Source organism: Phyllostomus discolor, chromosome 1, assembly GCF_004126475.2.
Source record: "Phyllostomus discolor isolate MPI-MPIP mPhyDis1 chromosome 1, mPhyDis1.pri.v3, whole genome shotgun sequence".
Lineage (NCBI taxonomy): Eukaryota > Metazoa > Chordata > Mammalia > Chiroptera > Phyllostomidae > Phyllostomus > Phyllostomus discolor.
This window is the reverse complement of record NC_040903.2, coordinates 154,144,312-154,283,973: the sequence shown is the minus strand read 5'-3', so window position 1 is coordinate 154,283,973 and position 139,662 is coordinate 154,144,312. Positions and strand designations below refer to the sequence as shown.

At 51.0% G+C, this 139,662-nt stretch overlaps 5 protein-coding genes and 3 pseudogenes across 13 annotated transcripts; 2 read left to right on the top strand and 6 right to left on the bottom strand.

Annotated features, from left to right (window-relative positions):
• Positions 1-12,089: 12,089 nt before the first annotated feature.
• On the bottom strand, positions 12,090-14,629 carry CHST14 (carbohydrate sulfotransferase 14). The gene has a single exon (XM_028506057.2). It carries the CDS (start codon positions 13,943-13,945, stop codon positions 12,815-12,817), a length of 1,131 nt encoding a protein of 376 aa, XP_028361858.1. The 5' UTR covers positions 13,946-14,629; the 3' UTR covers positions 12,090-12,814.
• Positions 14,630-15,834: 1,205 nt separating this feature from the next.
• BAHD1 (bromo adjacent homology domain containing 1) lies at positions 15,835-41,233 on the bottom strand. Of its 3 annotated transcripts, none has more exons than XM_028505807.2 (7): positions 40,892-41,233; positions 23,237-24,673; positions 20,862-21,244; positions 19,810-19,969; positions 19,344-19,420; positions 18,487-18,587; positions 15,835-18,056 (listed from the first exon to the last, which is right to left on the bottom strand). In XM_028505807.2, the coding sequence occupies exons 2-7, from the start codon at positions 24,657-24,659 to the stop codon at positions 17,867-17,869; spliced, it is 2,334 nt and encodes a 777-aa protein (XP_028361608.1). In that variant the 5' UTR covers positions 24,660-24,673; positions 40,892-41,233; the 3' UTR covers positions 15,835-17,866. The 3 variants fall into 3 exon arrangements, with proteins under 3 accessions (XP_028361608.1, XP_028361607.1, XP_035887591.1); XM_028505806.2 differs by having other exon boundaries at positions 18,487-18,578; positions 40,892-41,232; XM_036031698.1 differs by lacking the exon at positions 40,892-41,233 and adding an exon at positions 40,713-40,803.
• Positions 41,234-50,705: 9,472 nt separating this feature from the next.
• On the bottom strand, positions 50,706-53,211 carry LOC114492233 (annotated as a pseudogene).
• Positions 53,212-61,311: 8,100 nt separating this feature from the next.
• On the bottom strand, positions 61,312-74,136 carry IVD (isovaleryl-CoA dehydrogenase). 2 transcript variants are annotated; one of them, XM_028507333.2, is made up of 12 exons: positions 73,946-74,136; positions 72,335-72,424; positions 72,059-72,110; positions 68,030-68,199; positions 67,484-67,577; positions 67,170-67,306; positions 65,792-65,888; positions 63,924-64,017; positions 63,322-63,403; positions 62,663-62,767; positions 62,521-62,593; positions 61,312-61,846 (listed from the first exon to the last, which is right to left on the bottom strand). In XM_028507333.2, exons 1-12 carry the CDS (start codon positions 74,096-74,098, stop codon positions 61,713-61,715), a joined length of 1,281 nt encoding a protein of 426 aa, XP_028363134.1. In that variant the 5' UTR covers positions 74,099-74,136; the 3' UTR covers positions 61,312-61,712. The 2 variants fall into 2 exon arrangements, with proteins under 2 accessions (XP_028363134.1, XP_035887592.1); XM_036031699.1 differs by lacking the exon at positions 73,946-74,136 and adding an exon at positions 73,271-73,504.
• Positions 74,137-84,674: 10,538 nt separating this feature from the next.
• On the bottom strand, positions 84,675-102,277 carry KNSTRN (kinetochore localized astrin (SPAG5) binding protein). Of its 6 annotated transcripts, XM_036031695.1 has the most exons (10): positions 101,960-102,074; positions 101,660-101,753; positions 100,017-100,070; positions 92,505-92,634; positions 91,704-91,751; positions 90,304-90,409; positions 90,000-90,093; positions 88,721-88,776; positions 87,863-87,937; positions 84,675-86,989 (listed from the first exon to the last, which is right to left on the bottom strand). In XM_036031695.1, the coding sequence occupies exons 4-10, from the start codon at positions 92,531-92,533 to the stop codon at positions 86,855-86,857; spliced, it is 543 nt and encodes a 180-aa protein (XP_035887588.1). In that variant the 5' UTR covers positions 92,534-92,634; positions 100,017-100,070; positions 101,660-101,753; positions 101,960-102,074; the 3' UTR covers positions 84,675-86,854. The 6 variants fall into 6 exon arrangements, with proteins under 6 accessions (XP_035887588.1, XP_035887590.1, XP_035887587.1 ...); XM_036031697.1 differs by lacking the exon at positions 100,017-100,070 and having other exon boundaries at positions 84,675-86,986; positions 101,960-102,277; XM_036031694.1 differs by lacking the exon at positions 100,017-100,070 and having other exon boundaries at positions 101,960-102,073.
• Positions 102,278-107,564: 5,287 nt separating this feature from the next.
• On the bottom strand, positions 107,565-123,350 carry DISP2 (dispatched RND transporter family member 2). Its single transcript, XM_028507727.2, has 8 exons — positions 123,203-123,350; positions 117,732-118,061; positions 117,433-117,462; positions 117,163-117,286; positions 116,764-116,879; positions 116,441-116,568; positions 115,981-116,078; positions 107,565-114,668 (listed from the first exon to the last, which is right to left on the bottom strand). Exons 1-8 carry the CDS (start codon positions 123,313-123,315, stop codon positions 111,408-111,410), a joined length of 4,200 nt encoding a protein of 1,399 aa, XP_028363528.1. The 5' UTR covers positions 123,316-123,350; the 3' UTR covers positions 107,565-111,407.
• Positions 123,351-129,050: 5,700 nt separating this feature from the next.
• LOC114492234 lies at positions 129,051-130,539 on the top strand (annotated as a pseudogene).
• A 3,063-nt stretch (positions 130,540-133,602) lies between these two features.
• On the top strand, positions 133,603-134,266 carry LOC114492235 (annotated as a pseudogene).
• Positions 134,267-139,662: the final 5,396 nt, after the last annotated feature.

Sequence of the window (139,662 nt, the reverse complement as noted above, 5' to 3'; positions counted from 1 at the left end):
TTAACTAAAAATGGATTAAAGATCTAAATGTAAGACCTGAAACTGTAAAACTACTAGAAGAAAACATAGGGGGAAATCTTTCTAATATTGAAATAGGAAATGATTTCTTAGATACAACACCAAAAGCATAGGCAACAAAGCAAAAGAAAAAATAGACTAATGGGACTACATCAAACTTAAACACTGTGCAGGAAAGGAAACAACCAACAGAATAAAAAGACAACCTATGGAATGGGAGAAAATATTTGCAAAGCATATATAAAGAACTTGTACAATTCAACAACAAAAAAAGATACAATTTAAAATGGGCAGAGGAAAAAAAATGGGCAGAGGGCTGGAGTAGACATTTTTCCAAAGGAGACATACAAATGTACAACCAAATTATGAAAAGATGCTCAACATTACTAACCATCAGAGAAATGCAAATCAAAGTTGCGATGAGATATCACCACATACCCATTCGAATGGCCACTATCAAAAAGGAAAATAAGTGGTGGTGAGGACGTGGCGATATTGGAATCTTGTACTCTGTTGGTGGGATTGTAAAATGATGCAGCTGCAATAGGAGACAGTGTGGGGTTTCCTATGAACAAACAAACAAACAAATAAAAATAGAACTATAGTATGATTCCATAACCCACTTCTAGGTATACATCCAAAAGAAATTAAAGCAGGCTCTTGAAGAGATATTTGCACCCCGTGTCCATCATTCACAATAGCCAAAGTGTGGAAACAACCTACATGTCCATCAGCAGGCGAATGAATAAACAAAATGTGATCTATACATACAATGGATTATTATTCAGCCTTAAAAAAACAAACAAGGAAAGCCTGTCACATGCTATAACATGAACCTTGAGGACATTATACTATGTAAATAATCCAGCCACAAAAAGACATGTACTGCATGACTCCACTTTACATGAGGTATCTGTCTGAAGTGGTCAGTCCCTGGAAATAGAGAGTGGAATGGTGGTTGCCAGGTGCTGGGAGGGAGGGAAATAGAGAGCTGTTTAATGAGTATAGTTTCAGCCATGCAAGACGACAAAGTTCTGGAGATTTGTTGTACAACAATGTGCATATAGTTAACACTACTGTGCTGCACTTTTAAGATGGTGAAGAGGGTGAACTTACGGGATGTTTTGTTTTGTTTTGCCACACACATGCACAAAAGTACCTTCTCCCTAGGAACCTCATCTGATATGCTCTGAGTGATATTCGTCCAGCAGTGTCCCTCAGCCAGGTCTGGGGAGACTTATTTTCCAAGTTGTTCTAGAAAAAGAATGTAAAACTAAGCTTTCTGGGCACTTTGAGAACCGGAATGATGGACAAGAACCACCGCAACCTTGAAGAGTCAGGCATGGCGACACGGGGAGCTGAGTCTGCATGCGAGGGCGTGGCAGCTCAGAGTACACACCAGTCGCCTGGGGAGGAGGGAGTGCCACGGGGAAGCTGCCCCGAGGAAGGGCACACGCTGTCCAAGGCCGGCCATCACTCTCCACAGGCTGTGGAGTAGCCTGGAAACACGGAGTGAGGTCACCGGGGCAACTGGCAGAGCCCCCAAGGCAGCGGAGGGCCACGTCAGCAGCTGGGACTCTCCCAGAGGAAGCCAGCAGCTCTGAGCATGCCGTCACCACGATGAACGGGACTCAAAGTCCAGCAGAGGCTACTCTCCGTCTGAAAACACTAACACTGGTAAACTGGTTGATGTTTGATCCATAAGGGGGTTAAAGTTAATCCACGAAAGCTGAACCCTCTGACACTGGGTTTTCTAATTTCAGGCCCTGCTACGGGAAAGAAAAAACATATATACCATAAATATAGCATATCTAGGTTTTTTTATATATATGATAAAACCACAGGACACATGATTTAAATGCTTCTAGAGTAGATTAGGAAAAAAGGAGTATTTCGTGTACACCATATGTTAGTGTGGCCTGTCCCTTGACCTCATGACACTGGGCTCCCCAACCTCACCGTCAGTGCTTACATCACAAGGAAGCCGTGTCTGGAGAAGGTCAAACACAGTATGAAATGCTCACCAGAATAAAAACACCCATATCTCAGTCCTCATGGTGTGAGAGTGACTTTGGATGAATCAAGGAATTGCACACTAGACATCTTCAGACATTACCAGGTCATTTGGTCTTTAATCGTGTATCTGGGAAACCTTTGAAATGAAGTCACTCTTAAGCTTGAGACCCTAACTCAGCCCTTCTTCAGTGGGAAAGGGGGTAAGCCACAGAAGGAAACACTAAGTCGTCAGGAGTGCCCGAGCGCTGAGGTTTTCACCTTTGAGGAACTTGTTACTCAAGTACACACAAAACATGAAGCTAAATGTGTCCCTGCTAACAGTTACTACACTGCTGTGGAAACCAGAACAAAATGAGAACTATTATAAAAACAGTCCAGATTAAAATGATTCATCTTACCTGATGAGTGCTACTGAGCCCCGCCCACCTGGCTGCAGCGCCCACCACTGCGCTGCAGGCTCTTTGAGTTCAATACACTTCCTCCTGCCAGCTTCCTCAGCATTTTATTTTTGTATTGTCATCATTTACATATTCGATCTGTCTCTGTCGTTTTCTAATCAGAATGGAACAATTCGGGGAGCTGCTTGGCACCACCTCTGCTATAAATGCAAACTTAGAAGCCGAGACGGCCCTGCAGTACTGGATGGTGAGGAAGTCGTTCAAATCATCAGGAAGATGGCACAGTGATTCATTTGGGTGAGCATGAAGACTGAACATTCAAAATTAGAAGACTCCCCAGAATACATCCTTGGGTCTTCGTCTGACAAAAACTTCCATAGTTTAAACCTGCGCCTCTTAACTTTTTTTTTTTTCACCACATCTCCCTTTGGTGGTCTGGTGAAGCCTCAGAATAATGTTTTGCACTTTAGAGAAATACGTAGGAGTGCAGCCCTGGCTGGTGTGGCTCAGTGGATTGAGTGCAGCCCTGCCCACCAAAAGGCTGCTGGTTCAACTCCTAGTCAGGGCACATGCCTGGGTTGTGGGCCAGGTCCCCAGGTGGGGGTGAGCGAGAGGCGGCCAATTCTCTTTCTCTCTCTGTTTCTCTCTCTGTTTCTTACCCTCTCTTCCTCCCAACCTTTCCCTCTCTAAAAATAAATAAATAAATAAATAAATAAATAAATAAATAAATAAAACGTTTTAAAAGATGCGTAGGATTGCAAAGGAAACCAACTATATTGAAATTTAGTTACCAAAACACTGAAAAGCAAAACTGTGACATTGATATGTGCTTCTTTATGAGCACATTAAGGTTTAGCAGCAGATCTGACAACTGTCGTCACTTCTAAGTAGTTAATGGCATAATCGGTAGCTTGTGATATCTCAAACTGTAAAAATCATATAAAAGTGTCTGTGATTTCTATAGATGACAAAGCCACCAACTTTACTACTTCATGAAACTATGAACTTATAATATTTCATAAAATATTTCACATATTTCAGAACAGGTTAGTGAAAATAAAGATGTAACTTTTCCCTAAGTTGACCAATCCCCTGAATTCTGTCCACAGACCCCTCAGGGGCCCTGAGGACCCCAGGCAAGGACCCTTGGCCTAAATCTTCCCTAAATAAAGCGGTTAAAGTTATACATACAATTCGAGATTAACTGCAGGCTTGGGTGCTTAAGCAGCTGCCCAGGTACATGGACCATCCATCTCTCTCCTTTCACAGAGGAGTACCACCAGGACCCAAACCCAACACTCTTGGCCACCAGGTCTCCAAACCTCTGAGGCACCGTACCACAAGAAACTAGACTGTCCTGGAATAATGAGGTTCTTCCCAGAATCTCCATTTACTTATTTCTCTTCAAAAAGATTCATTGCCCAGTGAGGTGTACATCTTCCCCTTAGTTGTCAGGCACTCCTCCCCGGGAGGAGCCCTGCATTCTATAGTGCATTCATGCGGCTCCCAGGAGGAGCCAGGAGGAAAGGCTCTAAAGAGGTTCTGCTCATTCCCTGTGAGGTAACTCCCCGGAGAACCAGGACCTCCATGGTTGTTAGGCAACTGGTCTTGGGGAAGCAGGTCAGGAGACCTCCACTGAAAGATACTCCCGGCCAGTCACGTGGTTGCCCTCTCTACCCACCCTCTGGCTGGGAAGGGCAGAAATGCCCTGAGGTTGCTAGGCAACGGGACAGCATTCATCTATGATGGTAACTAGAAGATTGTTATACCCTAGTAGTGTGTGGCGTGTGTGTGTGTGTGTGTGTGTGTGTGTGTGTGATGTGATGTGATGCATCACTCTCCCAGGAGGTCTAGAAAAAGGCTGAAAAAGTCAAATTTCTATAACAGCCTAAAGGACCATTTGGGGTTCCAGTCAGTCCACTGTGGAGACTGGGGTTCACTGCAGAGTATGTTGGAGGTGTCCCTCCCCTGGGATATCACACTCTTCTTCCCACACCCAGTCCTGTCAGAATCTGCTCTCCACTCAAGGTCAAGGTGCTAAAAGAGGTTGATCAACAAATGTATCATATAACCCAACTGAGAAGACTTCGAAGTGCTCCAGGCGGTGTGGAGTATGAGCACTGACTGAGAACCAAGCTCTCTGCCTCCGAGTCCTGGGCAGCCTCTGGGCGGCGTGAGACAGCCCTCTCTGAGCCTCCGGCCCCATTTCTGTAAAATAAAGTAGTAACATCCACCGGATAGTCACTAGGAGAATCAAAATGCAGGTCAACCTGAATCTAACCACGAGGAAACCATCAGAAAACCCAAATCGAGGGACAGTCTGCAAACAACTAATTTGAATGCTTCAAAATGTTAATGGCATGAAAGGCCGAAGGTGGGGGTGGGGCACTGTTTTAGGTGAAAGACTAAGAAGTATGACAACTAAACATAGTGCGTGATCTTTAATTGGATTTAAAAATAAAAAGTTTAAAAAATGATCTGGACAACTGGGAAAATTTAAATGTGGACTTGTATAATACTGTTATATTACTGTAAAAATGTCCTAAGTTTGACCATAGTACTGGGTGACATAGCATAATGCCTTTCTCCTCAGGCGATACATGCTGACATGTCTTGGGGGTGCAGCATGACAAAGTCTGTAACCTGTTCCGAAATGGTTTCGAAAAACATACACACCCAGAGAGATAAAACAAGCGTGGCAAAATGCGAACAGGTGAATCTAGGTCTGTGGGTTTCGCTGTACTATTTTTACAACTTTTATGTAGGTTTGAACATTCTCACAATAAAAAATAGGAGAAAAGGTGTACAGAAATCTCTTCGCACAGGGTCTGGCACAAAGAGGCAGCTAACAAATGTCAGCTCCTTGTTATGATTGTCTGACTTCTACATTGCCATGGGGATGATCTCTCAAACCGAAAGGAAGACTGTCAGACAGTGGAATGACAGGCTCTGCCACTGGATGGTGGCAGGGCTCAGGCTGCCGGAGTCCCGCTGGAACCTCCCCCACTCTGCCTGTCTCCGTATGGGGTGATGCCAGTGCCCCCTGACATGGAGAGGCAGCTCTCCTCTCACACTCTGCTCTGGACCCACCCAGCCCGGGTCAGGTGCCATGTTCAGAGCCTGGCCTTCAGGCTTCTCCACTGCGGAAGGTGACAGAATAGAGATGGAAATGACACTTTCAATCCCAGGCTTAATGGAGACAGGCCCCCAAGTGCAGAACTTGGAAAACAGATGGTACCTTTTCGAGAATGAGAAAGACGGGCTCCATCCTCTGGGAGACCAGCCTGTGTCCAGAACCACCTGCCCGGCTGGCTGCACACAGCCGTCTTGATTAATCCCTTCTCTGTAATGTTAACTTCCACTTATTGAATGCCAGGCATGTTGTGTGAGTTACTTTGAAACCTCACAACAATTCTTCAAGGTAGATGTTATTTCGCTCATTTCACCTGTGGGGAATCAGGCTCAGAGAGGCTCAGGGGCTTGTTCAACTGGCCCAGCTAGTGAGTGTCTGAGCAAGACCACAAGAATCTGAGCCCAGGCCTTTCTGACTCCTAAACTCTCATCCCATTGCTCTCTCCAGCCTCCTGCTTGTTCAGAGTTTTATGCTGAGTAAAACTGCTTTCCTCATGTGGTCTGCAAGTCCTCATAAGGTCGTAAAGGTGGCGGGTGAGGAAACTGAGACTTAAAGGGAATTGCTCAAGATTGTCGAAGGCTTGTGGCAGAGTCTGGACTGGAATGCAGGCCTCTGGGCCCTTTGTGTCCTTAACGCCCCAAGAGACTCCCTCCCTACTAGCCTTTGGTGGCGAAGACCCACCTCCTGTAGGAAGCCCACCCAGGTGGATTAGGAAAAAATTAATGCAGACCCCTTTTACCTCTGTTTTAGGAGAGACATTTGTTTTGACTGCTGGAAGTTCCTCCCTTTTGGGAATTTTCATGGTCACTCGTTGACTCCCGCTTTTCCTGACATCTGTCTCACCTGGCTATCTTCCCGCCCGTCCAAGCCGCGTCCCTTCCCTCCTGTATCTCCACAAGCCCAGCACCCAGCCCTGCCCGGGCCACTTCCTCCATCTGCCAACCCTCTGCTATTGCTTCCTGAGTGGAACATCTCTCTTTCCTTTCAATCTTTTCCTTTTAAGAAGCAATATGTACCTACCAGATGTCCACTGTGATTCCTGATTTCTCTCCCTGCAGAAGTTCCTCTTCCTTTAGCCACCCTGCTGCCACTTACTCATCCATCCATCCGTGTACTCCTTCATCTGGCCACCCACCCACCTGTCCACCCATCCATCCATCCTCCCATCCTTCCATCCACTCACTTTTTCATCTAGCCATCCATCCTTTCGTTCACACAAAAATACACCCACTCACACACCCCTATTCATCCATCCATCCATCCATCCACCCACCCATCCATCATCTGACCTTCCACTTACTCAACCTTCACTGAGCACCTTCTATGTGAACAAGACCTGGCCCTTGCCTTTGAGAAACTCCTAGTCTATAGGGCAGGGACAGGCAAGGAACCCTATGGGTTACCAGCTCTCCTAGAGGTGTGCAGTACTAGGGACCAGGGGCATCAGAGGAAGGAGAGGCTAACTGGTCAGTAGCTGAGAGAAGCCTCAGAAGGGCCAGGCAACTGAGCTGTGCCTGTGAGTCCCCTTTTCTTGTTCTATTCCTCCTCTTGCCCATCTCTCCCCTTGTCCTCCCTCCACTTGCTCATTTTGTTATACGTGGGTGCTTGGGCTGAGGGTAGTCTCAGTGAACAAAAATCAGAGTCTTCCCAGAAAGTTGCCCAGGGGCTGGCTTTTCTCTCCTGGCTTTCCTGCTTTAGTTAGTCCAGCTCCCTCATCTATCAGAACAGCTGTCGTTCTATTGCTGGCCACTTGCCCCCAGACAACAGGAGACCCCCCTACTAGGGGACTAGCCTACCCTTGTGTCCAGCAGCTTCTGTGGAAGAGGCTCACTATAGCTTCTCACTGGTGGCAGAAGAGGCATTCCTGGGTTGCCAGTGGTCAGCTAACCCCCAATTTGGTTTAGCTCCTACATCAGAAAGCTTTGCTGAATTTCCCTCGCCCCACCCAGCCAAGGCCACCTTTCTGGGCCTGCCTCAGGGCCTTCCCTCCAGGCAGCCTGGGGCCCTTTGCTCAGGGGCCAGCCTGATCTTCGGTTGCCATGGACTCCCCTGCTCTGATGGCCTCTCTGGACACAGTGCTTGGACTCCTGGGGCCCTGCTGCCCCTGGCGGGGTCCCAGGGGCAGCTCAGTCTCTCCAGGGCAGAGGACAGAGAAATGACCCAGTGGGTGCCCCCTGGGCTGCTGTGAGGTGGAATATCTGGTTTCCTCCATCTGCAGACAGTCAGTGAGGTGGTGGCCCCTCAGGTCTGGGGAAGCTGGTGAGCCAGTGGCAGGAGGGACACGACAGGTTCCTCCTTACTGAGCTCTTGAAGGCTCTCATGTCTTTCTGTCCCCAAAGCCCCACCCCGAGGCTGAAGCTGGCACAGTTTTCCTACTGGAGGGTTGAAGGGCAAGGTGACCTGACCTGGCCCTCTTTGTCTCCCCACGATGGAGCAATGAGGATGGATGCTGTGATTCTCTTTGTCTCTTTGCGACCCCTGTGCAGACTGGTCCAGAACTGGGATGAAACAAACCTAAAATCTCAGTAGGGGATGCCACAGAAGACATGGTAACTTCCGGGAATGCCGGTCCCTGGAAGCTCCCTTTGGGGAGACTTTGCTTCCATCTCAGGCTGTTCTGGAGTTTATGGAAATGATCAGATTGGGAAGAAGCCTAGATTATATGCCCTGGGAGGTCTGGGGTTCTAGCACCCAGACTCAGCCTCTGGGTGCATCTGCTCTCCCCTGAGAGCACATGAGCCTATGAAAGACGGAAGCTAGGCAAAGGTGATCACCAATATCCACCCAGTTCACTGCAGCGAGCTGGGTAAACTGCAGGGGAACTCTCCCGGGCACTCGGGCATTGTGGTGGCACACGTCTTCCAATGCCCACACGAAGGCGGGGCAGAGTGCTGCTATGAAGCCAAGGAATGGCCGTGGGGAAGAGTGAGTTCAGGCCCCCCGCCCCCGCACCCTGGACATATTAGAGGCTCTTGCTAGGCCAACAGCTGTTTTCTGGTTGTTGAAAAAGTCATATGTCAACAGAACTTTTGAGAACCCGTGCCCATTAGTCAGAGTAGCCAAGCTGGGTCTGTGTGGCAACCTCAGAGGTGCTGTGTCCACATCTTCCTTCAAGACAACCTGCCGTGAGAAGTGTAATTAGCCAACAGCCCCAGCTGCTGCTCCAGCTTTCGCTCTTTTGACCTGCTTCAGTGTCACCCCCCACCCCACCCCTCAGTCCTGCCATTTCTGCCCAAGGGAGGGCTCCTCCAGTAGGTGACCTTTGCTGGGGATCCCCCCTTGGCTGTGCAGAGAATTTCTTAGAGCTGCACTGAAACCTGAGACTCTTCCCATGCAATTCTTCCTTCCCTCTCTCCTTTCACAGGGGTCGGGCTCTTCCAGCCCACTCCCACTCCCTTCCCCTTCATCCGTCACAGCTGTTTCTCCCATAAATCTCGTGCGTGTCTAATTCTGCCTTGGCATTGACTCCTCCGAGGACCCGAGCTGAAAGCCTAGTATATTCAAGGTCTGGGCCCGGCACTGCTGGCATGTTGTTCTCAGGGCGGCAAACCCGGGGGGTTTTGTGACAGCTGAAGAAGTCCGTGGACACAGTCACTGGTGGGGTGTGGGAAAGGAGGGCCGGAGACTGGTGCAGAGTTCAGAGAAAACGAACACAATGATTATCGGCAGACGCAATGAGCCAGAGAAGTTACAGTACATGCTCACTTACAAAGGAGCAAATATTAAACGGAGCTGGGTTTTAATCCCACCCCCGTCATCTCTTCATCTCTTTGGACAAGTCCCTTAGGCTTACTTTCCTCATCTATAAAATGGTAATAATTTTGCTTAGCTTGTTGGGTGATCGTTAGGATGAAGAGGATGCATGTAGAGGACTTACTAGCGTGCCGGGCACAGGTGCACTCATTTCAGAGTAAGTATTGTTAATTATTAGCATTTTCCTTTAGGAAGAAAAAGAATGCCTTGCTCGGTGCCAGGCAGGGGCTGGTTCCCTGCGAAAAGCACTCCATCCACCCAGGGAGAGGGCCCGGGGCTTGGCCCCTCTGGAGATGAACCTGGGAAAGGCGAGGGCTCCGCGTTCACCCATCCGTGTTTATGTGGTGGGGCCCTCCTGGAGGGAGGGAACAGAGGTTTGAGAAGAAAGGAAGGGGACACAATCTCAGAATTTAAGGAGAGATGGTTTCTGGGCCATCGTATCATCTGTCAGGATGAAACCTGGACCAGAACAGGAGCCTGGAAGTGGAATCTGGGCCCAGACCTGGAAGGCCAGGCCCCTCCCAGCTCCTCCTCCACTGTGGAGAGAAGTTAAAGGATTGTCAGCCCCATCCGCCTGTGTCTGGGAGACCTGGGTTGTTGGGATGGAGTGCGTTCTGAGGGGGCACCCTTGTCCTCACAGTCAGCAGCGTAGGGCTTGGCTCTTTGCGGGGATGAGAGGAAACTCATTGTGGATGTAGGATTCCAAGGAGACACAGTCCAGTTGTCCAGTGTTGAGAATGCCCCGCCCAACCCAGGCAGCCCAGAGCCTGCCACCCCGACACCCCCAGCTCCGGCATAGGTGCCCAGTGTAAGGCAAGCCACACTGGGGCCAGCTGGGCCCCCACAGCTCTCTGCCACCTCCTTGGCAGCTTCTTTTAGAAGTCTATTTTCCTGAAAGGCAGGGTAGATGACAAGTTAATTTCCTCAAAGTCTAACTCGAGGGACAAAAATGACAGTAAGTGGCAGTTTGTCTCAGGCCATCCGCCACATGCTCTCACCTCAAACCCCCCGCCCACACCACAGGTGTCCGACACTGCCTGTCAGGATGCTCTGCGGCCTGCCGCCCTGTGATGCCTGAGGGGAGGGGAGTCCACAAACTAACCACATCAAGGACTTCGTTTGTCTCCCACTCCTTCAGGGCAGGGCAAGAGCAGAACTGGGGAGGGAGAATGTGTGCTGATGCCCCTGAATATCACCTCCACCTGCCCTTCATCTTCTTAACCTCCATTTTCATCCCCTCTTCTCTCAACCCCCACCCCCCACAGTCTCCATACCTGCCCCCCACTGCCCCCACTCTCTCTTCTGGCTCCCAGTCTGGGAGCACGCAGACCTGGGTTGGACTTCGGGCAGGTACCTACCCTCTCTGTGTCAGCTTCCATGTCTCTGAAGCAGAACGACAGCTGTGGTATTGGGCTGTTGTGAGGACTGAGATGAGGTGAGCACCGCAGCTGGGCCCAGCATCCTCTGGGTTCTCTGGGTTCCACACCGCAGCCTCGTAAGGGGGCCTGAGCAGTTGTTATAGGTCCAAAGCAGCCATTTCCAGCCAAGGAGGAAAAAGCTGGGGCAGGGTGGGGGTAGGGGACCCTACAGCGGCCAGAAGCTCAAAGAACCTTACAGAGGAAGTGAACCCACAGGTCAAAAGGTCTCCAGTTCCCAGTACTGGGTGGACACAGTGTCCTGGCTTCTCTCCTATCCCCATAGGCCACAAAGGGATCAGATGTTCAACTAGCATCTCAAAGAACAATCAGTGAACCGAGTGCTGGCGTGGGCCCTCCTTTTACTCATTTCATCCTCATTAATCCTCACAGCAATGGACACATGAGAGGTGTTATTATTCCCACAAGACAGCGGAGCACGCAGAGGCTCAGAGAGGTGGTCAGGCAGCTAGTAAGCAGAGGTGGGGCTTGATTGCTCTGGGTGAGTCCAAGTGCAGTGCTCTCTGTCCTGTAGCAAGATGTGCACCTTGGTTCTAGTGAGCCACATACATGCCTATTGTATGTCAGCCCCTTGGTTAGGTTCTGGAAGCAAGACAGACATGGTCTCAGCCTCACACAATTCAATCTCAGTGGGGACACTGACAAGTAACTGGGCCATTACAACACAGCGTGGTTAAGTGCTATCTAAGGCAAAGTTCCCTAGAGCCAGGTGGACCCTGAAGGGGGGCACCTGACCTGGACAAGAGATCAAGTAAGGCAGGTAAGACCTCCTAGTGTGTCATGGCAGAGAACCATGAGTGCCCACAGAAGCCCCCTTCCCCAATCTCTCCTGCAAAATCAGGCCAATAGCAAGGCTAGTATGTACCTTCCCACACAGCCCACAGCTTCCTCTGGACCTAAGTCAGTAGTAGCCTGCCTTGCTCAACCTCCTTGCCTTCCTTATAATTCTCAAGGCCAGGAATAACTGCCCCTTACACAACAACCCCTTTTTTCCTCTGGGGACCTCCTCAGTCAAGAACAATTGTTGTCTAAGAGGAAGAGGAGCCAGTGTCTCCTACCCACCTCCTTCTTCAGGGAATAAGCCACAGGGTGTGCCATTCCTAACAGTGTTTGCCCTTCAGTGGCATCCCACAAGCGAGGTCTGTGATCGGGTGTGGCCTATGGGGAGCCCCCAAGTTCTCCATGGTATGGCAGTGGCCCACTAGACTGGCCCAAACAAGTTACACTTTTTCTTCCTTCCTCTCCCCGAAAGCTCCCTCTCCTGACCTGGGGAGACAGACATCCGGAAGACCTGCTCCGCACACAGGGCACAGAGGGAGAATCAGGGATGCTGACTTTGTATACAAAACAGCTTTATTAAAAATTCAGCTATTAGGAAAACAAAGTCTTCACAAGAGTTCTATCAAAAAGTACAAACTTTAAATAAACATGTCATAAAAGTGGCAGCCGGATACACTAGCCACACTCACAACCTTGGGGGAAGGTGGTGCCCAGAGCCCCAAGAAGAGGCTGGGCACAGGGGTCTTTGGATGCTATCAGGCAAGAGCCCTGACTCAGTTTTCCTTTCCTTGGAAAAACAGGATATGGCAAGTGTAGGAAATTTTGAGTCTAAAGCAGAAAGGCACAACAGTTATTTGTAAGGTGTGACTGCTAACTCGTGGATGTGGGCCCCTGGCCTGGTCGTGCCCCCGACGGGTGCCACCTCTGGGTGTGGCCAGCGGTTAAGGTGAACCAAGTGGACTGCACAGTCCTTGAAGTCAGTCTGTAGAACAGATGTGTTGCTTCACTGGCAAACTGGTACCAGGCTCTGCCAGGACAAGGAAGATCACACTGGCCACCAAGAAATCCCTCCGGGGGGAAGCACCAGGCCTCTTGGCCAACCCTGTCCTCTGAGCCATGGTGGGCACCCACTCTGGACAAAGAACCTCTGAGGGCAGTCCCTGGCATCCGGACATCTGGAGAAGCTCCAGGCCTCAGAGCCAGGGTTTCTATGAATGGCAGGCACAAGAAGCTGGCATTGTCAAAACCAGTCCTCAACAGCTGCTGGCCCACACACACGGTCACTGGTGACAGGCCTCCTTGGTGACGTTGGGCAGTGGGTAGGCGAAGAGGGAGAAGTCTAGGATATACTTAGGCAGCACGTCCTGCAGCAGGGACCGTGGGGCGCTGCACAGATGGTAGTGCAGGCTTTCACGGCTGGCAGGTCGGTACCAGGCCTGGCGAGCTGGGAATCGGACATGGGGTGGTGCCCGCACCCACTCCAGTACTTGGTTGGCATCAGCCTCCAGCCTCTCATAGGAGCCTACAAAGTCATAGCGCACAGCACAAGGCTGGCACAGGTTGTACACGGGCATCCAATGCTCATTCATGCGCTCAGGGTCCTCATCCACTAGGTACCTCAGGAACTCGGGGAAGGTGACATCGTCCCCTGCAGGGCTGGGCCCGGCTCCTGCCCTGTACCGCCTCACTATTTCAGCCCCATAGCGCTGCTGGTACTCTCGGATCTCGCCAAACTTATTGCGGTAAGCAGAGAGAAGGCGTTCCAAGGGGTCCCGCACAAACAGGAACTTGAAGTAGTGCTGCAGGCGGTAGCGAATCTCCTCAGGCCGCAGATCTGCCAGGAACACCAGGTCATTGCGGTGGTCCATCTTGAGGCGGACGTCCACGCTGTCCAGGACACCCGCCAGCACTTTCAGCACCCGCTTCCAGTTAGAGCAGGCCACTTTGGGGACGTAGCAATAGAGGAAGTGGTAGCGATCACTCACGAGGATATGGCGCAGCAGGGTGCGCCGCTGTCCCACCGGCAAGTCCCAGGGGTCCCGGGGCATGCCCGGTTGTCCGCACACTGCACGCAAGGTCCGGTTCCGGATGTCCTGCCTCACCTGCAAGTCCGGGTCCCCAGCATCCAGGGACAGCCCCCCAGGCTGGGGGACCGTCCTGCGCCATGAGGCGCCCACACGATTGGGAGGGTGCAGGGGAAGGGGCTTCATCTCGGCCAGGATGCCCCTCTCGATCATGAGCAGCAGCCCGCTGGAGGCCACGATCACCGCGAACATCAGCATGGACGGCAGCAGCAGGGGCGGGCCCCCGGGGCCGGCCCGGGCCCTGCCCAGTGGCGCCCGCCTCAGCGCCCTACCCAGGGGCTCGGCGCCATTTGGGGCCGCCAGCGGGGTCAGCGGGCAGGGGAACATGGTGCTGGGGGGTGGGGGGGGGGGCCTGTGCAGCCCAGCCGATCCCCGCGCCGCCTGTTCGGGAGGCGGGCTCAGGCTGGGGGCGGGCGCCGAATGTTTGGGGCTGCAGCGCTGGGCTGGGGTCAGGGAGGGGAGCACTGACTGGAGACCTCAGCGCGAAGGTGGTCCTCTGCAGAGGATGGTCGGCTCCCAGGCTGAGGCGCTGGAGCGGCGGCGGGCGGGCGGCGGGAGGGAGCAGCGAGAGACTGGGCCGGATGTCCCGCCCGACAGCTCTCCAACCCCGGCCACCGTGACACAAGCGCTGGGCGGGCCCATGAGGTGGGGGCTGGGGGACCGGCACGCCTGCAGGGAGCCGGTGGGAGGGCACGTGCAGACTCCCACCGCCTGATGCAGGGCAGGCCTGGTTCTCCAGGTTTTTGGGACAAAAACTGCCCGGGTCCTGAAGGCAAAAGAGATCCGGGCAAGTCTTCAAGTCCCGGCTAGTGTCTTCAAGGAGTTGATGAAGAGGACCTGCACCCAACACGCTGCTGCACACTCTGGCCTGCTGAGGCTCTCCCTTCAAACAGCTGGTCTGCGGGAAGCCACCTCACCCCACCCCCAAAGCTCTGAATCCAAACTTTTGAGGTGCCTGGTTCTAGCCTGACAGAGACCCCAGGGTGGGCTCCCTCTGCCCACCCGACCCTGGCCACCCCAGGAAAGAGGAACAAGACTCTCAGGCACTGACCAGTGGCTTCTCTCCACAGTGACCCTTAAGTGTTTATCCAGAGTTATGCTGAATGTCCTTCCCCCAGGCATGAAGAAATGGGACAACTGGAACACTCTGGCGAGGGGCCAATAACAAGTCGGTGTCTCATGACCAAGGGTGGGCACACATCTTGAAGGATGAGCAGCTGGAGTTCAGAGCAGCAACTAGCTTCCTTGTCTACCCCAATGGCACCAGGTTGGCCCCATGGGGTAGAGGCAGATAGGGGAATGCCGCGGATGTCTGCGGCCAGCCTTTCCCCACCCGACCTGGACACCTGGTTAAGTATCCAGACTCCGTCCTGTTCCATGCGGAGTCAGGGAGGCCCTGAAGCACAGCAGTAACATGGTTAGAGCCCACACTTACCCAGGCAGGGGCCTGCTCAGTGTTTTATATTCTCCCCTTCATTCATCAGTCACCCTGAGAGGGAGGTGTCACAGGCATTTCCATTGCACAGGTGAAGAAACAGAGGGGCTCAGGGAAGCTGAGTCTCTGTACAGGTCAGTCTGTTTCTAAAACCCAAATTCCTAATCACCATCCTTCGGAGATGGAGCACACAAGGAGAATGGTTAGGAGGGAGGAGGTGGCTGGCCCAGGGCATGCTGTCCTGGGGGAGTGACAGAACAGGACAGCCAGAGGCTTTGAGGGTGCTGTGAGAAGGCACTGCCGCTGACCAGGTATTCAGAAGGACGAAAGGTTATGAAGGATGAAATGAAGCTATGAGGCTCCTGGATGGCCCCTGACCCCACCAATTTGAGGAAGCATGCAAGATGAGCCTCCATTCTCTCAGCAAGGAGTGCCAGTTGCGAGATTCTGGGGCTGCACACCAGTTTCTGCAGGCCAGCGTCCCGAGGGCATGACCCAAGGTGATGAGGTGCTACCTTCACTATTTGGGGACTGGCTCCCAGATCACCGGCCAGGCGAGGGCTGGCAACCGAAGGGTTTCATTCCAGGCAGGTGGCTCTGGCTGCCACTGACTCCTACTCCCTCTGTCTCCTCTCTCTCCCTCTGCTTTCCCGTGCTTTCCTGCTCTCTGCTCACTGGCTTTAGTGAGCCCTGTGCTGCAAGGGTTAAGAGAAACCCCAAAATAAAGAGTTGTGAGCCCTTCCACAACCACACACACAAAAATGACAGGACACGCAGATGATCCTTTTCTAAATCAATACAATTTCTCAAATTTATTTTTTTTCTTAAAGAAGTACTTCTAATCTCTGTCAAAAGGGAGGTAAGGAAAGGTCCTCCCTCCCTTGTAAACACTGAAATACAGATCTGAGAAACCAGGGTCGACACACACAAAAAGTGCATTTTACAAAATTATCAACTAAAATATATTTTACATGAATTATGCTTCCATCGAAATTCTACCAGCTCCATTTTCAGGTTCGAAAAAATATTTCCACATCTAAGAGATTTCAAAAGCATTTAAGTTCTGGGCAGCAGACCTGGGGAGGAGGGGCCTAGATCTCTCCTGGGTGGGGCTGGCCTCCTGGGTGGCAAGGGCCCAGCACCCTGGGAACCAGCGGGCTCCACGGCTGGCTCTTCAGAGCCCCGATTTTGCCAACTTCTCCTACTGCAGAGTCCTCTGGACTGATGCCTTCCTCCGAACAGCTTATTCCACAGAAGGGACCCTGAGTCCCTTCTCTTCAGGTTTGGGCTGGGGCCTTCCCTGTGTGAATTCACCTCTGAGGCCTCCAGGCCTCTCCCACCGCAGCAAGGAGCAGGAGCAGCCCAGTGTTCTCAGGGGCAGCCCAGGGCTGGGGTTGCTGGGAGTGCCCTCAGTGTTCACTTCCACCTCCTCCTTCAGACCCTCCCTACCTGTCCTCCCTACCCAGTGCCCCCTTCTCGCTTGGCCTGCTGGGTCCGTGTCTGCCCTGCCTGGGGCAGGAGGACCCAGCGCTGCCTTCCTTGACTCCTGCCCCCAGGGATGTGCTCGCATGCAGGTTCCCAGCACCAGCCCCGAGCCACATGGGGCTCCTCTCCCTCTCCCCACCATGCTCCTCTTTGGTACAAATAGGAAAGAACCAGGCTGCTCCAGCCCCCTCACAGAGAGCCCCAGGGCCAGGTCCTAGTCCTGGCAAGGACAACAGAGGGCTGAGTCTCCTAATCTACTGTGGGGAGCAGGGTGAGAACAGGGACCCTGGGCAACAATAAACAAAATTCGGCCTTAGCTCCTACAGCTAGTGGCTGCAGCTCAGCAGGTCTGTGGACTGGTACAGTGTTGTTTCTCGCTGGGTTGTAAATTAGTGCAATCTACAAAAGACTAGGGCGAGGGGTGGCAGGGCAAGGGGGGGCCACAGCACTCCTTTGGTTTGATTTCAGGTGGGTGTGGCTTGAAGAGTCATGTGTGAAGTTCTGCAAGAGGTTTTCTAGAACCTCCAAGTGTAAGGCAAGAGGAAAAGTCTTCAATAAATCAGGTAGCAATTTTCCTTGCCCCCTGCCCCCCACAGCTCCCTTTTGCCCTCCCAGACACGACAAACCCCATGTTGATCAGTTAACTTCAGGGAAGCCAGACCTGCTGGGTGGCCCCTCACTGGGAAGTGAACAGGAAGCTGACACCCATGACTGTGAGGGCCTGGTAACTCATCCCAGCACCAGGGGCTACTGCAGGGGCAAAGGAGGAAAGCCAGGGAAAGGCCCTGAATCCAGGAAGAGGAAGTCAATGCTCTGGAAGCCAGACTCTGGCTCTCTCTGCCTCAAAGGAACGAGCCGGGAGCTGTACTAGAATCAGAAAGAGGCTGGTCCCAGGCTGACGGGGAAGCAGCGGGTCACAGTGGGTGAGGTAAAGCTGGCTCCTGCTGCCCCTTGAAGGGCCCAGGGGAGGATAAAGAAGGCCCTGTTGGGCCCGGTTCCTGAAGGACCTCCCCGCTCCCCCTAGGGCTCAATGTCCCTCAGGCTTGGCCCAGCCTCAGGGAAGACTGCTTCTTTAGGAGTCTCTGCCCAGGGACCGGAGTGGTACCCTGAGCCAAGCTGAGGGCTCTGACGCTTTTCTTATACCCTGGCCTCCCCTCCCCTCCCGTAAGACCCAGAACCCACAGGGGCCCCTGCCCTCCCCCCAAGAGAACCGCAGGCCAACAACCTCAGGCCCCTGTGGCCCCTTAACCAAGTGCTGTGCTTCAAGCAGTGCCCCCTGCCCTAAGCCCCACTTGCCTGTGGGCAGCCCCGATGCGGGCAGGAGGAGGCTACTGGGGGTTTTTGAGGATGCGGCCATGGCGGAAGTCATAGACATGGCGGCAAAGAAACACCAGCTCGGGGTCCGTGTCCTCTGGCACCGTGCGGTGTGGCGGGGTGGAGTAGTCCGAGGAGGGGGGCACCAGTGCTGTCTTCCGGCTGGGGAGGCCCTCGCCTCGGCGCTTGGCCATGGCACAGAATCTGCAGTGACACACCACTCATGTCGTCATCAAAGCCCCCTCTGCAGGAGGGCCATTCCTTCCCCACCCTGTGCAGAGAGCTGGGCAGTTGCCTCTGACCCGGGCAAGGCCTGGTGCCGCCTCCATCCCCATCCAGGGCATCGCCTTCTGTCGCTGGGGAACCACACCCACCAGGGCCTCCCTCACGACCACCTACCAACTCCCCTTCACATTCTCTGAGCGCAGTACAACAACCACCCCCAATTCTGTCCAACCACTCTCCCTCAGGCACAGAACAACTTTTTTTCTTCTTAAAAAATCAGATGGCGCAAGCAGGTTGTAAAGAAAGAAGTTCTGGGAGGCCAGGCCCAATGAGATCCCCTTGGGGACCACAGGCAGCCCCCCCAGCAGCACTGGGGAGAGGCTAGCCAGACACACAGGGCACCACCCACCTGCAGTACTCCGCGAAGGTCAGCACGTAGCACTTCTCCTCGATGCAGGCCACACTGTTCTGGTCCTGGTGTCTCGATGCAAAGACTTCATTCTGCAAAGGCTCAAAAGGAGACAGGATGAGATCAGTTACCGGGCTCAGGAGCACCTAACTCCAAGAAACGCTGGACATTAACCCCAACTCTGCCGTTAAGACTCCTGACCTGAGATCACTCCAGCTAGTGCCCAGAAGGCTAGGGCGCTTCCCTGGAATTTGAGCCAAACTGGTTCTCACCTGGCAGCCCAAGGCATCCCTCCCAGACTCTGTGATGCTCTGGAAAAGCCAGGTACCTCTTCCAGCCTGTCCTTAAGCTTCCTACCCCCACGGCCAGCCAGAAGAGCAGAGGGGAGCTGGCACACGTCTTCCCAAAAAGTCCCAGAGGGAAGCAGAGTGAAAGCAGACCCAAATGGGGGAGACTACACCCGGAGGGCATTGCTGCTCCTAGCACACCTCTGGGTCCAGTGCTAAGGGGTGTCAGGGGCAGCCCTCCCCTCCCTCTCACGCTGCCGGCAGCATCAAAGGGGGCCAGGTGTGCACTTCACTTCCCCTTTCTCGTCTACAGGAGGGCACATTCTGGCACCCCCTGCCTGCAAGGGTTCCCTTTCTAGATGAAGGTTACCATTCCCTTTGAAACGTGAATTGGAGCAGTGCTGAGAAAAAAGACTGAAACCCAGGCCCTTCCCCCAGGTTCTCTGGCATCCAAGGTGACAAGTCTAGGGACTTGACTACCCAGATCCGCCCTCCCCATTCCACCTCTTGTGCTACAGCTCCTCCCCCTGCCACCCCTGCCTTCCCCACCCTGTCTGCCCAGGGGCTCACCTCGTGCATGCTGGGACTGCGGCCTCCCTGTAAGTGCTCTGGTCTGTAATACCACAGGAGGCTCATCATCAGCTCTCCTGGGGGACAAGAGAAGTGGTCAGGGCTTGAGCGGGCAACACCCAAGTTCTTCCTCAGACAAGGCAGGCAGGCTGGCCACTTGCCTTGGAGGCTCATCCAACTTCAGTGCTGGGCCACTCCTGCAGGCTCTAGCCACCCTTGTCCTACACCTCAGGCCCAGCCTGGCATTCAAGTGGCCTGGAACGCCATTAGGCATGAAGGGGATGGGGGGAAGCAATCACAGGTGAGGAAGGGCGACAGGCAAGTGCCCAGGTGCTGGTGGCTGGAAAGGTTAATGGACTGACCCAAATGAAGCCACAAGGTCGTCGGCAACATGCCCTGGCTGAACGAAGGCGGGCTGTGTGAGAAACAGGGACATACCGCCACCAGGTCTAACTGCAGGGGCTACCTGATTCGGGGTTCTCCCAGAGGGCTGAGATTTTGGCCACATAAGGTGTAGATGTCTTTCGTGGGCCTGACTTGAGGAGGACAGTGTCCCGGACTCGAATGGTCTCTCCATGGCGCTCGACCGCCTGGTAGCTTTTCCGAATGGCTGGCTCAGGTTCATCCTGTGTGACAAACAGGCGACACGAACAGGCTTGTGGGGCCACACGCAGAGTAAAGGAGGGAGCAAATGATGTCCTCGCTCTGCCGTCCTCACGGCAGTCAAGGCGCCAAGGATGGGGATCTGCAGAAGCAGTCTGCAGGCTGGCCCCTCCTCCTGAAGCCTGGGCTCAGGGGCAGAAGGAGTCCCCATGGCCGGATAAAGGACGAGAGATGGGAACAGGGCTAGGAAAGTGGGACAGCCTGGGTTTGACCCTTCGACCACCACTGCAAGTGGTGTAGCCCTGGGCAAATGACTTAATCTACTGCTGAGCCTCAGTTTCCTCATCTGTGAAACGAGGATAATTACAGGAACATGGGGTATGTACCTCACAAGGCAGTGGTGAGGTTGGAAGCAGATAATGCATGCAGGGTGCTTAGCTCAGTTCTGGTACCTAGGAAGTGCTCAGTAAATTTTAGTCGACGTTGTTTTCCTCATCCCAGGTGTTCCTGTATCACCGATTTCCTCTGCCTACCCAAGGTTTCCCTATACATTCTCATCTAAAGAGACTCCACAGAAGTCTTGCATTTTAAAATCCAGAATAGAGGGGGCAGCGTGAATGAGGATAAGGGATGGAGACACTTCAGGTAACTTCTCCGAGAGTCAATGACAGAGACAGCAGCCACCAACTGGTCTGTGTGCACCCCCGAGCTCCCTGAGGTGCACAACACGGGATCAGTAGGAGCAGCGGGGCAGGCTGGGCTAGCGTGGCTGGTTCCTGGAGCACAAGTGAGCTGGAGCCCTTCATCATCTTTCAGAGTAGCTAAAGCCAGGGTTCCTGGGACCCACCTCACTGCAGGTCCCGTGTCCCCACAGCCACCCTCTCTTCTCCCCATCGGCTGAGACCTGGCACTCACCAAGACATAGACAGCCTTCTCACAGGCAGCCCCAACGGGCACCCAGCCGTTAGTGCGGCGGCGGCGACGGCGGCGTGGACGTGGGCGCTGGACACGTGATTGCTTGGGGTGGCTGGGCCTGCGGGCAGCCTTGCTCCTCACAGTGTGCCTACAGCTGGAGCCCGTGCGCAGGCCTGACTTGGAGCCGCTAGGAGGCTTGGCGCTCTGAGGGCAAGCACGGGCTACTGTCTGGGGCTCCGAGGTGGGCGTCTGGAGATGAGGGACGGGCTCTGCTGCAGGTGGCACGCTGGGCACAGGGCATCCCAGGAGGGGGTGGGCAGGTGAGGCAGGGTGGCCAGCTTCGGGAAGAGGAAATTCCAACTGGCCCAGGGACCTGCAGCCTTCTGGGGAAAGGAGAAAGGGGTCGGGACAGGTAAGGACAAGCAGTAACCTTGCCCTGGCCTCTCTGCTTTCAGAGCTTGCTCCTGTCTTAGATTTTAAGTGTGAACCCAAAGGCAACTGAAGTGACAGATGGGGTCAGGCGCCTTTAAGGTGTATTGTCAGAGTGACTGGCCAAGCCAGGGTGTTTCTTGACCTTGGAGACTCACAGACATTCTAGCCTGAAGGAAGAAAGGGGGTGAGTAATGGAAACAGCTTCTCTAGCTCTGACTTAATCTTCTCTGAGGCTTCCATGGTGCTTAGGAGCCAGAGAGCTGGACTCGGCCCAGAATATGAATCCCACACCTGCCTCGTACCAGTTGTGTGACCTCGGGAAGCCACTTTACCTCTCAGGGCCTTGCAACAGAAGTAGTAGCTGCAAATGTCATGTAGTCTGTCCTACATGTTTCTCTTATCAATACACTAACTTATCCTTACAACGAGCTTATGAAGCAGCTATCATTATTCCCACCTTACAATTAAGAAAACTAAGACATCAAGGAGTTACTGGTTTGTCCCACGGTCACACGCTAAGGAAGTGAGGGAGAACACCATACTCCCCGTCTGGCTCCACAGCCTATGCTCGATCACATGCCACATGGCCTCCCGTCTGTGAAGTGCTGCAGGGCAGTGCCTGGCACATGGTGCTTACTGGTGTCCCAGGGCGAGGGGTGAGGGCCTCGGGGACCACAGTTAGGTGTCTAGACTTGGAAAGTGGTACAAAAGAGAAGGAAGAGCCAAAGAAGAAGTCTATTCTCATTTCTGAGTCCCAACTCACGCCAAAATCTGAAACAACCAGTCCGGACAGAGTCGACTGGTCTATAAAGCTTTTTTATAGACCCCTAACAAGAAAGGCTGTGGGGGAGGGGAGAGCCCTGGGAAGACCTGGCCTCTCGCTTCACCAGCGGCAGGGCAGACTCGCCAGCCGGGATGGCCCTGGGTCACCTTGTTTCCACCCAAGAGCCAGGAAGGGAGCTTGGAGAGACACGCAAGGACACTTTGGGGGAAGAGAGATCACTGCGGGGGTGTCTCATCAGCTGCATCATAAGCCTCTCAGGTGTCTGGGTCTTGCAGGGAAGGCAGGCACCAAAGCCACAGGCCCCAAGAGTGCCTTGTCTGTGCCAGGGCACCCTGCCTGTTTTTGGGGTGTGCCCACCCCATCCACCCCTAGCAAGGTGATGCTAAATTGGGGCACTTTTTCCCTTTCAAAGCCTGCACAGTGGGGTGAAGATGTTTTACTGCAGCTGGCACCATCTACTGGGCCTGGTACCCCCCATAGCCCTGAATGCTGAAGCTGTCTGGCATGCAGATGGTCTGGGCTCCTGGAAAGCAAGACATTCCGGCTTTCTTTGAGGAGAGTAGAAGGGACATGGGGACAACCTGGCAAAAGCCCTAATTTTAGTAACTTGCTTCTCAGAGTCTAAGACTGGAAATCCCAATGGGGAGGGAAGAGAGGCCCTTCCCACCCCCCTCCACCACCAGCAAAAGGCTACCTACCTGCCAGGCTGAGAAATCTCCATACATAGTGGGGACAAAGCAAGGCTGCTAAAAGCTAAACGTGGGACCCCTTCCCAGGACTGCCCCTAGGACTGGGGCACAAAAGGAGGAAAACACTCTCCCTTCTAAGCCCACTACCTCCCATGCAGTAGCTAGACCCCAAGGATCCCTACAACCCACCTTCCTGGGACACTGTGTCTCAGAGACTCCCGAGTACAGGGGTGTCACACTCATTTTCACCAGGGGCTACATCAGCCTCACGGTCGCCTTCAAAGGGCCGAATGTAAGTTTAGGACTGTATAAATGTAACTACTGCTTAACTGTTAAGCAAGAGCTCGGTGCTGCCGCTGGGTAGAAACAAGGAGCCAGGCTGGATAGAATAAGGTGGAGGCTCGGATTCAGCCCAAGGGCCTTGTGTTTGCCACCTGTGCCCTGTACATCCTATGCCCGGGAAGACTTACCTGCTGCAAAAGGCATTTTGTAGGAACAGCCGCCACAGGTAGTGCCGATGTGGGTAAGAGCAGGGGGCAACATTTCACAGATGCTATAGCCATTCACTTCAGCGTCCTCGCTGGAGCAGTAGTGAGAGCCCCAGGGACGGTGCTGGAAAGGGGTGCCTGCAGGCACTGATCTCGGGGCCAAGAGGAGCCCCTCAGTGGGTGCAGCCACTGGGGACAGCTTGCCCTCGGGGAGCATAGGGCAAGGGGAGTAGCCCCCACACTGTAGCCCATCTCGGCTACAATACAGGTAGAAGCTGCCTAGCGCAGTGAGCTCAGGCCGGCCACACAGGCCACTGTAGTCGGCAGGGTTGCCCGGCATCGGCAGAGGGGATAGCTGGGGTGTAGGGAAAGAGGGCTGGTGCAGTTCCTGCTTGGGGGCAGGCGACTCCTCTCCTGGGCGCCCAGGCTCTGGCTTCAGGGCTGCCTGCCCACCCATCAGCAGGGGCAGGTGGGGACGTAGCCCTAAGGGGCTCTCCAGAGCCTTGCCCAGGGGCTGGTAAGGTAGCTGGCTGGCTGGCCCTCGAGGGGTGGCAGATAACCACGGCTCCTCAGGGCACTCTTGCCAGCTGGGTGAGTTTGCAGCCTCCCCAGAACTGGCCCCTTGCCGGGCCTTGGGATAGTTCTTGCCATTGACTTTGGCCCACTTTGGCCTCAGGGCCTTCAGTGAGGGTGGCTCAGTGGAGCGACCATCTGCTTCCGGGTGTGCACGAGGTGGTCGCAAGGGTAGCTCCCGCTCCTGGCTCAGCTTTAGGAAGACAGCTGCATTCAGGCTGGCCAGCCTCTTGGGAGCTGGGTCACCATCTCGGCGAGCACCTTCATCAGGTGCTGGCTCTGGGGACAGGTCCCGACTTCCTCCTCCGAAGTCCCCCAGCTTGGGCCGCTTCTTGGAAGAAGACCAGACCCCTGTGGCCCTGTCACGGTCCCGGCTGTGGTGAGGGTCTCCTCGACTGCGGCGGCTGCCTGCCAGGCTGCCGGTGTCGTCCCGCTCCAGCAGCAGGTTATTGAGGGCCTCGGCGTTGAGGGAGGCCAGGCGCCGCTTGCGGGGCTGGGCGAGGCCAGTGTCCTCACTGGATGAAGCTGGGCTGGGGGGCTTGGGCAGGTCAGGGGGCAGCTCATCAGCCTCATCTGCACTCCGTGGACCAGCCACATTCTCCAGGCGGGTCAGCAGCACTTTGCAGGCCTTGGGCTTCTCAGGAACCAAGGGACGCTTACGCAGCGGGTAGTTCTTGCGGCGTCCTGTGAGATGCCCTGGGCTCTCAGGCATGCCTGGCTCCACACCCTCCGCTCCCTGCTCCATATTGCTGCCTTCCATCTGCAGGGGCTCCCGGCGGCCAATGGGGCCCGAACTCAGCATGGGAAGGGACTTCCTCCGAGTGTGTGTCATGGAGTACCTCCAACCTGCAGGACAGAAGGCAAGCAATGAGAGAAGCCCACCCTGGTCTGCCCTGCCGCCACCTGCAGTCCGTCTAGCCCCACCCACAGTAACTCTGGCCTACCCTCACCCCATCTCCAGCCTGGATTTTCAAGGGACCCCTCTTCCGGAGTGCTAAGGTCCAATGAGGTCAGCTACCAGTGGCTCTGCAAGAAATGGTTGCCCCATTCTTTCAGCCCAGGATCCTCTGAAGTAGCCCCTGAAGAGGCTACGGAGCAATACAGGCCCCAGGGTCAGAAGACAGAAGGAGCCAGGGGCAAAGGTGGTTCTGACTGTTTTTCTCCCACTGGCTACTCATCTCAGGCCAGGAGGATCTGCAGACGCCGAGGCAGGACAGGGGCTTGTGTAGCGGGAGCCCATCTGTTCCTTCAAAAACATGTGGGCCAAAAAGTTTGGGTTTTTTTAACCATAAGATGGCTCTAGTAGCACTTAGTTGTCTCTAACTTCATTCTAAACAATTTTGTTAGGTTGTGCTGTGACAGCTGTCATATCAGTGTGCATTTAAAAAACAACATCAAAATTGGTGAATTTTTGTGTAGTCATTTTAATACTGGTGATGGAAGAAAATAAGCAGCATTTTTGGCACATTATGGCTGCTTATTTCAAGAAAGGTAAAAATGTAACTGAAATGCAAAATACGATTTGTGCAGAGTATAGAGAAGATGCTGTGACTGACCCAACGTGTCAAAAGTGGTTTGTGAAATTTCGTGCTGCAGGTTTCTCGCTGGACGATGCTCCCTGGTCGGTGGACCAGCTGAAGTTGACAGCGACCAAACCAACACATTAATTGAGAACAATCAAAGTTATACCACATGAAAGAGAGATAACATACTCAAAATATCCAAATCAATAAAGTTACTGGTGAAAATGAAAAAAAAAAAAAATATGCCTTTTATTTTACAGAAAAACCTAAACAGACTTTTTGGCCAACCCGATATTGCCAGCACCCCCCCTCCTGCCCCCCATTGTGCTGGGGCCTCTGAGGTCGGCCACAGGATGATAAGGAGGTGGGCAACGAGGAGTTGCGAAGAGGAACCTGCCTGCTGGGCCTGGAGGAGGCAAAGTCCAGCCTGGGAGGATGCCCTGCTGAGCACGCATGGCAAGGCAACTACAACCTGGATCTGGCTGGAAAAGCTCAGGAAGGGTGAAGGCCTGGCTGTGAGGAACTGGTGGTCAGGGGAGGCCGTAATGGACCATAGGGAGATTCAGGAGATTCCAGGGAAGGGCAGCCTAAGCAGTGCCAGAGCCCGCGGAAGGGACGTTGGTAAAGCCAGAGCCAGCATTTCTGGGCAGAAAACCCAGATGGCACACTAGTGTTGTACATCTTTAACCAACCCCCTCCCCACCCCGCCCAGTCACTAAGAGTTAGGAAAAGAAAAGTGTCAAGAGAAGGCTGACTCAGGGGGCTAACCAAAGCTCCCCCAGCCCTGCCCTAGTCCTCAGGTCTCCCGCCTGGTAGGCAAGTCTCCAAGCAGGAAGACAGATGGGGGAGTGCCAGGACGCCCAGAGCTTCTTACAGAAAATGGCCTTGAGGAAGCATCGTGCCCTAACTTTGCTTGTCAAATCCTCTCCCCGACCCCACAATGTACCTGGGCAACTGGACCCCATTCTGAATGAGAGGCCAGAGCCGGGGGGTTCACTAGAAGCTTGGCCAAGGCAATGAAGAACGGGGGGGGGGGGGGGGGGGGGGGGGGCAGAGACCATTGAGCTCCTCGTCTACTCTGCAATCCAAAACACGGTGCTGTCAAGAAAGGTGCCAGCAAGGCCCTGCCCTTCATGGCACCCTGGGACCCCCTCCCCAACCAGCAGGCCCAGGCTTTCAAGCTATATTTTCCTACTGCTATTGTTATTCATTTTCTCTCTCTCTCTCTCTCTCTCTCTCTCTCTCTCTCTCTCTCTCTCTCTCACACACACTCTCACACACACACACACACACACACACACACAGAAGCTGCAGCCCTCCTGCTGGGCCAAGACTTAACCCTGAAAGTCCCAGACCTGAGCGCTCCCAGGGATTCCGGAGCCCTTCCCAGCTTGCTCCAGTGGCCTTGGGCCGGTGGCTAGGCTCACTGAGTATATCGTCTCTCCTGAGACCTGCTCCACTGGTAGAGACTGAAGAAAACCAGGCTGAAGGCAGCGTGGGTGTCCCTCGCCCCTGAGAAAGGACTTCGAAAACTGGAAAAAGAAGGCAGCATGCCAGGAGTTGCCCTGGCCTCAGTGTGGGGACCTGCCACTGCCCAAGACCAGATCCCAGGGCATGACAGTCACAGAAGGCCAATCCGTTCATTCCTGAAGCACAGACAGAAGAGATCCTACAAAACCCCAGGCATCTGCTAGGCTCCCTTAGACTTCTGCTTCTAACCAGGGTGACCACTCACCCATTTGCTCAGCCTGCTGATTAGCAATGTATCCACCCTTTCGCTCTCGAAAGCAACCCACGGGCTCTTTTCTCAAACACAGGGCACCCCTGTGCCAGAGGTGGCGGAGCAGCAACAAAGAGAAACACATCTGTATTTCCTAGGAAAGCCTAGGCCTGGGCTTCTCTCACCCCCAGAGGGCCTGGAGATGGAGGGCAGTGAACAGACCACACCGCAGAGCAGGGGCCGAAGCCCCTCGACAGGCCCCGAGTTACTGGAGGAGCCAGGTCTGGGAACCGCTGGGGGCCGAGGCTGAAGTGACCTGAGCCTGTGGCCTTTAAGGACACAGACACGTAAAGAGCAAGGACAGGGTGGATGGGAAAGAACGGGAACACAGGGGGGCGCTTTCAAGCCTGGAAAGCCAAAGAGCAAAAGAGCCCTGAGCCAAGGGTGACTGGTCTGCCCCTACGTCTTGCCAGCACTCCCCCTCAGTTTGTCCGCTGCCTGGGTAGATGGGATTCCGGGACAATTTCTCCCCATTCGGTCTCTACCTTCAACGTGCAAAACGTCCCGAAACGTCCCAGACTGGGGGGGGGGGGGGGGGGGGGGGGCTTCCACTTTCATGAGCCTGTCCCCAGAACCTGGAAATGCGTTCCCTTAAGAATCCCTCTCTTCACCTCCAGTCCCTCAGGGACACCCACTGTCACGTCCTTCTGTCCTTCCCCCTCGCTGATGGGCTGACTATCTGGCTGACTACCAGGGAAGCCTCTAAATCACTGAGCGTAAGTCACATTTCCAAATCAGGCCCAAGAGCCTCCTGCTAGCCTCCCATGACTCTGCCAAATCCCGTCACCAACTGAAAGCACCCAAGGCCGTCAAAAGCACACTGCAGACAACTCTTAGCTTGCAAGCAGTGCCTAAGGCTGCAATGTCACTCACCATCCTGAGAGGAGGCTGGGGTCTCTGTTGCCTGCCTCGCTGCACTCCAGACTAAGGAGAGCCAGACCGGTGAGGAACTCCCTCGGCAGCCACTCCCCCACCACACACAGCCCTCTGCGGGTAGAGCTGGGTAGAGGGGGTGCTGCAGGGGGTGACCCAGCTCCTCGGGGAAAGAAGATCCTGGAAAGCAGTAGGCTTGGTTCCCATTCCAGCTCTGCCAGTCCTCCTGCTGTCCTGCCTCTGCTACTTACACAACCAGGAACTGCTACCACTGCCAGGGGACAAGGGTGCCTGCGTTCTTGCAGCATTACCCTCCTCCTCGCTGCGAAGCCTTGTCTTTTCAGGCACACACAGTCCAGGCCCGCTCGGGACAAGGTTCCTAGGAGGGACTCCCCAGGGCACATCACCACGCACCTAGATCACGTCAAGCAAGTTCTCACTGAAGAAAAGCAGTCTGACCGCCGCCAGCTGCCATGAAGGACAGCTGCTGCTGGTGGTTTCTCCAAGTGAAAGACCAGCAAACCACACGGTGAATCCAAAATCACAGGTGTACTTACTCTAAAGACAGACAACAGGCCATCTCAGCCCCAGGCACATGGGGTCTAGAAATCTAGGGAGAGAGCAGGCCCAGGGAGAATGTCAAGGTGCTGCCCCCACCACCCAGGGCCGGGGGAACTCATCTCCACAGAAACAGACAGGGAGGGAGGACTTGCCTCTTGCCCTCCAGCTGTAGCACACCCAAGGCGTTGTGTGCAAGGGAGGGTCAGAGGCTTGGAGGGGTGTGGGCTGCGGGCACCTCTGAGGGGGAAACCAGGGTGGAGCATGGACAGGCAGGTCAAGCCCAGATTTCTCCAAAGAGCAGAGGTTGGTCTGTGGCAGGAAGAGGTCCTGAGCCTTGGCCCTCCCCATACTTACCAGTTCCAGGCCATAGTCCCCACGCCCAGACTCAGGGATCTGCCCTACTGCCTTTCCTTGTCAACTGCCTTTTCAAGTTTGCTTTTTAGGCTTTTTGGCTTATTGCATTCAAGGGGATCTTAAGTAAGGGCAGACCAGGTGGTCACCAAGGTAAGAGCCAAGAAGAGCCCTGAACCAAGGCACCTCCCAATTATACACCTAAAGCCACACAACTGGCACTGAGTTACTGCCCTCCTCTGTCACCTCTCCTGGAATCACCTCCCTCCTTCCCTGAAGGAATAACACTTTCTCACCCTGGCCAAGTAGCTCAGCTGGTTAGAACACTGTCTTGCTAAACCAAGGTTGTGGGTTCCACCACTCCCCAGTCACGGCAATACAAGAACCAACTAATGAATGCACCAATAAGTGGAACACAAATTGATGTTTTTCCTCTCTCTCTAAAATCAATACATAGAAACTTTTAAAAAAAAAAAAAAAGCACCCTTGCTCATGAGCACGGAGTTTCTTCCATCTTTTACCGGAGAAGAAAAGCAAGAGCACGAAGGCAGGCTCCTGCTCCTTTTATTTTAGTTGAAGTTATCTCATGGGAAAATGGAAAAGTGAAGCTGCTGAAATTCTTACGATCAAGCCAGGTAAAGAGACAAGGCTGGCAGAAAGAACCAAACCTTGGAGTCAGGCAGACCTGGATTTAAATGCCAGCTCTGCCCCTCACAGCAACTTACTCCTCTGAATAGCAGATTCCTTCGGATACCCCAAATGAACCTTCCCAAAGAGTAGTTGGTAAAGATGAGAGTCACCCTGCTCAGGAGTCTACCAGGGCAGGAAGCAAAGTTGTGTTCCGTCCCCCTGCCCCCCCCTACTTCCAGACCCACAGATGCAGGTGGGCCTGCCCAGTTCCCCACAGTAGGAGTCCAGCTTCCTCTGTGAGAAATCTGAAAAACAAGAGTGCACCTCGGCCCTGGCTGGCGTAGCTCAGTGGACTGAGCACGGACTGTGAACCAAAGTGTTGCAGGTTCAATTCCCAGTCAGGGTACATGGCCTGGGTTGCAGGCCATGACCCCCAGCAACCGCACATTGATGTTTCTCTCTCTTTCTCCCTCCTTTCCCTCTCTCTCTAAAAAAATTAAATAAAAAAAAAAGAGTGCACCTCAACTCTGCTTTGCTACTAGTCCACAAAAAACACCCAAGTGTCAACCCCAGAGAAAGATGGAAATGCTGCTCTTTCTCCATGCAGGCCCCCTGTGGATGAATTGTGGGGGGTTCGGTTTACAACACAGCAAGAGGGCAAGGGGCAGAAACCATATCCCAACAGACCCTGAACAACTGCTCCACACTTCTGGGGAACACTCTACTCCACGGTGAAAGGTGAGCTCCTCAGATGCTAAAAGCCTGGGGATGGGGGTCAGAGGGCTTGCGTTCTGCCTGTTTGTGCCATCTGACTGCTGCTTCTCGGTGGACACCCACAGAAAGGTGAAGTCCCTGACAGGCAGCACAGAATGAGCCCAAGGCTCAGGGCCCCGCCCCCTGGTGCCCATTGGGCCGTACTCATTGTGGGCTCTCAATTCACTGACATCAGGTTGAGATCCTACAAACACGTGGGCAGGAAGCACAGGCCTCCCAACCAAAGGGAAATGGCCTGACCTGCCTGGACACAGCTTGTTTTATAGACTGCCCTCTGGTCTGGCAGCCATCTGAGACACTGAGCCTGTCCCTTGGAGGCACCAAGCCCATCTCAGCCTGTCAGACCACCCACTTTTACACTTCACACTGGGGGCTCCCAGGATCCCTGAGAAAGGGGAGCAGTCCTGCTGGGAAGACCCACCCCCACCCCACATGGGGTGTGGGGTGCAGCTGGCCCTATCTTTAGCTACTCCTGCCCTCTCTGACCACCCCAATAGGACAGCCCAGACACACAGGCCCAGACCCGTACCGAGTGTCTAGAACCTCCACACGCACCGTCTCCTGTAACTGTAAACAAGCATAAATCTTAGTGGGGAGGGGAAAAGGGGTGTTTTGTTTTTAAAAATTATTTACTTATTTATTTGTTAGAGAAAAAGGAGGAAGCAAGAGGGAGAGAAACATTGATGTATAAGAGAACCATCGATCAGTTTGTTGCCCCTTGCACATCCCCAACCAGAGACCTGGCCCACAACCCAGGTATGTGCCCTCATCAGAAGCCAAATTGGTGCCCTGGCTGGTGTGGCTCAGTGGATTGAGTGTTGGCCTGCGAAGCAAAGAGTTGCTGGTTTGATTCCCCGTCAGGCACATGCCTAGGATACAGGCAAGATCCCCAGCAGGGGATGCTCAGGAGGCAGCCACACATTAACGTTTCTCTCCTCTTTCTCCCTTCCTTCCCTTCTCTCTAAAAATAAATAAATAAAGTTAAAAAAGAAAAAAAAAAAAAAAAAAAAAGAAACCCAACTGGTAACCTTTCAGTTTGCGGAATGACGCCCAACTCACTGAGCCACATCGGTCAGGGCAAGGGAATTTTAACTCAGATTATAATAACACAACCCCCCCATTTTATATTAGAATTGTAATTAAGTATACAACTACAGGGGTGGGGAAAAGTAGGTTTGCAGTTAGTCGTGTGGAAAATAATACAAAAATAAATAATAATACAAGAATAAACTGTTTTGTGTACTCACAACTGTAAACCTACTTTTGCCCACCCCTGTGTGTAACAGCAGAGTTGGTGGAATCGCCTCCTCACTGGAAACTGCCAGTGCTCTAGCCTTCGGGCAAGGTCCGCCCTACAGGTAGCGGGGCTGAGGGAGAGAGACAGTGTACTCCCTGGATCTAGAAGTCATCACGTACATGCAGACCCCTGAACTAGGACAGTGGGTGAAGAGCATTGTGTTTTAGTCAAACCACAGTGCTCTGCTTTAAGCAACTCTAACCTGACAAATTAGAAGGTAATCAGGTACAACACAAAACTGGTCTTTACAGCTTCCGTTAAAGGCACATACCCCTATTTTAAACAGTCTGCCTTCCCCTGGCTTCCTCCCAGCACACAGCTCCTGTGTGCCCAAGGTAGGCCTGTACCTGCAGGTGTGAGTCCAGCTAAGCCAGAGCACCCGAGGCTCAATCCCAGGCACACGGCACCTCTGTGACCTTTGCTCAGTCAGCCAACATCTGCTGGCTCCCCGCCACGGCTCAACACAGAGGACAAACTCACATGGTTCTGGAAGCCACTTGGTGCTGCTGCTAGCCCTAGTGGGCTTCGTCAGCAAGCTGAACTTCTCTGAGCCTTGCTTTCCTTGTCTACCCAGCAAGGTTGTTATGAGGATCAAGTTAAATGAGAACGTGTGCCAAGCGCCTGTCATACAAAGGGTGATCAATACAAGCTCATTCTTTTTCCCTACATTTCAAGTATTAAGCTAAGTGCTAAAGAAAAAAAAAAAGCAAAAACATGTAAGAAACTGGAGCTCTGGGCTGGCAGGAAGACACAGGACTAGAGTGTGACAGGGATTGTGATGGAGTGCCCAGAACTCGGTGGGGCGCACTCTCACTGCAGGGCAGCCTCAGAGGGCGCCCCGAGCCGGGGCTCCATTCAGACACTGACGGCTTCCTGCATGCCAGGTGTGCCGAGGGAACAGAAAAGCCCAGTAGGAAGTGGGCAGCACTCTGAGAAATTCATTTCACAAATGTTTGGATTCAGGAAGGGGCAACAGACAAAAGCTGAAGTCTTGAGGCAGCAGACAAATGCGCCTTCCCCCAGACTCAGGCTCCCTCAGACCTTCCCACCCAGACTCAGCAGTGCCCGGGCTCAGCCAGAAGCAAATCTCCCCGAGCGGGACACGCTTGCTCCAGGCAACTAACAACTCTGGGAGATATAAAACAGGAATAGGGCTGGGCTCCCCAAAGCTCAGCAACAGGCCCTCAGCAGAATTAGGTAGAAACTTCAGGTTACTAATGCACCATTCTTAAAAAACAAAAACAAACAAACAAACAAAACAGTTCACCGGCCTGCTCCTGGCCCGTCTCCAGGAGTGGCAAAGGATATGTGCTGGTTAAACCACCAGGACACTCTAGGAACCAACAACTTAGATTTCTAATATGGCTTGCCAAGACTGGAGGTGCTATTTCATCCTGAACAGAAAGTGGCCAGCCAGGCAGAGATGGAAGCTCTGCCCTCAGCCTCCCCACAGCAGGTCCTGACCTTCTGAAGGAACCTGTCCTGAGGAATAAGACCTAAGACTAGGCTTTCCCGATGCTCCACCAGTGAGAGCAGAACCACAGGGCGGATCTTACCAGAATTTCGGGCACCCTTAAGTGATTAGTGGCACCCCCATTAGGTTGCAAGCTCTGTGGGGACAGGCAGGTTCTGCCTTCCTTACCACTAAATTCCATCCATAGGGCTTAATAAGAGCTTGTTGAATGAATGAAGATCTGGCTGCCCACCTTCCCCAACTCATAATATTTCTACCCTAGATAATGGCATCACTTGGAGCCCAGGACAAGAAACTGACCTCCAAACTCGGCCGCATCCCCAGGAGTCCACTGTGCCTCTTCAGTGTAATCCACAGTTCAATAAACAGGGCTACTCCGGGAAATTGCTCACGTTTACCCAGCACACCCTCTTTCACTATCATTCTCTTTCTTCTCACTCTCAACTTGCCCAGGTATCTCAGAAAATAATCCTCTCATTCCACTTCTTATTCCCAAATCTTTAAGGGAGCCAGGGTGGCCCTGTCCGTGCAGCTCAGTGGACTGAGCACCGGCCTGCAAACCGGTCACAGGCTCGTTACCCAGTCAGGGCACATGCCTGGGTTGTGGGCCAGGTCCCCAACCAGGGGCGTGCAAGAGGTAAAGGTCCTCGGTTGGGGGTGTGCAAGAGGCAACCAACAGATGTTTTCTTTTGCAGATCACTGTTTCTTTCCCTCTTTCTCCCTCCCTTCCCTTCTTAAAAAAAAAAAAAAGAGAGCAAGAGGCACACTTCTATCAAGACAAGGAATGTCACAAATATTAAGGTGAACTCAGCAGCGAAGAACCAGTTAGCATTACCAGTCCCCAAATGCCCTAAGTGTGCAGGGTAGGAAAGTCTCGCCCCACTGCAGAGGCTTCTGGTCTAACAGGATGGCTCATGTTTGTCAAGCACTCACTGTGTGCCTGGCACCACCCTAAGTGCGTTACATTTACTCTCATTTATCCTCACAACCACCTCACAGGGATAGCTATTATCTCACCCCCAAAAGGAGAAAACAATGGTACAGAGAGGCAAACTATTTCACCTCTCTGTACACCATCACTGGGACCCGGGACAGCTGCTGGGTCCCGACGGACACTGGAGACCATCGTGTGCACTCAATTCTGTTTTTCTGTGTTGCTTTCATTACTGGCATCAACTCATTATTAGTTTCTCCTGATTTTTCATCACATGAGGAACTGAGGATGTATTCTGATTAAACATATTGTATTCTGATTCTCATTCATTGGTGAACTGGCCAAGGAACATGAATGTAATTTTACAGATTGTTCTCTCGAAAAGTCTGCTCAAAGTTCTTAATACATTTTTACATGTACTTTTGAAAACAAACCCATTTTATATCCTAGAAAAGGGTAAAGGCTTCAAAAAGGCATGCTGTCTCGATGTTACAGTAAATCCAGAAAAGTTGTCTACAGACATCCCCACACGTCTAACCACACTTCCTTACTCAGACGCACTGCCCTTCCTTCACCCGAGCCGCAACGAAAGCTCAATCTGTCACACTCCAGAAAGACTTTAGTGTTTGAAGACATAGTAACTGCCCCTTGGTTAAGTAACTCCTCAAGGCCAAATAAATCCAGGTCCTTTCAATTTTCTCAGAAGATCTCTTATAGTCATTTCATCAATTTTATAATTATTTTTATTATTTATTTTTGGAGAGAGGGCAAGGTGGGGGGAGAAAGAGAGGGAAAGAAACATCCATCAGCTCTTATACATGCCCCGGGGCGGGGCGGGGGGGAGTGGAACCCACAACCCAGGCATATATCCTGACCAGGAATCAACCATCAACCCCTCACTTTGCAGGACAACACCCAACCAACTGAGCCACACCGGTCAGGGCTATAGTTCTTTTTCACATTCTGTCTGAACTGTCCCCTCCAGGCACACAGCAGAGGAGGCCCCTCACTTCTGAGGCCCTATAGTGGAAATGTGAATCTTTCCTTCTGGCATACTTGTCAGGATATCCTGGCACCAAGCAGTACCCTAACGCTCTTCCCGTGATTTCTATGAAGAGCCTCTAAAAACTGCTAATTCACCTCTATACCACTTGGCCAAATAAGAATGTCATTAATGAAATGAAGTTCCCCCAAACATTTCAGACAGGTAGCAGCAGTTGGAGATGGGCCTAAGTGTGGTCCACCCTCCTCCGCAGGCGGGGACGGAAAACTGCCTCTGGGGAGAGTACAGGGGCAAATGGGCCTGGAGACGGACTGGGAGGAGGAGCGACCCGCTCCACTCCAGGTGAGACCCCAGGGTCACAAAAAGCAGAAATGTAACAGATCCCTTCTTAACCTCACCTCTGCCTCCCAAATCCACTAGAAAAGCTAATGTGAGAAAGAGGATGTAGACCCCAAGTTCCTATCTGCACCCATCCTGTTAAGAAGAGTCACTTGTCACTTTTTCAATTCAGATAACTTAGTGTGTTGGAGAAAAGTTCCCATTTCACATCTCAAAGAGGCTAAGAGACAAGGCCATTCTTTTATTCTTGGTGGGCTGGGCTTGCAGAGCATCTCAAGGGCAATGCTATTTTTTATCTTTTTCTGACGGGGGCGGGGGGGCAGAGGGGAGCACACTGAATCAGGTGAATAACCAACCATCCCTGCAGGAGTATCCCACTGGGAAATACAGAATGTGGATGAAAATGCTTCCCAGGACACAACACAAAGTCCTGGGCACGACTGCCCTGAAAATGGCTCACCAAACCCTCAGTCCTCTGCTTCCCTGTTTCTAGACCAAGTTGCCCAGGTTAGGGCACCAATCCCCCTCCCCTCAGTGAAACCCCAGGCCCTAGTGGTGCTTAGCAGCTCTTCATCTGCCCCTGAACAGGCCCGGCCCTGAGCAGGCAGGCAGTCTGCAGCCTCCCAGCCGCCACTGCTCTCTTCCTCCTCCTCCCTGTTAGCCGGTTTACTGCTCATTAGTGGCCGTACCAGGAGGTGGGCAGGGGAAACATAAAGGAACTGAAATTCAAACCAGTCTGTTTTACTCCAGTTAGGTGCCTTCCATTAAACCAGGCCGGATTTCATCCTTCAGGTCCTCTCTGTCCCGTTCTGGGGAGGTCAAAGCAGCACAAAGGGTGCTGCGGAATCTCAGGACCCCAGGCATCAGAGCCTGCTCTTCCAATCATCACAAGCTCTTGACTACACCCTGTATTTCCCATGTTTCCAGGGTTAACAAGGCACTTCTAGCCATGAGCTGGTCCATCAAGTCAAGGCCAGGGACCTGCAGAGCCGGAGTGCTGGGTCTGCCCCGAGTACCCAAGCACACTCTCCTTGTCCCTTCGAAGTCCCCAGCACAATGGCAAGTTCACAAAGGAAGTGAGTCTTGCCAGGCTGTGCTAGCAAATTCCCATAAATACTTAGGCCAGCGTAGTACTGCTTATGTACAATGCTTCCCCATTGAGAGATGCTGCTTTATTTACATTCTTCACAACCCATTCATAAAAAGGAGGCCCTTTAATGTTGGGGTTGTCCATATAATGCTCCATAAACCTGGCAGCTTCGGCTGGGAGCCTTAGTTCAACACAGGCTACTTCTCAATTCCAGAGGCTTTTTCCCCTTAAGTTTTTTCTTTCTCTTTAATGACTCACCTTGCAACAGGGCGCTGAGGCCAGATGTTGCCAAAGCAAGGCCAACAGGAATAAGAACAGATAAAATAAAAACACACAAGTCCTCCTGAATGCTGGGAAGGAGAGGTAGGGAGGAATGAAAATAAATAAATTGAAAATTCCCATAGAATTCCAATGTGAAGCACAGTGGAAGGATAAATTCCTTCTAGGTTTACTGAAACTTCCTTTATGGATGTCAAAATGCTCCCTAGCTTACACCCTTACATACCAGAGAGAGTGTGGACGGGATTTTTTTTAAACCCCAAAAGTAAAGGTAGAAGATGGCTCATTCTGGTTTTTCATTTGTATGGCAGATGATTTAAAAAACAATTATTTTTTCTGATTCTGCATATGTGTTTCAGGGATTGCTGGAACTAAGAGGGGGCACCATTTGCTCAGAATGAAGACACTCAGGCAAACCCCAGACAGACAGAGAGGGCTATGTTCTCGAACCCAGAGCAAAAACAACCTGAGCCACTGAGGAGTGAGCCCAGGGGCTGCATTCTGAGGTAGCTTGTCTTCTGCTACAGTGGAAGCAAGGAGAGTAGTAGTGGGGATTTTTTTTTTAATTGACGGGGAGCGGTCTACATTGCCATGGCAACTGTGAGGGGTGGCTTTCCAGCTTGGAAGGGAAATGCTGGTCCATTAATCATCAAACTGGGGCACAAAAGAGAGGTTTGGGGGAAAGGGGATGGATGTAGAATTTATTTTTTCACTGTCTAGACTCAAACCAGTCACCACTCTTCGTTCCCATTTCCCCCATGGTCTGGGGTTGATGGTGAACAAAAACTGAAGTTCTGAGACAGCTGGGATCAGAGCCTTCCTTTCTGATGGGTCCACTGTGGGGCTGATCATGCCTCCCACATCGGCGATGACCCTACAAACACCTCTTCCAACGCCAGTCCCCAAGTCCCATCCATGGGCCAGACCCAGGAATCCTTTTCTGTTCTCAGAACCCCGTTTTCTCCCTCATTTACACCTGGGACTGAGAAGAGATAAAACATATGGATTCATTTAGCACGGACAAGGAAAACTGCGTAAGAGCAGCAAAGCCGGGTGGAAAGAATGGCCTGTGCGATAGGAGTGAAACGGGATTACGGTCTAATTCATGTCTATATCACGTCATGAGAGTAACCCGCAGGACAGACTTCTCACCAGATGAGATACCAGAAACGGCTAACTTTCCTTTGCTCCCCACACTAAAGCACCCCAAACATGCCCTATCTAACATGCCTTTGACAGAAAAGGTTGGAAACCACAAAGCATTCCATACTGAGTATTGCTAGGAAAGCCAAAAAGAAGGCTTCCCCTCTGTTCCTACCCAACTAAGCAGTCAACTGCATTTATTCATTCAACAAAAACAATGTGTATGACACTATCAGAAATCCTGGAATATTCACGCCCACTCTCTCTCTCTCACACACACACACACACACACACACACATACAGGTTTAACAGTCAATGTTGGCCTCGAGTGGTTTGAGTGACAGGGAGAGGAAGGATGAATAGGGTTCAGGCGGGAGAAGAAGGCAGCAAGGGGCTCCTCATTGGGGAAAACTGGGCAAAGCAGCAGAGCAAAGATGCAGGGAGATAAATGTGCACAGCATGGCTGGGGGAGTCAGGGGGAGGGAAGTGTCTGCAGTTAGACTGTCGGAAAAGGGGAGCCACTGCAAGTCTGGGAACAGGGGAATGACAAGGCAAAGGGGTGCTTTAGGAAGAGTCATCTAATAGCTGTGTAGAGACGGGATCAGAAGGATCAGATCAGAGAAAGCAGGAGGAAAAGGGAGGCCAAGACAACAACGCAGGCCTGACATGAGGCTGGAAGCACAACAGAAAGGACAAAAAGGAGGGAGAAAGCTATAAAAAAGAGAAAAACCTCTTCACTGGCTAGCCTCTTCTGAGCCAACCCTCCTAATCACTTGATCTGACTGGCGAGAGACTCCTGGCCAGGTAAGAGCCTGTCCAAGAGGAAAACCATTGTTTTGGCAATTAATTCCCTTTTACATCCAATGGCCAGACCAGGTCACCCCCTTTTTACTGCCACCAAAAGAAATCACATTCTGTGTAGCCCCAAAGAAGGCACAAGGGCCTTCATCATTCTCTGAATCTTAGACATACAATTAAATTAATCTCAGAACAAACTTTAGTCTCCTGCATGAGGTAATACATCACATTCCCACAAGCCTCAAACTCCACTCAGGCTGGGGTGGCCATAAACTAACTCTGTGCCCATACTAAGCAAGGCTGACAGGCAGCTTTCCCAAGAGTGAGATTTCAGCCGACTACAGCTGGGAGCAACTCTTAACCAATAGCTACCAGAGGTAGGACTCAAACCCAGATTCTTAGCAAAAATCTGCATTCTAGACAGCCTGAGTCTCCACGTCGTTGTGTTTCCAACTATTCCACCTCGGGGTCACATGAGGGAACATGGCAGTTCTGAGGGAATTTTTGCAAATGAGAAAACAGCATCTAGAGCTGGTTACTGGTGGGCTTAGAGGAACCCATATCTTAAGCCACTGGTTCCCAAGTGTCCTCCAGCTGGCCAAGTACAACGTGTTCCTCCAGGACCTGCGGTCCCTCTAGGGCCCCTTTCCGGAAGACATGGGTATGAAAAAGGTAGGAAGTCCAGTCCCTCAAGTGACACAAAGGAAAAGAATTGGAAGGCTTTTCCACTTAATCATTAAATTTCTGCCTGAATTCATAAACTGAGCTTCTCATTTATCTATGTGAGTACCTTCTTTGGCTACTAAAAAAAGTGCTAAAAGCAGTTAAGGATGGATTGCTGGAGCACATCTGGAGGGTGTCTCCTAGTTCCCAATACAATTGATCTGTCCTCTTAAAACTGTCGACAGTGGGTGACTGGGAGAAGTCCCAGGTGGGACTAAACCTCTACCCGTGGTCAAACTGCTTGCTGAAACCCCTCATTCCTAGGAAGGTCTACAATGATTCACCACGCTGTCGCCTGCCTCGGTAGGTCCAGCAACCTGGTCGTTACCAGCCAGGTGCCCTACTTCTACCCCTGTGCCCCTCCATCCTGGCGAGGTCGACCTCACTCTTCCCAGAACCTCGTGAGGATCCGCGGCTGGAACGGTGAACCAGTGCCACAGCTCTTGTCGGCGGGCGCCCCGGCCCCCGCAGTCCCCCGGGCAGAGTCCGGCCCTGTCGCCCGCCCCACCGGATGATGGCTCGGACCCGCTCCCCTCCCCGACGCCACCACCTGCGCCCGCTCCGGCGCCGCCTTTGTCCGGCGCTTCACCGCCGAGCGGGCCCCTCTAGCCCGACCTGACCCGGCCCCAGAGGAGCGGCGGCGAGGCAGGCAAGGCAGGACCAGGCCGGGCCCAGAGCACGGGGTCCCGCTGTCACTTGGAGGCGGTCTGACAACTTCGATCCCTCCGCCCCACCTCGGACTCGGCAGCCGCTCTGCACGGTCCCCGCCGGGCCTCCCGCGGCCCACACTCGCTTCTCGAACCGGTTCCCTTCCGTCTTCGGCGCCTCCCTTCCTCTCAGTCCGATCCCATCGGGTCTACACTACCCCCCATCACGGCGCAGCCCCCATCCCCTACCCCCCCATCTAGCAATAACCGGTCAGCTCCTAGCGCCGGAGGGCGCCCCCACCCTAAGCACGCAATCCCGCGGCGCCGCCCCCGGCCTCGGCCCCTAGCCTCAGGGACCGCGATGGGGGAGGGGGCGCGGCGGGGGAGGGGGGCCAGGGCTGCGTCGCCCGCGCACTCGGAGGCGAGCCGGCTACGCCGCGGCAAGGAAACAACCAGCGTCCTCCCGCCCTCCGCGGCCCGGGACGCCCGCGCCGCCGCCGCACGGCCAAGCTGCTACCCTGCGGCCGCCACCCACCCCGCCCCCGGCCATCGAAGCGAGCAGCCCCCGGGGGCTGTCACCTCGAGGTGTGCCGTGCTCCCCGATGGCGGGACCGTGGCGCCGGACCCGGGGGAAGGATCAGGCGCGAGTGAGCCGGCGGCCGCACCTGCTTCGCGTCGTCCGTCCGTCCGTCCCTTCCCCGGCTGGCGGGGGCGGCGGCGCGGCGCGCTCGGTGGGGCGCGCTGACGGGCGGCCGGTCCTCTCCTCTCCACTAGCCCGCCTCCCTCGCCCGCTCCCTCCCGCCCGCTCGCCCCTTCCCCCCCCCGACCCCAGCCCTTAGCTCACCGGGACGGCGGCGCGGACGGCGCAGCTCTGGGCGCCCGCAGGCCCCAGCCGGGCTGGAATCCGGCGGCTGGAACCCCCCGGGGGCGCTCAATTCCCGGGCTCCACGCTGCTGCGTCAGCGCCTCCTCCTGGGGGCCGGGGCCGGGCGGGCGGAGCGGGGACCGCGACCGGGCGGGGCCGTCGGGGGGGCGGGCGCGCCGGAGCAGGCGGACGGCGAGGGCCGGACGGGCGGGGCAGGCAGCCGGACGGGCGGACGGCGGGGGCCGGGCTCCGGGATCCGCTACGCCGCTCGCGGTTCCTCCACAAACTCCCCGAGAGCGGAGCCTCCGCCACCCTCCTTCCTGCTTCCTCGTCCCCAACCAATCAGCGGAGCGCCCCTCGGCCAGCTCCGCCAATCAGCCGCCCCGCCCTGCGCTGGCCCCGCCAGCCAATCCGGCCCTCGGCTCCCCCTCCCAGTCTCCGACCAATCAGAACCGTGGGTCGGTCGTCCCAACGCAGGGGGCAGCACGAGGCGGCTGGGGGAGGCGGTGCGGGGAGTGGTGGGGCCTTGGGGGAGGGGTACGGTGCCAAGGGTGGTGGCGGGTGGTGGTTTTCTTTGCCGGCTTCTTGGATTTTTCTCTTCGCCTGCAGAGCCTAAGCCTGTATCCCATGGTGACCCGAGCCTGGAATCCTAATCCCCCAGCTGCTACCCCACCCCTGAGAAATCATCTTGCCCCCCGCCCTGGTCGTAACCCCTCCACATCCCGCTTCCTCCTCCTCCCTAGCACCCACTGGAGAAAACTGCGGGCCAAGGAACACCCCCACCCTCGCCAGCGGGAGCTGCCCCCAGGGCAAAGCTTCGGGAAGACCAGACGAAAATCAAGCGAGGACAACCCCCCCTTTCCTCCAGAAAGGGCCCCAGACTCCAGCGAAAGGGCCCCGACTGCTGAGAAGCCCCTCCCGCCCTTGCCTCATCTTTCCGACTTCCCAGGCTGCCACGTCTCTTTTCCTTTCAAGCAAGGTCGGTCCTGGCTCGGTAACCCCTCACCCGCATCTCTTTTTCCTGTTTCTCCCTTTCACCTACCGCCCCCCACTCCAGCTCCTTATTCACCTTTCCCAGAGGCAGAGTGTGGAACCCTCATCCATTAACAGCAGAGCCTGGTTTGTGAGTCCTTGACACCCACATACCCTCTTCCACCACCGCGGGGAACATCAGAGCTTTCCGCGGGAGCTGGGTGGTGTGTGTGTCGGGGGGCAGCCTGACAGCCCAGGCTGGACTCCCTTTCCTCCCCACTCCAGGATGGGACCAAGCATGGACACTTACCTGGCTTTCCCCTAGTCACCGAATGCTGTGACTGCGTCTCACACCCACAGACGTGTCTTTCTAAGCCTGAGGATGCTCTTGGGGTCAGCGGGGTGGGTGGGCACAGCAGGCTGAGGTCACATGGAGGTGTGGGAGGTCCCTGCGAGGTGAGGGAAGGGGTTGTGTGTCTCGGGCACCTTGTGTCACCAGAACCGGAATAGGGCTTCACCCAACCAGCACTGAATGTGCACATAGTAGGTTCTTGAGAAATGCTGAGTCCACCCCAGAACAAAGCCTCATTCCCCATTCAGGAGGGGGAGGGGAGCTTTAGGAGGTAAAAGGAGCAGCAGCTAGAAGGGTAGTGTGGAGTCACCAGAGGGCTGGGAGCAGCCCAGGGAGGGACTGCCTCCAGCAGAGAGAAGCACCCTTAAATGCTGGTGCTGCATAGGGTAGAGGAGAAACCCAGCCTTGGAGTGTGGCTGTGGGCCCCTTCTGCACCCCACACACTATCTAGCCTTTCCTAGACTTTGACATGTAAGCACTCACACAGGCAGTCTTGAAGACAATCAGGGCTACTCATCCCTATGGCTAAGAAATAACACCCTCAAAGATCGTTCCCCATCCACCTCTAGAGCTGTCAGTGAGGCCCAAGTAGTTTTAGGTGTGTTGGGGAAAAGGAAATGCTTAAAGGAGGGGGCCACCCAGAAGTAAAAGTGTATGAATGGAAGCTAAACGCTAACACTTAGGGGAAACTCAGAGTGAGGTTCTCCTAGGACAACTGCCCCTACTTCTCCCATCTCTGGCCCTTTGAGAAAGCGAAATTCCCAAATCTATAAAAGTAGAACACCGAAAATTCTCCTGAGCTTCCCAGGACAAAGATTTCTAGCAGTCCTGCCCAACATCCCAGTCCTATTCCCACCTCACAAAAAGCACGCTCTCCCTGCCCCAGTCCCCCATGGACTGATGTGCCGCCACCCCTCATCAGAGACTGGTGGTAGAGGGTCAGGGCAGCAGTGGCTATTGACAGCTTGAAGCCAAAACAAAAGAGGGGACAGGGCTCGTCAGGAGCTCAGCCTGTGCTGACCTTGACTTCATGCCCATGAATGGGCAGGGGTTGAGACTGAAAGGGTCAGAAGAGAAATGTACCTAATCACACAGAAGGAGATCAAGTGTCAGGAAGCCAGTGATGGGCCTAGGAAGTGGTTGGAGGATGAGGTTGGAGGACTGAGCTTTTCCCCACCATACAGGAGTGAAGATCCAGAGTGGCCCTGGGTTGGGGGTTTGGGGAGAGAGAGTGGTCTTTACATGGGGCCCTCTTGGGAGGGCAAAAAGGGAATACTGACTAGAGAGGAGACAGAATGGTCATGAGAACCCATTCAAGCTTGCCCAGTCTGCCCTGCCTTGGCAGCTGGAGGAATTCTACCCACAGAGCCTCCCCCATGTGGGTGGCTGTGTCCTTTGCCCCAGGAGGCTCTGAGTGGGCTAGGTTCAGAGACACAGGCTGGCTAAAGGCACTTGGTGTTCCTCCTGTGCCTGCCCACTGATCTGCCCCCAATCCCTCCCCCCACCTCTGTTAAAGCTGGTCAACAAGCCAGGGAAGAAGAGGAACTGGGCTGCACACCCTGTCTATTCCCCAAGGGACCTTTCAGCCAGTCCCCCTTCCCCCTACTTCCAGGGACCTCTTTGACTGGGCCTCCTTCCTTCCCAGTCCAGAGCCCTTCCACACCTGGAAAGGACTCCACCTCTTCCTCCTTCCTTGATCTCCTCTAATCTTTCCTGAATGAGTACTGTCCCCACCCTACTCTACCAAGGCAGCTGTGCTACATACAGCCTGGGGCCCATCACCTTTCCTCACCTTGGCACACCCAGCAGCCCAGAGGTTCCCCACTGAAAAGGAAAAGAGTTTGTGGCTGGGTCTAGAGAGAGAAATGGATCCATAAGGTTTGGGGGCCACCCCTGCCATGTCCCCAGGCTCATCAGGAAGGGCTAACTGCCTCAGAGCAGAGAGGAAAACATCCTGGGCTTGGAGAAAACACACCGCACACCCCTCCCCCACCACCTAGGACCAGACTGACAGCCGGGACAGACTAGCTGCTCCATCTCTACTGTCCAGCCGCCAGGCACCTCCCCCACCGCTGCCGCAGTCCCTGCAGACCGCCTGCCCTCGGTTCCAGCCACCTGGCACCAGGCAGGGCACCCCAGCGAGGCAACGCTGCTGTCCTTGCAGTGGTGGCTGTAACCACTTTCCCCACCTCCATTCCAAGCCCTGGTCCCATCTTTCCAGGATATGGGGCAGCTAGCTGCTCCTCCGCCGCCTGAAAGTGCCTGAACTCTAGGTCCCAGGAACACTGAGCCACTTGGCCTCTCAGCCCCACTGGACAAACTCAAGGGCATAGCTCCTTGGGGGAAAGACACCAGAGCACGGATTAAATGCGGCTGCAGCTCTTGCTCCCTCCCTCATCATAGGAAGCCCCGCATGCACCCCCCCCCCCACCCCAGGGGAAATAATGAAAGTGGACTTTATGGTCCTTTTATCTGACCCACTACCTCTTAAAGGGATAGGAACCCCCTCCTTAAAGGGATCTCCAGAGATTATTTGCCCTCAGGCAAAAGCAAGAGCGGACGTCTGCTGGGTCTTTACCTGCTGGGGCCCCTTCCCTAGGGATGGGGGAGGCAGTACACTTCCTGTGCCTCTGAACTGGAGGGGCAAGGCCCTGCCCAGGAGCCAGCTGTTGAATGCCCAGCGAAGAACAGGACCTCTTCCTCCTTCCTCTAATTGCACCTACGGCTACAGCCTGGGGGTGGGGATTGGGGGTCAAAGTGAAGCCGGGCCCTGTGTGGACCTAGGACTTTCAAAAGGAAAATGGGTGGGGGCGGGGGGGGGGAGCGGCTACATGCACTCCGGCTTTGGGGAATACATATCCCTGGTGCTGTGTCCAAGACCCCCATGTGTCCAGTGCTAGCCTCCAGAATGCTGGCCAAGAGAAGTCTCTGCAAGCTGCCCCTCCCCGGAAAAAACTGTTTATTCATTCTCCTCTCTCTCCCAGCTCCCGACTCTTACCCTCTTTGGGACCAAACGCTTTCCTCGGGGTGCCCTCTCTGCCTCTTACCCAAGCTGCCTCCACCAGAGCCCCAACAACTACAGACTACGCCCCATATCAGGCCCTTTTCTGCCTTAGTCGTTGCGTCCCCCAGGTCCCTCCCACCACACTGCCCCCTACCCCCCACCCAGCCAAGGGGGTGGGGGATGGGCACACCTCGGCTCCCCGGAGCCCCGCAGAGCTGCAACCTCTCTCTCCGATTTACTAGGCTCCTAGTCTCACCCGGCCCTTTGGGCTGCAGGGTTCGAGGAAGGGTGGGTGTGAAAGGGGCGCGGGGGGGGGGGGGGGGCGGGCTCGAGGTCCAGAGAGGGACAGAGTCGGAAGCAGGCACTCACTGAAGCCACCCCTTCTGCCCCTCCTCCCTTCGCCCGAGGAGGGTCGCGCGGCTGCAGAGGGAGGGCTTCCCGGGCGCTTGGGAACTCGCCAAGGCCCCCACCCCCGCCACTCCCTGTTGGAGAGGCTCCCCTAAGACCTGGAGCTCCGAGCTCTCCCCCACCCCCCTCCGGCAGCTGCTGCAGCCTCCGGCTGAGGTCAGGCTCCACCTCCTTTCTCCGGAGGGAGAGCGTGAGGGTTGTTTGTTGTTGGGTGTGAGAAGGAGAAGGTTCGAGATCACCTGGTCCGGTGGGCCTGGGCAGCCGGAGCGGGAGGGAGCTGGGCCGGGTGGGCTGGGGTTGGCGGGAGCCTTCTGCAGAGGCTGAAGTGCTAACCTCAACACCACCCCCGCGGTTTCTAAAAAAGCAGCTCCATCCACTGCTTTAGTTCTTCCATCCAGCCGCCCACTCGCCGGTGCCCTCTCCTGTGGCCCATCCCGTGTGGAGTGGCCAGAATGCCCCAGGCGAAAGGGCCAGCCAGCTGTTGGGTTACCACGAGGAGTAAGACTTTTCCTGCTCTCGAGAAGCTTCCAGTCGGAGGGCTGGGATGTGTTGGGGGAAGAGGGACAACTAGACAGGAAACAGCGTGATAAGCATAACTTCGTGACAGCAGCACACAATGGCTGCTGAGGAAGCGAAGGGAAGAGTGCGAGGTCTTCCCCGGTGTGGAGCTGGAGTGAGGTGCGAGAACGCTCTGAGAAGGGGCTCAGCCGAGAGCAGAATCTTTATGGAGGAGCACCGTTCGTCATGCAGCGGTGCCATCGGTAGAGGCAGAACGAAAGTTGAGGACATCTGGCTGTGATATAGGGGGTGAGGCTAGAGGTAAAGGTGGAGAGGTGGCCGGGGCCACCAAGCTTTGTAAGTCCTGCGGAGGATGTTCACCCCGAAGGCATTGGGGGGCACGGGAGGATTTAAAGGGAAGCAGGGTCCTGGTCGGATCTGCGTCTGCCGGAGACCCAGGGAGGCACATGGGCGAGCAGAGCGGTGTGGCTCGTGCCGGGCGGAATGTTCCACTGTGCTTCCCATCCGGCGCTGTCTCACCGGAGGGATATTTAACCTTGAATCTCTCCGCCTCCTAGGTGGGGGTTAGGCAGGCAGGGTCCGCCCCTGGGGAAGAGCCCTGTCTCGGCGCTGCTCCCACCCGAACCAGGGGCTCTACCTCCTCTCTCCCCAGAGAAGGGGTGGGGGGCCCAGCCCATCCCATCTATCTCCTCCCTCCCCCCTTCTGGGCAGTCCTGCCCTCCCAGAATCAAAGCCATTTCCTGTAACATCGACAGTAAAAAAGGCAAGACCGTAGGGACCAGCTTTACCCTCCAGGTGCTCTTTCCCCACCTGAGGTGGGACTAGAATTCTCAGGCAGTGGACCTTGCCGATGAAAACCACAGAGAGACGCTGGCAAACCTCCCTCCTGGGGCCCTGGGACTGGCATCAGACTGAGCACTTGACTTTTGGAAGCCGGTTCCTTCAGTCTGTGCCGCAATCATTGCCAGGAGATAGACAGGCTCACTGTCACCATTTCACAGATTAGGAAACCGAGGCTTAGAGCAGCTAATGCCTGTCCCAAGTCACACAAGTGAGGCTCACAGCCTGGTCTGCCTGACTCTCTGGTCAGGGTTGGACCCCGCCCCGGCCCCTCCCCGGGGTCGGGGGCCCTAGCCTACTATAGTGCCTTCTACTGACCTTGCCCTGCTTGCCTGCGCACTCGGACCACGACTACTCTCACCGTCAGGGATTGCCAAGTCAAGTAGGACAGGGTGTGGGGGTGTCATGGATGCCTTAAACCATACAGCCCTGTCCTTCCCAGCGAGGCTTTTCCCGTGACACCTGGAAACAAACTCTTCAGACCCCAGCCTAGGTCGTGCCTGTACATGTTTGTTCCTGAAGCTTCCTGAACTCTCTGCCCCTGAAATCCTCATCCCCAAGACTCAGAAAGGTCTCCAAAAGCTCAGGTGAAGGTCTCCCGAATTGAGGTCCACATCTCTCCCTGATGCCCTGAATTCCTAGGAGCCTCCACATCTGTGACTTTGCCTGGGTCTTTGTGATGAAACTACAGACCTCTGGAGGGCAGGACTATGGCTTCAATTTCCCCTTTATGGTGTCCCGTGTGTCTAGCGTATCCCTGCACCCAAGGAAGGATGGCATTCTAGGTCTCCTAGGACCTGGCCCCAGGACACAAAGCCCTTTACTGCTCCCCTTCTGAAGATCGACTTAGGGGTCCCCCATGGCAACCTTTAAGCAGAATGCCGGAGGTAGACAACTTCTACTTTGACAAGTTCTTGTCTCACAGGACTTAAAAAAAAAGATTAAAATTAGAAGTCAATGCCTATATTTAGGAGGTTTAAAATACCTGCCCTGGCTGGGTAGCTCAGTTGGTTAGAGCATTGTCCTGATCCACCAAGGTTTTGGGTCAGACCCCTGGTCAGGGCACATACAAGAATCAGCAACTAATGCATTAATAGGTAGAACAACAAATAGATGTTTCTTTTTTTCCCCTTCCCTTCCCTTCCCTTCCCTTCCCCCCTTCCCTTCCCTTCCCTTCCCTTCCCTTCCCTTCCTTCCCTTCCCTTCCCTTCCCTTCCCTTCCCTTATCTCTCTCTCTCTCTCCCCCCTTCCCTCCCTTCCTCTAAAATCAATTAAAAAAACTTTGTAGACTCTTAAAAATAATACAAATTCCAATTTCTCTTGAACGGTCAGCTCTGGCTCTGGCTGGGCTGCTCTGTTGGTTGGAGCATCATCCCACACGGCAAGGCTGGGTGTTCCATTCCTGGACAGGGCACGTATGGGAGGCAACCAATCAATGTTGTTTTCTCACATTGGTGTTTCTCTCCCTCCCTCTCTCTCTCTCTCTCTCTCTCTCTCTCTCCCCCTTCTCTCTCTCTCAAATCAATAAACATGTTTTAAAAAATGTTTAAAAAGTCAGAAGACCTGGCTATTTTGGGCCCCCACTTTCACTTGCAACATAGGCTGGTACGAAGAACAAACGTCATCTCTGCACTCTACTTTGTCATAGTCCTACCTTGCCCTCTTCAGGCACTGAAGACCTGCCTGACTCAAAGGTTTTCAGGACTGTGATCCTTGCACTGTGGCCGCAGAGACAAGGATGGGTGTCTTAAGTTTTGGGAGTGTCCGCCTCCCTTGGACCTACACAGACAGCCTTGTTACATTCTCACAGCCTGTCTCAAATAGTGCTTTGATTATCACCTCGAAGACAGACGTTTATTGAGCACTCTCCACAATCCGTGGAAATAGGCTGGAGATGGAAAGGGGCGTTAAACATGGTCCAACGTCTGTGGGCTCCTCGAGGTGACTACTCCTGAGAACACGGCAAAATGCCTGGCAAATATTAGGTGCCTAATAATACTTGATGAACTGAATAGCAAAGGATTGGTAAACAGCAACTGAATAATCAATTAATGGTAAAGGGACGACAGTTCCAAGAAGCATGAAATGCCTGTGATCGTCTGGATGTGGTCTTTTGGGACCTCGGCTTCTTCAGGGTCACTGCTTTTGGGACGCTTTGTCTGCTCAGCTATCAAGTGGGACTATGTTAAAGGGGACCCCTCCCTGAGGAACCCCAGTGGCTGTGGACGGGAGGTCCAGGAGTACATCCACTGTGGTTCCTTAAACCCAGACCTGCAGACTGCTGGGACGACGAGGACACCCGGATCTGGAGCAGGCAACGCCTGCCGGAGTCAAAGGTCTTGCAGGGGGCATGGGCTCACACTCAAACTCCTTTCTCTATTTCATCCACAGCAGCCCTTTTAGGTGAATGTTATTCTCAAATTAACAGACAAATAAGGAAACAGAGACCTGGAAAATCTAAGTAACTGCTCAAGATCACACGGGCTTGGAGTGGCTCCAGACCTTTGCTTTTTAAATATGGCAGTTAACACAAAGGAGAAAGAGGTCTAACCCTCCATAGGTCTAAAAGCCCTTACTCTTCCTGCATTTCACATAATGTAGTTTTTAAAAAAATACAAACTCTGTAACTAGACTTCCTGAATTGGAGTTCTGGCTCTACAGTGTCTTACAACATGCAAAATGCTTAGAACAGTCCCTGACTCTTAGCAAATGCCCCCTAAACATTAGCAATTATGAAGCTACGTCATCATGCCCCTGTCCAGCCATGCCTGCAGCGTGCCACTTTCCGGAATCCAGTCCTGCAACCCCTGTTTGCACCTCTGTCTCCCACATTGAATCCCTACTATGTGGTATCCACAGCTGTGTTCTCTGCATCCAGAAGCGTGTGTCCCCATCTGGCCTCGGCCAGGCTGTGCCTCTCTTCGCTGGGTCAGGAAGGGGACCAACCTCCCTCCTCATGACTCTGCCACTCCACCCTCCCAAAACTAGGGCCATCTTCCTCTCTACATTTGGAAAGATTTTCGGTGGCATCCCTAATCACATCCCCCAAGGTGAGGTGGCACCATCTCTTACAGGCTCTCAGCCACAGCCAGCAGCCTCTCTAGTCTTCAGAAAGGTGGCACTTTTGCCATTTTTTCCCTTAGCCACAGTGAACCCACAGGGGCCAGGCCCAGCCACTCGCAGCACAGGCTCTTGCCTGGAGTGATCTCCACACAGCAGTACTAGGCTGACCCACCGCAGCATCGCTCATATTCAGCACTGCTCAGGATCTGGAAGATGGTGCCGATGGCATTGCCTCTGACCTTGGAAAGCTTCCATTCCACCATGAGGAGACCCTCCGAATCTAAAGAACCCAGCAAAGATCTATAACCCAAGCAAGATCGGGCCGAGCAATAAAGTCAGGTAGGTGACAGGTAGACTCTGGTACCAGGCCTGACAGATTTTTCCCTCTGATTTGTGAATAAGTCTACTTTTAAGAATACTATAAGGGAATTTGTGAGAATCAGGCTTAGTTATACGGCAACTCTTCTTTATTACTGAAAAGCACATGGGTGAGTCAGCGATTGCCTTTTGGATTTGTTCCTCTCCCTTGGAGTGCAGTTGGTAGCGACAGGGTGACACTTCTAGAGAGATTCCATGAGCTAGGCATTGTGTTAAATTCTTTATACACTTTTTTTTAAGAATAAACACTTTTATTACATGAGGGGAGAGGATTTATTTGCCTTTCTTGGCCTTGGTTTGCCTCAGCTGGAACTCCAGCCCCTTGCCCTCCAGCCTGTAGGCATCTGCGTGGCCACGCTGGCCGGGTTTCAAGCGATGCACGCACGACACTTGCTCTGCTGGAACTGCTCCTCCCAAAGACCGCTGGTTTTGGCATTCTTTTTCCTTTCATCATATTTCTTCCGAATTTCCTTTGATCGTTTTTTGTTTAAAGCTTCATCCTCCTCAGGAGTCCTCTTGGCTGCCTTCCTGCGCCCGGGGACAGTGCCCAGTGGGCCTTGTACCACGATCGGTGCGGCGTGCTGCAAATGAGCACGATGCGGTTTCTTCTGAGGGTATAGGTACCGACCGGTCTGTCATTGCGGACAACATCAATAGCCCTTGTTTTGCGAGGACAACTCTCCGAGCCCCAGGAGAAGCTGCCCACATCCAGGCTCAAGGTACAGTACCCCTTGCCTCCTCGCACGTGGACCGTGTGAGCGGTGGGGGACACCTCCGTGTTGGCAGCAGGGCGTCCCAGCTCGTATTTTCCCTTCTTGTGGCAGGGCTCCCTCTGGACCCCGGTCTTGCAGCACTGTACCAGTTGTCCTAAGAGATGCCCACGAACGGGCACCGATGGAAAGAATGTGCACCCTCTTAATCCTCAACCAGTCTCACGAATAGGTACAGCCATCACTCCACTTTACTAATGAGGAGCCCGAAGCACAGACTGTTTCCATAACTTGCCCAGAGTCACACAGCTGATAAGTGGTGGATCCCAGCCTTGTCACTTTTAATTGTCCCTCCATCACTTGTTCCTAAATGAGTTTCCCCAAACAATTCTCTATTCTTACGTTTTCCAGCCATCTGTCAGCAAATCATTTGGATTTTACACACGAAGTTGCTGTGAGCCGCTATCAGACTGGAGGCAAAATGTTGCTGTTTATTGTCATATTTCTTTGTAAAAAGAACATTCCTTGTGTAAAGTCTCATCAAAAGTACCCTTTCCCTGCCCTCTGCACTCACTTTGACACTGAAATAACAATGTGGTCTTTTAGGAACATCAGATACACTTCAACCAACTTCCAACTACAGGCAAACCAAGTCCTCTCCCAGTGTTTCCATTTTGGGGTAAAGGCATCACCTCCCACCCATTTCAAAAGCCAGGAACCTGCGAGTCATCCCTGGCACCTCCCTCGCCCTCCCCAGCCACCACCCATATCTAATCCATCACCACAGCAAGACTGTCATTTACCTCCACTCCTCAAACCTCCTCCTCCCCACCCCTGCAACCGCAGCCCTCGCCTCCCGCATCCGTTCTGCCCTTCCCATCCCCCTCACCCCAGACTTTCCCATGCAGCAGCCAGAGGGATCTTTTCAAAACAGATCGCAGCACATCATTCTCCTGCTTAAACCCTTCTGTGGCTCCTGCCGGCTGCCAGGATAAAGATCCGAATCTGAAACAGACAACCGAGGCTGCCTTAGCCCGAGGCTCACGGATCTCTGCACCCCGACACCTCCCCCCTCGCCCTCAATCTCACTCCTGAACCTAGGATGCTCCCCTCCCTCCCAAGCCCGGCTTGGCGAGGGAGTGGCTCCCGGGTAAGCCCTGTCCCCCGCCAGGCTTGGGTGAGGACAGCCACATCGGGTCCTACTGTTTCCCCACCGCCTGGCAGGGTACCGCACGCGGTCAGCTCTCAGTGACAGTTAGTGAATGAAGAATGAACAAATGAACAACTGGCAGAGTAATTAAACCTTCGCCTGTGCCATCTCAGCTCTGCAGTCCGACTGCTTTGCCACGTGGTCGCAGTGCTGGAAAACTACTTCCTGTAGGCACACTGTGTGCCAGGCCCCAGCTGCTGCCCTTAGACTCACTCCTCCCAGCTCAGTTTGCCTGTTTGCAGAAGTAACTGTGCTGTTACCTTGGCCTCTAAGCCTCCAATGTTTGTGGGTTTTGTGATTTGTGTACATTTTTCCTATAAAATGTACTGACTTGATGAATGCAGTGACTGGGATTCCAACAGTTGTGGGTTTGACAGGGCAGATCCTTTGAAATCTGGAGACATAAAATTTACAGTTCTGGCTCTGGCAGACCAGATGGCTTCTCCAAGAAGTTAGAGCCTGTGACCCCAGAACCCCAATCTTTTAGCCGCTACTGAAAAGATCGGAGAATTCAGTTCGAGGCAAAGCCTTGGGATTTCCCCTGCCCATTTCTGCTCCTCCCCCCAGCAAGTCTGCCCTTGATGTTTCAGTTAAATCTGATTTCATTTAGATAAGCTTGGTGGAGAGAGACAAGGAGAGGGGTGGTCCCTCCTGCAGCCCCCAGGGCAGGCATTCATCATGCAAATATTTCTTATTCAAGTACCTCCCTTAAGCCAGACTTAATGCTGGGGACACAGCAGTGAACCACAGACAGGTTATGTATGGGTGAGTGGTGCTTGTGCCAGGTTTTAAAGAGCAAGTAGCATCAGCCTCGACCCGGTACCTCAGTTGGGTAGAGCATCATCCCGATACCCCAAAGTTATGGGTTTGATCTCCTGTCAGGACACACACAAGAAACAACCAATGAATGAGTAAATAAGTGGAACGACAAATTGATGTTTCTCTCTCTGTGTCCCTCCTTCCCTCCATCTCTCTAAAATCAATAAATGAAAATTTTTAAAAAGAATAAATAACATTAATCCCTGGCTGGCATAGCTCATTGGATTGAGCGTGGGATGCAAACCAAAGTGTCGCAGGTTCAATTCCCAGTCAGGGTACATGCCTGGGTTGCAGGCCACAGCCCCCAGCAACCGCACATTGATGTTTTTCTCTCTCTCTCTCTCTCTTTCTCCCTCCCTTCCCTCTCTAAAAATAATAAATAAATAAAATCTTTTAAAAAAATAAGTAACATTAGAACTGATTGGAGTGATTGAACGGATCTGTTTTATGTCAATTTCTTCAGCTAAAATGTAATCTCATAACTGTTACTGGTTTTAGACTCCCCTGAACCCCTGGTACATGGTGCATAATGGCCACTCAGTAAATGCTGATTGTTCTGAGCTGGAGGCTGGTGGATGCAAGGATGGATCACTCAATGGGCTGAGCCAGGTGTGCTGGCTGGGGGCAGGAAGCTGGACCAGCAGGTCCATCCACTGACTGGGGACTGGGGACTGGACCCAGAGAACCCTTGCAGGAAAGGCAGAGAGATGAAGTTCCCATGATGCAGCCGGGAGCTGAGGTGGGTGGCTGTTCCTGGTGAGAGGGACAGGCTGGGGAGAGAGGCTGGGCCGAGGGAAGGGGCTTATCACAGGACCTTGTGGGGAATCATGAAAGGGCTGAGCCCATGGGAGTGTCCACTTGAAGCCGAGGGGAATGCAGAAGTTTCAGGAATGCAGAACACGAGACAGGGAAGGTTACCCATTAGTGAGGGATCTGCCTCTGAGCTAAGACGGAGGAGCCAGCGTTTCGCTTGACCCTCCTTTGGGGAGTGCTAACAGCCTTACAGATGGTCTTGCTGCCTATTGACAACAGGCTCCACACTCTGCAGTGCTTCCAGCACTCTCACCCCACCCCCACGGCCTCTCTCCAGGGCTCAGGAGTCCAGGGCATGAGGCTTTACCCCCTTGGAGATGGGGTGACCAGGAGGGGAGAGCAGAAAAGCTACAGCATGCAACTCTCTGATTGGTCCCTAAGGGTCAGTGAATGGGGAGGGGGGCACGGAGGGGTGTGTGGCAGGGTTCCAAGCACCTGGGTATCACCCCACAGAAGAAGACTAAGAAGGGCCCACTTGCATTCCAGTGAGGACTTCACAGTCCTTCACTCTGGAGCCCCTCAGCCTTCAGGGGATGGGGGGAGGTACCACAGGGAGGTGGAGATTTCAAAGACCCACCTGCCTCCCTCCCCACCCCTTCTCAGCCCCGCAGGGCCAAAGGCTGTATTCTGCCCAGGGTCACCTGGGCAGTGGGGGCTGGGAGATCGGTAGTGAGAAGAGTTAGTGCTTGCTGGGTCTGAATATCTGGGTGGTGATTCTTTAGCCTGAACCTTGGCCAGCTCGGCCACTGGAAGCAGTCTCAGCACTGGGGAGCAGGTCCCTGTTTTCTCAGGCAACTACAGTTAGACAAAATTCATACATCTCCAGCCTTAATTAGCAACCTTGCAATGGCCCCAACCCCACCCTTCTACTCTGGGTCAACAGACCCCACCCTTCCATTCCGGCGACAGTGGGAGTCTGGAAAGAAAGAAAGAAAGGACTGGGCAGGTTGCAGGCCGATTATGAAATGACACAGAGTCTCCTCTCGCCAGCCTTTTCTCATTTCAGAGTCCTCCTCCCCCTATTTTAAATCTTAATGCATCTTATAATAAATTTAATTAAATAATTTTACTTCACCAAGTAATGGGATCTACTGCAGACTCAACCCTGCCCAGCCTGGCAGCATCAGATAGGGCTCTAGCACCGGCTAGGAGACTTTGCTACCCCAGTCCCTTAAATAGAGCAAGCATTTAGGGTGGGGCCCCCAGGTTGTCCTGAAAACACTCCACTTTGCAGAGACTGCCTCTTGGGAGCCCAGGCGGTTGTACCAGGGGGGCTCTCAGGGCAGGCCAGGCAGGCAGCCCCCGAGCTGGGCTTATCTCCCTCAGGCAGCTGCAAGCTCACATTCCTGGCCTCTGCTCCTGCAGCACGTCTACCAGCTCGTCTCTTGGGGTGGGCGCCACGTTTGCCCGTGGATTGGCACAAGGGAACAGGTGCGTTTGGATGGAGAGATATCTGTCTCTGGTTCAGAAAGCCCCAACCTTCTCTTTTTCCCTTCCCTCCCTCTAGTGATGGAAGGGTGGCCCTCTGTCCTTCCTCCACTGATCCACCATCCTCCTCTGAGGAGGAAGATAGTGCCTGTGCTGAGATGTCCTGGGCCTGGGCCCCTCTTTAAGAAACTCTCCCTGACCCATCCAGCCCTTACTGTCCCCTGCCTTCCATGTCCAAAGTGTGTGGGGCCGCTTGGCAGAGTACTTGGGAACACACTCGTCCCTGTCTTGGGCTGCCCGTGCTAACTGAGGGCTGTCTCCCAGCCCCTGGCCCAGTGTATGCCTCTTAGCTTTTCTAGAAAGGTTTGTTGATGATGCAGTTGATGGGCCTGAGCAGGGAAGCAGTGACGCACCTCTTTTGCTATATGACTTCTCTCCCTTGCTGAAAATAAACTCATGTGGTTGGCCCTGTGGCTGGCATGCCACTTCTGCCTGGGTCACTTCTGGTGGCACTATTTTAAAAAGTATCGGTGAGCCCTGACTGGTGTGGCTCAGTGGACTGAGTGGCGGCCTGCAAACCAAAGGGTTGTAGATTGGATTCCCAGTCAGGGCACATGCCTGGGTTTCAGGCCAGGTCCCCAGTAGGGGGCGTGCAAGAGGCAACACATGTTGATGTTTCTCTCCCTTTTGCTTCCTCCCTTCCCCTCTCTCTAAAAATAAATAAATAACATCTTTAAAAAATATATAATAAGGTATAGGTGCACAACTAATTTGAAAACCAGTTCGGAATTACCTAGTGGAGTTGATCAGGTATATACCCTGTAACACAGAACTTCCATTCCTGGGACTATACCTAGAGAAACTCTTGTACACATAAACCAGAGGACACATACAGAAGATTTTAGAATAACCTCAAGGTGGTGACAACCCAAATGTCCACAAACAATAGGATGGATATTAAGTTGTCATATTTTTATACAATGGAACACTATACAAGAAAAAAATTGACCAAATTACAGTTTTACTCATTAATATGAAGAAATCTTTAAAGCCTATACAATGACCCCGTGAAGCAAGATACAGAAGAATATATTAAGTATGAGTCCAGTTGCAGAAAGTTTAAAAACAGGCAATCTAAGTGATGTTGTTTAGGGATACATACAGAAGTAGTAAACTGTAAAGAATGCCCTAGCTGGTGTGGTTCAGTGGATTGAGTGCCGGCCTATGAACAAAAGGGTCACCAGTTGGATTCCCAGTCAGGGTATATGCCTGGGTTGCACCACAGGTCCCTGGTGGGGACCTAGTGGTTGCGCATGAGAGGCAACCACACATTGATGTTTCTCTCCTTCTCTTTCTCCCTCCCTTCCCCTCTCTAAAAGTAAATAAACAAAAGTTTTAAAAAAAGGTGAGGAGGGGAATGTCACTAGATTCAGGGCGGTGGTTTTCTTCCTTTGGGGAAAATGTGTTGGGCAGGGGCACGTGGGCTTCTAAGGCACTTGGAATAGCCTCCTCACCAACCTGGGTGCTGAGTTTGTTTCATGGTATTGCTGTTCTTTGCACTGCGCTGCATGTGCATGTCACATACTTTTCAGTGTATACCATACATTTAACACAAGGGAAAAAAAGAATGATGTGTGCCCCAACTTGGCTCCCTTTCCCCACCCAATCCCCATTCCTGTTCTCAGCTGGCAGAAGAGGGGCCAGTGTCCCTCATCACAGTTCCTTTCTGTTTCTGAGAGGGCCAGAGGAATATAAGGCAGGGGCCTCCCCTCCACAGCTGGGCCCTGGATACTCAAGGGTGAGAAGGCCTGCGGAAGGCAGGGCCAGGAGAGGCCGGCTGGCTCTGCTGTTCCTGCCAACTTTGGGGATTAGGCCAAGGCTCTGGCCCACCTGTTGTTTCACTCATTCAGCATGAACATAGCTACTGAGTGCTTTCTGTGAGCCCTGGGTGCTGTGGGGGGGGATTCAGATAAGTGAGAAATGGTCTTTGACCTCAAAGATCTTGCAATATACTTAGAGGTGATCACATACACAAACAACTGGTACCAGCAAAATGTGAACAAAGCGTCACATTTTACTATTTACTCTTTCAATAAATATTTGTTGAGCACCTATTATGTGCCAGGAGCCATGCTGGATGGTGAACATGTAAAAGCAGTTACATCACAATACTGGCCCTTAAGTTCTGAGGCAGATGCAGGGGAAACAGACACATACACGAGATAAATATAAAAGTGGGGCACGTCCACTGATGTCAATTTGCCCGGGAGGAGGGAGAGGCCCCACTCAGGGTGGGCAGGATGGGGACAAGCAGTGAGGAAATGTTGGAGAAGGGAGGTCTTCCTGAGGGAGACAGCCCCTGAACCGAGGTATTAGTGGTGAGGAGACAAGGGCAAGGGCCAGAGGGCGTCCTCTGCAGAGGGATCTACAGGGACAAAGGCCCAAGGGTAAGAAACAGCTCTGTGTTTACCACGGAACACAAGACCTCATGGGGATGCGGACAGGAGCCACAGCGGGGGAGGCAGGGGCCGATCAGAGCTCCCACTTGCCTTGACAAATCTTAGACCTTACAGGTGCTGGGAGCCCCTGAAGTATTTAGGGGAAGCTTGGGAGTCCACTCTGGCTTGGTATAGAAGGGTTGAGGGGCGTGGAACAGAAGAAGGCAGGCAAATTGTCAGATTGTTGTGGATCCAAGAAATATCTCGACAGGCTAGCTGTGTGTGAGAGTGGGTGGGTGGCAGGTATCAGAGAGGCCAGCTTTGAAAACAGCTCTCTGCTGGAGTGATCAGGTGGAGCACACAGGGAGAGGGGGCTTCCACCTGGAGCCAGTGTGGCCCTGGGCTCTGGCCACAGGGGAGCACTAAGCGTGGGCAGAGTCAGGGGACAGCCAGGAATGCGGGAGGGACTCTGTACCATTTGATCCCAGGGCTCCCAAGTTCTAGCCTGTGGACGAGCCTGAGAAGGTGAGCAAAATAGGGGTGGGCATGTCATAAGCTTCTTATAAGCCAAATGAATGCACTTCATTTATTTATTTTAGAGATTTTATTTATTTTTAGAGAGAGGGGAAGGGAGGGAGAGAGGAGGGAAACATCCATGTGTGGAACAGAAACAAGGATCAGTCGCCTCCCTCGCGCCCCCAGCTGGAGACGTGGCCTGCAAGCCGGGCATAGGCGCTCGCCGGAATCCAGCCCGACCTTTCGCTTTGGGGAATGGCGCCCAAACCACTGGACCACACCAGTCAGGGACAAATGTATGCACTTTAAAGCACTATCCTTAGAAGTGATTGCAATCAAATCAATATGTAAGCATATATCACTTAGAGAAATGAAATGAATTGCCAAAAGAAATCCCTTAAAGATTCAAGTGCTTTTGAGGGGTGAGGGGGGCTGGCGAGGCATCAAAGTCAAGCGTTTTCTTTTCATTTAAAGGTTTTTAAATATGCCTTTTAATTATATTTTAAAACCGATGAACATAAAACACAAATTTTGTAAAAAATGGCTTTTGTTCTGAGTTTAAGTCCTTTCTACTTTTTCTAACTTCTAAAAGTGGCCTGTTTTGTATAAAATGATACAAGATAAAGGATAGCCAGCTCGCTCTCTCTCAACATTGTTATTTGGCAAAGCAAAACGTCGTTGCGCCCTGAGCGGTCCAGGGCACCGGCCAAAGGTCCAGGGCCGCGGGCTCTGGGCGCCTGCGACCCTGCGGCCCACCGGCAGGGGTCAGGCAAACTCCATGCAGGGCCCGCAGAGCCGCGCCCGAACCCGAGAGCCCGAGCAGCGCTCCGTGGCACCGCACGAGGTGCCTGGGGCGGGAAGAGGAAGACGGAGGACCTTGAACCTACCTTAAATTGAGGGTCGTGACTAACAGCCACCTGGGTCCTAGGTCAGGGCTCGGCCGGGAGGGACGAGGAGTGTACGCCCCTCCCATACCCCCACGCAGGGTTTACACCAGCTCTGGCTCCACCCAGCGCCTGGGCGGGGCTGGTTTGTCTGCGGTTTGTTTGGGGTGCCCCTGGGCTGCTCACCGTACAGGTCTGCTGGAATGGGGCCCACATGCAACCCTGTCTCCCGAACCCAGGTAGTCGCAAAGATCAAGGAGCTGGTGTCAAAGAGAAACCTTAGAGGTCTGCCCTCCCTAGATTATAGGGGTTTAGAATTAGGGCTCAGACCTCTCAGGAAGCATCCTCTGCCTCAGATCAGCTCTGAAAGGTTGCCTGTGCTTGGGAATTACCCCTGGAGTTGTGATTAGGTTTGGGGCCCATCCAGGAATCTGCATTTTCTTCTTCTTTTTAAAGCCGATTGCCAAATTCTCAGAAACGGATGCCTAGACCATAGTTGGAGAACCATTTCCTTAGCTTCTACTCCCATCCCACAGAGCAAGCAGTAGGAAAGCAGAGAAGGTAGTCAACAGGGGAGCTAGAGCTGATAGTGCCTGAGACTGGAGTGGAACCAGAGGCAGCCCCGGGAGGGAGGAGGGCTGGCAGCTGGTGCTGCAGAGCTGCACAGTGTAACTAACAACCGAAAACTCCCAAAAGAACCAAAGTGGAAGGGCCCCCCTGCTCTTCCTTTCATAACTCAGGCTACACCTTTTTTTTTTTTTTTTTGGCTTTATTTGAAAACACATCTTTTTCACATATAGCATCAGGAGAACAATCAATATCCCCTAAGTAGGTGGCAGACCTTGTAACCCACCTTGACTGGACGAAACAGCCCATTCTGAACGTCACCAGGCTGGTTGTTTCTAACTACACCCAAAACCCAACAAGACCATTTTAGCCACATTCATCAAATAGCAGGAGGCAGAGCGGAGAAGTGAAAGGTCAGTGCCAACAAGCCCTGGGTCTTTCCCGCCTCAGGTTGCAGCTGGGCTGGGGTGGGTATGGAACAGCACTTGGCTACAGGCCAGGACCCAAGTCAGAAGAGGCATCGCTGGGCCAAGAGCCAAGAAAACCAGTCCTCTCTTCAGAGAACGCAAATGGGATGGAACGACCCAAACCTGGTCCTCTCTAAGCTGCATCCACGAAGCTGCGTAGTGGGGCCCCGAGAGGGCATTTCCAGAATCCCCATTTCTACTGCTCTGGATTCGGGCCCCAGCTCTGACCTTGGAGAAATCTAACTGTCTTGATCTTTTAAAAAAACGGGGATGGCTTCCCCCTAAACTTATGAGCTTTCTTCTAGCTCTAAGTCTCTTACCACTTCGGGCTTCCAACTTCCTTTAAAAAATCCCTGGGGATTTGGAAAAGGGAGGCTAGGACCTCTTCTCTCCTAAGCACCGACTCCACCCACATCCCCCTTTCACCCGTGAGGAGACTGGAGGGCAGGAGCAGGACGTGGACCAGCCACTAAGGACACAGCTGGAGCCAGACAGGACGTGGTAGCAAGTCATCTGCTTCTCCCCCAAACACCAGTGTAGCAGCAGACGGGTCTGCTTCATGATATGTTTAATACAAAATGGCAGCAGCCGCTGTGCAGTTGTAACAAAATTAGCCATAGGGTGTCCAGAGAAATGCACGCAGGCAGCCTTGGCTGGAGTGGAGCCAGCCAACGCGGGCCTGTTGCCCTGTCAGCTGTGGGCTGTCACGTGGCCAGGACTGGGGGTAGTGGTGGCGCAGCAGTGCTGAAGGGCTCAGAGGTGCTGCCAGAGGCCAGTGCCAAGCCAATCCTTTACACGCATGCCAACCTCTGCCCCACTGCAGCCTCTGGGTGGCACATGTGTTTTGAGATGCCCAGTTCCAGAACTCCACCCCAAAATGGTGGGGTGTCAGCCTTACAGAAGGAAGCCCTTGGAGGGATGCAGGGGCTGTGCTGAGTGGGAGCCTGCTCCCAAGCTGCTGGGGACTGATGCCTCTAGAAATTGGCAAAAATAAAGGCTAGGGGTTTCTCGGGCGGGGGGGGGGGGGGCGCGGAATTCCCCCTGGAAGAGGATACCAAGTTCAAGCAGATGAGCAGGGGGCTCCCTGCCAGATGCTCATCCAAGAAAAAGAGGTGACTGCCTACCCACCCACCACGTGACCACCCTGGAAGGTGGGTATATCAGGCTTGGAAGTCAGAGAGCAAATGCACAGGATCACCAAAGCCCATCCCAATAACCCCAGAAAAGCCACTATGCTTCCTGTCATGTCCATTTTAAGCCACGGAATGCTTTTTTTTCTGGGCTGGCGGGCTGGCTGGCTGTTCTGGCTCTGAGGCCCACAGTGCTTGGCAGCTAAGCAGCAGGACTTGCCACACCTCTGCTTCCAAAAAAAAAGGCCTCTAGGTGCTGGGAAGAAGGGTGAAGCTGTTGGGGTTAGTGGAAGTCTGCATTGAAGGCTCTGCCAATGACCAGTCGCCTGATCTCACTGGTCCCAGCTCCAATCTCATACAGCTTGGCATCTCGCAGAATTCGGCCCATGGGAAAGTCGTTGATGTAGCCATTGCCACCTGTAGCCGGGGTTTGGGCAGAGAAGAAAGAACAACAGGAAAAGTGATGGGCGTGGGCAAAGTAAGGAAAGAAAACAGAAAGCCAAGGATACAGAAACAGGCAAGAGAAGGAGAGACCAATTAAAGCGCGCCAGCCAAAGGTGGTGAGAGGGTGGGGCCTGGGGAATACCTTACCTGGAAGGACAGTGGACAAGGGGCTGGAAGGCCACCCAGAGTGCAGAGGATGGCAAGCAGGCAGAGGGGAGGACCACTGGCAAGTATGGAGAAGGGGACAAGGAGATACTGCATAGCACTCAGTGGGCGCTAGCCCCAGAGGAGTGATTTGCACAAGTCACAAAACTGGTCAGTGGTAAAGCCAGGAAGTTAAACACAGGCCATCTGGCTCCAGTCTGTGCAGCTTTGAAACCAGGCTGTCCCACCTCCCAGCGTCCATAGGACTAGGTGGGGAGGGTGTGAGGGGTGTTGCTGAAAGCAGTAGCAATTTGTAGCCTCCAGCAATTTTCTCATTTGCCTTTCTGTGTTCTCCCGGTAACTGGGGCAGAAGGAGCCGAGGGGCGACAGCTCAGCTGCAGCTAGCTGAAGCTCCGAGTGAGGCGGGGAGAGGAAACCTCGGAGGCAGCCACAGGCTCTGGGAGCGAGGGAAGCCCTGGGAGTGGGGAGTGGGGGCCACTCACCGAAACACTGAATGCCATCCAGGGCCACCTGTGTGGCGCACTCAGCTGAGTAAAGAATCACACCTGCGCAGTCCTGTGGGAGGAGGTCGCAGGTCAGCAGGGCCCAGCAGCCCACCACTGCCTCCGTTTGGGCAGGCCTTACCTTGGCGGTACAGTGGCCCTCATCGCAGGCCTTGGCGACATTGTAGACGTACTGCCGACATGCCATTAGGCGGGTGTACATGTCGGCCATCTTCCCCTGCATCAGCTGGGCACACAAGGAGGTCACAAGTCAACATGCTGGAGCCACATTCCTCTCAGACACTCCCCCTGGTTACCAAAAGCAGATCAGCAACCTGACAGCCAGAACGGGAACATCAGGGTACAGAGGGCTGAAGGACTTGCCGAGGATGACAGAGATGGTAGCAGGTCTGGAGTTAGGGCCGGAGGGCGGCTGCTGCAGCCTGAATGGCCCTCCACCTCCACTGCCCTCATTAGTCCTGAAGGTTTTCAGGCCAGAAAGTTTGGTTAGAAATGCCATTCCCCTTTCCCCAGGCCTCCTAGAATCCGCATGCCTCACCTTCCAACCTTACAATGTCTCCTTCCTTCAACTCAAACAGGAAGTGAGGTGACATGTGACGAACTTCCAGACAACTTCCAAAACCAAGTAGCAAGCTGAAGAAGCCTGCACTCCAAGCATTCAAACTCATTTTGCTGAAGAAGGATAGTAAATGCCCCACCGGAGCATTTCCTGTGTAGTCATTTGTTAAAGAAAACTCGAACCCAATGGAAGAGCACATTTCAACAAAGCATCCCACTCACCTGGAAGTGACCGATCTTCTGGCCAAAGGCTTCCCTAGCATGCAGATAGGGGATGGCATGGTCCAGGGCAGCCTGCATGAGCCTGGTGGGAGGAGAAAGACACTGGGTAGTGCCTCACTGTTCCCCAGCTCCCGCTGGGGTGGCAAAACGCCAGTGTGAAAAGTCTGGGGGGCAGGGACAGCTCAGTGAGACAAGGAGCTGGAGCTCTAGGGTGGAGGAAGGGAGAGGGAGTACACTTGTCACCCCTGCTCGGTCACTGTGTGGACGGCCCAGGGCTTACACAGGACCCTGTGTAGTGAGTGGGGCCTTAGAGCCTGGGTGTCCTTTTTTCACCTCCCGCGTAACTAAGCAGTATTGCTGCTCAGGCCTTTTGTCTGTCTTTCAACTAATCTTTCCCTTCATCATGAAGAAGTTACACGTGCGAGGAGAAGATTCTTTTTATCTCCAGGAGAGAAGGTGCACTGGCCAGGGGGCAGCTCCCCTCCACCCACCAGGGAAAGGCTGCAGCTGCTGTTTGCCAGGGCAGCGTTTGCCAAGGAGGCGGAAAGCCCAGCCACTCCCTCACCCCCACCCCCAACACCCCGGTCCCGCCTCACACTCACCCCAGGGGTCCACCAGCCAGCACCAGCCGCTCCAGGTCCAGCCCACTCATCAGCACATAGACGCCTTTACTTAGATGGCCCAGGATGTTTTCAGCTGCAGGGAAAAGTGCTGGTCAGAGGGGCGAGGGCTGTCCACAGATTTCCCACTTTCATAAAAGCTACTGGGTTTGGTGGCAGGACTCGCACACAAGGCATTAACATATGTCACCTGGCCCTGGCTGGTAGCTCAGTATCTCCGTTGCTTAGAGCTCCTCTTTGAAAGTGGGAAGATCTTTCTTATCTATTACTAAATCCCAGAAGCCACACACACACACACACACACACACACACACACACAAAACAGTTGATATATTTAACCACATTAAAAAGAAAACACTCCCGGCCCTGACTGGGTAGCTCAGTTGGTTAGAGCATTGTACTGACAGACCAAGGCTGTGGGTTCGATCCTCCTCAGGGCACATGCAAGAATCAGCCAATGGGCCCTGGCTGGTGTGGCTCTGTGGACTGAGCACTGCCCTGTGAATCAAAGATTCGCCAGATTGATCCCTAAGTAGTACATATGCCTGGGTTGTGGGCCAGGTCCCCAGTTGGGGGCATGTGAGAAGCACCTGATTGATGGTTCTTTCTCTGCCTCTCTTTCTTCCTCCTTTCCCCTCTCTCTAAAAATAAATAAATTAATAAAATCTTTTTTTATAAATCAACCAATGAATGCATAAGTAAGTAGAACAAATCAATGTTTCTTTCACTTCCTTTCTCCAAAATCAAATAAAAAATTTTAAAAATAAAATGTCACCTGACCTTCAAGTAGGGTGTTCTGGGTGCGAGAAAAGGATGGACTTTGCCACTTTCAGTCAGACGCAGAGTTTGCTAGATAGACCCCCCCACCCCCCACCATCCACAGGATCAGACACAAAGGCCCGATCCTTCCTTCGATCCTTCGGTCTCCTCCCCCTCCACTGCCTTGGATGGGAAAGAAGGAAAGCTAATATGGTCTAGAAGTCAGCCAAACCCTTCCCGGGTTTTTTTACACTTGTGTCCATAATTATTACTCTTTCCCCCAGGCTAAGCCTGCTCTGGTCCAGTATCATCCGTCTCCGCCCCTCCAAGGGTGGTCCCTGGAAAAGTCGCTGTCCAGGAGATGGGCCATTCGGTGCCGGTGACAAACTGCTGAGCACCTCTCCCCCATGAAGCCAGGACCCTTGCAGTGTTTTCCTGCTTACAAAGAAGGGCCTGTACTGACGCCCCACTCCCTTGATGCACCTTGTAACCGAAGTGCACTTTTCTTGGAAGATGCATCAGGTGGTGAGGGGTTGGCCTGTGGCTTCAGTGCGTGAGGAACAAACCTAGTCGGTGATCAAATCGGTGTCTGTGGTCTCATTAGCGTATGAAGGGTGTGCGGGCTCTCCAACAATGTGTCGCATTTTCAGCTACACTTCAGGGGAGAATATACTCAAACTGAATTGCCTTCCCTTCACTGAGTCCAGCTTCCATTGGTGTATTTGGACGATGTTTTAGCGTTGTTAATGAACACCTTAGGCAGGCTGTACAGGGAAATGCACAGACAAGGACGTCTGAAGGGCAGTAACGGGCAAGGGCAGACCTTATCTTTCTGTTCCAAGCCCAGCACACTGTGCTATCCACACAGAAGCACCACCGCTCACCTCGGCCACAGCCGGGCACACAGGGAAAAGAGCTGCCCACAGCCCCAGAGTCCCCCGAGTGGGGGGTGTGGGCCAGAGCAGTGGCGGGCCTACCCTCTAGCCACAAGTCATTGGTGAACTAATGATGGGGAGCCTCTCTAACCCACAGATGGGCTTTGTGGGCTATGAGGGGTCAGCACAGAGGCGCACCCTTTCTCAGACACTCACCGGGAACCTTGCAGTCTTCAAAGACTAGTTCACAGGTGTTAGAGCCCCTCATCCCCAGCTTGTCCAGCTTCTTGGAGGTGCTGAAGCCAGGCATACTCTTTACAGAAACAGAAGGTGGCCTTGATTACAGACCAGGCCCCGAGGGGGTCTGGTAAAGAGAAGATCCCTCCAAAATGCCCACCTTCCCATCAAGTCCCGGTACTTGTTGGACACCCCAGCATTCTACTCCCAGGCCCCCCCACCCCTGTACACAACTGCCCCGCACACAACTGCTGAAGTCCTGGAAGCTCCAGCCCCAACGCGCCCCCCCCCTTCTCTCTATTAGCTAGCCTTCTCCCCACTTTTCCCGGGAGCACTTCTTTCTCAAATGCCTGATCCCTGGGGCCCGCCTGACCATTCCGGCTATTTCCTTTCCTTAGGGAAATCACTTCGAAGACATTCTTACCAGCCCATTCAATTCCTTTGGCCCTTTGTCCCTCAGCCATCTGTATCTAATTGAGTCCCAGCCGGGATCAATTCAACCACCTGTGTGCTGTGACCTGGGCTAATCAGAGGCAGCGACGTTAAGTGCCCAGAGGAGCACGTGTGGCTCCCCGCACCTCCTGGCTGATGAGAGTGTTGTTACACAACCCTGACGTTTCCATCTGAGCCAGGCCCTCTGTGCTACTCACTGCTCTGGCCTTCCAATCCGAGCCAGCTACTCCCTCTCTCTCCCTAGGGAGGGCATTATAAACGTTTTCAAGACTAATCCATTTAACTGTCCACCTACTCCCTCACCCCCGTGGTCCCCAGCCCTCACAGGTGCCCTGGCCTTCCACCTCAAGGTCACAAAGCAGAGGGTCCTCCCCCATCACCTGTAACCAGCCTCACCTCTTCTCCCTCAACTCTCCATTGTGTTTTGTACACATCTTAAGTCCTCCTTCTCCTATTTGCCTTAAACTGTCCTAAAAAATTGGCTCAGTTCTCTCCCATCTTTAAAAACACTCCAACTCCCAAATTTTCATTCTAATTTCTGCTCTATCTCCCTCTTGCCTTTATTGTCAAAATTCAAAAGGTGCAGGCTTCAATCAGGCTGCACTCGCTTCCCACTCGCACAGCCCCTGATGACACCTTCATTGTGAAGTCTAGGTGTCTCCTTCAGCCTGCATCTTCCCAGCCCGGTGGCTGGCTCCACTGATCTCAGGCTTGACTCATCCTCCCTAGACTCCACTTTTAGGCCACTCTCCTTGCAGTCTGCTCTCCTGCCTCACCCCCACCCCAGGGAGCCTTGGCAGAACACACGGGATTGACTGTGGTTTGCAATCAGCTGAAGGGCTCTAACTCTGGCACGGCTGTCAGCAGACAAGGTCCTCCCATGGTGCACCAGCCCTCCACTCACCTTCTCCACGATGAAGGCTGTGATGCCCCGAGAAGCTGGTACAGCAGCCAGGTCTGTCTTGGCATAGACAATAAGGACATCGGCATCGGGGCCATTGGTGATCCAGAACTTGTTGCCATTCAGGATGTAGTGATCTCCTAAGGACAGGAACTCAGCTACTAACCAGCAGCAGTGTTGGCCAGGCTCAGCCGGTCAGTCCACAGACCCGCGCAGTCCTGGCAGTCTAGCAGAGGCCACCCTCGGATATTGCTCCCTCACCCTGACAAGGGCTGTCCCTCCGTCCATTTCAGCTCCTGAGTCCAGAGAGGCCTCACCTTTCTTTTCTGCTTTTAGCTTCATGGAGACAACATCAGAGCCAGCATTGGGCTCACTCATGGCCAGGGCTCCGATGTATTCGCCACTGATCAGCTGCAAGGAAAACCCCGAAGGGCCTGGTTGTGATTTCAGAAGTACCCACAGGAGCTCAGGTGCTTCTCGCCTGTTCATACGACACCCATTCAAACTTCTAAGACTAGGGTGTTGGTAAAGTGTTACAAGGCAAGTCCAGTATCTATCTACACGGCTGAAAATATTTCTCCTTTTCCTATCCCCTTTGCATAGGAAGCAAGTCCTAGTCTTCTGTTTCTTAGAGCTCTCTGCAAATGTTTTCCACTGATGAATTCAGGAGGTTGGGCCCTATTTTTAATTTTTTTGACTAAAGTATTTGAAAGCAAATCCCTGACCCCTTCCTAACCATATCTGGTTCAGGGCAGCTAGCTACAGAAGGCGAGTCTGACCAGCCCTTACCACCAGGGGAGGGTGCCTCGGGGTCGGTGGTCGCATGGTGAGATCAGTGTGTTTCTCTGTTCCCATTTCCTCACCTTGGGGAGGTACTTCTCCTTCTGGGCCTCATTTCCATTGCGAACAATTTGATTGAGGCAGAGGTTGGAGTGAGCACCATAACTGAGTCCCACTGCTCCAGAAGCTCGGGATATCTCCTCCATCACTAGCACATGCTCCAGGTAGCCCAGGCCAGAACCGCCATACTGGACTGGGAGTGGAGGTTGTTCAGGGGAGCAGAAAAGGCAAACCAGATTAAACCAGGACATTGACAGGAACCTAACATTTACTGACAATAGAGAAACACCCTTATGGCACCTAGTCCACGTTCCCCACTAACACAGTCAACAGGCTGATGCCTGTCTCTGCTTACGATCACGCAGAACTGGTTTTGTCTGCTGCCTCTGTCAGCCAAGGTGTGGTTCAGGAAAGTGATTACAACACCTGCTTTACCCCAGACAGACCTTTTCATGAAGACAGCAGAAGCCAAGTACCCACTATTCAGAAAGCTACAGAAGTGCAGAGGCAAATGAATACAGGGGACTTGGGGTTTAACCAAGAAACACAAAGAGGGAAGATCATAGCACAAAGAACAGACTCAAAGCAAAGGACACGTGTAAATGTAAAAGGCTGGAGGAAGGTGAGATTTTCATAGCATAGGTTTGAACTATCAACACGCTGCACACCTTAAACTTACACAATGTTACATGTCAATTGTATCTCAACGAAAAACATTAAAAAAATAAAAAAGTGAGGCTTCTGGTCAAGATGGCGACACAGGCAGAAATGGCTCAACTCTTTGCACAATCGCATCAAAAATACACTAAAAAATAGAACAACCATCACTTGGGAATGTCAGAAATCCAGTTGAATGGAAGTCTGACAATGACGGAACTGAAGAAACCACATCCATCCAGACTGGTGGGAAGGGTGCATATTCAGAACAGGCTGGCCCTACACCCATGTGGATAAAAATTGGGGAAGGGTATCTTGGGAACAAGGAGTCCCAGACCACACTAGGCCCCTCAGATCAGGAAGATAAGTCCCCTTCTGGCTGCAAAAAACAGTGGAGGTTGAGTCACTGAAGGAGGCTGCTGGAGTCCTGAGCAGTTCCTCTTGAGGAACCCACACATGAACTCACCCACTCAGACTCACTCCCTCTGAGCTCCAGCACTGGGGTAGCTTGAAGGACACCAGTGGTGCCATATCGGACACCACCAACCTGGCCAACACTGTGTGATCCACCTGGGAGATCCCCAGAGGCTCTGTCCCACCCAAGCTACTTTTCCATAAAATGATTCATCTTGGCTCCTAAATCCTATCCAACAAGCCACAGCTGGCCTCAGTGAGCCCTAGCGGCAGCCAGATTAGAGTCACAGCTTGGCTTCACCTAGAAATCTCCAAGTCCAGCACAAGTAGCAGCCATCTCAAATCGCTTTACAGCTCAGGCAGGCTGCCCAGCCCAAACACTGGTGGGGGCTGACCTTGGTCTACACCACCTAGGAAACCACAGGGCCAAATACCCAGTGTAGGACAGCTACAGACCACACTGAAGCACCACCACCCTGCCCCTGCACAGCTGATCCTCCATGGAGGGCAGAGGTTGGTGGTCAGTGGTCACAGCCAGGCCTTGCAGCTGATGGGCCCGGGTAAATCCCTCCCACTGACCTACCAACAGCAACCAAGGCTCAACTACTAGAGAAGGGTGTACTCAGCCCACACAAAGGGCGCACCTCCAGTACCCAGCTTGGGTGATAGGGGAGGCTGTGCCACTGGACCCTATAGGACACCTACTACATTAGGCCACACTACAAGACACAGAGCCAAAGCAGCTCTACCTAATACATAGAAACAAACACAGGGAGGCTGACAAAATGAGGAGACAAAGAAACATGTCCCAAATGAAAGAACAGATTAAAAACTCCAGAAAAAGAGCTAAATAAAATGGAGATAAGCAATCTGTCAGATGCAGAGTTCAAAGCATGATTATGAGGATGCTCAAGGAACTTAGTGAGGACCTCAGCAGCATAAAAAAGACCCAGTCAGAAATGAAGGATACATTAATTGAAATAAAGAAAAATTTACAGGGAAACAATAGTAGAATGGGTGAAGCCCAGAATCAAATAAATGATTTGGAACATAAGGAAGCAAAAAACAACCATGCAGAACAAGAAGTAAAAAGAACCCAAAAAAGGGAGGACAGTATAAACAGCCTGTGGAACAACTTTAAGAGGCCCAACATTCGCCTCATAGGGGTGCCAGAAGAGAAGAGAAAGAGCAATAAATTGGAAATCTATCTGAAAAAATAGAGAAAAAAAAGTTCCCTACTTTTGTGAAGGAAATAGACATGCAAGTCCAGGAAGCGCAGAAACCCAATTACGACCGATGCAAAGAGGCCCACTCCAAGACATATCATTACTAAAAGGCCAAAGGTTAAAAATAAAGATAGACTCTTAAAAGCAAGAGAAAAGAAGTTAAGTTACTGGAAGGTTGCCAGTTGGGAGGGGGGTGTGGGGGGACTGGCGAAGAGGTGAGGGAATTAAAAGCACAAATAGGTAGTTCCAGAATAGCCATGGGGATGTAAAGTACAGTATAGGAAACGGAGTAGCCAAAGGGCTTGTAAGCATGACCCATGTACATGAACAATTGTGGAGGGATTGCCTGAGGGAGGTAAGGGGTATTGGGTGGAAGGGGGCAGAGGGGAAAGATCAGGACAACTGTAATAGCATGACCAACAAAATATAATTTAAAAAGTAAAATAAAAAAGCAAGAGTAATAACAGGGAACAGGAGAGCCACAGCCTGACAAAAAATCTGGAGGGCAGCGAGGCAGAGGGCAGAAGAGATGCTGGTAGGGAATTTCAGAATTCCTCCTAAAAATGTGCCTTTTCCTTGGCAGTAGATCCAAAATCAAAGTGGCTGGGTCACTGGGTACCAACCCCCTCCTCTGCTGTTTGAGTCAACCCTGGTGAGATCCTCTGCACATGTTCACTCTGACCAAGAAGTCAGGCTCATCCAAAGTCCCACAATTCTAGGAAGCAAACCCACAGGTGAGTGACAAGGAAACAGCCACCAGGACAACCAAGCAGAAACCAGAACTCATATCTGGCTTTCTTTCCAAGGTTCTCATTTCTAACTACCTCTTTCTTATAGTAAATCCCATTTGATTCAGAAGCATATTGTCTGTGGTGGCTCATGAACCTCCAAGAAACAGTGGAAGAAAGAGTCTTGCTTTGAAGTTCCCAGTGGCCTTCCCCTTATCCTTTTCTATTAAGGTGGCCTAAATTAATTTTTAAGTGGCTTCATTTTATTATTACTCATGATGTAACCATCTGTGATCAGTTCAAACCCAAGAATTGTCTCCAGGTGGAGAGGGGAAGATATAGGGAGAAGTACATTATGTCCCACCTCTACTGCAATGCCCAGTGAATACAAGCCAAAGCAGGGTGTGCCATCCAGGTCTTAGCTGGTGGGGCCGCAGGCTCATCTGTTTACTGGGTACTGTAAGCCAGGCTGGGCCTCTCCTTCAGACACCAACATCCAAATCAGAGCCCACCAGCTCCCTGCCCTTTATCCCTGAAAACAAGTAGTAAGACCCACTGGGACACAGGACAGGCCTAGGGACAGTGTACTGAACACATCATCTGGCCACCTCATGTGTAGGCTCAGACAGGCACCCCTCTCCTCCACACCTTCATCTCTTCCCAAATGAGCCCCAAGGCCAAACTGTGTGCCCAGATGTTATATTGGTAGGGCAGGGCTTAGGGACTGGACTAGGTACTAAGACAGCTGCTACAGTCACTTGGGGGAGCTTACTAAGCATGCAGACTTCAAGAGTCCAAGGGACCCTGATCTAAGTGAGCCACAGTGGCCTAATCTCTTCGTGTTCTCAATGTCACTGCCTAAAGAACTGGAAGGGCTGGCAGTCAGTGGGTGCTTTCCCAGAACCAAGGGAGAGGAAGTTCTAGGTTTCGTTGAGCACAATCTTTCCATTCCTTTCACACTTCTTTTGGGGCTGATATTAAAGGGCATGCAAGAAAAGTTCTCTTTAGGCAATGAAATTATACTCACCAGGGGCTGTGATGCCCAGGACTCCCAGGTTCCCCAGCTGCTTCCAAAACTCCTATCAACAAAGCGGAGTGAGTGCAGTGAGTTGTGAGAAGGCAGCCAGTCACAGGTACCTGGACGGCTGGAGCAACAGACCCAAATGCTTCACAGAAAGGAGCTGCAGTCTTAAGGAGGCTTCATTTACCAGAAGATTGTATGAGCTCTTTCAGGCTGCAGTGTCTCTCCCAGCCCAGCTCCCAAACTGCCCCTCTGCCCCTCAGTGTAGGCCTCGGGACTCACTCGAAGGTTCTTGAATTCATTGCTTCGATCAATCTCCTGGGCCTGGGGGGCTAGATGCTCCTGAAGGAACTTAGCCATGGTCTGACGAAGCTAGAGGAAGACAGGTGGACACAGATGCCTCTTAAACAGTACGTCATTGCACCTGAAGACAGCGTCTCCACTACTGAGGACACATTCAGGCAAACAGGCCCCAAGATACCTCACCAAACAGCATCAGACTACAACTTAGAAGCACTTTGTTAATATTTCTTCAGAGACAGACTCACCCCTCTTTCTTTTTAATTTTTTTAAAGATTTTATTTATTTATTTTTAGAGAGAAGGGAAGGAGAAAGAGAGGGAGAGAAACATCCACCAGTTGCCTCCTGTAAGCACCCGAACTGGGAAATGTCCCGAAACCCAGTCGTGTGCCTGGCATGCACCCTGACCAGGAACTGAACCAGGGCGACCGCTTTGCACAACCATGCTCAACCAACTGAGCCATCCCAGTCAGGCCTTTACCCCCCTGTCTTGAGGTCCTAAGTACAGACAGCTGGAAGGTGACTTTTAAAAATGCCACTCCCCTACATAAAATCATTCCATGGCTTTCCTTTGTACTCAAAAGGCCAAGGTCCTGCATGAGCTGACCCTCACTGACCCTTCCAGCTTTCCCCAGTACCCTCACTCCGCAGGCCCGCCTCCACCCCCCTCACCCCGGCAGCACTGTGCGCTCTTCAGTTCCAGGAGCCTGTCAGGCTCTTTTCTGCCCAAAAGGGATTACTCTGGCAAAGCCAAAGGTCGCTGGTTTGATTCCCCGTTAGGGCCCGTGCCTGGGTTGCAGGTCATGTCCCTGGTAGGGTATGTAGGAGAGGAAACAGATGCTTCTCTCCCTCTTTCTTGCTTCGCCCTCTCTCTAAAAATCAATTAATTAATTAATTTAAAATATATAAAGGTTTTACTCAAAGAGATGAGAAACTTCTTGGCAGGAAAGTTTGAGAACTAAAATTGACTTCTAGTTTTCCAGGTTGATTCAAATCTCTGCCTGCAGTCTGTAAACACAAACGGGCCTCGGAGTTCCGGGAGGCACTGGCACGTGCTGGCTATCGCCACGGGAAAATCATGTTGGTGGGGGCGTGAGGAACTGTGTCCAAGAGAACAGTCTCCTCCCTCCTGAAGGGCTCTGGTTCAGCTCCAGCTGTAACGACATCTTTCATGTATTTTGTTCAACTTTGTGCTTGGGCTCTGCGGGGTCAGATCACACTGCATTAAAAAACTCCATGCATGAATTAAAGCATGCATTAAAATACATGTTTTTGAAGCATGTGTTTCAAAAGATTTGTTGGGGATAATGATTAACCTGTATGAGAACCACAGCCTTGGTGTTCAGATGTAAGTAGACTTCAGACAGACTGAGGACTTTTTTGGCACATATGGATTGCCCCTGCCAATTCTCCACCAAAACACTACCAGTCTCCCAGGAGCTTTCCTACCCGACTCCTCATCTAACTCTCACAGCTAGGCACACGTCGCGGCTGAGTGGCCGAGGGGCAGAAGAGTGTCAAGCAAACCAAGAAGCTGGCAGCTGGGGCCAGGCCAGGAGGCCTTGGGGCTGGGGAAAGGGTCAGGCTCCCTACCTGCTTCTGTTCCTCTTTTAGCCCGTTGATAGCATCGTCCACCGGCAACAGTGAGTGCGCCCGCTGGGAAACCAGGCAGACGAGCGAGGACAGCGGCGTCTGCAGCCTCCAGCTCGTCGCGCGGCGTCCCAGCAGCCAAGCCGTAGTCGCCATCTCTTCCTTGCAACAGAGCCGAGCCTAGCGGAGAGGAGTTGGCCTTTTGAGCTCCACCAATCCCGGGCTTCGCGGCCCCCACCAATCGGCGAGGAGATGGGTTTCCAGGAGCCTATCACTCTTCGCTGTCCGCTGAAGGCTGCGCCGTCCTTAGCCAAGACCCGAGCCAATCAGTGGTGACCCCCGCCTGCAGACTCCGCGTGAGGTGGTTGTGAGTGCCCAGGGCAGGACGTGGTGGCTTCAGCGCCAGGTTGCTCTTCTTTAAAAGCAGTAGAAGACAAACGTCTTCCTTTTATGAACGGAGGATATAGTATCTCCCCTGTGTAGAAAAAGCAGTTCCTAACTGCAGAAGTCTACCTCAGTGGGAAAGCAAGTGTTAAAATAGCAAAGGGGAAAGCTCCCCAAAAGCCTGGTGTTTGAGAATAAACTGTTAAAGCAAATCTGGGGATCATTCAGACGGGAAGTAGGTTTGCTCTGGTGTGCATTTAAAGAACTTTTTAAAAACAAGGGCTTCCAAATCAAATAAACAGAACGAGATACCTACATTTATGTATTTATTTTATTTTTTTTAAACATGGAAGTGGGAGAGATACCTCGACTGGTTGTCTATCCCACACTCCCAGCTGGGGACCTGGCCCGCAACCCAGGCATGTGCCCTTACTGGGAATCAAACCACTACCCTTTGTTTCACATGCCCGCTCAATCCACGGAGCTACACCAGCCAAAGATCAGCCATATTAATATTTAAAAGTGGGTCTCTCTTGCCCTGGCTGTTGTGGCTCAATGGATTAAGTGCCAGCCTGTGAACCAAAGGGTTCCTGGTTCACTTGCCAGTCAGGGCACATGCCTGGGTTGCAGGCCAGGCCTCCAGTTGGGGGCGTAGCAAAGGCAATCACACACTGATGTTTCTCTCCCTCTCTTTCCCTTCCCCTCTCTCTAAAAATAAATAAACAAATTCTTTAAAAATATGCTAATATGGCTGAATTAAAGAGAAAGATGAGTCACGGGACTCCTTTCACCAGAGTGGAAACTACCACAATGGAAACTTTTAGTTTAAAAAAAAATGAAAATGAGGATAAATAAAATGGACACTGGCTGAGTTAAAACAAAGGTTTTAGTACAGCATTACCAAAGGTTGAATGGGCCAAATTGAGGTGATGGGGGCTCAAGATTTGGAAAATTTTAGTTTAGGTGGTAGCTAATAAGCTTAGTAATCAATGCATGTAAGAAGCTATTGTTCCAGGAACTGAAGGTATGACCCACCCTGACTCCAGGAGACCACAAGCAGTTCCACCTTTGTGCCTCGGGGTTGGGGGGTGGGGAACTGCAAGCAATCCAGGTGGTGTCTGAGCCCTTGTACTCCAGAGTGGGATGGCCACCACCCAGGGCGAGAATGCTGCAGTTTTTTAATCCAATTAAGTTTTTCCTGAATTCCAAACTCCTTACCTACATTTTGTTCTCCTGATAAAAAGGGTCTTTTTAAAATAGAATTTAAGATGGTCTGTTAGGGTACAAACCTGCTGTCTTCTCAGATTGCCAGCCATCTGAATAAAGTGCCCATGAAGGTTCAATCCCTGTCTCTGCTTACTGGGTCTGGTAGGTGCCAGGCAGCACAAACATGGGCTTTTCTGGTTTCATAGGTACCCCAACATTAAAGGGCTCCAAATAAGTTTTTTTTTTCTATTTACCCATCTTTGGAGAATACTGGAAAGAAGTGATTATAAGAAAAAAAAGTGTCCTGGCTGGGTGGCTCCTTTGGTTGGAGCATCATCCCATACACCAAAAGGTTGTGGGTTTGATTCCCGTCAGGGCACACAGCCGGGTTGTGGGCTCCATCCCCTGTTGTGGGTTGCAAACCACTGATATTTCTCTCTCTCTCTCTCTCTCTCTCTCTCTCTCAAATCAATAAACATATCTTTGGGTGAGGAGGAAAAAAGGAAAAAATAATAAAAAGTAAAATAAAAGGAAGTGATCACAATGAGAAACTATACCAGCAATCAGTTGGGGCAACAATCATCTTGGTTAAATTGAGCTCAAGTTTGATAACAGGGCCAGGGTCTCTTGGCTTGACTCCTGACTAGGCACCCAAAGCCTTTTACTCAAGAGTGGGTAAAATAGCCCTGGCTGGGTAGTTCAGTTGGTTAGAGCATCATCCTAATACACTAAGGTTGTGGGTTTGATCCCTGGTCAGGGCATATATAAGAATCAACCAATGAATGCATCAATGAATGGAATAACAAACTGATTTCTCTCTCTCCCTCTGTCTCTCCCTCTTTCTCTGTCTTTCTCTCTCTCCTTTCCTCTCCCTCTCTTAAATCAATAAGTAAAAAATAAGGTATAAGAGTGGGTGAAATGGTCAGGAGATAGAAGAGAGAAATTTCCAGGATTCCTTGATACAGGAATTCATGAACTGTGGTATAAAAACCCATTGGTGAAGTCCAAACTCAGGTTATAAAATTAGATAAAAAGCATCTAGGAATATAATGATTGATAAGATTATGAAAACTGGAATGTTTAAATGGGCTTTATGTTTTAAAAAAGGATATGTCAACTTTAATTGACTTCATTTCTTTTACTTGATGGTACTGTGGGAACGAATACTGTGTCTCACTGGGGAACTGAAACCTGAAGGTGTGGAAGTCCAGAACAAGTCACCCAAGATGTGCTTCTGGGCAGGAAATGTGCTTCCAAGTACAAGATGTGATATTGAAAAAGGTAAAATAAAATGTTCCCAAAACTAGCTCCACAGAGTTAAACCCTACCAGAACAAATTGCTCCATCGATGTTTCTCTCCCTCTCTTTCTTCTTCCTTTTCCCTCTCTCTAAAAATAAAATAAAATAAATAAATAACTTAAAAATTCCACTCTTGGGAAAGTTTGAAACTCTGCAATTAAGTTAGTTATTAAGTTTTGGTTTGGTGACTTAGTTTAGCAACAGTGACTCCATTTTGGCTTGTTGTTTCTTTTTTGAGAACTATAAAAGAGAAAACTTGAAATGAAGTTATCTACTCTTCTATGTTAAGAAAATGGAAAAAGAACACTAAATTGCAACCCCAAACATGGATGGAAATGAATGAGTAGAAATTATGAAATAACAGATGTACAACAAAGGAAAGCAATATAAAATTGATGAAACACTAACAAGACTGATAAAAAAAAGAGAAATTGTAAATTAGTGATATCAAGAAGGAGAAAGAGCCCTGGCTGGTGTGGCTCAGTGGACTGAGAGCCAGCGTATGAAACTAAAGGTCACTGGTTCAATTCCCGGTCAGGGCACATGCCTGGGTTGTGGGCCAGGACCCCAGTTGGGGGTGTGCAAGAGGCAACCAGTCAATGTTTCTTTCACACACCGATGTTTCTCCCCATCTCTTTCTCCCTCCTTCCCCTCTCTCTAAAAACAAATAAATAAAATTTAAAATAAAGAATGAAAAAGAGAACAGCCTTTTCAGATCTTATTGATATGAAAAAGATAATAAGAGGTTATTTTGAGCAATTCATATTAATACATTTGACAATGACAAAATGGACAAATCTATTTACATAAAATTCAAGAAAAGAATACTAGCTCTGGCTGGTGTAGCTCAGTGGATTGAGCGCAGGCTGCGAACCAAAGTGTCGCAGTTTCGATTCCCAGTCAGGGTACATGCCTGGGTTGCAGGCCATGACCCCCAGCAACTGCACATTGATGTTTCTCTCTCTATCTCCCTCCCTTCCCTCTCTAAAAATAAATAAATAAAATCTTAAAAAAAAAAAAAGAAAAGAATACTAATAGATGGTGATTTTCTGTCAGAATAGAGCTCCTCTCTAGAAGGAGGCAGTGATTTATCAACCTGTACACTACAGGTTAGTACACTTTGGTAAGCCTCAATACATTTTATTAAAAATTGTAGTAAAATGTACATAACATAATTTGCCATTTTAACTATATTTAGTTCACCTCACTGGCATTAAGTACATGCACAACTTTGTGCATCCATCACTACTATCCATTTCCAGAACTTTTTATCTTGCCAAACAGAAATTGCACATGTTAAACTTCCCGTTCCTTCCTCCACCCAGTCCCTGGAAATCTCTATTCTATTTTCTGTCTCTATGACTTTGCCTATTCTAGCTACATCATGTAATTACCTTTGTCTCTAGATCACATGGGAAGGGGAAGAGGACAGTGAGTGAAAACGCTTCTCAAGACGTTTGACTGCGAGGGGGAGAGAGATGGTAGCTGGAGGGGTCAGGAACGGTGCTTTGTCTTGCTTGTTTTCCAAATGTTGCATTTGAGCCTAAGAGTAAAAACTGAGAGATCCCAGTGAGAGGAAAGTTGAATATCTAAGGTTTGCAAAGTCATCGTAAAATTAGGGCCCTAAAGAGACAGAGACAAAAGAGAGCGAGAGTGCCAGCACGGTGGCAGATGGTAACGGCAAGATTAGGAAAGGGATCGTTCACAGAGTTAAAATTTGAGTCTTAACACTAATCACAATCAGGATTTGAGTTCCTTTGCCAGGTGCTGGACACAATTCTTTCTTACAACAATCCAGCAAGATAGATGCTATCTCTATTTTACTGGCAAGAAATTAGACTGAGAGACTTTGCCAAAGAGCAGTTTTTAGTGATGAGATATAGAATGAAGAAATAAAATGGAGTCACTATTGTCAAACTGTTAAATCACCGGAATCAAACAGATTGAGGTATGAGGAAATAATGCTATTCTTATTTTAACTGGACTGGAAATGAAATTGGAAAAGCCAGCATTCAAGCTGCCTGGCACCTACCAGACCCAGTAAGCAGAGACAGGGATTGAACCTTCATGGGCACTTTATTCAGATGGCTGGCAATCTGAGAAGACAGCAGGTTTGTACCCTAACAGACCATCTTAAATTCTATTTTAAAAAGACCCTTTTTATCAGGAGAACAAAATGTAGGTAAGGGGTTTGGAATTCAGGAAAAACTTAATTGGATTAAAAAACTGCAGCATTCTCGCCCTGGGTGGTGGCCATCCCACTCTGGAGTACAAGGGCTCAGACACCACCTGGATTGCTTGCAGTTCCCCACCCCCCAACCCCGAGGCACAAAGGTGGAACTGCTTGTGGTCTCCTGGAGTCAGGGTGGGTCATACCTTCAGTTCCTGGAACAATAGCTTCTTACATGCATTGATTACTAAGCTTATTAGCTACCACCTAAACTAAAATTTTCCGACTCTTGACTCCCCCATTAGAAACTTACTTTTGAATTTCCCAGTCCTACATCAAGGCCTGGATATACATTAAACCTCCAGATAACCCTCTGGTTACCCCTTGAAAGACTAAGGAAAGAAAGTTCACACAGCCGGACTACCTACCTGACATCCATTATCCAGACCTCTGAACATCTAGAGGTTTATTTACCATCTTGGGCCAATTCTTTTCAATTCTTTTCGACTGTTTATTCTTCATGGCCAACTGGTTATATTCTACTTTTTACTATGAGAACCCTCAACTTTTCCTTCTGTCACCAATGAGTTTGGGTTCTTGTCTACGGATATAAAGAATTTAGACAAGGGACACTGGTAAAAGCAAAGGCAGACGTATTGAGGCTCTGCAGAATCAAGAACACTGAGACAGGGCCCCGGGTTCTGCGCACCGAATGTGGGGCTTCAGGGATTTTATGACTCGGGAAGATGGAGGTTGCTGGGGTTAACCAATCAGGGAGTAGGTTAGCCAGGTTTTCCTTTTTTGAAACACTGATGCCCAGGTATAGGCACATAGATGTCGGGGCATACGTCAGCAAAGCGAAGCATTCTGGGATTGTGCAGCACTTATTGTGGGATGCAGGAAGGGACTTTCCCAACCAGGTATTGAGTTTTTTTGTGTGTGGCTTGGCTTTAGGTCTTAAAAGAAACTTAAAAGAAGTCAGGGTAGTCCCTGGTCCATTATTTCATAGCTGCCTATTGATAAATGCCATACTCTGGTAGGGCTTGACTCAGTGGGGATTTGTTCTGGTAGGGCTTGATTCAGAGCAACTTTGGGGAACATTTTATTCTACTTGTTTCATTTCTTCTTCAGAACATTCTGGGTATTGCCTAGTTGTGTTTCTAGTTTGCAAACCTAACACCCTTGAATAAATCTTTATCATTTATGTCTAGCCAAAGCCTCCAGATTCAATTTTTGAGTTTCATGGACAATGTGTAGGCTAGGATTTCAATTTAGATTTGTTTAGCTAGGATGGGCTCCAAACTGATGTTTTAACATCCTAATTTTATATCTGATTATTATTTTGTTATCCTTCCTAAAAACCTCTATGTATGTAGATCCTCCCCCCGCAACACCCTATCCTATCAATTAAGTCCTGCCATCTCCTTGTGTTCCAAATCTTTCTTCACTCCTTCGTTGCCATGACCCTTACACATGGGATTCCTGTGCTCTCCTCACGTCTTTGACTCCGTTCTCTCAAAAGTTCAGGCATAGCCACAGTAACACAGTAACACCGAAATAGTAATGAGTCAAAGTTCATTGTGCAACCCAGGAACACTCAAACCAGAACATGAAGTGAGGCTCAGGTGTACTTGTATAATGTTATAAAAGCAGCTTATATAGTGAGAAAATGTTACTGAACCAAACCAAGCAAGAGCCTACCTGCCTGAGGTGCAGCAAGACCAAACACTGAACACCAAGGTTAGCAGTGGAAAAGTTAAAGCTGTTTTACTTGCAGCGAGTCAAACAAGGAGAACAGGAAGCTATCGCTTAAAACCCAAACTCCCCAATGGCTTTTAATCAAGGGTTTTTAAAGTCAAAGATTGAGGCTTAGAGATTAGGTGGAGCAGTCTGGTATGCGGAAAAACTGGTGGGTAGGTGCTGATTGGAGAGCTTTGGCACTAAAACGTGCTAGGTATCGATCTTCCTGCACAATAGAGCCTTGGCTTTGGAAGGGTTTTGGTGTTCGCATTCTGGTCACGCTCTAGTTCTTTAGTCTGGGTGTTGCCGGAGGTCAAAGCTCTCTCCTCTGCTCATGCTTTGGATTCATGACTTGCAGTTTTGGTCTGCTGACTGTGAATGTCAACCCAGTAACCATTGTGAGCTGGTTCTGTGGTTGCAAATTCACTGACTGTTTATTCTTCATGGCCAACTGGTTATATTAGAACTTTCAGTGGTTACCTTATGTCAACTTTGAGAAAGGGTCAAGATTTGCTTATGATTTCCTGAGGTATAAGCAAGAAATAACCCAGGGTGAGTTAGTGTTGTGAAATAACCTAAATTAAGGTCTGGTTGTATGACTAAACTGGTTGTGTCTACTTGGAATTGTCAAGGCTAGTCTCCATTGTTTTTATTTTATTATTTTATTTTTAAAAAGATTTTATTTATTCATTTTTTGAGAGAGGGGAAGAGAAGGAGAAAGAGAGGGAGAGAAATATTATGTGTGGTTACCTTTCATGCACCACCCACTGGGGACCTGGCCTGAAACCCAGGCATGTGCCCTCAGTGGGAATTGAACTGGTGGCCCTCTGGTTCACAGCCCACACTCAATCCACTGAGCTACACCAGCCAGAGCCATTTTAAAAAAATTTTTAACAGTGCCATCCATCTTTAATGCCAATGCCAGACCCATTTTCCTAAAACATTTGTTACGATGATTGCCTGCTTAAAATGTTTGTGATGCCTTATTGCCTAGATTTGTGGTTCCCAGATTGTGAGCTAAGGCACCCTTGGGCAGCAAACTCACAGGGATGCCATAGGACATTTTAAATTTGGGGAGGAATCACAGTGATGCTTGATATGTTAGACATGTGAACTACTGTTACCAACACATTTGGGTTCTTTCTTCTTATATAAAAGAATTTAGACCAGAGACACTGATAAAAGCAAAGGCAGATTTATTGAGGCTCTGCAGAAAGCGAGAACACTGAGCCAGGGTTTCAGGTTCTAAGCGACAGATATGGGGCTCAGGGGTTTTTATGACTTGAGGATGAGGAATGTGCTGGGGCTAACCAATCGTAGAGCAGATTATTAGGCTTCTTTTTTGGACCACTGATGTCTAGGTATATATCCACAAAGTGAAGCATTCTGGGATTGTGCAACACTTATAGGGAATGCGGGAACAGACTTTCTCAACCAGATATTGAGTTTGTCTCTGGTTGGTAGGTTGACTTTGGATCTGAAAAACAAACTTAAAAGAAGGGAAGGTGGTTCCTGGGCCACAGTTCATCACCATGGTTCTGGCAGGGATTGGCTCGATGGAGCGATTTTTGGGAACGTTTTATTTTTTATTTCACTACTAACTTGAACTAGGTCGGTTTCAACATTAGATCACGCTACATTTCTTGAAGGGTCAAATGGGGAATGGAGGCAGTAGTATCCAATTTTATTCCAAGGTTTGAGAAATTGGGCAGTGCCCAAAATCCCAAGAGTAGATGCTTGTAGTTATTGAACAATGAATTTTTTTAGATTTGTGTATTATTTTTTCAAATAGCTATTATAAGTTGTTAGGACATAAGTACTTATTTGGATCTCACTACTTAAAGTAGAATCATTAGGTACTTATTTTAGTGTCAAGGAATATTACTGAGACATGGGGCCCACGCTTCTCTCCTTTCCCGTAACTCCGGAGGTGGTGGCGCAGCAGCCACTGAACTGGGGTTATTCACTGCTGTCTCTCCTCACAGCCCTGCAGGGAGCTGGCGGGAGTGACGAACCGGGAGTAGGGCCAGGAGGTGGAGTTTTCTGAACTTTGCCTCTGGCGGCAGCCTGCTGACTTAGCGGATCCCCCTCTGAAACCCCTCAGCCTGCTGTGCGGAGGGGGGGGCGGGGCGGGGCGGGGCTGGCCCCGCACGGTTCTCTGTTGCAAGCAACAGGAAGTGGCTGATTTAAGCAGAAAAAGAATGTGTTGAAAGGCTGCCGCAGAGCTTACAGAATGACCGGGAAGTAAGGACCACGTTATAGGCAGGCGAAAAGGGAGGCGTGGCAATCGTAATACAGCCAGTGTCACAGACATAAACAGCCCAGGCGGCCACTGCTGCGCCCCTGCTGAACTTGGTAAATGTGGACCCTGTCTGCCACTGTCACGACACCCCTGCAGGTCCTGAAACCCAGAGGTAGCTGCCACCACCAGGGACCAGGGTGGACTTTCTGCTGTCGTGGGCACCATTCAAAGCCCCAGAGCTTGTCGATTGGCTAAGTCGTGGCCACATTCCCTTGCAGTCAGGGCAAAGTTGGGAGAACCACCTCCTGGGGTTGAAAAGTTCAAAACTGCCAGTCTGGCTCTGGCAGTCTCTGCCCTCTAGACACATAAGGTAGGAAATTCCTCAAATGTGGGAAAGAGGTTCAGATGCTTATATTAATAGTTGAGATGAGGGGAAGAGTTATCAAGCAAATGATTATTCAGTTACAGGATTTTAAGCTTGACTTTGGCAATTCGCAAGGTAAAACAAGTGAAACTTCGCATGGAGGTATAGCCACCATTTTTCAAAGTCCTGGCTATGAAGTATGGTGAGTAGCGTGGAAAATGAACAAAAGCAATTTAAATTCTCTGGATTAGTTAATAGGAACATATGCCCCAATAGAAAGTAATGTTTACACTTAGGAAGGAAAGGAAATAACACTAGTATAAAAAGGTCCTTTCCATGGGTGCAAAAGAGAATAGCTTGCCACTGGAGTATCAAAAGAAGTTAAAAGCAATAGAACCAAATGAGTACAGAGAAGGGTCTCAGCAGAAACTGAAGACATTATCAAAGAGGGGGAAACAAAAACTCAATAGACCATACTTATGGATATGTTTATGTGCTTACTTAATATATTTTTAACATTTAGAACAGGGATCTGGAATATATCTGTGCTTAATATATTTTCAACAATACTCTCAAGGGATATCTCACTTGATTCCTTGTTTTTGGACCATAAAAAGAAACTGGGTTAGGAGTTAGGCAATTGTACAGGGGACCATAAGGCACTGGGATACCTGATAAATGGACAAGGGTATTTCTGTAGAGTTATCTTGAGTTGATCTGAGGTATCAGATCAACTTGCTCTGTGACAAAGGGTAGATGTGCAACTTGATGGTGCTTGTGAATCGCTCTGCTCTGGAACTTTTTTCTGAGCTTAATGAAAGCAAGCAAACTGCAGAGACAGTTGATAATGATAAAACCGACGCTTCTTAGCCTGGCATTCAAGGTTCTTCAAAAAAGTCTGGTAACACCATTATCTCCCACCCCACCCATTGCTCCCCGGCTCAAATTTTCCTCTGATACTTGCTCGTTATTTGACCTTGGGCGAATCAACTTAACTTCTCTGAGCCTATTTCCCTACCTGTAAACAGGAGTAGTAAGTGGTACGACTTACGTGGCATGACTGTAATGAGGATTACATGGGAATGTAATACATAAGGAGGAACATAGAACATCGAATTTGGATGACTATATTACAAGTGTTCAATTAAGTGTCAGGCATAATCCCTTCTCATCTTGAGTCCTCTGAACAAGCCCAGTGTTCCTACTCAGTGACCCGAGACTCATCTGGGTGTCTCCCCGCCCCCTTTTTTCAATCTTTCATGATTTTATTTTCTCCCGGAGTTTCCAATGATCCCTTCCTTGGGTTTGATTAATTTGCTAGAGTGGCTCAAAGACTCGGTAAAATACTTTATTTATTAGATTACTGGTTTATTATAAAAACAGATAACTCGGGTACAGTCTGATGGAAGAGATGTGTAGGGAAAGGTGTGGGGTCAAGGGCGTGGAGTTCCCATGCCCTGTCTGAGCACACTGCTCTCCTGAAATCTCCGAGTTCACCATCTTCGAGGGACCTCAACTTTCTAGCTAGCCTCTTCAAGTGTTACTTTCCCTTCAATTTCCAGTCTACCTCCTCCATAAGCCTAGCTCAGTTAACTGTCTTCGTATACAACTATACCACACAACCCATTGTTAGTAGTGTCTTTGTTATTTACCTTCTATACGACCTGCACATTTTTTGTTTCACCTAATAGACTGAACACCGTCTTTAAGATTAAGAATGTCATGCTACATCAAAGTTTCCTACAGCATCTAGCAAAGCGGAAGGTGCAGATCACTATTTGCTAAGCGTATGTATGAATTTTCAGGCTCCAGATCAGGTTAAGCACCCAGAACATTACCTCACACACAAAAGGCAGGAGCAGCACTGGTCAGAGGGAATGAGAGCGCGCACAAATGCTGGCTGGTGGTACAAAGCAGAACCGTGGAGGGAGAGGCCCTTGGTGTGACCAGACCACAAGGGAGCAGGGTCTCTACATGGGGGAAGATAAGCAACCACAGACATTGAGATTGTGACCTTCTCCAGTTACCCAGGGAGGCATGACAAGGAGGCGAGGATCTTACAAGTGAGTTTCCCACCCTCTCCTTCCAAGAAGGAAGTAAAACTTTATTTTGGCCTGAAATAACAATTACAAATTTGTTTGGGCAAACAATCTTTTAAACTATAAACATCCTAAAAGTGGGTAGAAGAAAATGTTGAGCCCTTCTCACTTGTGGGAATTATTTAACTGGATTTCCCCTTCAAAATATTTGGGACATAACCAACTGCATGAATGCTTGTGTGTGAAGGCAATGAATTTTAGCCCTTTGGGTTAGGATGGGGGCATTACCTGGCACGGGTGGGTGGCCCTGGACAGCCTCAGTAATGCTGAATGGTAGGTGGGTTCGGTGAAAAAATTAGTAGGTGCAGAAAAACGGGGAGCTGGCTAAAGACTGCCTAGTTTGACTAAGAAATGAAATACGGCTGTGCCTTTGGTAAACCAGGTCAGGGCGGACTGCCATGGACTTCAGCTGATTGAGGATCCATGGAGCCAGGGCAGGACTGGCTGTGCAAAGCAAAGAGCAGGGACAACCATGCTTAGGAACACAGGGACAACACACGCAGCCAGGGACACAGACCTGGTAGACAGAGCCTGGCAGCCGCTGCTACAAATAGGGAATGCCTGCAGAGAACCAGCTTGTGAGCTCGTGTTCCTGGAAGATGGGCTGGGGTGGGCATGGAGCAATTAATGAGTGGAAGAGAAATATTCTGGGTTGAATTGAAGTGGAGCCGTGAACTCCTAGATTAGCTCAGTAGTCAGCAAGCACATTTAGGTTAAAAAGCTATTTTCCCTTCTCAATACTGCAATCCGAATAAAGAAATATCTACATATCTATTAGATATTTCTTTTCTTATATATATAAAAAACCAGAAATAATTTAGATTAAATGCTCCAACGTGTATTGTTACAAGTAGGTGTTATTGTGATCTATACCTTCATCACATTTACTAATAAGCCTTTTCAAGTAACTTTAAGTTAGTAACTTTACAATGAGGTATAGAGCCCAACCAGGATGGGACCGAGTATGCTCCAAATTAGAAGGGGAGTGCATGGCTCATCAGTGATACTTCCTGTGGAGCACCTGTGTTCCAGTGCACAGTTAAGCGTTTCTTCCCGTGCATCTGAACAGGACCTTCTGGATTCTCTGGCTGGGGCAGGTTTAGTCTCCTAATTCTAACAGTGTGTCTGTTGCCTTGTTGTCTAGTTGATCCAAGCGTCCAGGCACCCCTCTTGTAGACCTTAACTATGTAAATGACAGCTTCAGGGAGCTGACCAATCTGAGCTTAGAACACTTGCTTAAAGGGGAGACTGCCATTCCAGCATAAACTGTTGTTACTCCTACTGCAGAAACTGTTTTCATTATGGGGATGGTGAGTCCTGGAAGATCATGGCCAAGAAGCAGATGTCCTCAGTGGCTTCTTCTTAGAGTTAATCCCTAAGAGAGAGCCAACTGGCCACTTGCTTTTTGTCACATTTCTAATAGGTGCTCCATTTCCTCAAGGGCTGTTGCAAAATCATTTACTTGGCTGTTACACAAGGTCTGCTGTTCCAGGAACTGGGCCCTCTCTTCTTCTTTCATCTTCAACTTTACTTTTAAGGCCTGCTTGGAAAGACATCAAAAAGAGAAAACACAAAACAAAACTTTGGAACATTATGCTTCTCTTACACTGAAGACCACAGGTCTACTGACATTAGGTTTATCTGTCTTGGTTCTAGGGACTGCCCCCTTTTGCTAGAGACGCCTCTATCTAAGCTGGAGCAATAAAACCCTCTGGGGTGCAGTGTCACATGCCATCACGCATCCCAGCAACCCAGAGCAGTCCCAAGAAGCTGGGTCTCCTGTGACTGGTTTCAGTGAGGTGTCAAGTTTCCACGGCATGGATTTCACACAGGTCTCAACTCTGAGCAACCTAGCATGGTGCACAGCGTCTCGTGCCCTGCAGATATGAACAATTCTAAAGAGTCTTCAGAACAGAAAATTAGCTGGAAAAAAATGGTGAAATCAAATGAAGTCTTGGAATTTAGTTAATAGTAACACATCAATGTTGGTGTTTCCTAGTTTTGACAAATGTGCCGTGATAACGTAAGATGTTAATGTTACGGGAACTGAATTCTCTGTATTTTCTTTGCAACTATTCTGTAAATCCAGATTACAAAATAGTTTTTTAAAAATATAAAAATAGCCCTGGCTGGGGTGGCTCAGTGGATTGAGCATTGGCCTGCAAACCAAAGGGTCGCTGGTTTGATTCCCAGTCAGGGCACAGGCCTGGGTTTCGGGCCAGGTCCCCAAATGGGGGCATGCAAGAGGCAACTACATATTGATGTTTCCCTCCCTCACTTTCTTACTTCCTTTCTCTGAAATTAAATAAATAAAATATATAAAAAAGAAATAGATAAATAAGAGTGAGCCTTTCAAAGATCTTCCCATGGTGGCGGGCAATAGTCATTCTGCCTCTGGGTGATGGTGGCTTCTTACCTGTAAGTCCTCCATCTGCTTTTTGGCTGTTTCATTAAAAAGCTTCAGTTCACCTTGCAAAGTTTCTAACAGCAACTAAGAGGAAATACAATGTAGTACCAAATCTTTACTGAAATGGGAACATTTTCTTCATATAAATTAATCTCTTTGTATGGAAGGAGGGCTAAATTAGATGGCTGCTAATGTCATTCAATCATTTGCTGAGCGTCCACCCGCCCCCCGCCCCCCACTGGGTTCTCTCCTGAGCACCGTGGAGGGACTCTGTCCTGAGGAGGCACAGCAGATCACCCCACTTCCATAAGCCCCGCCACACAAGCAACACGAACGAAACATAGTAGCCACTGAAAGGGAGATTAAGAGCTTGGGAGAGCAGAGAGTGGTTTCCATATCTAGCATTCTATGATTCTAAGATGACAACTGATCTTCTTGGGGAAGAGATTATAGAAGCTCAGAAGACTTTAATTTCAAACAATTACCTTCTTACTTCAGGGAAGAAACCAAAGAGAAGCCAAATTTAATTCAGGCCAAAGCTTTGCATTATACAGTTCTCAGCAAAGAAGTTTAAGGAGAGAAAGTTGGTATAGTGTAGAATAGAGAAGCCAGAGAGTTCTCTATACAGGTCTATCCTATGATGTTTTAAAGTGGTACACTTTCAACTCAGACTCACATTTGTAAGTACAAAGTCCCCTGTGAGCTAAATATGCTACTTTAAGTACACATTCACCACTCTTTTCTTCCACTATCCTGGGTAAACAAAGGCTGCATCTGAGGATTTACTGATCATATGGCAGAGATGGTCTTAGAGCTGCAGAGCCCCACAGCCCCTTGGCCCCTGCCCACTCACACCCATGCCCTCACCATGGAGTCCGCGTGGTCTGTGCTGGATTCTTCCTGTGATTCGGCGGTTTCACTGTCTAAAAGTAACAGAGTCAACAAAGTCAGCCTCGCTTAGGGAACTGTACCTTAGATAAAATAAAATAAAATAAAATAAAATAAAATAAAATAAAATAAAATAAAATCCCTCCTGGACAAGCACAAGGGTTTCCACAAGGAAAACTTGTCTCGGCAGCTGCTCCCTGACTCCCCCGAGTGTGCGCCTAGGCAGTGCTGCCCACACCTGCCTCCAGAGAGATACATGTATTTTACCTCCTTCCTTTCTGTGTTTGGATATGGCCAAAAATTCATTCTGCTTTCTCCTCAGCAAAAAATTTTTCAAAAGGAAATGCATAAAACACACTATTTTTTTTTTAAGATTTTATTTATTTTTAGAGGGAGGGAGGGAGGGAGAAAGAGAGGGAGAGAAACATCAATGTATGGTTGCCTCTCATGTGCCCCCACTGGGGACCTGGCCCGCAACCCAGGCATGTGCCCTGACTGGGAATCGAACCAGTGATCCCTTGGTTCGCAGCCCACGCTCAATCCAGTGAGCTACACCAGCCAGGGCAACACACTATTTTTAAAAGCTTTTCAGGCCTTAAATGTTATTATTATTTTTGGCAAAAGTAGTGCATACACACAGTAAATTAAAATCATGTAAAACCATATATGGTAACTATAAAGAATATATCCTAAAAATGCACAGGTTAACCAGTAGCCAAGTCAGCATTCCTTAATGCAAAGAAGGCCAAGGCCCTGCCCAGGGCGTTCTCAGGCTTTGCAGCTCAGCCTGAGGCCCTGTTACGTACTGGGGCAACTCCTGCGCTCTCTTCTTTACCAGGCTGTTCTCCAGGGACGAGGTCAGAGCAGAAATCACATCTTAGCCACTGTGATCCTGTTGATTAGCCAGGTATTACAGTATCACCTCTCTCTCTTCCCACCTGGGAGAGTTACCTGTATGCTACCGCTCTCAAAAGAAATGAAATATTTCTGATCTAACTTGCAAGGTCCTATCTTTGGGTGCTGAATGAATCGCATCAAGTGTTAAGATAAGAAGGTGGTAATAATTCCCTCTTCACGGCCATCTGAGATGGTTCGTCAGGTGCAGTCAGCATCACAAGGGAACAAAGAGGAGCTCCGAACCCCTGTGCTGCTGAGGCCAGCTGCAGCCATGCTGGACCCTTCACCCACAGGCCAGCACCATTCCGGGAGAAGGCATGTGCACTGATTCCCTTGAAGGCCACTGGGTGCTGTGTCTTACCTGGATTGAGGCCCTTGCTCTCCAAAATTGCCAAACAGTTGTCCTGAAACTTCTCCAGCAGCTCCACCTTTTGGGTCAGGTCCTTTAGTTCTCCCTAGTGGAGCACCAAGCAGAGATCAGGCCTGTCCCATTCCATCTCTCAGGGACAGCCTTTACTGCCCTTGCTCTCAGTCAAAGCACAAGCCTGTTGCTGGTCCTCGGGTGCCTAGGCACTGCAAGCCTGCTCCCACCCGAGGGGCTGTTCCTCAGGATGCCACATGCATCACCCAGCGCAGCTGACAGCAGAGGTCTGGTAGTCTCTTACCTGAGTTTCAGTCAATTTCTGGTGCAACTGCTTGTTGACGGCCTCTAAGAGCTGGTTCTTATCCTTGAGTTCTTCCTCTGATTTCTGCTTCCTCAATGGTTTGTAGCTGTAATAATTGTACTTAATGAATGTATGAAGTGGTGGAGGGATTAAGAGTATGTACAGACTATGCAGCCTCACAAACAAGAGTCTGAATTCTGGCTTCATTACATAGTGTTCTATGACCTTTGGTGAGTCGCACAACCTCTCTGAGGCCCTGTTTCCTCATTTCTAGAATTAGGATAATACATCTCATATTATTATTATTATTATTATTATTGTGAAGAATACAAGAGAGAATACAAGTACTATTTTCAGCACAGCTACTGACACATAGTAAACAATAATAGCCATTATCACCATTAAATGTTCCTTTCAAATTTCTAAGAGTGTTTAAGATTTTATTTTTAGACAGAGGGGAAGGGAGAAAAAAAGGGACAGAAATATCAATGTGTGGTTGCCTCTCATGCGCACCCTACTGAGGACCTGGCCCACAACCCAGGCATGTGCCCTGACTGGGAATCGAACTGGCAACCCTTTGGTTTGCAGGCCAGCACCCAATCTACTGAGCCACACCAGCCAGGGCTCAGAGTTCTTCTTAATAGTATTTTGTTTTCAGAACATTTAAGACATGCCCAGGTTTGGAATTAGAACTTGTTTCTATAGGCTTTACAGCTTATATTATTTCTGTCTTCAGGACTGCAAAATGTCCAAACTAGCCTCAAAGAGAGAAAGATGGTTCCTTCTCCTGGATTTAGGCTTCACCAGCCCCAGCAGCAGCACCATCAGAAACGCCATCTCAAAATCACTAACTACATATAGCCCCTCCTATCTTGAAGGCTTCACATTCCTGCTGATAGGTCATAGCTGGGTTTGATTTCCAATCCGCAGTGGTCCTGGCATGGAGCCCCAAAAGCTCTTGATTGGCCCTGTAGATAGTAGCATCTTGCCCTGATAGTGTTTCTCAAATCTGGCTGTGCCTCACCCTTGACAATTCCATTCAGATTTCTGGGGTGGCAACCCAGACTGCAACACATTAAACAAGTCCCAATAAATCCTGTACAACCAGGGCTGAGATCCACTAAAGTGGGCCCAATCCAACCTTCCTATACACTGATATTCACCTCTCTCTTTTCAAGTACTTGCTTATTTTTAGAGAGAGGGGAAGGGAGGGAGAAAGAAAGGAAGAGAAACATCATTGTGTGTTTGCCTCTCACATACCCCCAACCGAGACCTGGCTTGCAACACAGGCATGTGCCCTGACTGGGAATCGGACCCACAACCCTTGTGACCCTTCCACTCTTTGGTTCGCAGGTTGGTGCTCAATCTACTGAGCCACAGCAGCCAGGGCTGATGTTCACCTCTTTTTGACATTCTTCTTGATGGCAGTATCTGCAGCTTTTACCTGCCTAGAGAAGCAAAGAGAAAGGATTCAGGCCATTGACTTACTGTGAACATTTTGCAATATATACACATATCAAATCATTATATTGTACACTTCAAACTATCATACTGTAGTCAATTATACCTTAAAAAAAAAAAAAAAAGCAAAGGGAGCAATGTTTCAAGACCAGGCTCTTTGTTCTGCTTTGTTCACAACACATAACAACATATCATGATTCTCACTGCGTACATACAATGCAACTAGCACAAGATCGATAAACTGAGGGCCCACACACTTTTGCTTCAGCCCAGATTATTGAAAAAGGCTTATTAATAGAGAATGAACTCCCCTCTTGCTCAAAATGGAGTGGCTACCTCACGTCAACCTCCCTTACGGAGGACTGAGCGCGGGCAGAGGGACACACACACACTGGGCCGGACTGTGCTCAGACCAGCAACAGAGGCTGTCGGCTAGCGCCCGCCCACCATGACTGCCCTCTAGGGCTGGTGGGCGACCACAGGGATGCCATTCGTACACTCGGAGCGAGTGGTGAGAGGAAAAATACCTCTTATGATAACCCTTGCTGTGTCTCTTTAGAACTGACCAACACAAAGGGCCCTGACAGACGGCTCAGCAACGCTGCCCCGCTCTGGGTCACTCACTGAACGCAGGCCAACTGTGCAGGTGCCTTTTGCTCCTGAAAACTCTATTTTCTGATTTTTGGTACTGAGCAATTTGTAGCAAGATGTTCTAACTGGATACCAATGATCTGACCCACCCGTCTCGTCTCGGTTTGATGATTTTCATAATATCATTCTCTGAAACTCCTGGATGAAGAATTCTGGAAACATCGACTTCTTTAGACTTAACAGGTAATAAGCTCTTAGAAGCAGCTCGAATTTGTGTGTCTGCAAAGGAAAACAGGAAGGTGAAACCTCAAGTATCAGGACCCAACAGCTGCCACTCTGTGACACACAGAGCTCCAGTCTAAGCTGTCAGAAACCTGTATTTCCTCCCGGCCCATCTCAATTTGTGAAGATTAATTCAGAAAAATAAGAATTCTAGACTAATGTGGAATAGAAACCAAAATTCTTTAAATGTGACAATGTGGTGTTTAAGGGGAGCCAAGAGCTTGATGACATATCACACGGGATGGCCACAGGGTATAAAGTGAAGGTTGACGCCAGCAAAGAGCTAAGTGAGAGGCAGCGTGGCCGTTACCAGGGCAAAACACAGTCGAATGCTTCATCGGCCACCAGAGGAATCAAAGCATCTTGTTAAGCCCGTAGGCACTCTGCATGCTCCCCCAAGGCTGCACTCAAGCTGCTCCGAGTTTCTCTTTCAAACTATGGCTTTAATTGTTTTGACCAGACCTCCTCCCTAAGTACTCTGAAATACATCCTGGTGTCCCAGTGCTCAGGAGAGTGCCTGGGGGCACACTAACAGAGGTTTCAGAGACCACCTCTAAATAATCTCTAGTCTTCTTTCCCTGTTGCATGCTGATACCTTTACTGCCAGCCCTTTTAATTTGTTTATACATCATTAAGTTTAGAGGTTCCCTATTTGCATTCTACTCTCATCATCTTGCTGGGCTATCACCAGGTGGCCAGAGGAACAGCCCTGCCATAACACTCTTCTTACCCAGGAGAGGACTTTCCCCTACCCCTTATGCTACCCTTCACCACGCACTGACTTCCTACCATTTATATTTCATAACCAAATTCAAGCAGTAACTTGTTCTGGAGTTACGCACACCCTGTCCTCTCCACCACACACACACATGGTTTTCCAGTTTACACTAACTTCTTTCATTGCAAAATGGCTCATTTCAGCTTACTCATAAGAGTAAACTCAAGTTGAAGAAATGAGGTACAAAGCACTGGATCACAGGGATTAGGAAATTTTGTATTTGTATTTGAAAAAGACTTTATTTTGATGAGTCTAATCATACAACACTTTGGAATAAATATCATTTCGCAGGTCAACACATTATTTCCTTTACAGGTACACTCACTGGGCACTTACACTCTACTTTCCATACTCTTACCCACAAAACAAAGACTAAAAGGATTCTTTCTGAGGTCTCTGTCTGAAGTAAAAGGTATCCCTGGGGGAATATATTTATTTTCTCCTCTCTCAAATATTTATAAGTTATACATAATAACAAATCTATCCCATGTATAAAAGTGTTAATAGTAAATTCGTCAACATTAGCACTCTTCGCTGACTGTAATTAGTTCCAATAATCCGTATTTTCTAGAAACTAGGGATGTGTTGTAGGAAAAAGTTCGCAGGACTTAATGAAAATTGTCTTCTTAAAATCAGAGATATTAGGAGGGAAATCGGATGGCTGGTGTTCAGGAAAGGGGAGGGGACTTGTTTTTCACTGCATATCATTTCCTAACTTTGGATTTTTTTTTTACATATACACACGTTACTTACTCAAAAAACAATCCTGGAGTCACATAAAACTTGGAGTGATGTAAACATTACGGCAGAGTAAGAAGACTCCTTTGTTTCTCCCCCTAAATTTACAAGTCGGACAACTATAACTCAACAAAGGATCCTCTGCTCAACACACAAGCGCGCCTCCAGGACCCACACGCTGGGACGCCTGAAGGTGGGTGCACCAACGAGTAGGGAAGGCGGGGTGGGGGAAGTACAGGTTGGTGGCCCACCGTGGCTCCAGTGAGCCTGGCAGCAGTGCAGATGGCGGGCTGCAGCCCTCACACTAGGGCTAGAAGAGGGTCAGAGGTAGTGCTTCCCTGAGAAAAGCCATCCCCTACCCCCTTCCTCGTCGTAGCGGACCCTGGCAGAGGCGGCTGGGAAACCTTAAACAGTACCGCGGTGATGATAGGGAGGGGCAGAACCACGAGATGGGGAACTTGCCCCACCCGTCCTGACAAGAGCCAGGAGGACCCAGTGGAGAGGCCTCCAAAAATGCAGTAGGGCCCAGGACCATCAGAAAAAAGGAGGCAGTAGGCAAAACTGGTACTCCACCATCAACCACAACCACATTCCCCGGCCATGGGTGGTAGCACCCTGTAACCAACGCCATCTGGTCACAGAGGAACACCCATCATCCCAGGGCGTGTGTGCCAGTTCTTAACTGAACTGACACTGCTCCACCATGATCCCAGAAGTACAAATAGCATAGGAAGAGAAAACAAAATCTTAAAACTATGACACCATCAAAATAAAGTACCCTATCTATCAAATCACTGAATTATTGACGGCAAAACAGAATATATACAAGAAAGGAGTTCACCACCCTCAAACGTGCAGGCAGAGAAGCAATTCATTAAACACCATGAACAACCCAGATAACACAGGAACACAGAAAGGAAATGAAAAGTCTCCAGAAACCAAAGTCAAAGTCATGGAAGATCATGACTTAAATGACAAATAAAGTTAATAATCAAAAGAAATACTTTACCAAAGAAATTTAAACTATAATAAAGAACCAAACAGAAATTCTGGAGTTAGAACCCAGTAAGTGAGATGAGGAGTGCTCTAGCGAGCACTGGAAATAGAGCAGACAGGATGGGGGAGAGAATTAGCAAGCTTGAGGCAGGAACCTAGAAATGACCCAGGAAGAAGAACAGAAAGACCTAAGAGTTAAAAAAAAAAAAAGGACTATATAAAAACTATCTGTTGCCATTAGAAAGAGCAACGTAGCCCTGGCAGGTGTGGCTCCATGGACTGAGCACCAGTCTGCGAACCAAAAGGTCACCAGTTCGATTCCCAGTGAGAGCACATGCTTGGCTTGCAGGCCAGGCCCCCAGGTGTAGGTGTGTGAGAGGCAACCAATTGATGTATCTCACACACTGATGTTTCTCTCCCTCCCTTCCTCTCTCCCTAAAAAGTAAATAAGTCTTAAGAAAAGAAAAGAAAAGAAAAGAAAGAGCAACATAGGATAATGGGAATGCCAGAGAAGAAGAGAGAAGGAAACAGAGAGCCTACTGAGAGAAATAATTGAACTACCCAAACCTATGGGAAGAAGTGGACTTTAGAATAGAAGAAGCTAACAGAACACCTAATTATATCAATTCAAAGAGACCTTCTCCTCCAAGATGCATTAAAAATAACTATAACTACTGCAATTTGTTAACAAATGTACAAAGTAAAAGAGTTAATTTGTGACAACAAAGTCATAAAAGGAGAGGAGAAAAAGGACTGAACATGTATGGGTGAATGAAGATGAGGCAATCAAAAGAAGGAGGACTATTGTATATGTGCGACATTTTACACAAACCTAATTGTACTCACAAAACAAAAATCCAGACCTGAGACACAAAATATAAAAAAAGAGGAAAGGAATGGAAAAAAAAGAAGAGAAAACTACCATATTAAAACAGCAGACAAAATCACAAGGGAAAAGAAACGATGGAGCCCTGGCTGGTGTGGCTCAGTGGATTGAGCTCAGGCCTGCGAACCAAAGGGTTGCAGGTTCGATTCCCAGTCTAGTGCACATGCCTGGGTTGCAGGCCAGGTCCCCAGTAGGGGGCGCTTGAGAGGCAATCACACATTGATGTTTCTCTCCCTCTCTCCCTGCCTTCCCCTCTCTAAAAATAAGTAAATAAAATAAAAAGAAAAGAAAAAGAAAGAAAGCCTCAATGGAGGCACAAATAACCAGAAAACCAAAGATAAAATGGCATATGGCAGACCATGTGGCAAAAAAACTAGTCTCAATAAATTTAAGACTGAAATCATACCAAGCTTATTTTCTGATCACAATGATACTGAAAATTAACTATAGGAAGAAAGCTAGAAAAGCCACAATACATGGAGATTAAACAACATGCTATGAACAACCACTGGGTCACAAAAGAAATAAAAGAAGGGACTAAAAGATACAAAGAGCCAAATGAAAATCAAGATATGATGTAACAAAATTTTAGGGGTGCAGCAAAAGTGGCCCTAAGAGGAGTGTTAGACCATTACAGGCCTATTTCAAGAAACAAGAAAAATCCCAAATAGATGATCTAATATTACACCTTAAAGAACTAGAAAAAGAACAAATAAAGCCCAAAGTCAGTGGAAGGAAGGAAATAATGAGAATCAGAGCAGCAATAAATGAAATAGAGAAAAGACAACAGAAAACAATAAAAAGTTGGTTCTTTGAAAAGATAAGCAAAATTGACAAACATCTGGCTGGAGGAGAAAGGAAGATTTAAATAAATAAAATCAGAAATTAAAGAGGAAGTTACAACAGACACTACTGAAATACCAAGGATTAAATTAGAATGCTATGAAAGGCTATATGCCACCAAACGCAATAACCTAGAAGAAAAGGACCAATTCCTAGAAGTATACAATCTTCTAGACTGAATCATGAAGAAGTGGAAAACATAAACAGATGAATCATAGTAAGGAAACTGAAACAGTCATTTTTAAAAAACTCTCAAAAAAATAAAAGTTCAGGAGCAAATGGCTTCCCTGGTGAATTCTACCAAATACGCAAACAAGATTTAATACCAATCCTTTTCAATCTCTTCCAAAAAATTGAAGAGGGGATACTTACTCATTTTATGAGGCCAACATTATCTTGACACCAAAACTGGGCAAGGAGAACACACAAAAAAGAAAACTACAGCCCTGGCAGTAAATTGAACATTAGCTTACAAACCAAAAGGTCACTGGCTCAGTTCCCAGTCAGGGCACACGCCTGGTTTGCTGGCCAGGACCCCAGTTAGGGGTGTGTAGGAGGCAACCAGTCAATGTTTCTCTCATACATTGATGTTTCTCTCCGTTTCTTTCTCCCTCCCTCCCCTCTCTCTAAAAATAAATAAAATCTTAAAAAAGAAGAAAAGAAAATTACATGCTAATATCTCTGATAAACAGGCAAAATCCTAAATAAAATACTAGCAAATTGAGTACAGCAATACATTAATAGAATCATACATCATGATCAAATGGGGCTCATTCCAGGAATGCAAGGATGATTCAACATCCACAAATCAATCAATGTGATTATAACAATAGATACAGAAGAAGCATTTGACAAGCTACAACATCCATATATAATAAAACAGTCCATAAAATGCTTATGAAAGGAAAGGACCTCAACACAATAAAGGACATATATGACAAACCCTCAGGTAACATCATACTCAATGGTCAGAAACTGAAAACTTTTCCTCTAAGCTCAGGAACAAGACAAGGATGGCCACTCTCATCACTGCTATTCAATATAGTTCTGGAAGTCCTAGCCAGAGCAGAGCAATTAGACCAAAAAAGGAAGGAAGGAAGGAAGGGCATCCAAATTGGGAATGAAGAAGTATAACTGTCACTATTTGCAGATGACATCACTCTATATAGAAAACCCTAACAATGCCACCAGAAAGGTATTAGAAACAAATACAGCAACAAATACAGCAAAGTTGCAGGATATAAAATTGACAAATAAAAACCTGTTGCATTCCTATATACTAACAACAAAACATCCAAAAAAAAAAAAAAAAAAAAAAAAGAAAGAAAAATGAAGAAAACAATGCCATTTACAATTGCAACAAAGAGAATAAAAGTCCTAGGAATAGAGTTCACAAAGATAGCGAACAACCTGTACACTGTAAACTACAAGACACTGTTGAAAGAAATTGAAGAAGACATAAAGAAATGGAGATATTCCATCCATGTTCGTGGGTTAGAACAATTAACATTGTTAAAAATGAGCATATTACCTAAACCAGTATACAGATTTAATGCAACACTATCAAAATCCTAATAGCCTTTTTCACAGAAATGTAACAAAAAATCTCAAATTTGTATGGAATCACAAAAGATCCTGTATAGCCAAAGTACTCCTGAGAAAAATGGACAAAGCTAGAAGTATCACACTTCCTGACTTCAAACTAAACTATAAAGCTACAATAAGTAAAACATCATGGTACTGGCAGAAAAACAAACAGAAAGACCAATGGAACAGAGTTGAGAGCTCAGAAATAAACTCGCATATATATGGGCAACCAATTTTCAACAAAGGAGCCAAAGACATACAATGGAAAAAGGAACGTCTCTTCAGTAAACGCTGCTGGGAAACTAGAAAGCCACATGGAAAGAAACTGAACTGCTTTCTGACACCGTACGCAAAAACTAACTAAAAATGGAGTAAAGACTTGACTATATAGAAAGAAACATAGTTACTGAACTTATGGGTGTTGGTCTCAGAGAAATTTTTGTGAACTTGACCCCAAAAGCAAGGGAAGTAAAAGCAAAAATAAAGGAATGGGACTATATCAAACTAAAAAGCTCTGCATAGCAAAAGAAACCATTAACAAAACAAAAGGCAAGATATTTGCAAATAATACTTCCGATAAGGTGTTAATATATGAAATATATTAAAAATTCACACAACTCGCCCTGGCTGGCATAGCTCAGTGGATTGAGCGTGGGCTGGGAACCAAAGTGTCCCAGGTTTGATTCCCAGCCAGGGTACATTCCTGGGTTGCAGGCCATAACCCCCAGCAACCGCACATTGATGTTTCTCTCTCTCTCTCTCTCTCTCTCTCTCTCTTTCTCTCTCTCTCTCTCTCTCCCTTCCTCCATTCCCTCTCTAAAAATAAATAAATAAAATCTTAAAAAAAATTCACACAACTCAACAAAAAATCATATTAAAAACGAGCAGAAGACCTGAATAAACATTTTTACAAGAAACTTACATACAGCCAACAGATACATGAAAGATGCTCAACATCACTAGTTATGAGGAAAATGCAAATCAAAACCACAATGAGATGCCTCCACCTCAAAACCGTTAGAAGGGATATAATCAAGACAACAAGAAATAACAAGTGTTGGAGAGGATGTGGAGAACAGGGACACTGCTGGGGAGAATGTGAATTGATGCAGCCACTGTGGAAAACAGTACGGAGGCTCCTCAAAAAATTAACAGGGCTACCATATGACCCAGCAATCCCTCTCCTGGCTATCTGCCTTAAAAATGTGAAAACACTTATTTGTAAAGATATACATACCACTGTGTTCATTGCAGCATGATTGACAATAGTCAGGACATTGAAGCAACCTACGTGTCCTTTGACTGATGACTGGAAAAACAAGATGTGGTACATACACATGACTGAATACTATCCAGCCATTAAAAAGAACTACTGCCACTTATGACAATATGGATGAATCTGGGGAGTATTATGCAATGACCTAAGTGAAACAGAAAAGGGTAACCATGCGATTTCACGCATATTTGGGATATGAAACAAAAAGCAACAAACATATAAACGAAACAAACAAAAAACAAACTCATCAATACAGACAACAGAATGGAGGTTACCAGAGTGGAAGGAGGTCAAGTATGTGGCGACAGAAGGAGACTAGACTTCAGGTGCTGACCACACAATAAAGCATACAGATGTTATACAGGGGCCAGCACAAGAACGCTCCTTTTTTATTACAAATCTTTTATTATAAAATCATAAGCATGATATTCTGTAATGTAACAATATTACACTCAAGCACATCATACAACATTTTAGGTGAAATGTTCAAATTAAAACTATAAATATTATACTCACGCTAACCTACCAACCACATTCAAGCAGGCGTTACTTCTACCAGACCCCGCATTTTAAAGTCATATACCTGAAATTCATGTTTTAACCAATGTTACCCCAATGATTGTAATAAAAACAAACAAAAAAGCTAAAACTTAAAAACAACCAGCCCATACAGACATGAACTAAAGGGGGGGAAATGTGGGTGGGAGGGTGTGCAGGGTGGAGGGGAGTGAAAGGGGGAAAATGGACAACTGTAATAATATAATCAATAAAATATATTAAAAAACACAACAAAACCAAAAAAACAACTAGCCCATGCCCAAAATCAGAATAAAAAACCTGGAAGACTGCCTAAAAATGTTAAATTACTGAGGTTACATATAATCATAAAGCTAGGACAGGAATAGAAAGCAGAGATTGAAAACTTTCAACTTTGCTGGGGAGAGCCAGTCAGTCACTCCCCAGTGACGGCAGGGGTACTGCACTCTAGGGGACAAGCAGAGTAAACAGAGAGACTCTGGTTCCCCCAGCCACTGCTAGACCCTGCTGATGCCAGGATTGCCATCCAGGTGTTCTGAGGCAACGTAAGACAAGTAGGGCAACCCTTTAAGCCTTTGGAGAAAAGCCTACTTACTTCACAGATCAATCCTGCTACTGCTCCTCAACCAGCTCAGCTGATGGTGTGACTGCTAAGGGATCTTAAACAGCTGCTTCAAAATCTTTCACAACTGGTTCTGATGTTTGAAGCTTATTCTGTGCTAAAACCTCTAGATTAGGCAGATGGACACCTGCAGACCCTAGGCGATGGCTTTAAACCACAAGACAAGTAACATAAAGCAAGATGGCAAAACAATAAAAAAATTTTAATGTCTCTTCTCCCAAGTTTCTTGAATGCTCTAGCTAAGCTTGACCCCTCTCCCTCACTTCCCTGAACAAATGTTTACTGAGAATGTACTATATGAGAGACAAATGTGAACCAGACACGGTGGAGAATTCTACTGCTTCCCTCTAAGTATTTAGCTTCTTAAATGATTCTCCTTTCTCCCCACAACAACAGACCCAGTTCCTCCAGATAGCGCAGGTTTGGAAATAAAATGGGTAATTGTTTACAAAGGGATTCCTAAATTAATGGGAATAAGATTGTAGGGCAATCAGCAGCTTAAATCTAATTGGTAATGCAGCACGGTTAGGTTTGGGGAAGCAGGGGTGCAGGGCAAGTCTAAAATCCTACCGCAAGGCCCTCTTCTCCTAACTCCCATCTTAAACCTAGACAGCCGGTGTCTACGGGAATCAGCAGGTAGTCAGAGCGTCTACCGAACGCCCTCCCCACCGCCCCCACCCCCGCACCCACTCCGCGCTCTCTACTCCGGGCCACAGATTTGCTCTTCCGTCCTCTCCTGGGGACCGTGTGCGGACCCACCTGAGGATGGGCCGCCGCTCAGCCCTGAGGGGGCTGCAATGTGTATGTAGTCTTAACCCCGCTGGTCATCTTAACGAGGTGGCAAGGCTGCGCCCTGGAAGGTGAAAGGTGAATGTTACCCCGTGGTGGGCCTGGGGGCTCCCAAGCAGGTGGAGGGGCCAGGAAGAGCGCGCGACTCAGCCAGCCCCGGCTCGCAACTCTCATCGTTCTGATTCAACGGGAGCTGTAGGGGGAAATTCCATTCCCAGCCCAACCCCTCCGCCCCCATCAGCCCAGTCCCATGCTCCGGGAGAGCCGAACCCAGGTGCCTGCTGCTCCGGCTCGCAACTCTCGCCGTTAGAATTCAAAACGCGCTCCGCGACAACCGCCGCACTGCCAAGCGGATCTGCAGCCTGGGTTTCAAACGGAAACTTCCGGTGGCCCGGTGGGAGGGGCTGCGGCTCGAGCCCTGTAGGAGGCCATATTGTACGGACCGCACTGTCTTGAGGGACGCCTTCGGGGGCTGCCATGCTGTACGGAAGGTTGGAGCCCAAGCCGGAGACGAACTTCCCTGCGGTGGGTGTTGGAGCCCGCGGGTCTTGGCTGGGAAGGGAAGTGGTGCAGATTGCGGACCTTAATGGAGCTATGAGCCACGGACGGCACTTTTCGGCTTGGGACGCAAAACGCAGCCACGTTTAGAGTCCATGTCACAATCCTTCTCTGTTTGGTCTGTGATTGTCAGGGATATTGTATGGTGCCTGATTGCGGAGCTCAAAGAGTATTTCAGACGAGATCGGGCGCGTTCAGGGTCGTATGGCCGTAGACTGCAAAGAGTATTTCAATGGGCGTAAAACTACACTTTACGCTGTGGGGAGTCACAGGTAAGAGGGTCTGTGGGCTGAAATACCTGAAACATGTACCCCTATTCTAACTCTAATAGCAGTTATCCAGATTTGAAGCAGAGATTCAAAGCTGCTCTTGGTGAACGGGGCAGAGTTCTGAAACAATGCACTCATTCATTTCACTCAACAAATATTGAGCCCTATGTGCCTGGTCACTATTCTAAGTGGGCTGGTGGGGGTCAGAGGGGCAGGGCTGCAAATATCAAGACTGACCTTGGTTCCACTCTCCTGGTGTTTACAATCTAGGAAACAGTAAATAAATAATCATATGAACTTGCTAATTATATCTCAAGCTCGATAATTGCCAAATAAATATATATTTACCACTGTAGTAAAACTATGAAAGAAAAGTACAATGTGCTATGAGGGAGAAAAGCAGGGAAAGCAAGTTTAAACTGGGGAGTCAGGACCCTGGCTGGTGTGGCTCAGTGGACTGAGCGCCGACTATGGTCGCTGGTTCGATTCCCAGTCACAGCACAGGCCTGAGTTGTGGGCCAGGTCCCCCGATGAGAGGTGCATGACAACCACACACTGTTGTTTCTTTCCCTCTCTTTCTCCTTCCCTTCCCCTCTCTATAAATAAATAAAGTCTTAAAATGGGGAGTCACCGCTGTAAGGATGATAAGGAAAAGTGAGTAAGGATGATGAGGATAAGTGAGAGTCAATCAGATGAACGATGGGGGAGGACAATGCAGGAGGGGGCAGAAATGCAAAGTCCTGAGGCAGGAAGGGGCTTTTCCCCTAGGTGGGGACTGAAAGATGGGAGGAGAGTGGTACAGTTAAAGCTAGAAGAATGGCAGCCTTTGTAGGTCAAAGGAAAAGTAATGGGAAATCATTGAAGTATTAGAGAAGACTTCTTGAAGTTATATTTTTAAAAGCTCATTCTTGCTACCTAGAGAATGGATTGAAGGGGGCAAGAGTGGAACTAGGAGACAATTGGGAATCTACTGCAATCATACAAGCGAGAGAAGATGGTGGCTCAGCCAGGATGGTTGTGGTGTGCGTGGAAATGAAGAGACAATCAAATACATTTACGACAAATTTTGGAGGTTGAATCTCAGAACTCAGTGCTAGATTGGAAGGGGGATGGGGGTGGGGATAAGGGAGAGGTAGATCTTAAGGACTGTAACCATGATTTAATATTACTAGTTTAGTGATCAAAGATGTGCATTCTGTAACAAATCAAAGAGTATTATTAACCCTGTGCTTTTAATCAACTCTGTTCTGTGTTTGCATTCCCATTTGCTAAGTTCTTGTCACAGCCTAATAACTTGTTCCTGGAATGAGGGGTGCTGACACTGACAATGAAGCAATGGACCACAGATGTTGAGCTTAACTATGTCACAAGATAACATCAGAAACAGAAAAATGAGCCCAAGCAAGAACTTCATGATTCCGCTTCATTCCCCCTCCCCTCACTCCCAATTCCCTTTCTCAAGAGAAACTGCATGTCTGCATTCCATCCTTTGGAATTCTCCCCCTTCTGAATTCCTACCAACTCACTATAAGAACCACTGGCTTGACCAGAGATGTTGAGATGGTTTTGGAGGGATGAGCCTGCCACCTCCTTAGGTTGCCAGCATTCAAAATCAACCACTGTCCTCCACACCAGCTCCTGTCTCACAAGTTTGGCTTTTGTGGTGGCAGGCAGTGGAGCCTGTGGGGAAACCAGGAACATTTTCCTGGTTTCAGGATGAGTCCTTGGCTTGAATAATTATGTGGATAGAGTCACAATTTGGGGGGAGTGGGGGTGGGGGTAAGAGTTAAGTTTTGAACATGGTAAACTTGAAATGCCTCTGAGACATTCAGGTGTTTAAAGTGTCAAGTAGGCAGTTGGAAATACAGGCTTTGAGCCCAGAGGAAAGTCTAGGTTGGAGATACACTTTTGGGAATTACGGGTATATGGATGCATTTAAAACCAGACCTTGGAGGAGATCACCAAAGGAAGAAGTGTACAGAGAGACTTAGGACCAGAACAGGGACAGCCATGTTTAGAAGTTGCAGTAAGAAGGTGCCAGGCAAGAAACACGATAAAGAGGTGCCAGAGAGGTGAAAAGAAAACAAAAAGAGGGTGATATTTTAGAAGCTAAGAAGGAAGTAGTAGTAAACTGCTGAAGGAGGGATTGGCAAACTATTGAAAATAACTGAAAGGGCAAGTGAGGTGAGAAATAACAAGGATCCTTGAAATGTAGCAACAAAGAAGTCATTGATGAGTATAGGAAGAGAAATTCTCATGGGGAAGTTTGAGTGGAAACCGTGTTGGAACTGGTTTAAGAGTGCATGAGAGAGGAGGAAGAGAGAGATGGCAGGCATGGATTTGAAGTTTGTGAATGGAGTAGAGCCACCCGGCAGTAACTGGAGGCGGGTTGAGGGGCGCACCCTGAAGGTGTACCACCCAGGTACTGGGTGGTACACATGCTGATGGGAATGAGCCAGCTGAAAGGAAGAGAGGGATGCTTCAGAGAGGGGAGGGGATGAGGAAAGAAGCAAAGTCATAGTGAAAGAGGGAAGAAGGTGGGATCTAGAGCAGCATCTTCGAATTCTTTTGTTCATGAAACCCCACAAAATAACGAAACAAAAACTATGTACCTTCTCCCCCATTTTTAGTTGGTGACTAAATGTTTTCATAAATTATTTGTAAAGAACATATGCTTTCTACCTACTATATATTATGCATGATCTTTATTCATTTCTAAAATTCTTTTTTTCTTAAATGTCTAAACTATGGTTAATTCTGATTCAGTAGTTTTTTTAAAAAATATTTTTATTTATTTATTTTTAGAGAGGGAAGGAAGGGAGAAAGAGAGAGAAACATCAATGTGTGGTTGCTGGGGGTCATGGCCTGCAACCTAGGCATGTACCCTGACTGGGAATCAAACCTGTGACACTTTGGTTCTCAGCCTGTGCACAGTCCACTGAGCTCCGCCAGCCAGGGCTTGATTCAGTAGTTTTTCATCTCAGACATTTTAGTTTGCATCTCTCCACATTCAATTCGGGTATTTTAAAAATATCTTCCAAGTTTCTACTTAGCTATGTTAACATTTGGAATAGTTACAATAACTGTTTTGATGTCCTTATCAGGTAATCAGTATCAGTTCTAGGTTAGTCAGTTGATTTTCAGTATCAGTTCTAGGTTGGTCAATTGATTTTCCTCCTCAATATAGGTCATTTTTTCTGCTTCGTTGCATGACTGGTAATTTTTTATTAGACTCTGGACATAGTGAATTTTATGTTTCTGGGCACTGATTATTTTTTGTATCCCAGTAAATATTCTGAAGGTTTGTTCTGGGGTGCAGTTACATCACTTAGAAACAATCTGATCCCTTCAGGTTTTGCTTTAAAGATTCATTAGGTGGGAATAATCAGTATTTAAACCAGGGCTAACGAGTTCCCACTACTGAGCCACACACGTTTTGAAAATTCTAACGAATGCTCCATAAGTTATGAGGTTTTCCAGTGTGGCTAATGGGAATAGGCAGTGTTCCAGCCCTCTGTGACTCGTGGCTACTGTTCCCTCTGATCATTTTGGGCGGTTCTTTCCTTGATCTCAAGTGGCTTCCTCACATTTTTACGATGAGCAGTGCTCTAAAGAATACTCGAGGGGGCTCCTTTTCAGATTTCCAGAACTCTCTCTCTGTGCACCTTCCTCCTATCTAGTGTCCTGTCCTGAGCACTCTAGCTCCCTTGGTTGCCCCAAATGCTGCGCTGTCTCCTCAGCTCAGGAAGTCTGCATGGGCCTGTCTGGGTTCTCCCTCCCTGCAATGGATACTGGAAACCCTCTCAAGCAGTCAGCTGCACAATTACAGGGCCCACCTCATGGGTTTCTTGTACGTCAGGGATCACTGTGCTTTGTTGTCTGGTATCCAGTTTTGTGAAAACTGTGTTTCATAGATTTTTTTCCTGTTTAGTTGTTGTTTCAGGAAAGAGGGTAAATCTGATTCCTGCTACTTCATCTTGGCTAGAAGGGAAGGTTGTATATGTACTTTAAATCTATTTTGTTCAAACTATGAAGCTTTAGATTTAAATGAGTCCACCTTTGAAAGATATCCACCATGTGTCTTGTTTGCTAAGCCAGTCCTCTACGTCAAACCCATTAGCCAGATCAGGCTGACTTTCTATTAGAAAAAGCCTGACTTTTTAAAATATATTTTTTTGTTTTTAATTTTGTTTTTCAATGGAAATAATTCAAATTAAATGAAGAAGGCACAGAACTGAGCTATAGAGTTGCCCCCTTCGAAAATTCTCATAGAAGTTCTCTAGACTTTGCTTTCTCAAGGACTTCCTCAAGCAGATCATTCTCAAGTAGCCCCGCCTTTTTACTCTAATACTGCAGAGTGAGCTCCCAGAGCAGGATTCAACATGAAGGAGGGGGTCAGCTGGGAAAGAGGAGACAGAGAAGAATGGACTGACCCAAGGCTCCTTCTTAGGCTGATCAATACAAAGAAAGGAAGCATGAAAGAAGCAGCTCTGGAAGTTGATTCCCTTACAACTGTCTGTGTCCACGTGCCTTTTAGAAAGTCTTCATGTTCCCGTGGAAATGCAAGCCCTGTTTGAAGGCCGCTGGTGCAGTGTGTGAAGCCATAGATGGAACAATTACTGTGTCCTTTGTTGTAATGGAGGGGATGGGGAGAGAAGCGGGCAGGGGCAGAGATGGGTAAGTTGGGGACTTGGAGGCTTGAAGGTGAGTGCATTTCCAGTTTTCTTTATGAAGAATGGGCTGTCCGTGGACAGTGGGGTTGTGGAAGGTGGAGGTGGGTATCAGATACCTGAGGAAGGTAGAGAAAGTATGAAATGGTCCTTACAAAAAATGGACACTAGTAATTAGAATGGAAACTAGCGAGGCAGGGACTAGCTGAGGGTTCAGTTGGAGGTTGGTGGTCATGAATTCAGACCTACATCACTCTGCCCAACTGTGTGATTTTCTTTAGCAACACTAAAGCTTCTGTTCGATGTTTGCGAAGTTGACCAGATGCTGATCTTTCCCCTCTATTGAGAGACACTGTGAATAATCACACAGAGGCATGGTAATAATTATAAGTTTATCAAGGTCCTTCCAGGGCTCCTCAGCACAGGGCGACTTTGGACTGCTAGTCATTCACACGGCACAGAACGGCTTCTTTCTGTTTCTCATCTTCCCAGTTAATTGTGTTACAGTTTCTTCCCTTAAGCATAAACACCTCCAGACCTTGAGTTACCGTCGCCCCTGGGAACAAGGGTGAGGGTAGAAAGGGTGAGGAATGTCTGTTTTTGCTGTTACCAAGCAAATAGGATCTTGACGAGTGGCCTGGGATGCCCAGGAGCCTGTAATTGCCCGTGTGTGTTATCAAAGGCTGAGATGAGGCCACCGTGGCAGAAAAGATCAGAAACTCTCTGGACAGTGAGTGAAGGTCGTACAACAAATCAATGTATTATCCTCCTTCCTGACACCCCTCAGCTGTCTCCCTGCCCTGTTGTGCACTGGGAGAATGAAATGAGTTGGAGGGGGCTGAGGAAGTTTGGCTTCTAAATCTCATAGGAGAATTAGAAGCTGTCTCTTTCAGAATCAGGCTCAGGCTGGGATATTGACTAGATGTCATGGTATGGAATACGCCGTGTGCCAGTAAAATCTAACATTTGGCCAGTCACATCAATCCGTGTCCACCACCACCATCATCAAAGTGCCACAGCCATGGAAGGATGGGCTTTCCCGTTGTCACAAATGTTACCAAGTTACATTTTAAAAACACAGCCCACATACTCTGAGCGTGAGTTCAAGCATCTGTGGCACCAATAGGAGAGATACTCTCAAGTCCCAAATGACATAGTTCTATTGTAAAGCATCTCAGTGCTAGCTAAGAAACCATTTCTTGGATTTTCCGGAGCAAACATGAATGTTTCGACTGGTTTCCCTGCCTCATGGCATGCTTCTAAACCTCTCCCCACAGGTGTCCAGGGCCACACACTCACTGTGACCACCCACAACGATAATGAAGAGAATAGATCTGCTAAAGTCAAAGGAAATTGAAAGTGCTAAGTCCTGCCTTCCAAAATTGGAGCTGGAGAGGTGGGCTGGGTTACTCTCTGAAGCGGGGCAACTGCTGTCACTGTGGGCCATTCTCGTTGCAAGGTGAGGTGTTTGATTGCCACTGGTTTTCCAGTCCTTGGGGCCTGGAGCGGTAAGGGCAAATCCAGTCAGCACCTTGACGGCTCTGGCGCATCTGCCCTCCTACAGGGTTTTACAGCCATGGCCTGCAAGACTGAGACCCGGGAGTCCCTGATGGCGTCCCCAGGCGTGCCCAACCCCCTGTGACCCTCCGCCCCATGCTCTAACTTTTCAGCGGTTGTGCTCAGGCAAGGTTTTTGAAGCTCCAGTCCCAGACACCAATGTTTTCCTTTGTAAGACACGAAGAAGGGTGTGGAGGAGCAGGTCCTTTGGGTCCAGGTCCCTGCTGCCCTCCCACAACCTGGGGCAAAAGGGCCTCGGTGAGCTGTTGAGAAGCAACTCAGATGCTGGACTCTCTTTTGAGTCAAGGCCAGACTTCTGCTCATGCTTGAGAGGAAGAGCTCACCTGTCCTCCCTCTAGAGGGCGGACTGTCCCAGGTGAGACCAGGGCTCTCACCGCCTGGCTGTGTGCTAACAGAGGACCCAGTCCTCGGTGCAGAGAAGGCAGGACCCTGATGAGCAGCCCTAGACCAGGGAGGCTGAATTCCACTTGGACAGGGAAAGAGATCCAGGTGACATCTTAGTCACTGCCTCCTTTCCTAGGAGTTGAATGGGTTTGATTTATTTGTGTCGCAGAGTAAAGGGTCCTGTCATTCTGCCCACGGTCTTCTGTGTCTTTCACAACTCCAGTGTCTCATTGGGGTTTCTGTCCCTGGGCAACTTGGTACGGGAGGCGAGTCTCAACAATACAGAAAAAAAAAACAAAACAAAACAGATCACTCCTTGATTTGTCTCTGGCTCTGCCATAGACTCTTCCTAGAAAACTCCCTTCTCCTTTGTGATACTCATCTGTCAAATGGCCTGAATCAGGTTCCACACCAAACTCGGCGGAGCCTTCAGGAGCTGGAGGGCTCCCGGGCTCCCGGAGAAGTGTGGTGGAAGGGGAGGTGAGCCGGCTCTGTTTGCTCCCACCTGGCACCCCCTGGAGTGGCTGCTCTGTGTCTGTTTTATATACTGTGTTCCCACACAAGAGTTCTTTGGAGAAGGGGTCCTGAGGCTACAGAGTTTGAAAACTTCTGGATGGATGATCATTGAAGTTCCTTCTAGTCTGAGATACTTAGACTTCTGAAGCCCAGCTCAAGCAAATCTTCCAGAAAGCTCTCCTGGTTACCCAGTCTTGGGTACTGGTGCTCCAGCGATACTGATGGTGACAGGCATATGTCCCTCAGAGACCCACTGATGCCTGCATGGGCGTGTGAACTGTTTTCCCCATTAGAGAATGAGCTCCTTGAGGGAAGCTACTGTTTCGTCCTGTGCCTCTGCCTCCTTGGAGTGCCGTGTGCGGAGTGGGTGTTCAGCAAGCTCACTGATGCTCTGAGTGTCATGAGCTCTTACATGTGATAAAGCCTTCCAGAGAGACTCGTTGCTTTAGGGGGGAGGAACCACCCTTTGGTCTGCTGGTGGCCACCAGAGAGACCTGTCCTTAGGAAGCTGGGGACCCTACCTGGCGAATAGCTTCAGATCCACGTAGTCCCAGCAAGGACAGCCCTGAGGTCTTGCCTTAAAGGAACTCTGCTCCACATCTACTGCCCTCAGTGTTTCTCCTGGCAGGGGCTTTCCACACACTGGGGCCATGGAAGAGGCTTGTCACTGACTCTGGACCTGGAGATCAGGTGAGCCAGGCCAGTAGGCATCTCAGCTGGCTGATGGGGAGGAACTCCAGGCTTGTTCAGGGTGTAGCTCTCTGGAGATGCAGGCCTTTTAAAAGGAGGCGGGAGGGGAGCTTACTCAGAGACATCTGAGAAGGCGGGTCATGGGAGGGTGCTAGAGGCAAAAGATAAGGACAGCCACAGACCAACGTCCTTGGGGCAGGTGACCACCAGGAGGAGAGTGTGAGCTGTAGAGGTAGAGTGAGTGTGGAAACCTGCTCTGCCATTTATTAGCTCTGTGACTTCAGGCAAATCACTTTGTTTAGTTTCAATGTCTTTACCTGTAAACTGGGGGCAGAAGGACCTGGCCAACTGCAGGCTACGCTATAGTGAAGTGAGATTCCAAGGAGACAACAGGAACAGAAGTGTTCTGTAAACTGAAAGAGGCAGGGATGGAAAGGACTCTGTTAACAGTGGAGACCACCCTTCCCTGCCACAGCAGCTTCCTATGAGGGACCAGCCTGCAGTATCATAGGGCTGCTCCGCGGCTGAGCAGGTGGCCTCTTCCTGCTCCTCCCACTCCTCCCATCTCTGGCCTTGATGAACTTCCGGTCAGACTGGGAGATGTGAGGAGGGCAGGGCAGTTCAGGATACAGCCCCCCCCCCCCGCCCCCCACCCAATTCTGGCACAATGAAGCTCCTCAAAGAGAAGGAAGTGTCCTGATAAAGAGCCCCTGAAAGGTGGGAGGCCCAGGGGGCTGCTGAGATTCCTCAGGACTCTTCTGCGCTGGGTGGGTCCTGGCTGGCACTGTGGGGGCGCAAGAACTTTCAGTGGGTCACAGAGAGAGCTTGGCATTTCCCGCCAAAGACTTTCCCTACTGAATCCTCCAGATGTGGGGTGTAAGCAGCAGCCCAGGCCAAGGATGGAACATCTGGCAGGGTTTAAAATCCACAGTTGGAGGGTGAGACCTCTCCATGCTGACATGGGGAAACACCATCAGGCTCCAGCCTGATGCTGCCCCTGCCTCGCCATCCCTGACAGGCTCTGTACCCTGGCCCAGCCTCCCTGGGCCTCCCTCAACTACTGTAGCCTGAAGTGTGGGTGCTGGGCCTGCGCAGCCAAACGTCTGGCAGATCTGGCTGGCTGTTGGGCAGAACCACGGGGCTGCCATCCCCTGGCCCCCCACGGCCCTTCCAGGACGAGCTGCTCTGGTGGGAGGCAGGCAGTGATGGGTCGTACACAGTCTCCTTCAGCGCCAGCCACAGGGTGTCCCGCTTCCCGTTCAGCTGGCCCCGCTCGGGTACTGACTGCTCAGTTTCACCTGGGTCCTCTGGAGAGGCACCCGTGGAATCTGGCACACGGGCACTGGGCTCAGAGGTGCTTAGGCAGGTCTCGTCAGAGACGCTGAGCCCCTCCAGGGTGCTGGCTGAAGAGCAGAGGCAGTCAGGTGGCTCTGCAGCCTTGGGCTTGGGGGCATGGGCAGGAGCTTCTGGTGAGGCTTGCACAGGCTCAGCCTTCTGCCCTTGGGAGTCCTGCCTGGCCTGGGGTTTAGGGCTGGGGCCAGCCTGCTTATAAGGGGAGGAGGTCTGCAGGGCTGGGCACTGGCTGAAGACTGCCTTGTGGTCCAGGAACAGCTCCCTTGGGGAGGCAGGGGCTGGTGGGGGACGGGAGCAGCAGGGGCCATCATGCAGCTGTAGATCCTCGGAGAGCACTGAGGGCCGGTGGGACAGTTTGCTGGTGGCTGTGCTGGTGTCAAAGCTGGGGCTCCGGCGCCGTGCCAGGGGCTGTAGCTCATATTGCTCTGAGCAGGACCCGGGCTGCCCTCCTACTGGCCCTGGTCGTGGGCGGCCTGTTTTCTCCCCACGTGGCTCCCCAGTTCCAGCATCCCACGGCAGGTGGGCACAGGGCCAGAGGATCTGACCACAGTTCTTCTCTGGTCCAAAGAAACAGCAGAGAGATTGGAAGAAGAAGCTGGCAAAGCCACAGCTGACGCACTTGACCATCATGAGGACAATGCCCAGCTTGCGATAGAGCAGCACTGTGGCAGGCAGCATGAGCACACCAGCGGCAAACAGGGCCGCGGCCCCCATGGCTGTGGCGCAGCTGGTCTGGCGCAATGAGAAAGCCACGCGGCTCAGGCGGTCCGGGTGTGGGCACAGGTGATAGGAGATGCAGTAGTTGACAGTGAAGTCTACTGAGAGGCCCACAGAGGCAGAGAGAAAGAGTGCCTCGGCAGTGTTGAGCTGCCACTCGAGGAGAACCAGGAGCCCGACGGTGAGCAGCACCGTGCCTGCCACAGCTGCCACGGAGAATAGGCTGAGTGGAACGTTCCAGGTACCCAGCAGCAGTGTGGCAAAGGCCAGCGCCAGAGCCAGGCCCAGCACTACAGCAGGCTCGGTGCTCAGGCTGTGCTGAAGGCTGTACAGCTCCAGCTGGCTGGTGAACCAACCTTGGCGGAGGCCGGGAGGCGCCCTGCGCAGCTCTGCTGCCAGCCAGTGGCTGACCTCAGTGTAGAAGCGGTGGGCCTGGCTGTAGTCTGGACTATACTGGAAGTTGGTCTGGAACTGAAGGACCAGGGCAGTCAGGCCGCCCTGGGTGTCGAAGCGGAGTCCCAGGTCACGGGTGCTCTCTGGGCCTTGCTCCAGAGCCATCATCTTGAGGCAGTGCAGGAAAAGCTGCGGCGCCCAGGGGAAGCCTGAGTGGCCACAGCAGAGGCCAGGCCCCAGGCGGGCACAACTGGGGCTCTCCATCCAGTGCTGGAGGGTCTCCACGAAGCACACTGTGGGCCAGCCCTCAGGCTGGGCACCAAAGAAACTCTGATTCCGAGCTCTGTGGCAGAGTGCCAGCAGCCAGCGCTGGGCCTCAGGACTGCTGGCAGAGAAGGCAGGGTCACTTACCAGTGAGCTGTTGCTGCGAGGGTCCAGGGGGTCCCCAGTGTCCACAGGCAGGATGCCCCACACCAAAGCCACGGGCATGTGGCCCCCCTCGCCCTCAGGTAACCGCTCGAACAAGAACTGCTGACGGTACTCTGCATCGAAGCGCTCGAAGGGATGGCTGGGCCGAAAGACCTGGCCTCGGGGCGGAGGCAGGGTAGGCAGCCTCAGGCGGGGGCTGACGCCAGCGATGTAGGCTCCCCCTGCCGCCAGCGCCGCGAACCAGCAGATCCAGATGTAGCGGAACTTGATGACGCCGCAGGGCAGGAGGCGCTGGAAGAGTAGGCGCGAGGTGCCGGCCGCGGCCCTCCGAAGGCCGCGGAGCCTCCGGTGCAACGCCAGCGCTAGCCGCCGGGGTGCGCTGCCGGCCCATGGGCCTTGCGCACGGGCCGCACAGCCCCGGGCCAGGTAGCGCTCGTGAAGCACGGCAGAGGAGGGCAGCCAGGCCAGCGTGAGCGCCAGGTGCGCCAGCACAGCAGTGCCCATGTAAAGGGCGAAGCAGCGCACGGCCGGAAGGCGGCTCAGGTAGCTGGCGTAGAAGGCCGCGCTGGTGGTAAGGCCAGAGACCAGCACCAGGTAGCCAAAGTGGTGCATGGTGCGGCCCACGCGCTGTGCCATTCCCCCAGAGGGCAGCTGGCTCTTGCTGAGACGCCAGAGGTCGAAGAAGATAAGGGTGTGGTTGATGCAGACGCTGCTGAGCAGGACGAGCGCTGCCAGATTTACGAAGGGGAAATAGGCCATTCGGAAGGCCACTCGGTAAAGGAAGTAGGCCACCAGCAGGGAGCCGAGCACCCCTAGCAGCACCATGAGTGTGAGGAAGAGGGAGCGCAGGTAGAGGGCGGTGCTGAGGAAGATGGCAGCCAGGGCCAGCAAGGGGTACACTGTATCCTGGGCCAGGTAGTGCCTCAGCAGCTCCTGCTTGAGGCCCAGGTCCATGCCGGTGATGGACGTGTAATTGTCAGAGAGCTCCCAGGGGGTGGCTAGGCGGTCCAGGTAGATGCCCATCATGGAGGCACCCTTTGGGGTGGGCAGGAAGAGCAGACTGTACTTGAGAGAGGGCACCTGGTAGTCAGCAGTTTGGGGACTCAGAAAGTCCCTGTCCAGCAGGAAGTGCAGAAGTTGGTACACAGCACTGCTCCGGGAGCACTTGGTGGGCACCTGGGAACAGCGTGGGGGCTTATCCTGCCCTGGTCCCAGACAAGAGGGCACCAGGACACCACGGTGGTAGTAGAGGGCACAGGCCCGAAGCAAGGCCAGTGTGTGGACTGTGTCTGCTTGAGTAGTATCCAGGCAGGAAGAGCGGTTGGAGAGCACAGCCACATAGTTGCCCAGGGACCAGCTGGGGCAGCACTCCTTGGCTGCTGTGCGCTGGCACAGAGCCCCAAAGTGGGAATGGGAGCGGATCTGTAGGGCACAGACAGCAGGAGAGAGTTCAAGGGCAGGAAGTGAGGAGGCCCAGGGTTCCCCAGCCCTGCCCAAGGCCCTCTCACCTCCTTTTGCAGGGCAGAGGCAGAGCGGTATCCTGACAGCCTAGCAGAACTGGCTTGTCTCAGAGCTGCTTTTGGCTCTTGGCCCAGGTGTCAGCAGTTACATCTTGGCTCCATCAAAGGAGCTTCAGAAATGCTGCCAAGGCCCCAGCCTGAGAGGTCCTGCCCTAAGGGCCCTGTGGGTCACACACCCCAACTCTACACTGCCTGAGCCAGAAGTAGGAGTGGAAGTGGCAGCCACAGATGAAACAGGGTCAAAGGTCTAGGAAACTGGAAGCAAATGGTGAGAGAAGTGGAGGCCAAAACATTCCAGGATCAAGGTCACTGCCAAACACTAGCCCCTTCCCTCTGTCTACTAGTCTGTTTAAACCCTCTCAGGCACAGGGCTGTTTCTTTTCAGACCTCCTGCCTCCTCTTCTCTCCCACCTGCTGTTGACATCACGACAACCGGTGTAGTTACAGAGCACCTGTCTGGGAGCCCCAGGCTCTGTTCTGCCACCAACTGGGTGTATGGCTTTGCATCTGAGATCATGGTGACAGTCTTAACATTTATTGAGAGATTACTATTGCCAGTCATTGTGTTATAGTTTTACACATTCCATCTTAATTGTCACAACGTGCCTATGAGGAAAGTACCATTCTTATCCCCATTTTATATGTACAAAGACTGAGGCACTGAGAGGTTAAGAAACGTGCCTGAAGTCACACAGCTTGAGGGAGGGCAGCTGGTAGTCAGTCTGAATTCAGCTAGGGAGTACCAGGGCTGGCCTGGAAACCAGGCATCTGACTCCGGAGCCCATGTTCTTAACCAGTGTCTTTGGTGCTTTGGTTACCCTGTGTGAAGTGAGCATCTGGGGCTACTTTGTGGTGTTCAGCAGACCTTCCTGCAGATGTTACGGTGTGTGGTTGTCTAGTGAGAGCCGGGGGGCCTTGGGCCAGTTCTTGAGTTCCGCAGTTCCTGAGGTTCCTTTTTGGTACCTTTAGGAAATCCCCAGGCTCTGCATGTTGGTCTTCCAACACTTGTGTTTTGGTTCTTGTGAAAACAGTTGACCCTTCTTTCCGTACCCCAACCCAGAGCCTTTCAGCAGCATTGGAATAATTTTCTAAGCAGAGAATGCTCTTGCCCATCCACTCTGGCAGTCATGGCTCAGCAGTGTTTCCCTGGGATCAGGTTCTTGGCGTCCTGGTCCCCCCACACCCAGCCCCTTGTACCTCCCTAGTCAGCTCACCTGGTCCTGTTCCATGCGACACATGGAGTGGATGGCGTGCAGGTTCCACAGGCTGCCCGCGGAGGTGGACATGAACACCAGCTGTGCATAGCTCTTTTCTGCAACACAGCCCCCAGAGTTCAGCCCTTTGGCCCCAGGTCCTGGGCCCACCAAAGGAAAGATTCTTACCCAGAGCCATAAAAGGTTCAGATTCTCAGGAGCTTGTAACCTGTCCCTGGCTGCCTTGTCCTGGGCCCGCATCCCAGCTCCTGTGCCCACCCACACCCAGCTTGACCCTACCTGGCAGATCGCCTGAGACCTGACTCATCTTCCTAGATACAACCCAATTTTCTTGGCTTGAATGTGGCCAGCTGGCTTCCTTCCCTTTCTGTCTGCTTAAATCTGTGCTCCTGGGTCCTTCTGTTCTAGTAATGGGGTGGGGACCACTATTAAAGCCAGGAACTGGCCATGTGAAGCTTACCAGGGGGGCCGCAGAAGAAGCTTTCTTGTCCTCTGTCCTCCAGGGGCTCCACCATCCTCCGGGGCCGGACCATGCCCTCTTGGGCACTGCTCCAGGGTTCGGGGCTCAGAGTGGTGTGCGGGTTTGAGCTGAGGTAGAGAGAAAACCAATGCCAGGCACCATCAAGGGGTGGGGTGCTCAGAGGAGGCCAGACATTACTCCCCAGAGGTCCCCAGCCAGCCCCTCTGACTGATCTAAAAGGAGGTCACTTGATGGCCTGTCCCTAGAGGCCTCATTTCCTCTTCCATTTCCCCCAGTGGTGTGGAAAGACAGGAACCCGTTACCTGTTCAGCTCAAGGTCTGGGGAGAGGGAAAGCAGCTTCCTGGGGCCCGTGAGGGTCTGCAGTGCTCTCCAGACCACTAGCTTGCGCCCAATGTCTGTGTCCCGAGGCTCAAAGCCCTGTAGGGAGGAGGGCCGAGAAGATCAGGCAAGCAGGAGGAGGGGTTTTCCGTCTGGTGCTTCTTGGCTCTGCCCCTTTGTCTCCGGGGAACAGGGAGGGCCAGCTCGCCTGCCTGGATTGTTAGACAGGCATGTCGCCTCTGTACCATCTTCCCAACTCGCTCTGTAGGCTGAGAGCCCAGCACTGCCACCCCACCCCCAGCTGGGCCATGCCAACCTGTTGCTCCAGACGGAGCTGGGGTGGCCAGACCTGGGGGCCCCCTCCCTCCCCTTGGCTCCTCACCAGCAAGGGCTTGGAGAAGTCGGGCAGGTGGCCCCCTAAGAGTCCAGCCAGGGTGCAGAGGAGGATGACAGCTAGACACAGCAGCAGCACTGCCACTGGCCACTCAGCAATCAGCTGGGAATAGCTGGGAAAGAGGAAGACAGCCCACATGAATTGGTGTTGGGGGTGGTAGCAGGGGCCAGGTGAGCTCAGAGCCACCTGGAAGGGGTGGAGGGGCTATACTGGGTGAGGACTGGGTACCCCAGGGGTCAAGAAAAGGCCTAGGCTTACCTCTTAGGCATCTGGAAGGCCTGTTTCTGCCTGTGGAATAGAAGAAAAGATAGCTGCTTGCCAAAGTCCTCTTATAAGGTGGGGGTAGGGGGTACAGGAAAATGGCATTAACCCTTTTAGGCTTTCCCACACCTCAGCTACAATTCTTACTTCCAAGCTCTCTGCCGGAACTGCCTCCTTCATCAGAGGTGGGGGGCATCCTGGGCTGCATGGAGCCTAGAGCCCAGGGGATCGGCCCCACTTTTTAGCCCTGCCCTACCTTTCAGTGGCGGCTGGCAGGCTGCAGGACCCCTCCTTACCTGACGCTGACCACATGGTGTTGCACAGATGGCGGCTTCCAGGCCCCATCGTGCTGTGAGGGGGCTGGGGAAGGGCTGAAGCTGGAGCCATGGGAGCACAGAGCCGCCCGGTCCCCAAGCCCGGGCAGGGAAGTGCCGCCCCGGTATTCCTGTGGTGCCCGGGCATAAGTGAAGAGAGCAGGGGCCGAGGGGCTGGATGGGCCCACAGGCTGGAGGGTAGAAGTCACTGGTGGAGGTCCCGAAGAACTGGAAATGTCCTCGAGGGGGCAGCTGTGGAGGGAGCAGCTTCTTTCTGGGCTTGCCGCAGGGGCCACAGCCTTGCTCTGGGACCTGGGGAGAGAAGACGCAGGGAAGACTGGGTGGGGGTGCACTGGCAGGACTTTTCCATCGCCAGTCCCAGAGGGGAGGCAAGGGGGGTGGGGGCTGTGGATCTGCATCCGCTGCCTACCTCTTGGGGTCCGTTGTCTTACTCACCCATGCACTCCAAGAAAAATTGGCAGCCTGCTACATGCCAGACACTGCGAGGCTACAAATGTGATTTTACATGTATGATCTAATTTACTCTTTACAAAAACCTACAGAGGAAGTACTTTCCTTGTGCGTAGATTTGAAAACCGGGGTTCTGTGGGATACAAAGAGCTGGGCCTTGAACCCAGTTCTGACTTGTGGTCCTGTGTTCTTTCTGCTGCAGTCGTCGGTTCATTCTCTCATTCGATATGTATTGAGCACCTGTTGCATCCTTGTCCCTACAGATAATCGCTGCTCCCCCAGATAATTGCATGGCTCTTACTCTCTCTTGATTCTATTCTCAGTTCAACTATTACCTTCTTAGAGAAACCTTCCGTGACTACCCTCTCTAAATAATCACCTACCAGTTCTCCATCCCCCTTCCTGCTTTATATTTCTTCAGAGCATTTGCCACAACTGGACATTATGTTGTAGAGTGGTCATGTTTATTGCCTGCCTCTCATATGGAATGTGAGCTCTGGGAGAGCAGGGGCCCGGTGCATTTATTCATCTCTCTGTCCTCAGTGCCTTAAACAGTGCCTTACACACAGAAGGTGCCCAGGGAATGTTTGTTGAATGAATACTGAGTGCCAGACAGGCTGCAAATAGTGGTGCTAGGATAAAGAAGGTCCTTGTCCTCTAGGCACTCATAGTAGGTGGGAGATGTGGACAGTCTACCATGTTGAGTGCTGTGAGAGAAGAAGTCCTAGAGGGCTGAAAGAGCCCAGAGGAGGGCCGGACCTTCACCGGGTTGGGGGTAGTTGGAGAAAGTTTGGCAGAGGCCGCTGCTGTCCTTCCACCAATGTTGAGTCATGGAAGGAAGGTTTGTTTTGCAAGGGTATGCATTGTTGGGAGATGGAGTTTGGACCCCCAAGGAACTTGCTAGGGAGGAGTCAGAAATAGATTTCTCTTCCAAAATTACTAATGAAGGCGGGACTCTGTATAGGGACCCAGCCCCACCCTTTGGGTGTGGGGCTAGATGGATCCCACCCCATGATAGGATTGCCAGACTCAGGACAGGAGAACATGGTCACAGAACAGAGTGGGGACCCCCAGGGGTTCTGAGATGGGCAGCCTTGGCATAGCCCTGTCTCTTTCCTCCCATCTCCCTGGCTCACCTGGCTCACCAGAGCTGCATAGCTCCTGCAGGAGGGCCAGGTGCATGCTGAAGCAACCCTGGCTGCCAGTCCCGCCAGCTGCCCTGCTGAAGGGGCTGTGGGCCACAGTCCTGGTGCAAGTGGACATTGTCCCCAGAGGCTGGGCTCTGCCCAGAGACCAAGTAAAGGAACTGGAAAGAATGGGCAAGCTCATCCTCTTCCTCCCAGAAGGCTGGCTGGCACAGCAGTTAGGGGAGCATGGCCTTATACTGAGAACAAAATGTGGGGGGAGAGGTGGAGGTGTGCTCCTGGCTCCATGACCCTATAGCTCTGGGACCTCGGGGAAGATACACAATTCCTGGAGCATTGGCATCCATGTCTGTTGTGTGAGGGTGTGCTGATAATGACCCCTCCCAGGTTTGGTATTAACTGATACAACATATGTGAGGAGTCTGGCACGTGGAAGGTACATTTTCTTTCTTGCCCCTTCTCACACTCAGTGCTGCAGGGAGCATGTAGTCTAAAAAGTACATATGTATTTACAATTTGGCCTCTTTAGGCACCTCAGTTCATAAATCTCTATGTGAGAACTTCTCACACCTTAAAAATCTCACTACATATATAATTATAAATGCTTTCCTTTTTGTTATCCAAAAGCTGCATCAGGATTTGATTCCATGATTTCAATCACTGATACTTATATTTTTTACTAACTCAGAATTTTGAAAAATAGGAATTAGCCCTGGCTGGTGTGGCTCAGTGGATTGAGCTCTCCGGCTTGTGGACCAAAGGGTTGCTGATACTATTCCCGGTCAGGGCACATGCCTGGGTTGTGACTGATTGCTGTATCTCTCACACATGTTTCTCTCCCTCTCTTTCTCCCGCCTTTCCCCTCTCTCTAAAAATAAACAATATTTTTAAAAAAGAAAGAAAAAGGAGAATTAGACCAATGTGTTTTTTTTGTTTTTTGTTTTTTGTTTTAATTTTTAGGGAGGGGGAGAGAGAGAGAGAGGGAGAGAGAGATATCAATGTGCGGTTGCTGGGGGTTATGGCCTGCAACCCAGGAATGTACCCTGGCTGGGAATCGAACCTGGGACACTTTGGTTCCCAGCCCGCGCTCAATCCACTGAGCTACGCCAGCCAGGGCCAATGTTGTTTTAAAGCAAGACCTCAGATTACCCCATAAAGTTAATGATATAGCAACCAGGATCCTAGCAGCTAAAAGGCCTTATGGTCCCATCTCCATGGGCCAAAAGGAAGCTGGATATATGGCTTGGATTTATGTGTATAAGTGTGGGCATCTACTTCTTTAAGATTTTTACTCTGTGGGTGCTTTTTTGAGCACCTAATACATGCTGGGCACTGTGCTTGGTCTGAGTTCAATCCTGAAGGCATGAAGATGACCCATTAGTCTCAGCCTCCCTCTGTAGAGCTGGGCCTGCTTCCCAGAGGTCAGGAGGGTGGGGCAACCAGGGTGTCTAGTCCAACTTTTCATGGCCTTAACACCCTCATTGAGCACTGGACTTGTCCTAGGAGCCAGGCTCCCACTTAGAGTGTCAGTTTCTTTTTCATCAAGAAGGTGCTGGAGGAGCACGCTCCCTTAACCAGCCTACCAAACCTCAAAGTCCAACCCCTTCCTTAGGGGTTGGCTTCTGTTCAAGGGGCATTCCAGGTTCTACCACTTGTTTGCTTCTATTGGGGTCTTCCTGGCCCCACAGTCTTCCTTTTAACCCCTTCTTCCCTCTCCAGAGACCAAGGATTAGTTGTTTCCAAATCTCACCCTTTTTGACTGTGCCCGTCATTATCAAAATGGTAGAATTTGAAAGCCTCCACATTCTGACTGCTGCAGGACTGGGCCTTTGTCTCCACTCTTTCAAGGAGAATAGCCAAACTCTTCTCAGAATAAAAGCTTTCTCTTGCCAGCCCTTGCTGCCCTCTGTACTTAACTCATAGTAATAATATGAGTTAAGCGGTCCAGGCCTTGCCTCCCCAGGGGGCTTTCATTCTCACCCTCTCAGTTCCATGGCTCTCGCTGGGATGATCAACTTCCTGGGCTGCCTGCCTGGACCTGCTGGCCTGTAAGCCAAGTTAGTGATTGAGGCGGGCAGGCAGGGGAATGGAAAGTGGTGACGCAGACCTCCTTAAGAGGCCAGAGTCACAGCAGTCAGGGCCTAGCTGACAGGGCCCCAGACACAGAGCCCCCGTTTGGGAGCCTCACAAGAGACAATGTACATGTGCATTAACCTTGCCCCCAAGCCCACAGACATATAGCCATATGAACATGCATGTGATCCTGAAGAGTGGTCAGGATAGATGGGGAAGCAGCTCATGCTACTAGGAAAATAAAATGATAATTTTAAAGACAAAGAATGAATTATCTCAGTTGGCTCTGTAGTCAATGCGTTAGTTAAGTACCATGTGTGTGCATGTGCACGTCATCATCTTCACTGTGTATCTATCCCCAGAGTTCTCCTGAGCTTGGCAGGAGCATATTTGTTCTTGAATTGAAGTGAGTCCCTTTGCCTGATTAGTATTCAGGGTCTCTGGGGAAGTGGAGAGGGGTCAGCGGTCCCAGGGAGGTTTTGGAGGACAGCAAGTGGTTCCTGTGCCCAGGAATGACCCTCATGGACAGGGAAAGTGAGCAGTCCAGTCAGGGTTGATCCTTGGCAAAATATCCAAGGAACCAAATGACTCTCCAGCACCTTCTAGGGAGGCTTCTGGCCCCAGGTCCCTGCTCTGCCCTGTTACCATCCCTGCCCTGTCTACCTCTGGCTCTTTGGTCAAGCCACACTCCCAGGCTGACCCTGGTCCCGGGAGCATATCAATCCTGTGTCTCATCTCTTTGAAGAGATCTCTGTGCCTTTCCTAAGAAAAGGTGACTAAATCTGTCCAGGCTAAGGTGTTAACAATAGAGGAATGACAATATTTCACTTGTGGAGCCTCCTCTTGCTCTGAAGTACAGAATGTACATTTTAACTGCAGCAGTCTGGAGACCATGTGTCTACCTCTGCTTTTTGCCTCTAAAGAATGCCTCCTATTTCAGTCCAGGCAGCATAGAAAGGCAGTGCCACATTAGGGGAGGGATCCTGGAAGTGGCAGACCATGCAGGGCACAGAAATTGCGCCATATTGCTACCTGGTTGGGCTGTTCCCTCACACATATGGTGGAGAAAGAGAGAGGATAGGCACCAAGATCTGAGCCTTCAGCCGGAAGTATTCCTCCTGTCCTGCCAGCCTGGGGCTCTTTCAGGCTTGGTTCTGACTGTAGCCTGAGCCTCTGAACCTGCCTACCTTAGTGTCTTCAGCGAGCGCGGGTAGCTGCCACATGCAGGGACTCTGGTCCACACGTGCGCAGCTGGCCATGCAGGGCAGAGTGGAGACTGATGGTGATGGACAAAGACAGTCCTTGGCGTGGTCGCTGAGTATCTGCTCTCCCCAGGACACACACCTTGTCAAACATTCCGTCTACGATACACACGCACTCTCCAGCCCACTGACACACTGGAACCCCGCCTGAGGTTGCTGCAGGCTACGGGTTTACAGAGAAGACGTGGGGGGCAGGGCTTAAAGGGAAGGGCTCGGAAGGCTAGAGGGAGGGAACCCCAGACCTTAAGATAGGAACAGTGGGTGGGGCAAGAACTGGGGCGATGAGAGCGATGGGGGGCTGACAGTGGGGTGTAGCAGGGAGAAAGAAAATTGACTTGGCAGAATAAGGGCGTGGCCAGGGGGCCGGGAGCATGGAGGCGCCGGAAGAGGCTGAGAGGGGCTGGGGAATGAATGGGGGCGATGGATGGCGGCTACTGGGAATAACTGGGGCGTGCGTGCTGGGAAGGTCTGTGAGCTGGGTCTGTGGAGTGGTTTGCCCTACCTGTCCGGGGAGCTTCCATCTGGGGCCAAGGGCTCTCCCTTGGGCCGCTGCTCCCCTTCCGGACCTGGGCCAGGAGCCGGACCGCTACCGCTGCTGCAGCTACCTCCGTCCATGCCCGTGGGCGGCGCCGCTGTCCGTGCGCTGGTGCTGAATTGGTGGCGGCGGAGGGATTCTGCGCATGCGTGGGCGCAGGGCGTGTTTGCTGGGCGGAGCTGATGAGAAGCCCAGCCAATGGGCGCGGAGCCGGGGGCGGGGACAGAGGCTTCCCGCGGCGCCGCTGCGGGGAGCTGGAGGCTTGAGGTCTTTAAGACCCCCGGGCGGGTGATGTGGGCCCCTGTAACCAAGCCAAGTCTGAGAGCTTCTGTTAGAAGTCCGGCCTTCTAGCTGTAGTCTGCACATTGGCCTTTCCTGAGTGGTATCGGTCTTCCTGTAAGGAACTAGGAAGCATGAACCCAGGGATCGTGTTTGGGGGCTTCCTACTCCAGTGGCAAAGACGGAGTAGCTCCACGCCTGCACTTCACAGCACGGGGCACGGAGGGGTCGAGAGGTCGGGTGACTTTAGTCCCACATTTTTCTGGGATCCATTCAGCGCCCCCCTTTCCTCCCCAGTGGGTCTAGACAGCTGCTCAAGTTGAGTCTTCCTTCACTTTCACCTGGATGTGGACCTGGACCTAAGTCTGCTCCCATCAGATATGGAGCCCCAATTCCGTTATTCAAGTGTGCGTATGGTGGGGAGGGGAGGGGGGAAGGGAGGTACTCAGGGAACCCCTGGTACCTTTTTTTAATAATCACCCCACTTCAGCCTGGGAAGTACCTAGTAGCCACTTACTCCAGGGCACTTGCTGCCTCCCCTGTGAGGGAGTGACTATGAAGGAGAGGAGGAGTGATGGGCTGTGGACAGGCCTGGCTAGAGGACTGTAGTAGCTCTAGAACAGATAGGGACAGTGTGAGAAGCCTGGGAGTTGGCGAGTGGAGAGGGTCCCAGATCTGGGATTTGCATGAGCAGAAAGGGTTTCACAGCAGGCAGACTGGATGGGTGTGCAGGGAGGTGCTTTGGCTGAAGAATGGGGCTGGGGAGTCAGAACCCAGAAGCTTTTGGAGTATAGGTATCTCTAAACTGTGTGCAGACACCACCCTATGCAAGACACAGATCAGTAGAGGATGGGGGTGGGAGAATCTGGACATGTGGAAGTGGGGCCTGCCCTGAGTACCTTAGTTTGGTTGGAGAGATAAAAGGCTAGCCCATGAATTGGTGCTGACTGGGTAGGGTGTGATCACACCCATGTGAGAGTTAATATAAGCTGTAGAGAAGGAGGCAGTGTGCAGAGAGAGGACCTCTCTTTTCCTAATGGGCTTTAGGGAAGGCATCATGCTAATGGTGGAAATTCATCTGGCTTGGAAGCAAGGCATTACCGACCTGGGAGTGGGGTAGGGGTGGAGGTAGTGGGAAACTGTGTAAAGTTAAAAAAGCTGGAAAGTTCAATGTCTGTTCAGGGAATGGTAAGAAATATATGTGGACGGTAGGGATTCCTGTGGGCCGCACGCAGCTCGGGATGGCTATGAATGAGGCCCAACACAAAATCGTAAATTTGCTTAAAAAAATTGAGATTTTTTTTTGTGATTGCATGTTGCAATATATTTAATGTGTGGTCCAAGACAACTCTTCTTCTTCCGGTGTGGCCCAGAGGTGCCAAAAGGTTGGACAACCCAGCATTAAAGGTTTCTGATCTATAGAGTGAGGCATGCAAGATGGAACCTTGGAAGGCCCACTAGGTCTGGGTATATATGATGGGGTAGAGGTGGTGAGGCCACATTTTAGGCCCTCTGATGGGAAGGAGCAGAAGTGAAAAAGAAAGCAGGTGGCCTTACCCAAGCATATGCTATGGGCACCACTGAGTCAAGCTTCTGAGGATGCCTGGCTGGGTAGCCCATTCTCACAGCTAGGGAACTCAGAGACCACTGGGTTCTTGAGTGCCAGGTTGGATGTGAGGGAAGACTGACTCTTTTAAGAGTAAAACATGACCTTTAGGAGACTGTTTATTAGGAAGAGAAGAGTCTGGTTCAGGCTCCATGTCAGGTCAGCAGGGCAAGCCACTTAGGCTCCCCCTTCTTCTGTCCTGTTTCTTCTGCTTACTCGGTGATGTGTATCAGGGGGTGCTCACAGGGCCCTGGAGGATGGCTTCCCCCAGGACAGTGCCCAGGGCCAGGGTCATGGCCATGCCCACCACCGTGGCAGTACTCCTGCAGAAAGCCAAATGAACAATGTTAGAGCCAGTGCCTATCTCACCCCAAATCGACTTCCCCTCTTCTCCTCTCTTCACTCTGTAGAGGACTCAAGATTCCTGGGCACTAGCAGGGGGTCGTGGTGGAGGATTGGGAGGTGGGGCTAGCAGCGGCAGCTCTTAGCACTGGGCTTTTTGCTTTGATGAAGCCAGAGCACCAAGCAGACAAAATGGGAGGAAGCTAGATTCATTGGTCTCCATTCCTTGTGTGGACATATGATTCCCACTCCCTGGACCTCAGTTTGTTTTATCTGTAACAAAGAAGGACAATGATCTCATCTTCTCCCTTCCATCACCCAGGAACCCTTGTAGAGTGACTAGAGGTTTTACCATGCTGGGAACTGCAAACTGACTGTACTTAGAAATGAGGGTGGGGCTGGGGAGGCTACAGAAGAGCTCACCGTGGTCCCAAAGCAAGGAGGAGACAGGAGGCAGGATCAGTGGATGTGTAGGAGCTAGGGGTGCAGGGAGGAGGAAGGCAGCTGGGGACTGGGAACAGACCAAAGGCAGGAGGTGGCATGGCAAGGTAAAGGTGTGTATATTCACTATGTTGGTAGTGCATGCATATGCATAGGTACAAGTGTGTATGCTAATTTACATACAAACAGCTATGTCTGTGTACATGTGCATGGTTGGGTGGGTGCATATACATGCTTGCTGTGCATACAGATACATGCATATGGGTGCATGTGTGTGGTTGTATGTACAAGATAATGGGAGAGTGTGTGTGAGCCAGTGCCTGTCTCTCAATAGGTGCCAGACTCAAGAAACCAGGAAGAATAGAAAGTAAAATCAAGGCTTTACTGCCTCAGTCAGAAGAGGCTGGTTTAACCTTCTCTCTTGGCTGGAAACACTTTTGAGGCCCCAAGGCCAGAGGAGTTTCTTTGCCTTTTGCCACAGGCCCAGGGAAGAGGAGAGTGATTTTCTGGGACCTGGAGGGAGCAGGAGTAGGGCTATGCCCCTGCTCTAGGGGTGGGATAACTGGTCAAGTCTGCTTCTGCCCCCTAGGACCTGGTAAAGTCTTGGGCATTGGAGTGGTCATGGGCTGGAGAGGCAGGCTCCAGGACTAGGGGCTTTCCTGTCAGCACGTTAGAGAAGCTCCTGCCCCATCCAGGCTCGGTGATGCCTGGAAATAGCCCCTTCCCTTGCCTGCCTCTCCTTCTATGACTATTTTTATGGTGGGACCAGTTCCAGGCCTGGGTGCTGGGTCTGCTTGTGGTAGCCAGTGGAGGGATTGGGGGAGCAGAGAGGAGGGCTGGCAGCCTCCCTTCTCTGGCCTAGGCAGGTCACTGGGGCCCCGTAGTGTGGTTGGGGTTTGGGAGCAAGCCAGCCATCCAGGAAGTCTGTGGGGGTAGCCAGGAAGGCAGGGAAGCGTGGAACAGGCGGGGAAGCAGCAGGAGAGAGGATGGGCTGCTGCGGCAGGGAGAGGATGTGAGGAAAGGGGAGAGACAGATGGGAAAACAGGAGAGCAGCTGACGAGAAGGCTGCAGCCGGCAGGGGGTGGATGAGTGCTGTAGGGCTGATGACTGAGCCTGCTTCCTACTCTTCACTTGGGAAGGTCTAGGAAGGTGGCTAGAGGCCTGGAGAACAGGGCAGTAGGGAGGAAAAAGGGAAGATGACTGGGAAACTTCTACCTTCCAAGTTGTGGAAAAGAAAGGGGAAAAAAGAAGCAGCTTTTGTCATTTGGTTCTGCAGCCAGAAGCCTGACCTCTCCCTGCTGCTGGTTTTGTGCCCACCCCCGCCTCCAACAAGGCTCCTCACTTGCCTGACCCTCATTCCTTCCTTCATCCACTCAACAACAGATATGGGTATATTGGAAGTCAGTGGAAAGTTCAGCTGTGCATTGCCGTTGTTCGGGAGCTGGCCCCGTCCTCCTGGGTGGGGTGTCGCCACCACCCTGCCAGCTGTCTGCCCTGCAAACCTCAGCCAAACCCTATAGCTCTAGGGGAGGCACTCTGCAGTGGCAAACCCTGATTCTTCTGCTGCCGCCATCAGAAAGGCCCCACCCAGCCTTCCCACCTGCCCCTCTCCCCAAATCCCATTTTTCTCAGCCCAGTTTCTATGCAGACCCTCAGCCATTTGTTGGCTACTGCTTACCACCCTCTGTTCCCCTCTCTCAGCCTTTGCTCATATCTCCTGCCACTTGAAAATTTCTCTTGTTCAACTCCGTGTTGCCTTCCTGCAGGATGTCTGTTTAGATCGGGCCATCCCGCCTACCTTGCCTGCCTTGCCTGCCCTGCCTTGGCTGTGGATGCCATAGGGTCATTCTTCAGTAACCAGTCCGAGTGGTCCTGAGTGCCTGAAGTGCTCTGTTGGTGGGAATTGCCTACTCAGTGAGGCGTATTTCTTGAGGGCCAGGATGGCCTTTCGTTCCTTTGAGGGAAGCCAATGGCACAGCTGCCAAGAGCTGAGTTCTGGACTCCCCGCCTAGCTACACCTCCACAGCCTCACCCTGACCACAACGCATAATTTCCCAGGGCCTCATGTGTACAGTGGGAGAAACACCTGTCTGCTTAGTCCTGAGGATGTTTCTTAAACCATAAAGAATTCTATAAAGTGTAAGAGATTTTTTTGTTTGAGCCCCTACCACTCCCTTTGGACAAACACACATTCTGGCATGCAGTGGCATGGCGACCTGCCTTCACCATTTTCCTTCCTTCTTGCTTCCTGCTTCCGCCCCCCAGCCTCCAGCCACAGTGGTTTCCTGGCTCCATCTTTATCAGGCAAGCACACAGAGTGATGAAAGGAACACCAGGGGTTTTAGTTTACAGTAATCTAAATCTCAGCCTTTCCTTATTCCCTCCCTGCGATGTGGACACACGATCCATTCAGGGACTAACAGGTAAAACTGCTCCCTCTGGCTTAGCTTGCCCCCAGCATGGAGCTGGGCACTGAGTAGGTGCCAGGCATGGGTGGTGAGTGGATGCAGTGGGTTCGCTCACATGGTGAGTAGACAGAGACATGAAAGCATCATGTACTGACCCCCGAACTCCACTCTCACACTTGACCCTCAGACTCACAATCATGTATTACTTCAGTTTCACTTGGGCCAATGTCGACCATGGTAATTATTCATGTTGTGGGCCTACCACATGCCAGGTCATGGTACCCAGTCCCTATAGATTCTTGTCCCTGTGGAGACACCTGGCATAAAGGTGGGAGAGGGTGGCTTGGCGAGACCAGGTGGCCCAGGGCAGGGAAGGGCAGGATGGGGTTAGTGGGTAGGGGCCTATGGAAGATCCAGGGACCCAAAGATCTTTGCAGGTGAGCAGAAAGCCTTCCAGGGTCCCGACTGCTTGTTCCTGTCTCCTCCCACCAGGATTGGAAGTTGGCGGGAGGCCTAGGGTCTGAGCCAGGCTGTCATTTACTGACAAGTGTGTTCTCATTGGGTGGAGCTGCTGAGGTGCTCCGGTGCCAGGGTTGGCCTCGCTTGCTTGGGCCTGGCTTGTAGACCACAGTGGACAACCCCAGAATGGAACAAGTGCACACACAGTACATTCATTTTTTTTCTGACTCACAAATTAGAATACATTATATAACATGAAGACCAAATCCTTGAGCCTCCACCACAGCCATGTCATTCTTCCTGGAGCTTTACTTCAACATGGACAATGGCTACTTGGAGGGACTAGTGCATGGCTTGAAGGCCGGGGAGCTCTGCCAGGCGGATGACCCCAACCTGGTGCAGTGCGAGACGCTCGAGCACCTGAAGCTGCACCTGCAGAGCACTGACTACGGCAACTGGCCAACGAGGCGTCACCACTGACAGTGTCAGTCATTGATGTCCGGTTCAAGAAGATGGTGGTGGAGTTCCACCACGTGAGGAACCACGCCTATGAGCACTCGCCAACTTCCTGGATTTCATTACTGACAGCTGCATGACCGACAGCGTGATCCCACTCATCACGGGCACACTGCACCAGCGCTGTGTCGCTGAGTTCTCGCCCAAGTACCATGCACTTGGCAGCTTTGAGCAGATGGAGTTGTGAACATTTCACAGACACCTGCTGAGCTCTGCCATGCCATTCTGGTGGACACACCCCTGGTGGCTGTTTTCCAGAATTGCAGGTCAGAGCAGGATCTCGATGAGATGAACATCGAGCTCATCTGCAACAAGCTTTACAAGGCCTACCTGGAGTCTTTCTACAAGTTTGGCACCCTACTGGGCGGGACCACGGCCCACGCCATCTGCCCTATCCTGGAGTTTGAAGCAGTCCGCCGAGCCTTCATTATCACCATCGATTCCTTTGGCACAGAGCTGTCCAAGGAGTACCGTGCCAAGCTCTTTCCACACTGAGGGCAGCTACACCCTGAGGGCCTGGCTCAGCTAGCTCGGGCTGATGACTATGAGCAGTTTAAGAATGTGGCTGACTACTACCCAGAGCACAAGCTGCTTTTTGAGGGTGCAGGCAGTAACCCTGGAGACAAGACCTTGGAGGATCTATTATTTGAGCATGAGGTGAAACTGAATAAGTTGGCCCTCCTGAACCAGTTCCACTTTGGTACTTTCTATGCCTTTGTGAAGCTCAAGGAACAGGAGAGTTGCAACGTTGTATAGATTGCTGAGTGCATTGCCCAGGGCCACCACGCCAAGATCAACAACTGCATCCCCATCTTCCAGCACCCTGGCCTAGGGCTCCCCACAGCTGTGTGTGTCTGCATGTGTTGGGACCAAGGCCAAGGCTCACATACCTGCCCTGGGGTAGCACATTGTCCTAGTGGCTGCCCAGCTTCCCTGCTCTTCTGGGGCTACTCCTGGGCCTGAAAAGGGGCTGGGTACCTGCTCCCCTGACCAAGGAGAGACCAAGTCCCCCTCCAGATCAAGGAGGCCCCTCAGCTCTGTTACAGCCACTGATACATCTGAGAAGCATGTGGTCAGTTTTGTGCCCCTTCCTAACCTGAGAACCCCTGGAGGCAGCCTGAGCCTCCTCTCCCCTCTGTGGATCTCCCCCAGAGCCATGGGGAAGCAGTGTGTGTGTGTCCTTGAGGTGTGGGGGAGGTAGCTGTGCACATCTTTTCTCAGCTCTGCCCCTCTGAACAATAAACTGCCCTCTCGAAAGAAAAAAAAGACCAAACACTTGACATCAGAGCTCTCTGGTACTTATGTAGTTGCTGAACATAAAAACACAAATATTCACACACACACATACACACACACACACACACACACAGAGTACAACCATCCAGCCCCTTCCAAGACAGGCCCCTTGCACCTCCTGAGCCACCTATTTTTGTCAACTTCCACTTACACCACAAACGGTCAGCTGTAGTCAGCCTCCAAGCTGTGCCCATGGTCCTTCCTGCCCCCGCCCCTACAGGGCATCACTTTGATGAGTGATGAGTCTGGAAGAGATCCACGGGGCTGGGCTCGGGAGAGGGAGCAGTGAAGGAAACCTTAGGGCCGGTCGGAATCTGGCTTAGCAGAGAAAAGACAGGCTTTGGAAAAACGCCGATGATCCAGTTGGAAATCAGGTGGAGGATATGAGCAGACTTTCTCCAAAGAAGACATGCAGATGGCCAACATGTACATGAAAATATGCTCAGCATCACTAATCATCAAGAAAACACAAATAAGAACCATGAGACACCACTTCACACGTGTTAGAACAGACGCCATCAAAAGATGAGAGGTAACAAGTGCTGGTGAGGATGTAGGGAACAGGGAGCCCCGTGCACTGGTGGTGGGGATGCAGACTGGTGCAGCCATTGTGGGAAGCAGTGTGGAAACAGGTTTCTCAAAAGGTTAAAACTAGAACTACCATATGACCCAGCAATTTCACTTCTGGGTATATTCAGTCAAAGAAAATGAAAACACTAGCTAGAAAAAGTAGGCACCCCCATGCTCACTGCAGCACTACTCACGATAGCCAAGACAAGGCAGCAGCCTAAGTGTCCACCGGCAGACGAAAAGGGTACAAGAAATGTGATACGCACACACAGCCATATTATTTGGCTGTAAAAGGGAAGGAAATGTTGCCCTTTGCAATAACATGGATGGACCTTGAGGACATTATGCTAAGTGAAATAAGTCAGATGGAGAAAGACAAATCTCACCTACATGTGGAATCTAAAAAACCCCAGAATACAAAAACAAATGAACAAAAACACCCTCAGCTCATAGACGCAGAGAACACACTGGTGGTTATCTGAGGAGGTGAGGGATGGACGGATAGGTGTGGGTGAAATGGGCGAAGGGGATCGAAGTTACAAACTGTTGCACACCTTACACTGATATGTTATATGTCAATAAAACCTCAAAAAAAGATGGCGGGGGAGGGGCTTGGACTGTCTCTTCCCAGTTCAGACCAAGGTGTTTGAGGGGCAGCAGTTGGTGGCCCTGAAAGGGAACTAGTCATCCAATCTCTTCGATCCTCAGCAAAACCCCTCTGCCTGGCATGGCAGAGGCTGTAAATTCATTATAACTCAAGTAGGAAGTAGGGGTTCAGGGGCTTGGCTCGGAACGGGACAAGGACAGGTGAACAGACCTGGATGCAGACACACAGACACATGGCCCGCAGACCCACGCTGTGCTCATGAGAGACGCAGCCTAACACACACAGGTGCATGACACCCACACAGAGACTCGGGGGCACGATACCCCGAGGTTGCAGGTCACTGGTACAGGGTGGGGAGGAGCTGGTGTGGGTCGGGCGCACTGGAAGGAGCAAGGGCAGAGGGCTGGGGGGCAAGGGGGGTGGGCTAATCTTTGTCTGGACAAGGAGAAGCTAGCAGCAGGTGCACGCGCACGCACATGTGTGTGTGTGTGTGTGTGTGTAGCAGGTGGAGAGAGTGGGAAACATCCCACCACCTGATTGGTCTGGTAAGCAGACGCATAGAACCAAGGCAGGGGTCCCAAACCCCGGCAAGGCTGTTCAGCACCCAGCTGGCTCTAAATGTTTGTGGAGCTGCTACTGAATGCCAGGCCATGCGCTTCGCATGCTTTAGTTAACCACTGAGTCCTACAAAAGAGACAGGATCCTCACCTGCCTCCTCGGGTGGAGGAGGAAACAGTGGCTCTGGTGGAGGAAACTGGCAGAGCCTTTGCCCTGGGCACCAAGCCCCAGTCCCGAGTTCTCGATTATGCTGCCCCAACCCAGGGAGCCATGTTGTGAGTGGAAGTCGAACAAGTCACAAAAGGGCACTTTGGGGATGGAGTCCAGACAAGAGGGAAGGGAGCCTGGGGTTTGAAGTTCAGACTGCCAGCTGGCTCTGCACTCAGCAAGCCCCTGTGCTCTGGCCCCCACGAGGCCCCATGACCTCTGCTGTGGGCCACAACCCTGGCCACACCGTCCTCCACTCGTGCCCTGCAGGCAGCCCAGCCACGCCTGTCACAAGCTCTCCTAGCTGCCCGGATCCTCTCTTCTAACGTTTCTGCCCCCACCCGCCTGTGTGCTTGCCTTTGTGCTTGCGGTGACTGGCCCTTGGCGGTTCTCCTGTCACTCTGCAGTGCCCAGTAAATATCTGGTGAAGTCTGAGTGCAGTTACTTTGGGTAATTATAGAAATATTATAATATATATGCTTCCATTTCTGTGGTTTATGTTTCACATTTTTTCCCTCTTTTTTACATATATAAAAATTTTTTTTTGGCCCTTGCTGGTGTGGCTCAGTGGATTGAGCACCAGCCTGAGAACCAAAGGATCGCTGGTTTGATTCCCTGGCAGGGCACATGCCTGGGTTGCAGGCCAGGTCCCCAGTTTGGGGTGCATGAGAAGCAACCACACTGATGTTCTCTCCCTCTCTTTCTCCCTCCCTTCCCCTCTGTCTAAAAATAAATAAAATTAAATCTTAAAAAAATGTTTTGGATAAAGGAGGAGAATGTCTTCCATGATTGCCGCCCCTGGATGGCCTGAGCTCCAGCTGCCCGCCCTGGAGCTCGAGGTGTGGGGCGAAACCGAGGCCAGCGGAGACTCCCATCCGCAGCTGGGCCAAGGGGCTCGGCTGGCCTGTTTCAGTCAAGGAGAACAAGAGCCGTGTGAAGTTGAAAGCACACAACAGAAAGCAGAGAAGCTAAAGCAGTCGCTGTTCTAGGTTTTCCTGTAAGGAGCCTGCATGAACACTCTGCACCCGAACAGCATCACATTCATTTTTCAGAAGTAACATACCTCATCTCCGGGTAAGGGTGGTGGAGCTTTGCATTGACTATGTTCAGCCCATCTGGTAAATTTGTCCAGATTGAATACGTTTCGGCTGCTGTAACTGGAGGAGCCCCTTCAGTGGGAGTTAAAACTGCAAATGGTGCGGTATCTCAGGCAAGAAGAAACAGAAGTCCGTTCTGTATGACGAGCAAAGTGTACACAGAGCAGAGCCAACCACCAAGTGTGAAGCATAGGGCCAGATGACAGAGTGCCTGTGCACGGTGACACTCTCTTGTTCACCAAGAACCATTCCCACAGCTCGGCCGGTACACAGAGTGGCTTCCAGGATGCAAGCGTATACCCAGTCAGGTACATTGGCATTATCGGAGTCACTGTACTGATTTGTGGTTGGGATGAGAGACAACCACGTTCACTTCTGTCAGATCCCTCAGAGCTCACTTTGCCTGGAAAGCCATAGCAATGGGAAAGAACTATGTGAATGGGAACGTTTTCCTTGAGAAAAAGATGTAAGAAATATCTAGAATCTGAGGATGCCATTCACACAGCCATATTAACCCTCAAGGGAAGCTCTGAAGGGCAAGTGGCAGACAGTGACAAAGAAGCTGGAGTCGGCGGTGCATGGGACTCAGGCGGCTCACTCCACCCGAACCGGCTGCTGGGCGGCTGCTGCTCAGCCATGAAGTGACTGAGAAATCCAGGACTTCAGATCATCTCTGCACATAAACATGTCTGAAGTATGTTTTGTTTTGCAAACTTTTTGCACACTGATTTCTACATGATTTAATGGATCAGTGTTTTTCATACGACATTTATAAATTGTAATAAACTGTTATATCCAAGTGGTGGGGAGAAAGTGCAGACAACTGTAACTGAACAATAAAGTAATAAAAAAACTTTTATATCCAATAAAATGAAATAAAATAAAATAAAACATAACATACCTGTTGCCATATGGGTACTAGACTCATCGAGGTGTTCAGTTGTAAGGTATAAATGCCTAATCACTATGTTATATACCTAAAACTAATATAATATTGTATGTCAATTGTAATTGAAAGAATTTAATATAAAAAGTAACATGTGTGAGAGAAATGAAAAAAGGCCCTCTCAGAGGTTTATACTTGAATGTTCAGAGTAGCTTTGTTTGGAAAAGCTAAAAATTGGGAACTTTTCAAACGGCCATCGACAGGTGAATGAGTACGCAAGCTGTGGTGTGTGCATCGGGTGGAACACTACGCAGTGATAAAAAGAACTTTGCCGTGTGCTACAGCATGAGTGAATCTCAGAATAACTGCTGAGTCAAAGCAGCAACACCTAAAGAACACATACTGTATAATTCTGTCTAGAATGTACTAGAATTTTGGAAAATTCTAGGAAATGTGAACTCTTGTCATGACAATGACAGCAGACCAGTGGCCACCCGGGGACGCTGGTGGGAACGGGCGAGATGGAGGAGACCCGAGAAGGGCACCAGTGTGCCCCGGGGGCTGGCGGGCGTGTTCATCGTCTTGATTGTGGTGATGGGCTCGTGGATTATCTATGTGGCAAAACTTACTGAAGTGCACAGTGTGTGCTGTTTGTGGACTGTCAGTTTGGTCTCAATCACAGCTGTGAGAACAAATAACACATCCACAGCAGAAAATGATCTGAAAAAAGGAGACAAGGAAAAAGGGTGATTGTCCATTATTTCCACGGCGTGCAGAAGAGTATTTCAGTGTGTCAGGTTCTTTCATAGCATCAGTGTTCTCAGGTCGGCTCTTGGAGACAGGTGTTACCTCCCCTCTTTTGTAGATTAAAAAAATTCAGGACTCAGAGAAACCAGGAAACTGGCAGAGGCCACCCAGCCAGCGTACTGGGTCCCAGCCGCAACCATCTCTGAGTCTAGCCTAGGCCCCTCCTCCACCTCCCCATCCTCTCCCCTCTCTGGAATGCTCTTCTGAAAAACTTCAGCTTTGGTAACACTGTGGGCAAAGGGCTTTGGTCACTGACCAGTGGGGAATTATTACTGTGTCACCCACACATTTGCTGTGAGCCTTGGGGGAGCAGGGCATGGAGGACGGAGGACCACAGGGCAGGGTGCAAAGGCGTGGTACCCGAAGAGCTTCCACCCCTCAGCCCACACCTCCTGAGCAGCAGCAGGCCCTGCCTCCACCCACACCAGCCCTCCACACCCCTCTCTTCCAGGAATCCTCCCTCTCACCTTCAGCCACCCTGACAACACGACCTCCCCAGCCCAGCCCAGCCCAGCTGTGGCAGGAAGCCAGTAGGGGAGGCCTGTGTCAACGTAGGCCCTCACAGGGGACTGAGGGGCTGCAGGGCTGAGGAATGAATGCTCTGGTCTCGAGGTTCAGGGACTCCATTCTCACCATCTCTGGAGTCAGGTCTGAGGTCGGGGCCCCGGTCACTGCAGAACGGCGGTGGGAGGTACGGAGGCGGTAGACCTGTCTTGCTGGGGTGGACAGAGAAGCCAGGACAGACTGAGCTGGGAGGCCCAAGGGAGGTGAGGATGCCCACAGCAGGGTGAGCACGTTGGAGTCAGTTTGCAGCAGATTATGATGTTCTGGGTTCTTCCCCACCAAGCCCTAAGATCTTGTGGGCAAGCAGAGCCTCAGCCGCATGCATGTCCCCTTTTTCCTTCAGCACTGTGCCTTACAGGTGGTAAGCACTCACCAAGTGCTTGAACTTATTGCCTGGCTGAGAGAGGTAGCACTTACCTGCCAGAAAGACACTGCCTGGAAGAGAAGGAGGCCTGGGGAGCAAAGGAGACATTGCTGGGACGAGAGGCCGGGCTCAGGGAGAGGAGAGGCTGAGGGGCATCTCCTGTAGTGGTAGGAATCTCGGGAGAGTGCACACGGATAGTGGGGGCCAGAGGGCAGGGTGTCCCTCTCTGTGACCTCTGATCTCTCTCAGCAGAGCCAGGCAGGCCCCTTGCTTCTGGGCTGCCTTGTTGGGTGGGGAGGGAGGGAGGTGGCCAGACTCCTCCACACATTTGGTCGGACAGGTTTCTCACTGCCGGAGAGCAGAGGTGGCCAACCCTGGGCATGCGCTGGAGAGTGTGCTGCGAGGCTGGGGCGTTGGCCTGAGTGATTCAGGACAGGTGCGGTGGGGGTGCCTCCACCCTCCACCCAGACTCCTGCACAGGTCACTGACCCTGATCGACAAGGAGAAGCTAATAACACCTGTCCTGGCTAATTAACAGATTTCAGAGCTTGATGAGGTCAAATGGCACCACTGCGTGAGGGTGTGGCCATGTCAGATGTAAGTGCAAGGTGTTATGTGTGACCATTGTCAGGGTTAGCTCGGAGGACTGATTTGATTTCCCGACCTCTCCATTCCTTCCCTTGCGCACACAGGGATCCTCCTGATGGACACGCCGGCCAGCCTCCACCCCCACCCACCCCCGGCCCCTGGCATCTCTCAGAGTATCTCATTAACACGCTTCTGAGAAGTTCTTTCCCTGTCCCAGGCTCTTGCAACACCGTCCTTCCCCCTAAGTCACAGGTGGCAAACACAAGGCCCGTGGATAGAATCCGGCCCTCCACCTTGTTTCTACCCAGCAGCAGCACTCAGCTCTCGCTTCACTGTTAAGGAGCAGTTACATTTATACAGTCCTAAATTCCTTTCGGCCCTTTGAAGGCAACCGCGAGGCTGATGTGGCCCCTGGTGAAAATGAGTTTGACACCCCAGCCCTAAATTGACCAATCATTCAGGTTTGCCTAGAACTGAGGGGTTTCTGGATGCAGGACTCACAGAGTTAAAATGGGGTCAATTCCAGGCAAACTGGGACAGCTGGTCTCCCCACTGCCCTCCCCACCCCCAGGCTGCTTCCTCTTCCCTGTGGTGAATATGTCTGTCCCTCTGTCTCTCTCTCTCTCTCTCATCTTAGTTGCCCTTATCTGCCTTGCAGCCTCTAAGCCAGGGCACAGCACCCAGAGATGGGGCGTGCTGCCCCTGGCTATTCCTTCCCTCTTCTCAGCGGGGCTGGCCAGCCCTCACCAACCCCTCAGCCTCCTGTTGAGCTTCTATCCCCTGTACACCTCAAAACTGTGCCAGACCTTTTCCCTAATGAGAGGAGATGTAACCGCACCCCCCCCCCCCCCTTGAGAGGCCTCTGAGATGAGCTTCAAGGGGGAAGAGAGCCTGTCTGTCTGGTCCCAACCCTCTCTGCCACCCAGAGGAAGGAGCACCCAGGCGCACATGGCCAAGCCCGGCCCGCTCCTCACATCCACGAGGTTCTGCAGGCCTGAGTCCTCAATGCTGGGTGGGCCCTTCCCCTCTCCACGGTGCCCACCCTCAGCCATGCTACTACTCTGGGCCTCCTGCTCACTCTTCCTCAGACCCCCACTGCTCTGCCTGGCCCAGACCCCTCCCTCCAGGCTCTGGACACGGCATCCTGCCTGTGTGCTTCCCTGCACCTCTGCCCCGCTCTGCCATGTCTTACCTGCTTGACCCATTCTGGCTTCATCTTCCCAAACCACAGCACAGCCCCTCAGGCCCTGCTGTAGGACCTCCGCTGAGCCCCTCTCGGACCCCTTGGACCACTTTACCCCCTCAACATGCCTTTCGCATCCTTCTGGTCTGGTCTGCACCTTCTAACCTAACATTCTCTGGCTAGTCAGAGCCGCCACCATTGCCCCCACTGCACCGACAGGATGCCTTCTCGCTGCCATCCCCTTGCTGAGTCTTGCTCATCCCCTTAAGGCTTCTGTGCTGGAAAACTGTCCTCCTCCACTGGCCTGGTACTCGCAAGTGCCTCTGAGGCAGAGCTTGGGTGTTCACCTCCTTGTTCCATAACCTCAGCCAGGCTAAGCACACAGTAGGTGCTGCTACTGTCAAGGGCAAGCCCTGATGGGGGCAGCACTTGGCCTCTGGTGTGGAGGGCTCTGGGAACAACAATCTGAGTCATCTTTGCAGCTAGCAAGGAACAGAAAGTCCCCTACACAGGAGACCCCAGGCGTTCAGTGCCACACAGGGTTCACCTCCCAGTGCTGGGCGCAAGGCTGGAAAGCACCAGAGGCCCCAGCCCTGGGTGTGGCCCAGAGAGCAGAATGGAAGGGTAGGTCCCCAGACCAGTTTTCCTTCCCGATACCTCAAAGGGCTTCGGGCCTGCCCTGCCCCAGTATGAATGCTCATGGGAGAGGTAAGGCCCATACTTTGTCTCTGGGACCTCAAGCCTGCCCACAGCCTGTCCCTCTGGCCCAGTCTCATGCCCATGAGTCTTCCCCACCCTGGGCCAGGCCTGGCCTGACCTGAAACGCCTGCACATACTCTGGTCAGTAGGAGTTAGCATGGCAGTTTCTTGAGCCAGGAATGGCCATGGGGGGGGGGGGGAGGTGGGTCACTGGAGGGAGTGGGTTTGTAGGAAAGGAACACTGTACTTTGAACTGCCCTCTTGCCCCCTCCCATTAGGAGGGCTGCTGCCTAGTAGCTGGGATCTCGTGCAATCCAGCTTCACTCACCCTCTTCCTCAGTACTCATCCGCCCACCCAGACCTGGCAAGTGGAACCAGTGACCACTAAGGGCTAGGCTGCGGTCAAAACGAATGGTTCCCAGGCATTGGGATGTGAGCCTGGAGCTGAGCCTGGTGGGACCCAGAGGCAGGTGAAGCGCAGGGGCTGCTTCCGGGAGCGCGGGAGCTGCCTGGAAAGATATGGCAGCCAGAGCCTGGGTTTCAGAGGGGGCAAGGCATGGGGGAGCTGGGGCAGGAATCTGGCCCTGCAGGGTCCGCTGGGCAGGGAACAGCATGGAGGAAGGCACAGAGAGAACGCCGAGGGGATCTCCCCACTGGCTCACAGAAGGTCTCCACACCCTGGGGCCCAGAGGTCTTCAGTGTGTCCCCTGCAGGCTGGCAGGGGTCAGCTTTTGGGGTGCCTCAAAGGTCGCTGTGATGGCAGCAACCAGAAGGTGGCTATCACAGTTACCTGAGGCAAGAAGAAAACTATTCCAAGCTTTACTCTGGGTCACACGCTGTTCTAGAATCCAGATACATATGGAGGTTACCGGGTTACTTCATTTCTTCTACCAGTGACCCAGTGAAGTGGGTACACCTCATCTGACAGACAAGGGGCAGAGACATTAGGG

Bases quoted from the DNA above. Each gene is read 5' to 3' on its own strand.
- CHST14 (XM_028506057.2), bottom strand. From the start codon at position 13,945: ATGTTCCCCTGCCCGCTGACCCCGCTGGCGGCCCCAAATGGCGCCGAG.
- BAHD1 (XM_028505807.2), bottom strand. From the start codon at position 24,659: ATGACACACACTCGGAGGAAGTCCCTTCCCATGCTGAGTTCGGGCCCC. The intron at 21,245-23,236 runs GTAAGTCTTCCC...TCCTTTCCCCAG, and splicing joins CAAAATGCCTTTTGCAGCAG to AAGGCTGCAGGTCCCTGGGC. The intron at 19,970-20,861 runs GTGAGTGCCAGG...TTTGTCACACAG, and splicing joins AGAAGGCTGTCTATGTCTTG to GATGAACCTGAGCCAGCCAT.
- DISP2 (XM_028507727.2), bottom strand. From the start codon at position 123,315: ATGGACGGAGGTAGCTGCAGCAGCGGTAGCGGTCCGGCTCCTGGCCCA. The intron at 117,463-117,731 runs GTAAGGAGGGGT...TCTATTCCACAG, and splicing joins CACCATGTGGTCAGCGTCAG to GCAGAAACAGGCCTTCCAGA. The intron at 117,287-117,432 runs GTAAGCCTAGGC...CCTCTTTCCCAG, and splicing joins GCCTTCCAGATGCCTAAGAG to CTATTCCCAGCTGATTGCTG.
- IVD (XM_028507333.2), bottom strand. From the start codon at position 74,098: ATGGCGACTACGGCTTGGCTGCTGGGACGCCGCGCGACGAGCTGGAGG. The intron at 72,425-73,945 runs GTAGGGAGCCTG...GTCTTCCTCTAG, and splicing joins TAAAAGAGGAACAGAAGCAG to CTTCGTCAGACCATGGCTAA. The intron at 72,111-72,334 runs GTGAGTCCCGAG...CTTTGTTGATAG, and splicing joins ATGAATTCAAGAACCTTCGA to GAGTTTTGGAAGCAGCTGGG.
- KNSTRN (XM_036031692.1), bottom strand. The intron at 90,410-91,703 runs GTGAACATCAGC...CAATTATTACAG, and splicing joins AAGAAGAATGTCAAAAAGAG to CTACAAACCATTGAGGAAGC. The intron at 87,938-88,720 runs GTGAGGGCATGG...ATTTCCTCTTAG, and splicing joins CAGACCACGCGGACTCCATG to TTGCTGTTAGAAACTTTGCA.